The 144,179-nt window shown below is 37.3% G+C and overlaps 1 pseudogene; it reads left to right on the plus strand.

Annotated features, from left to right (window-relative positions):
- Positions 1-69,232: 69,232 nt before the first annotated feature.
- LOC122890260 lies at positions 69,233-70,376 on the plus strand (annotated as a pseudogene).
- Positions 70,377-144,179: the final 73,803 nt, after the last annotated feature.

Genomic DNA, 144,179 nt, shown 5'->3' on the forward strand with positions numbered 1-144,179 from the left:
TAAATAGAAAGAGTCCATGTAAATAATCAGCCCAGTGGAAAGACTGGTATCATACAAATCCTTGGGTTGCCTGGATAATGAAGTGTTAGCTGACACACTTTGAGGCTACTGCCAATGCTGCTGGGGAAAGATTCAGACCATCTTAGTTACTTCATTTAGCACACAGGCGGAACAAATTCCACCAATATGGCTGGTTCTGAGTCCTATTTGTCTTAGCTTAGCTGTTATACAGGTCTTTAGTCAAACATGATTCCCTCTACTTGCCCAATTTTAGGCTATGTGAGATTAGTCAGCAAGAAAGACATCATCTAACTATTTTTTAAAAATCATGGAGAAAGTTATTAGAGGAAAGTGACAGGAATAGTATTTTGGACTTTCTATTGGGTGAGACTTTTGATGTAGTGTTTATATTCCTGAGAACATAAATGTATCCATCAGGTTTGGATCAGAGAAGCAGAACCAGTAGGAAATAGATATTAAGGGATTTATTACAAGGAATTGGCTTGTGGGTTGTGGAGTTTGGCTAGGCAAGTCCGAAATCTGTGGGGTGAGCCATCAGGAAGGACAGGCTGGAACTTTTTGGGCATGGTATGAGAAGAAAGTGTAGTCCATAGGAGGAATTTCTTCTCCCAGGAAAGCCTCAGTTCTGCTTTTCAGGCCTTTCAACTGATTGAGTGAGGTTACCCAGAGTATCTAGGATAATTTTCCTTTCTTAAAATCAAACGATTATGACTTTAATCACACCTACAAAATGTCTTCAGAGCAATACCTAGATTAGTGTTTGGTTGAGTGACAGGACTGTAGGCTAGCTAAGTTGATGTATTGAAAAACCATCACATTGTGGTGACTGGGTGGCTCAGTCAGTTAAGCACTTAACTTTTGGTTTTGGCTCAGATCATGATCTCAAGGTCCTGGGATCAAGCCTGTTGTTGGGCTCCATGCTCCATGCCGAAGAGTCTGCTTGTCCTTTTCCCTCTGTCCCCTCCCTCACCTACCACCCTCATAAATAAATAAAATTAAAAAAAAATCACACTGACCTAGAGAAAATAGCCTAAATATAGAAAAAGCTTCATGTACAAATCTTTTCACTTTCACTAAAAAACCTGGAAACATATATAATGTTGAATAATAGGTAACTAGTTAAGTCATGATCCATTTATATGATGGATACTATTTATTAAAACTGTTTTAAAATTATATGGAGGGGTTTAACAATTTTTATAATGTTAACTAAAAGTCAGGAGAAAAAATGTGTGATTATAACTTTTTAATCATTTGAATGGAAAAATGAAAATTCAGCAAAATGTTAGAAAAGATATCTTGGGGTGGTATTGCTACTACTGATTGTTTTTTCTTTTTACTAATTGCATTATGTATTACTTTTCTGATAGGAAAAATTAACATTCTAAAAATGATTATTCTGAGTTTTTAAAATATCATGCTGGACAATTTATTTTTTAAAAAATATTTTATTTATTTATTTATTTGCCACAGAGAGAGAGAAAGAGATCACAAGTAGACAGAGAGACAGAGTGTGTGTGGGAAGGAGGCCCTCTGCTGAGCAGAGAGCCCGATGCGGGGCTCAATCCCAGGACCTTGAGATCATGACCTGAGCTGAAGGCAGAGGCTTAACCCACTGAGCCACCCAGGCACCCCTGGACAATTTATTTTTATCAAGTCAATTGATTGTCTAATTTTTTGCCAGTAAATTTGTAAATTTGTTATTAATGACATTTAAACTTTTATGCCATGGACACTATCATAATAGATTAGGAATATACAACTTTCTTGGTACCCTTTTATGAAAAAAGGAAAAAAAATAGAGGTCTCAGATTTTAGTGTTTCTTTATTACAGGTGAAAACAGGAAGTTCTCAAGCTAAATTATTTGTAAAAATTTATTCTGCTTTAATAAAACCTGCAAGAGGGATGCCTAGGTAGCTCAGTAGGTTAAGCACCTGCCTTGGGTTGATGCTGTGATCCTAGGGTTCTAGGATCGAGTCCTGAATCGGGCTCCTTGTTCAGCAGGGAATCTGCTTCTCTCTCTGCCTGCTGCTCCCTCTTTGTACTACCTCTCTCTTTCTGACAAATAAATAAATAAAATCTTAAAAAAAAAAAAAAAAACAAAACCTGCAGGAGAGGGGCACTTGGGTGGCTCAGTCAGTTGCTTTCCTTTCAGGTTGTGATTTCGGAGTCATGAGGTCAAGCCCTGTGTCGGGCTTTGTGCTCAGCAGGGAGTCTACTTGAGATTCTCTCCCTCTCCCTTTTCCTCTCCCCCTTCTTACATTTTCTCTCTCTCTCTTTCAAATAAACAAATCTTAAAACAAACAAACAAAAAAAAACCCCCTGCAGGATATAAGTTCAGAGTTGTAACAGATGAATTCCTTAGAGCAAATCCTACTTTATTAGAATTGACAAAACATTCCTTGAACTAGATTGTTACTGCAGGTATGTTCACATAGAAAGGTTGTACGTACCCACTTTGTATATTTCGTGTTTCATTTTAAGTGAAAAATGCACAGGACAAAACTGCATCCTCTGTGTGATCCCAGCTATGTATAAAGTGTATGTTTGTCTAAGTGTGTTTCTCCGTGCATGTCTGTATTTGTGTCTATGTGTGTGTGTGATACAATAAATTGTTAACAGTGATTTTCCAAACATTGCAGGACATTACTATTAAAATAATACAAGCATTCTTTAAAAAATTGTCTTTAAAAATTCACATAATTTTTCAAAATGTGCACATAACTTTTTTGGTATGCATCTGGTATGTAAAAAATCTATAATGTATTATGTAAAAAAATAAATGAGAGGGGCACCTGGGTGACTCAGTGGGTTAAAGCCCCTGCCTTCGGCTCAGGTCATGGTCCTGGGATCGAGCCTCACATCGGGCGCTCTGCTCTGCAGGGAGCCTGCTTCCTCCTCTCTCTCTCTCTGCCTGCCTCTTTGCCTACTTGTGATCTCTGTCAAATAAATAAAAGAAATCTTTAAAAAATAACTAAATGAGCTTTTGTACTTTGTAAGTGGGATGCAGAAAATAATATAAGTGGAACTTAGGGTTTTTGTAATTAGAACTAACAATATTTGGTTTATAATGATGCCTTGTAGATAAGTATTCAAAAAAGGTTCAGCGAATGAATGATGTCCACATGCCCCTGCATGTATGATGTGCCACCTCCTTCCAATCCTGTGGCTATGCTGCATTACCCTTTACCACCTCCAATCTCCACATTCCTCTGTTTCCCCTCCTAGGCTGAAAACCTCTTATGGGCTGGAGCTATTTCGGATAAATCTGTTGTTTCTTGTATCTAGCCCCAAACTTAGGACATACAGGTATCCAGCAAAGAGTTGCTGAAATAAGCCATTGTATCTCTCATTGATAAAATGGTAAATATAAGAGAATGTCTATAAACATAAGCATTCTTCCTATGGCTGCTTTTTTTCTTCGTTTTCAACACAGAGAACTCTTGTTTGTTGGAGTAATTAGTAGGTACAGTGCAGAAAGAGGGAAGAACCATAGGACTAAACCATAATACTAGGAATTCTTTGAAAGGTGTCTTTCTGACCCCTCTTTATGCTAGCAGGAACATCATAAAGTCTGTTCTCTATTTGGGAGCACATCTGAAAAGAATTCTCTTCACAGATTTTCCTTGGACCTGGAATTAAATTTATGACACTTGCTTAGACTATTAAAGCAAAATAAACTCAATTCCTGGTTGTTAAAATTTAAGAAAAAAATCAGAAAAATTTATTGTGAATAGAAATAAAAGTGGTTGTATTTCTGTTATGGGTTAGTCCCTATCTTCATTCAGTCAAGATGAAGAAGACTAAATATTAAAACCCATTTCTCCTACAGCTTTCTGTTCAATGAGGAACAAGCAACCCCTTTAAAGGGGAAAAGGCAACAGGACTCCAGGGAGGCAGCATGGAGATGGGCTTCCACATCTCAAGATTCAACTCACAGTTTTCTCCTCTTCACTCCATAGCAGGACCTCCAGAGCTGAGAGTCTTCACAAAGTTGGCTGAGCAAATTATGGCCCAGCCTAAAACATTCTCTCCTGCCACTCTTTCTACAACCAGTCAAACATATGCTTGAATTAAAACTTCATCTCACTAAGGCTAGGGAAAAAAAAAAAAAGGGAAAAGAAAAGTGCCTGTCAGTTAAAGTAATAAAGGCTCCTAACAGATTACATACATATTTTTTAGAAAAGGAATAACAGATTACTCTTAATCTTTGATCCACTCTTCATGGGTCTTTATTTCTTTGTTTTCATCCTCCTTCCTTCCTTTCTTTTCCATTCATTCATTCAACTGTCAAATGTTTACGAAGTTCCTACTATATACCAGGCATACTTCTAGACTCTGGGGATCCAGGCAGGAACAGGAACAAAATCTTTTCTATTATGGAATATACTTTATAGTGAAGGTCATCAACAAGAACAAACATATATGTAATATATGGGGCAATAAATACTAAGGATATAGGGATAAAGACCAAAAACAGGGAGGATTGTGGTCAGGGAAATCCTTTCTGATGGATATCTTGCATGAAATGAAGGACCAAGACCAGTGAACATCTAGGGGTAGGATATTCTAGGAAGAGGACATAGCAAGTATAAACACTCTAAGTTGAGATTATGCATTATCCATTATTCAGTGGGATAACAAGCTACTGAGGCTGGGGAGGGCTGGGGAGAAAGAGTGTTGCAGGAAAAGAGGTCAGAGAGGTGAGGATAGGGGATGAGATCATTGTGTTTGAATGTGCATGTTCCGTACCTCATTGGGTTAAATGGTTGTTGAGAGCTCTGTTGCTAATTATGGTGATAGTCATTTCACCATGATGATCTTATTTATCTGAGAATACTTTGCAAGTGAACAACATATGTATTTTTTTAAAGCTAACACACTATGATTAAATTATAAGCGTGCTTGCACAGTATTTTTGTGCAAATTTTGTGCTTGCACAGTATTTTAAATTTAAGATACTTGAATTAAAATTGAATTAGAAGGAACTGTAGTAATCATTGGGTAACATCCTCTTTCACAGATGAGTCGATTGTGATTTACAAAGGATAATCATAATAATACAATCATAACTATAACATTCTGTATCAGGCACTCTACTGAGTGCTTTATAAATTGAATCTCCACAACAACCCTATGCAGTAAGCATAATTACCCTCATTTTAAAGGTAAGGACTCCCAGGCTGAGAAAAGGAAAGTAACTTAGACCAGACCAGAGTCCCAATAAACAGCAGACACACGATTCAAAGGTAGAGTCAATCTTCCTCTCCACTAGCAGTGACATTGCTATAAACAGAAGTTTTCTGACAATGTTTTTTGTTTAGTTACTAAAAAATTCCAATATCCAGGCTCCTTGTGTTTGGGGACAAGGTCTTCTATTTTTCCTTTGCTTGATTCCAAAGCCTGGGTTTTTGACCATTATACTCTATTGCTTCTGAGTAATAATACAAGATCATATCATCTGCAAACAATACATTTTTACTTCTTCCTTTCCAATTCATAAGCCTTTTTTTCTTGACTAATTACTCTTGCTGGGACTTCTAATGTTATAGTAAGAGAGGTAGTGAGAGTAAGCACTAAGTGATGATGTGTTCCAAGCGGATAGTTGGAACAGTTGGGTCTCAACCCACAAACCAAAGTTGTTATATCCCCAATTTGGTGTTCTTTACAGGGTGCCACTCCACTCTTTGTCCTCTGCCTCCCAACTTCCGCTCTTCCAACCAGCAAGCTCCTGACACTCAGAGAGGTGAAGAGATGTTGAAGCCTTTCTCTCTTAGTTGCTACCACGGTCCTGCCTTCCAATCATCAGTTCTTCTGACAGAACCAACCAGGAGTGATTACTTGAATTTTGGTTAAGGTCAGCTTCACCTTTTTCACTTGCCCTAAATTATTTTGGATGTTGGTCTAGGAATGTTTCCAAATTAAACTACACAGAGATTAGGGAAAATAATTCTATCAGTAGTTTTTTTTTTTCCTGAAGAGTTATTAAGTGGGGAGAAACTGGAGGAAAGACAGAGCACATTTAATGGAGCAGATCATACTGTTCTGCCAGAAATTTTTCCTTGTTTTTAATTCTTTTCTTTTCTCCGGAGACAACATTTTAAAGAACATTTAGAAGGAAGACATAAAAGGCTAACATCTTTGGAGAAGAGAAATATGTGTTATCTGAGCAGAATAACCTGGGCCATCATTTGCAAATGACATAATAATCATCAGAAATGCTGAGACCAAAGAATAGTAGGTTTTAGCCTTCCAAAGTTTTCTTTGAGTTTTTGCCGTGTCTTTGTTTTGTTTTCCTTGTGGGAGAAGACCATCATGCACACATCCCAGAGGATTCAGGATAGTTGGCTTGTTCTTTCTTTGTCCACACCTGGCTAAATACTCTTTGGCACTATACAGCTTGGGTAATACTTGGATTTATTGACCAACAGGGTAGGGGTGACTATTTTGAAAGAATACATTCAATCATTTTCCAGCAAGTCAAATGAACAAGAAGATTCCAAAGAGTTAGGAATGTTGAAAATTAGAAAATTGACATAGCAATACCACATCTAGACATTTATACTCAGGAAGAAATGCAAGAAGTAAAAAAGTTATAAATGCAAAGCTGTTCATTGGAGTTTCTCTAATAGCAAAAAATAAGAAATAGCTTAAATATATATGGAAACATTTAGGGGAATTAAAAATGTTTTTAAAATAAATTATGAGAGTGATGTCAGCATCATGGTGAAATAAGATGGTTCATCATATGCAGATCAATAAATGTGACACACCACAGTAATAGAATGAAAGATAAAAATTATATGATCAAAAAAATCTTCAAATAAAAAAAATCATGTGATCATTTCAATAGATACCGAAAAAGACTTGACAGAATATAATATCCTTTCCTGATAAAAACTCTTAACAACCCCCAACATAATGAAGACCATATGTGACAAACCCGTAACTAACACCATAGTTTATGGTGAAAGATCCAAAGCTTTTCCTCTATGATCAGGAACAAGACAAATGTGCTTACTTTCACTACCTCTCTTAATATAGCACTAGATGTCCTAGCAAGAGAAATTAGTCAAGAAAAAAAGGCATATGAATTTGCAAGGAAGAAGTAAAAATGTATTTGTTTGCAGATGATATGATCTTGTATATAGAAAATCTTAAAGACTCCACCAAAAAACTGTTAGAACCAATCAACTAGTCTATGGCCATCCCACCATGAACGCGCCCGATCTCGTCTGATCTCGGAAGCTAAGCAGGGTCGGGCCTGGTTAGTACTTGGATGGGAGAACCAATCAACTATCCCAGTGAAGTTGCAGGATACAAATCACAGAAGTCAGTGGCATTTCTAGACACTAACAATGAACTATCTGAAAAACAAAAAAACAAACAAGAAACCCAGTCCCATTCACAATAGCATCAAAACCAATAAAATATGTAGGAATAAATTTAACTAAGGAAGTGAAATATATGTACATGGAAAAACTATAAGATGTTGAAAGAAATTGAAAAAGACACAATAATTTGTTATGTTTGTATATTCTGCATTCATGAATTAGGAGAATTTATATTGTTAAAACATCCATATGGCCCAGAGCCATTTATATAGTCAATACAACCACTGTTAAAATCCTAGTGGCATTTTGGGGCGCCTGGGTGGCTCAGTGGGTTGCAGCCTCTGCCTTCGGCTCCAGTCATGATCTTGGAGTCCTGGGATCGGGCCCCGCATCGGGCTCTCTGCTCTAGCAGGGAGCCTGCTTCCTCCTCTCTCTCTGCCTGCCTCTCTGCCTACTTGTGATCTCTATCTGTCAAATAAATAAATAAAAGTCTTAAAAAAAAATTCTAGTGGCGTTTTTCACAGAAATAGATAAATCAATCCTAAAATTTGTATAGAGCCACAGAAGACCCTGTATAGCCAAAGCAATCCCAAGAAAGAACAAAGCAGAAGGCATCGCATTTTGTGATTTCAAACGATACTATGAAGTTAAAGAAATCAAATCAATATGGTACTACCATAAAACAGACACATAGACAAATGGAACATAATTGAAAGCCCAGAAAGAAACCCTAACATACATGGTTAAGTATATTTGACAAGAAAGCCACGATACTTAATGGATAAAGGATAATTCCTTCAATGAATAGTATTGGGAAAATTGGAAAACCTATGGAGATGCATGAAAAAGGATCCTTATCTTTAACCATTCACAAAAATTAACCCAAATTAGATTAAAAACTAAACCTGAAACCTGAAACCATAAAACTCCTAGAAAGAAACATGGGGAAAAGCTCCTTGACATTGGTCTTGGCAATGCTTCTTTGGATATGACACCAAAAGCATAAGTAACAAAAGCAAAAATTAAAAAGTGGTATTACATTTAAAAAAAAAAAAAAAGCTTCTGCACAGCAAAATGAAAAGGCAACCTACCAAATGGGAAAAAAATATTTGTCAGTCATGTATATGATGAAGAGTTAACTTATAAAAGATAGAAAGAACTCATACAACTCAATAGCTAGAAAACGATTTGACTTAAAAAAATGGGCAGACGAGCTTTATAGACATTTTTTCCAAAGAATATATACAGATGGCCAACAGGTACATGGAAAAGTTTTCAATGTCACTAGTCATCAGGGAAATGCAAATAAAAACCAGGGTGAGATATCCGTCACACCTGATAGAATGATTATCATCAAGAAGAGGAGTAATTGGATATAAGGGCATAACTTTTCATTCTGATTATCTATGCTTTTACCTTTTTTCTACCAAATCTTAGATTAAGAAAGGCATAGTCAGCATGAAGGCAAATATTTAAAACCATCTCCCATGAGATTTTCTTATCTCTTTTATACAAGTAAAACATATCTGTATGTGCATGTATTTGTGGAAATAAAATATTGGTTTTAAGAAAAGTTCTCTAATATCTTATTATTTAAATTAGGGGAGAGGCTTTGAAGTGTAAAAATGTCAATTCATGTCATTTCTCTGCTCAAAACCCTTTGAAGGCTTCACCTGTTACTCCAAGTAAAAGCCACATGTCTTTAAAATGGCTCACAAAGCCCAACCTGAGCCCATCCTCCGTTGTTTGTCTGACTTCATTTTCTAGTATTATCCCCCAGTTCACTCTGCTCCAGTCACACTGCCCTCCTTTGTCCTTGTTGTTCCTAGAATTTTCCAGTGTATGGCATTTGCACTTGCTGATTCCTTTGTCTGGAATGTTGTTGCCCTAGATTCTGCTTGGTTAACATCTCTTTCACATCTTTGCTCAAATAGCTACTCAATGTCGCCCAGATTGACCACTATATTTAAAATTGCACTCTGCCCCATTTTTCCCTGCATTCTTAAGCTCCTTGCTCTGATCTAGTTTTTTCTATTAAATAATATGTTATTATTTAAGTGGTGGATGCAGTGGTGGTCATCATTATTTAAAGCATTCCAAACTGTATGTATTGTTTAGTTGACAATAAATATTGATTAATTTCCGGTATTGTTAGATTAAATATGTATTTAAGTTCCTGGAACAACAGAAGAAAAATAGAAATAGAATATACATATTCCCAGTTACTAGAAAGAAATATAGGAAAGAAGAGAGGAAAAATCAATCCAGGATAGAAAACAAAAACAAAAACAAAAACAAACAAAAAAGAAACATAGAAAAAGCAGGATAAAATGGAGGTACAAAATAAAAAATAAATCCAAAAATACATATTTTCTATAAATGTGTGTGTTTTCAATAAGAATAAATTAGCTGAATTCTCCAGTTAAAAGCGAATGTCAACCTGGATAGCACACATGTGCACATACACACACACTCTCACACGTACAAACTGAGGGTGTACAGATACCAAAAGACTGGAAGCAAAAGGGTATGAGAAAATAAGCAAATATGAAAATATGTATGAAATGAAAGCTGGTGTAGCCATATTAATATTGAACAGAATAGACTTTAAGATTAAACAGAAGAAGACCAGCATATAATTAAAGATTTAATTTGTCATTCTATGCTTAATTGTACTTAATTACGTAACTTTAATTATATAAAGCAAAAGTTAGCAGAATTACAACCAGAAACTGATATATTTATTATGTATTCACAATTTATCAAATTGGTAAATGTCACCTGTCACCAGGGGAAATTTAAATAATTTTCTCAGTAATTTATAGACCAAGCCAACAAAAAAAATCAGTGAAGATATAAGATTTAAATGACACGGGGGGGGGTGGGAGGTTGGGGTACCAGGTGGTGGGTATTATAGAGGGCACGGCTTGCATGGAGCACTGGGTGTGGTGAAAAAATAATGAATACTGTTTTTCTGAAAATAAATAAATTGGAAGGAAAAAAAAAAAAAGATCCTAGAAATGCCCAGCAATCTAAGTGCAAACAATGAGATACTGCTTACCATATTACACACATGCAGAAACAGAATAAATACCTGTGGGCTTGAGCCAAAAAAAAAAAAAAAAAGAATACAGGCTCTGGAATTAGACTGCCTGGATTCAAATCCTGATTGCTACTCAGTAGGTTATTAAATATATTTGTCCTTCAGTTTGACCATCTATAAGATGGAGATAATAACTATACTTAATATCACAGAGTTGTTACAAACATTGAATAAGACGATAATAAAAAGCTTATAACTATAACTCGTTTGTAGTGTTTAAGGAATGTTAACATTTTCCCCTCCTATGATAATGTGGCAACAATGGCAGTATGTTTTCCTAAAAGAATATAAAACTATGGTTGGCACCTCTCTTTCATTGAGCGCACATTTTATAAACAATTGAGAGAAAGAGAAAGAGAGATTATCACAGGTTGAGCACCCAGGGAAGCAGATTCTAAAAGGAGATACACAGGTGCCTGGGTGGCTCAGTGGGTTAAGCCGCTGCCTTCGGCTCAGGTCATGATCTCGGGGTCCCGGGATCGAGTCCCGCATCGGGCTCTCTGCTCAGCAGGGATCCTGCTTCTTCCTCTCTTTCTCTCTGCCAACACATGAAGATACTCCACTAGGGAGAAGCATCGGGGTCATCTCCCTTATTACTATTGGTTCTAGAGTTTGGGCCCCTGATAATCCTTAGCTGGAGTTCATCTCTGGGAAATGGCCTTGGCTAGAGAAAGCCACTATACCCAAGATCATGGCGCCTTTACAGGAGCAGCCTGTAGCCAATGATTGATTGATGTGGCAAGAATAAGGACCCAGCTCCTTTTCCTCAATCTGAACCAATTTTGAAGAGTTATCCCAGACCCAAGACATTCCATGGGGTATATGAAGGACTTTGTTGTGAATGCACTGCATGTTAAGTTCTCCTGCTGCCCAATCCTTCTTTTTTCTACACCACCCCCCACCGAGATGTTGGCCTAAGAGTGTGTAACCGGGGATCAACGTTTAGTGAAATTAATAAATTTTCATCAAATACTTGCTTCGTCAAATACAATCTCATTCTTATACAAAAAAAAAAGATTTAAATGACACAATTAACAAGTTAAATCCAATGGAATATATAGAAAATGAAACCCTACATTTGGTGTATATACATTCTTTTCAAGTGCATGGGTCATTTATAAGAAGTGATTATATTCTGGGGGATAGAGTAAGAATTCAAGGATTCAGTATCATATAGATTATGTTTTTTGACTTCAAGGTAATTGTTAGAAATCAGTAAGGTAACAAAACAATAAGATAACAAAATCAATACCTTACATTAGGAAACTAAAAAACCTTTCTATAGTTGATTGGTCAAAGAAAAAGTCTTGTTAGGAACGAGAGAAATTTGTTCTGAAATAAGAAAGAACTTGCAGGAAACTTATAACCTTAGATACTTGCATTATAAAAGAAGAAACGTAAAATTATTAACCTAATCAAGTTACTTTAGAAATTAGAAAAAGCACAGGAGAATAAACATAAATAAAGTTAAAGGAAGGAAATAATAAAGATAAGAGAGAAGTTAATAAAATTTTAAAAAGATACAATAAAGATAATCAAGAAGTCTAAAGTCAACTCTTTGAAATACTAATAAAATTATCAAGTACACAGCAAGATTTGTATCAAAAAGAGAAAGGTCACAAGCAAAATAAAGAGTGAAAAAGAGGACTAAGTACAGACAGAGCAGAGATTAAAAAGATATGAGAAAATTACAGATAACTTTATGCCACTAAATTTAAAAACGAAGTGGACAAATTCCTAGGAATTGAAAATATTTAGGACAATGTTTACCCTTAATTGATTTAAGAAGGTTGAAGAAACCTGGATCATCTTATAACCATTGAAGAAGTTGAATCGGTAGTTATTTATCTTTCTGTTTTTAAAGCCTAAGGCCAGAATTTTTCTGTTGTGATCTAGCAAAATTCAAGGAAGACATAATTTCAATCTTGGATGGAACTAGAGGGTGTTATGCTAAGGGAAAGAAGCTAATCAGAGAAAGACAATTATATGATCTTGCTGATATGTGGAATTTAAGAAACAAAATGGAGAGTCATAGGGAAAGAGAGGGAAAAAAGTAAGATGAAATCAGAGAGGGAAATAAATGGTAAAAGATTCTTAAGCATAGGAAACAAACTGAGGGTTGCTGTAGGGGAGGAGGTGTGGGGAGGGGTAACTGGGTGATGGACATTAAGGAGGGCACATGATATAATGAGCATTGGGTATTAGAGATGACTGATGCATCACTGACCTCTACCTCTGAAACCAATACATTATAAGTTAATTGAATTTAAATAAAGATTAAAAAAATTCAAAGACTCTAATTCATTTTATAAGGATGATAAAATCTTGATTTATAAACAAAGAGTAGGAGGAAAGAAAATTGCAGACTAATCTTTTTTTTTATAGCCAATGCCCTTTTTAAAAATTTTTACACTTTAAAAATAAGAAATACATTGAATTCTTTTTCCATAAAAATTTTTGCTTATTTGAAAAATCAGTATTAGAACTCTGAAGCCTAAGTGTTCATGCATTAACTAATGTTAGAGTCATCTGTATGTAAGTCCCATCTTTTTAAAAAAATTTCTTTTCAGTGTTCCAGAATTCATTATTTATGCACCACACCCAGTGTTCCATAATACCCACCACCAGGCTCACCCAATCCCCCACCCTCTCCCCTCCAAAACCCTCAGTTTGTTTCTCAGAGTCCACAGTCTCTCATGCTTCATCTCCCCCTCTGATTTCCCCCAACTCCCTTCTCCTCTCCATCTCCCCATGCCCTCCATATAATTCCTTATGCTCCACAGATAAGTGAAACCATATGATAATTGACTCTCTCTGCTTGACTTATTTCACTTAGCATAATCTCTTCCAGTCCTGTCCATGTTGATACAAAAGTTGGGTATTCATCCTTTCTGATGGAGGCATACTACTCCAGTGTATATATGGACCATATCTTCTTTATCCATTCTTACATTGAAGGGCAACTTGGTTCATTCCACAGTTTGGCAACTGTGGCCATTGCTGCTATGAACATTGGGGTACAGATGGCCCTTCTTTTCACTACATCTGTATCTTTAGGGTAAATACCCAATAGTGCAATTGCAGGGTCATAGGGAATCTGTATTTCATAAAAATAGATGTAAAAATCCTAAATAAATTCTTATGAACTCAGTAGTGCATGAAAAATCTAATACATAGAATCAGTGTTGTATTTAAATATCTTTCACCATATTAGAGATTAAACTATTAGTCCAAAAGGAAAAGATTGATCAACATGCTTGTATTAAAATTAAGATCTGCTTATCAAAAGAGTCCTTAAATAAAGTGAAACACAAGATTAACTTGAGAGAAGAATTTACAATATATATATGTGACAAAGAAATGTTACCTAAAATATACAAATTCCTCTTAAAAGATCAATAGGAAAAAAATTAAGCAGCTTGACAGGAAAATGAGCCAGGATATGACCAGCCATTGCTCAGAGGAAGAAACAAAAATAACCAAAAAACTGTGAAAAAAATCCTCAAATCCATTAGTGATCAGGGAGATGCAAATTAGAACTACATTGAGATACAATATAGTACTGTTTTATATCCATTATAATGGCAAAAAAAAATGGAGTGTATAATTCCAATGGTTGCTGAGGATGCGAATAAAGCAGAGATTCTTATAAACTGATGATGAAAAAATGCACATTCGTACGAAACCTTGGAAAATAATTTGAAATTATCTAGTAATCTTGAAGATATGTAAATCTTACAAGACAGTAATTACACTCCTACTTTGATACCTGGAGAAACTCTTTTTTTAAAAATGATTATTTATTTATTTGACAGACAGAGATCACAAGTAGGCAGGAAGGCAGGCAAAGAGAGAGGAGGAAGCAGGCTCCCCGCTAAGCAGAGAGCCCAATGTGGGGCTCGATCCCAGGACCCTGGGATCATGACCCGAGCTGAAGGCAGAGGCTTTAACCCACTGAGCCACCCAGTTCCCCCCCTGGGAGAAACTCTTATACTCTTCTACTCTTGTGGAGACAAGCACAAGAATATTTCTAGCTGTACTGTTTATGATAGCTCCAATCTGGAAGCAACCCAAAGGTTCAATGTCAGAAGACTAGGCAAAAAAACTGTTGCAAACTCATATTGTAGAATACTATACTGTGATGGAAAATGAAAGAAGTACAGCTACTCACCTCAACACGGAGATAGAACATGGAGTGAAGGAACAAGTTGTAGAACACTATGATTAGTATGACTGCTTACAAAGTATAAAAAACAGGAAAAATTAAAGAACATTTTTTAGAGTAATAAAGTTATGTGGTGAAATACCAAGAAAAGTAAGATAATGATAAACACAGTTCAGAGTTGAGGGGAGAGATGAATTGGGGACAGGCTATCGGGGCACAACTCCAGGGGGCACCCTTCCCACTATATTCTATGTGAATGATGATCGCTGGAGTTGTGAACATCAGCCCTAGGGGAGGAGAGTACAGGGACTTCAACATCTCAGCTGAGATCAGGTTCTTAAGCTGGGTGGTTGATCCTAACATATATCTCTTGTGTGTAAAAGAGAATTAATAAAATAGAAAAAGAAATATAAAAAAAACTTGTGGATAAAGAATATGTTCTCGCTCCAGTTCCATCTCTAATATAAAACTATGTCATCTTTGGCAAGTCCCTTAGTCTCACTGAGTCTCATTTTTCTCATTTTAATAAATGTTTGTAAGAAATCCAGTCCTACCTATTTTATAGGATTGTGTGAGGATCAAGTGTACTTGAAAGTGCTTAATATGTTATTAATGAAATGAAATATTCATATGCAATACAGTTTTTCTCCATATGAACTCAAAGGTTTATCTCTCCAAGTAATATTCAAAATCCACATGATGAAAGGTGAGAATGTTCAATTTAATCACGCAGCTCTTCTTCTGCCAGTTGAAATGTTCTGCACAGTTATTAGCCAAAGTCTGTCTAAACTGCAGCAGCCATGGAGCTGGCTTTGGAGGGAATACTCGCCTTGGAATTAGAAAACTTGGTTTTGAACCCTGGCTTTGTCATTTCCTAACTCTGAGATGTTGGCAATTCACTTCCCACATCTACCTTAGGTTTCTTTATCCAAAAATATTTTATTGGCATTGTTCTAGAGAGGGAATTGCAATATTTTCTTTAGAGAAGTGGGGCTCTCCTTCATTCTCTGAGTGCACGTGGACTGCTCGGGCAGCAGCGGCGGGGCCTAGGTTTCCCGGCCAGGCCATTTATGCTGGTGCTGGCTTTTCATCACGGTGAGCAATACACCCAGCCTGATTCTTTTCTTCTGTGTTGGTTTCTTCTATGAATCGGCTACCATCCATCTGCCTGCTAGCAATGATCCATTCTGACTTAATTTTTGACTTTGCTTAGGGACGAACACACACTTCTCTTAGGAGAAGCTGCCACTTTCTTTGGGTGTCTGGATCCAGGTGTGTCTGATGTTTATGTTGGACTTCCAGTTAATGAGGAGTCATAAAATTAAAAATTTCATGCATTCTTTATCACTGAGTAAAACACATGCAAAATTCTAATCATTTTAAGATCTGAATCTTTAGTTCTGTCAGCTGGCATTCCTTTTGTTTCTGGATGTCTGCTGTATACGGCCGACAGAATTGTCCCATGATCTCTGTAGTAAAACATATCTGAAAGTAAACTATCATGATTTATCAGGATATGAGCACCCTGAGGGCAGGCACCTTGCCTTGCTCGCTGTTATATCCCAATGCCTAGAGGAGTGCCTGGCACATGATAGGTCAAAAATGTTGTTAAAGTAATCAAGTCCAGACTCCTCAAAACCTTCAGATTATGATGTATTTCCAGTTATCCTTAATGAGTGCTTTTCTTCACTGTGGCAGTTCTCAAGGATGCTGAAATGTGGTGGTTTGGGAAGTGAGTTTATCAGAACCAGGGAACTTTGTCAACTGAGAGCTACTGATATTAGAATTACAAATAACATTTTAAAAATGAAATCAAGCTTCACATGAACAAACTCAAATTCACGTTACACCATTTTAGAAAGTGAAGACTCACAAGCATTCTAGTTGTTCACCTTTGGAAATGTTCCAGTTGTCTTTTGCTATTATCTCAAACCATCTCAAAGCTTAGTGACTTGAAACAATGACTTTTTTTTTTAAAGATTTTATTTTTTTATTTGATAGACAGAGATCACAAGTAGACAGCCATGCAGAGAGAGAGAAAGAGAGAGAGGGGAGGAAGAAGGCTCCCTGCTAAGCAGAGACCCTGATGTGTGGCTTGATCCCAGGACCCTGGGATCATGACCTGAGCCAAAGGCAGAGGCTTTAACCCACTGAGCCACCCAGGTGTCCCAAAACAATGACTTTTTGATTATATTTCATGATTCTAAGGTTCAGACAGGGATTGCTTGTCTAGGTGACTCTTCTGTTCCACATGGTGTTCATGTTGGTCACTTGGTGGTATTCAGCTGCCTGATGAACTGGCCTGGTGTATCTGTGCATATAGTGTACAGAACAGATAATTTTTAGCACATTATTATCTTCAATAACAACATGAAATGAAACTAATAACAACAATGCCCACAAAACAGAAAGACACAGTGAAAAAATTATTTATTTGTTTATTTAGAGAGTGTGGGTGGGAGGAGGGGCACAAGGAGCAGGAGAGAGAATCTTGACTCCACACCAATTGCTGAGCTCGATGCGGGGCTCTTGTGACACTGAGATCATGACCTGAGTCAAATCAAGAGTCAGATGCTTAACTGACTAAGCAACACAGGCAAACCCCTCCCCCAATTTTTTAGTTGAACTTTATATAAATAATCATACCAGTTTAAAAAAAAAGGAAAAAAGATACTACAGTTCAATAAAAAAAGGAAAAGTACACAACTATTTATTTTGAAGTTTTTCTGTCTAATCTACATAGTTTGAACTTTTGGTTACAGTGTGATATAGTAATATTTTAAATAAGTAATTGTTCAATAACTAATAAATGAATTTTATAATTTTATAATTTTATAATAGCTGAAAAGTCTGCAAACTTGGACAATTACTAAATTGTACCATTGATGCAACATTTTATTTTCTTTATCTGTTCTTTAAGTTTAAAATAATTAACAATTAAAATAGAAGAACAAATTTTAATTTATACAGATATTATTTAAATTCAGCCAAAATTTTCATGTGTAAATCTTCTCTTTCTGAACATTAATATTACCTTTGTAACTTGCACCTTGTTTCACTGTTTTAGGTTTTTAAAATACAAAGAAAATTCCAAGTGGTTAGGTAGAAAAATGGAAGTTCTGTTTCTTTGTCTTTGCAACTACTATGCTATCATAGTTTATATGAATCTACCATCTAAAAGCAGGAATACATAGCCCCTCAGGAACTGGAGAATACACAACTCCACAATGTCCACAAAGAGAGTGTGAAATTATAAGATATGTATATAAAACTGCCCACCTGTTACAGGGCTCCTAAAACTCTTCTTCCTAACTAAGTGATAAGAGCACCAGGAGTATCATTTGTTCTATAAAGGAGCATCATTTGTTGACTCTGGGTGGGCCCCTGGATGGCTCCTGGATGGGGGTCATGAACAGAAGCTTAGAATTTTCACCCTGGTTCCCCTGCCCCATCTTCCAGACAGAAATGAACTTAATCATTGATTGTGTCTCCACAAGGAAGCTTTCATAAAATTCCCATAGTAGGGGGTTTAGAGAGCTTCCAGGCTGCTGAGCACATCTCCACCAGGAGGCTGGTGTACGCCAACTCCATGGGGACAGAACCTCTTGCACTTGAGACCCTCTCAGATTCTGCCCTATATATCTCTTCATGTGGCTGTTTAGCTATATCCTTATCATGTCCTTTAATAAGCTGGTAAGCATAAATGCTTCCCTAAGTTCTGTAAGCTGCTCTAGCAAACTAATTGAACTCAAAGAGGGAGTCATTGGAACCTCCAATTTTAACTGAGTGATAGTTAGTGATAGTGATAGATAGTGATAACCTGGCCTTGTGATTTGTGTCTGAATTATGTGCATGTGTATGTGGGGTGGGGGGCACTCTTGTGGAACTGAGCCTTTAACCATGGGATCTGATGCTTTCTCGGGAGAGAGAGTCAGACACAAGTTAAACTGTAGGATACTCAGCTGGATATTCTACTGGATACTCAGTAGGATACTCTGTGTCACAGAGAATTGCTTGTTGGGGGGAAAAGCCTCCACACAGTTGGTGACCAGAAGTGTCAGACGAAATGAAGCGCTCTCTGTGAGTAGTAAAGGAGACACACAAGGAAGAAATACATGGGAGGGAGGAACTGGGTTCTTTTAGAGAGCTTGAAAAGATCATGCTTTGCTGAGACTGGGTGTGTTGGGGGTTGACTGGATAACTGGGAGTTCTCCATATTAACTTCCACTTAGAATACACTGTTCATTAAAGCATAAGTAACAAGAATATGCCACTTTAAAGTTTGTTTGCATATCATTAACAATAACCATAGCAAGTGTTTAGAAATTAGAGCAATAAAAGATGTCTCCGGGTAGTAATATTTTATCACTGACATTGTTTAGAATTGCTAGTTCATGGTGATAATCAAAAGCAGACCAGCTTTTTGTTTGTTTTATTATTTTTCTAAAATCCTATACATATATTGAACCCCTTTAGACAGGTTGGTACACTCTAGGTTTGGAGAGTCGCAGATATTTGGAGCCTTCTCAGAGACGGCTGAAAAGTTGTAATCATCTGACAGGATCCATTGGGGCACCTACTTGTGGCCTCTCCAGTGTGGCAGCTTCAGGCTGGTGAGACTTCTCACACGGAGTGTAGAGTTCCCAGAAAAGGGTCTCCTAAAAGACTCAGGCAGAGCTGCGAGGCTTCTTACACCTAAACCTGGAGATCAGAATATTACTTCTGGTGCATTCCATGGGTCAAGGTAATCATTAATGCCAGTCCAGATGCAAGAGAGAGGGAAATTAACCTCCACCTCTCAAGAGGAAGACCAGCAAGACATATGCTGCCATCTCATCATCTCATCATTGCATTTGTTTTTGCTCCTTTCTCTTTACTTCTTCATTAATAAGTACCCAGGTCTACTAGTTCTTCCTCTGCCAGGCACTTGGGATTTATGAATTAATTTCTTTGATTTTATTCCTTTCTCACTTGTATTTATTTCTTTAAGGCCCATTTGAGGCAGCGAACAGCATAGTATAGGGACACAGGCTCTGGAGCAATGCTGACTAGGGTCAAATGATAAGTATTTAACCTCTCTGGGCTCCAGTTCCCCCATCTGGGTACTGGGCGTAATGATGATATATCTACCTTATCCAGTGAATACGAATGAAGCTCTTAGAACAACCTCTCACATGGCATCCTCTGAACAAATAACTGTTATTATTATCTGGTGTCTTTAAGCTCTTGAGACAAAGATCTGAGTGCAAGTAGTTTGTTTGGGAGACGATCCCAGTAAACATCAGTAAGGATATGAGGTTGTGAAATAGAAGGGAAGGCAGCCAATAAAGGCAAATTACCACCCTGGAAAATGAGGGCGTCATCCCTCCGGAAAATGCTGGGAGCCAATGTGGAACATACATTTCACAGTGATCTCATCCAAGGGACAAGAGAACTGGGTATTTATATACCAACTGTCATGTCATTGGAGAAAGACTTCTTCCAGGGGGTGTTAATTCCCTGAGACTTCCTTTCTGCTTTGTGACAAAGCCCACAGGAAAAGAGATGCAGATGCTCTCAGGTGGAGGTCAGGCAGTAGGCACAGAAAGGATAAGGCCCTGTGCTAGGGGAAATGAGAAAGGCACTGAGGACTTCCACTATTTTATATTATTTGTCTGCTCAGGATTTTAAAGTGGTCTCCTCTATGTGTCAACCACTCTGAAAATTGGCCAGATAGAACTTGGAGAGAGAGGGACGTAGTTTCTGTAAGCTTGGAGAGAGAAAGTAGCAGAGGAAGTAGAAGGAAGAGATGGGAGTGTGACAGAGCCAATGACAATTGGCTCACATACCCACATGGATTTCTTTATTGGATATTCAAGGCCTTATATCTGTTGGGCTTTCTGTATTTATCCACTTTCTTTTCTTTTAAGGGAATTATTTATTTATTGAGCATGTATGCAAACAGGGGGAGGGGCAGAAGGAGAGGGAGAGAGAGAATCTGAAGCAGACTGTGCACTGAACACAGAGCTGACCCGGGGCTTGATCTCATGATCCTGAGATTGTGACCTGAAAGAAATCAAGAGTTGGGTGCCAAACTGACTGAGCCACCCAGGTGCTCTTCCACTTTCTTAATATTTTATTTTATTATTCCTGCAGTTAAGAAGGCTGAGCTCATGATCTCAGGGTCCTGGGATCGAGTCCCGCGTCGGGCTCTCTGCTCAGCAGGGAGCCTGCTTCCCTCTCTCTCTCTCTGCCTGCCTCTCCATCTACTTGTGATTTCTCTCTGTCAAATAAATAAATTAAAAAAAAAAAAAAGAAGAAGGCTGAGCTCCTTGCCAAAGCCTTCATGAATCTTGATCATTCTCACTTTGAATGTGGAATGATAATATCACACGTGTAGTAAACTAGGAAGAAAATACTCCTTACCAGCCCAATACAGATTTATGCCTGCAAACGTAGTCTGCAAACTACACAAAGCATAATTTGTCCTCAAATTCTTATTCAGTTTTCATAAGTATTGAGCAAGCTGTTGTAATCTACAGACTAATATTTCAAAATCTGATGAGTGTTAATAAAAAGTCATTTAAGACTACTATTGATCAGTTACCCTCTGATTGGAAACTTCCATTCAGATATTCAGGGGTCTTCCCTGAAAGCCACACAATAAAAACATGGCAAATTAATTAAATAATGAGGCCACTGGACGCAGGTGGCTCTAATGCCATGTTGGTTTATGTAAGCAAACCAAAATCTGAGACTGTAAATACCCAAGGTTATGAAATTGAAACATAAGGAAAACCAATCACAAACAGCGAACCAGGCTTTAAGCTATATATAGCCAGTGTATAATTTCTTTACTTTGTCTCTGTCATTTCTCCATAAACGTCTTTCCCTGAACTCTTGTCCCTGGAGTGCTCCTGACCAGTTTTGCTCCGGTATTGTCCTCTTCCAACTGATTTTTGCTCAATTCTTAGAATGTTTAATATGCCTCAGTTTATCCTTTAAAAGTAGGAAGCACACTCAGGAAGAAATCTTGAGGGAAGGGCATTGTGCTTGGCTCGTATCTCCGTCTTGTGTCACTCTGGGTTGATCTTGGATCTTATCTGTGACCTGAGAACAAAAAGGATTTAGTGCTGGGCTGATTTTCATGGAGGAGAGCTACCATCTCCTACTGGAGTTATTTGAGCTGAGCCGCACTAGAAATGTTTTTGAAGTGGTACGCTCATGAAGAAAATCGAAACCAGAAAAAATCATAGGAGTGGAGCATCGCAGATCGCTTCTGTTTATTTAGGCAGGGTGTTATCCCTGTGCTGGCCAACTTTGTCCGTTTGGAATGAATTTCCCGAAACCAGAGCGAGCCTCTTTGGATGTTCCGTGAGAATGCTCAAGGAATACACCACTGAACGTGGGAAGGGTGTGTGAAAAAGACCCCAAAACTCTGGCCTGGAGGAGTTCATAATTTTGCAGCTCAAATTAATATGTTATCAAACTAAATGTAGACTCACACACGCAGGAACTGCTGACATGTGTTTAGGGAGATCGGTGGATGAGAGCAGAACTGCTGGGCTGAAGGAAGGGCAGAGCAAAGTGCTGAGAGCTGCAAAGAAACATGACTCTGACCCAACCTCCTCTTCCCTGATTTTTTTCCTTTTGGCTCCAAGGAAGGCTGTAACTGCCAGCTGATGAACAGCCACAAAATACCTCGGAAAGACCCTTGAAGAGGTGTAGACCAACGCCGCTCAGAACTTTTCGCCATGAAGGAAATGTTCTGGGCACTCCTGTAGCCACGAGCCACTGTGGGTAATGAGTGCTTGAAAAATATCAGTGGAACTGAAGTATTTAATTAAATTTAAATAGCCATGTGTGACTGGGGCCTACAGTACTGGACAGCACCGGTTGAGACAATGTTTTCCTCTGACAACTAACCATCTCCTGGATAGCAGGAATTAGAGACCTGGACAAAAACCAGGGCTGATGAAATACTATGTGGCTAAGGCAGTAAAAGTAAACTCGAAGGCTGCCGTTTTTGGAATGAAGGCCCACTTATCAGTCAGGGCCCAGTATGGAGACAGAAGCCACACCAGCTCTTTTTTTTTTATTAAAGTGAAAGTTTTTATTAAAGCTAAATGTCCTAACATAAAAATAGTCATTTAAAATAAAAAAATATATATTTGTTTACTTATTTCAGGTAGGCTCCATGGAGCCCAATGCAGGGTTCAAGACCTGAGCTGAGACCAAGGGTCAGATGCTTAACAGACTGAACCACCCAGGTGCCTCCAAAGTAGTCATTTTAAAGTGAACAATTCGGTAGCATTTAGTACAATATAAAACAAAGGTCTTGGAATCATTAAAGATTAGAATGATTAAAACTTAGAAACTTGCAGGAACTCTGTAGGACTAAAACTCAGACCTCTATGGAGAGGTTACTGCTTGGTTGGTCCTGGAGGAGTGTCCTTGAGAGATGCTTGAGCTTGGTTCTGAAAATACAGGAAAAGTGACAGCTGGATTCAATTCCTGCTATGGGAAGGGGGTGCTGCTGCTGGGATCAAGAGGTGGTGTTGGGAACAGTAAAAAGATGGAGAGCCAATAGGGAGCAAGCAGGTAGGACCATGTCTCTTCTCCCTCCTTCACCTTTGCATATGGTATTTTTTTTTAGAGAGAGAAAGAGAGTGTGTAAGCCCGGGCAGGGGGGTAGGCAGAGGCAGGGGGAGAGAGAGAGAATCTCAAGCAGACTCCATGCTCAGCGCAGAGCCCAATGAAGGGTTCAAGCTCACAACCCTGAGATTGTGACCTGAGCTGAAATTAAGAGTCAGATGCTTAACCAACTGAGCCACCCAGGCACCCCATGCAAAGTAGTTTTTATATACGAATAAAAGCAAACTTGATCAATACTAGCAAATATAATGATTTAGGATCATCAAGGGAAGCAAATAACAAAAAAGTTAACATTTTATTTTCAGCTAATAAAGATGTTTATATTGCTTTTACATTTATGTTATTATTATTATTTTTGATTCACAGTTTGAGTAGTTATTGTTATTGCATTTTTGGCATGAAACTTGTTATCTTTCGTGGGATGGCACAGCTTGTAGGTATTAACATTTTCAATCTTGTTAGGATTATTTTGACTTAACTAGGATAAAAATATACACAGGACTACATCCCAAACTGTCAAAATTCATAAAAGAGTGTGACAATAGGTATTAAATTAAAATATGTATTTTCTTTGATTTTGATGCCTCTGCTTTTGGGACTCTGTTTTAATAATAGAAATATCAGTATTGAAGAACATGTATACAAAGATATTAAAGTAGTATTATTTGTAGTGGTGAAAGGTTGGGTAAAAACCTGTATCCTGTATGTCCATTATTAGGGAGATTGTTAGATTATTTGCAGAGCTTTTATACTATGGATTGACCATACAGTTATTAAGAAATGAATGGGAGACATATATCTATTAATCCAAACGTATATCCATGATCTGTTATGTTCAGGAAAAATTTCTAAAACTTGGAAATAGGGTAAAAAAAGATGATTGCATGATATTAATATCCTGCTCTAGCATTTTCTGACAAGCCAGTCTGAGGGTCATCTAGCTCTCTTGAGGAAGAGAGACTGGGCTTGATTTAATATTTACAATTGATTAGGGCCCCAGGCATTTTACAACTTGGTAATATTAAAGGTTAACTTGTAGAAATCTAATAAGGTGTGGTGATTTTTTTTTTCTGTATAGTAAAGGAGATAACCCCAAAGGTTATGATTTTATTTCCCTGTAGGACAATGACCAATTTTATATTTAATCTAACAGTCTTATTAATAGCATTCCTTTTTTCACTGTTCATTTAAGTCCAAGTTTCTTGTATTCAAACTGAATTAATGTTGTCATTCTGCTGATTCCTTCAGTAATGAGTCAAATGAAATTTTAATGTGCTCCCATTACTATTTGTATGGGACCTTGTTTTAACCAATTTGAGAATTATGTTTTAATGACTGTTAAATGAGAAAAGCACGTTGCAGAGTAATGTATATAGATTATTTATATAATGATACAAAAATCCCTATTCATATGCCTGCATGTCTATATGTTTTTATGAGTGTGGGTGTAGGTGTGGAAAAATATAAATTAGGATATAAACATTACTCCTGTTACCTTGGGAGGTGAAGTGCAAGGAAAATTATTATGAATATATATGTATATATATCTATATCTATTTCCCTTATTGTGTGAATTGATGCTTAAACATTTTAACAAAGAACATTAAGGAAGAAAACTCTCTTTTTAAAATTGTATTTATTTATTTATTTTTTCATTTTTTTAAAATTTATTTTCAGCGTAACAGTATTCATTGTTTTTGCACCACATTGTTTTTGCAGCCAGTGCTCCCTGCAATCCGTGCCCTCTATAATACCCACCACCTGGTTCTCCCAACCTCCCAACCCCGCCCCTTCAAACCCCTCAGATTGTTTTTCAGAGTCCATAGTTTCTCATGGTTCACCTCCCCTTCCAATTCCCCTCAACTCCATTCTCCTCTCCATCTCCCCATGTCCTCCATGCTATTTGTTATGCTCCACAAATAAGTGAAACCATATGATAATTGACTCTCTCTGCTTGACTTATTTCACTCAGCATAATCTCTTGCAGTCCTGTCCATGTTGTTACAAAGGTTGGGTATTCATCCTTTCTGATGGAGGCATAATGCTCCATACTGTATATGGACCACATCTTCCTTATCCATTCGTCCGTTGTAGGGCATCTTGGTTCATTCTGTGGGGTGCCTGGGTGGCCCAGTCAGTTAAGCAACCGACCCTTGATTTCAGCTCAGGTCATGATCTCAGCGTCCAGGATTTGAGCCCCACATCCCACTACATGTTCAGCACAGTATGCTTGAGATTTTCTTTCCCTCTCCCTCTGCCTCTCCTCCTGCCCATATTTTTTTTCTTTCTCTCAAATAAATAAATAAATACATAAAATCTTTAAAAAAAGATTCTGCAACAATTTGTCATGTTTCTATTTCCATAGCATATACAATGTATTCGTAATTAAAAGGTCATATTTTCAAATAACAAATAATTTCACAAAACTGGGTTTCTATTGGATTAGCTACATGTACCCATGTTTGTGTCATTGGTAAAACTACTCTAGTTTGAAATTTATTTTATTTTAAGATTTTATTTATTTAATAGAGAGATAGAAAGCACAAGTAGGCAGAGTGGCAGGCAGAGGGAGAGGGAGAAGCAGGCTCCCCGCTGAGCAGGGAGACTGATGCAGGGCATGATCCCAGGACCCTGGGATCATGACCTGAGCCGAAGGCAGATGTTTAACAGACTGAGCCACCCAGGCACCCCTAGTTTGAAATTTATTAATATGTTTTTTCTATTTTGCTTTTTTGAATACATAAGCTTAGTGCTGGCTGGTCTAAGAATCCATTTACATGGGGGTAGGGATGGAGAGACTCTATGGAAGAAATATTATCTCCTGAATTCAGATTTGCTTCAAGACCGTAGTCTTGCAAGCCAGGCTATCAATGAGAAAGGGTTTTCCAAAGCCATGTTCTCCCCTTTTATCGTATCAAGGAATAAATTTGGAGCACTCCATTGTAGAGTGGAGGGGGTATCCCTTGCTTGGCCATCTAGAACGTGAGTCTTGCTGCTCTGTGGTAGAGGAAGAGTAACTCCAGAGAGACCACTAGATGGTACCTGTGGGGACAGTTAAAATGACTAGATTGCACGAAGGTTTAAATGGGATTTGACATGAGTAATTTTTCTGCTTACTACTCAGAGGGTCGGGGTTGATGAAGAGCAATGGTATTAACTTCAAAGTGAAAGAGCCACGTTCTCTCTGTACACTTGAGCAGGGAAGTGAGTTAATTTAGAATGCCTTCATGTTTTTCTGTTTTATACCTCAGGTTAGGTTGTGTATAGTGTGGTGAAGTGGGAAGGGCTTGGGCTTTGATCTGCCTGACCTTTTAAAATAACGTCCTTTAGTAGATAATTTATTGTGACCTATGAGAACTTCAGTTAATTGTCTGTAAAATAATAATGCATATACTGTTGTCTAACGCTGTGCTTAGTGCAAGGTTGGCTGTCAGAAACTGTGACCGTCCTGTCTTTTAGGATGGGATGTCAAACCACTCAATTCTGATGAGAGTCTATAAAAGAACGATTTTGCCAGTACAGTGTTCATAATGGATATTGCCTATTACTGTTCCTTGGCTCAGAGAAAGCACCCACTACTTAATATTTAATAAGACATTTGTGATGGCTGCCATCTGCTTTATTAACAAAATGTTTTCTCTCATTAGAGCAGATGAGAAAAGCTGACTGTATTCTGGGGAATGGGTGTGTCCTGCTGAAATCAATGGGAATTTTGCAAGGGAAAGTCCATTGGGATTATACATACATGTAACCGTGGTTTTGGTGGTTTGAAAATATACAAGGGATTCCTTTTATGGGACCCTCTGAGGCTTATATTGGCATAGAGAAAGGGGCATTAAAGTATGAAATGATGATTTACAAAACTAGGCGAAGTAATGTTTAATGAGCAGTTTCTCTTATATGGACTGCCTACATGATCCACGGTTAGAGCCCACTACAACTGTACTTCCCTTTGCTTCTGTGGCTTCAATTGCCCACATTTCTATTGCCAAAATTTCTATGTTCACATTTCTGTTGACGAAATAAAGATTCATCAATGCAGGGAGATTATAGCTTTCTAAGGAATAGTGTTATGAAAAAAATTAGTGTTTTATGTAGTCACTGAGTCTTTTGATAGACTTCTGAGGCATGTTTGAGCAAACTGACAATGTTTAGTGAACAATGGAAATGTTTAGTGAGCCAATCAGATTAACATATGAATAATAATTCAATTCATAAAGGGTTTATTGATTTTTGTTAAATGACCTCCAGATGTGTTTGCATTTTTTCCATAACTTCTTACAACCCATATTATAATATTCATAAATAATGCAGAGAATTCTTTGGAGATGATGCTATATATAATAAGCTGATCTACACCAGATGGTATTAGGTAAGCGGCAAATACTCTTAAAGGCCTGCGTGCTGTAGGATTTTAGGCAATTCTCAAGCAAGTCATAAAGTACCAGATATCTAAATTTTAAAAATGTACATCACTTCTACAAGGAAAATTTCTGCAGATTTAATCAGACTCACATCCTCTATGTGTGAGACAGTTTTTTGCTGTTGAAGTTAGGTAATGTTACTACAATCTCAACCTTACTATTGATTCTATAACTCAATGGCAAGTGATAAAATTTACAAATATCACTTTCCTAAGCTGCTTGACAAGCATTCATAGAAAAAAAGGTCTTATTTTTTGTGATGTGCCTACATCATGTAATAGCTGAAGTCGCATTGCAAAACCTATGTAATACTTACGTACAATAAATACCTTTACCTATGTACGCCCCCCCCCACAGTTGTGAGGTAGGTTGAGAACAGCAGAGGTGTAAGGGAAAAAAGAATCCCACCTAAGAAGAACTACAGGAACTCTTTTAAGTAGTCTAGGTATAAACCAAATAAAGTTTATTGGGATATGTAATGTTGAGAGATTACAACCAAGAAAAGGAACTGAGTAAGAAACAAAAGAAAGATAATTCCTATTGGAAAATAGCATAGTTAACAGAAACCAAACATAAAAAAGCTCTATTTCCTCTGTAATGCTCAGTGCTCTTCCAGCTCTCTGTAGAAGTATTAAGTGCCATTTTTGGAGACGTGGCTAATTTAATTTTTTTTCTTTTTAAGATTTCTTTACTTATTTTAGAGAGGGAGAGCAGAAGGAGACCGAGAGAGAGAATTTCATGCAGACTCCATATTGACTGTGGAGTCTGATGTGGGGCTCGATCCCATGACTCTGAGATCATGACTTGAGCTGAAATCAAGAGCTGGGCACTTAATTGGTGCCCCCATTACTTTCATTTCTTGTGGCTCATTCATAATGAGAAATATGATCATTATTTTAATTTTGTCACTTTTGTGATCATGTTTTCATGTTACAATTACAAGATTGATAGTCTGTATAGTTAGGGTAAATTTTACCTCAATGAACATTATCACTAATACTGCTCTTTTCTTTCTTTCTTTCTTTCTTTTTTTTTTTTTTGGTAGAAAATACTAATCCAGTGCTCAGATTTTTTTTAAAGATTTTATTTATTTATTTGACAGAGATCACAAGTAGGCAGAGAGGCAGGCAGAGAGAGAGAGAGAGGGAAGCAGACTCCCCGCTGAGCAGAGAGCCCAATGTGGGACTCGATCCAGGATCCTGAAATCATGACCTGGGCTGAAGGCAGAGGCTTAACCCACTGAGCCACTCAGGCGCCCAGTGCTCAGATTTTGAATTGACAAAAATGAAGTTATAAAGCCATACTATTGTGTATGTGATATTCTTGATTATATTAACTTAATGCTAGGTTAAGATTCAGGCTTCAGCTTTATAATAAGAAAAATAATTTCTTTGTATGTGGGAGGAGGATTGTGACTTTAGGTAACTTGGACCCTCTTCTCCATCCCCATCCTGATTGTCCTTTTTGGACTCTCATCATTTCCCTACTAGACCATTTCTATATTCTACTACTGGGTTTTCATATTGGGCAGTCATTGCTGTAGGCAAATCTGTTATGTACATTACAGAAAGAATGATACATGTATTTGAAATGTGCACTTGACCATTTATACCCTGAGCTCTGTGTTGAGGTATTTCCCAAGAGTTTAAGAATCAGATTACAGTTTGGGAAGGAAATTTTATTATTAATCAGAATGATCTGACTGTAAAAATCCAAATGGCCCCCAGGTGAGCCAGACATCAGTGTAACCTTATTGAATGTATATACTCACTTACGCAGAATGCTAGTCAGTCATGGAAACTCCAGGAGAGTGAAAGAGGCCAACTCATGCTATAAAATAGTGATGGCCTGTTGGCCATCAGGTACTCTAGTCTTGATTGTGTCTGCTGTGGAATGAAGCATCACTATTTTTCATTGTCCACAATGACTCTATCTTGCTGCTGATGAGTACAATCTCTTATCATTTGACCTTCCCTTTCTTCTCCTTCTTCCTGTTCACTCATATTGGCTTAGGTATCACTTCTTCCAAAAATTCCTCCCCTCCTACTCTGTTGAGTGCTCTCTTCTTTCTCTCATGACTCTCAGGCACTTAACACAGAATACTGAACACAGAACTTCTCTATTTTTAAGAGTTCTTAATGTATTAGTAGCTTTTTATCTGTGATACATATTGTTAATATTTTTTATGTTTGTCAGTTGTTTTACTTTGCTTTTTTTTTCAATGAAGTTGCTATTTTTTATGTAGTCAAATTTATCAATCTTTTAACAATTGCTTCTGGAGTTTTTAGTTATGCTTAGAAAATTCCTATTCCAGGTTAATGAAGAATTTCACTATGTTTTCTCTGGTACTTGGATAGCTTTATTTTTATTGTGTTCTCTATTATGTTTGGAGGACTGGGTGTGTGTGTATCTGTGTGTGCTGTGAAGTATGGATCTAGTTTTATCTTTTTATTTTTCAGACGGTTAAGCAGTTATTCCAGTACCATTGATGAAAAAGTCTGTTCTTGCTGTTGAGACTTAAGAGGCCACCTTTATCATATACAAAAATTTAATATGTTCTCAAGTCTATTATTTGAGTGTCTATTCAATTTGACAGGTCTGTTTATACACCAATACCACATTATTTTACTTATAGAGGTTCTACAGTATTTTAATATCTGGTAGAGTTAGTCATCACTCCCTCCATCATAGCTTTCCTTTTTTAGTGTTTTTCTGACTATTTTTATGTATTTATTTTTCCACATGAAGTGTAGTATCAATTGTCTATTCTAGCTCCTTTGAAAAGCTTGTTGGTATTTTTATCAAGAGATTGTATTAGATTAATAAATCAACTTATATACAACTGGTATGTTTAAAATGTTGAGTATTCTTATCCAAGAACAAGGGATGGCTTTCTATTTATTTAGCTCTACTCAATGTATTTCAGGAGTGTTTTGAAGATTTTCTAATATAGACTTTGCATATTTCTTGGTAAATTTTCTCAAGAATTTAACTTCTTCGGTGCTATTGTTAATGGGCTTTTTTCTTCAATTACATTTTCTAACTGGTTATTGGTTGTGTAGAGGAGGGCTATTAATTTCTAAATGTTAATAAATTATTTTGAATAGGAAGGCATAAGAGTGTAAAAATAATCTGAAATTCCATTAAACATAAAAAAAACGTACAAACACTTTTTTTTTTTAAAGATTTTATTTATTTGACAGGCAGAGATCACAAGTAGGCAGAGAGGCAGGCAGATAGAGAGAGAAGTGGAAGCAGGCTCGCTGCTGAGCAGAGAGCCCGATGCAGGACTTGATCCCAGAACCCTGAGATCATGACCTGAGCCGAAGGCAGAGGCTTTAACCCACTGAGTCACCCAGGCGCCCCAAAGGTACAAGCACATTTTGGGTAAACCTTGACAAAATTAAATTTTATCTGAAAGAAGAAATATGTTAGAATATCCAGAAAATTTCTTAAAATAAATTTAAATAAGGGGATACTTGATCAATCACATATTAAAATATATTATGAAGTTTTAACATTAAAATAGTCTGGTATAAAGGCAGCCATATGGATTAATGAAGTAGAATTCAGATATAGACTCTTGTATATATAGAAATTTAATTCATGATAAAGTTGTCATTAAACTTATTAAGGAAAATATAAACTATTTAATGAATCTTGTTGGGAAAGCTGACAATCATTTGGAAAAAAAATAGCTGGATTTCTTCTTATAGTCTCTGCCCTTAAATGAATTTAGATGCATTTAAGTTTTAATTATAAGAAATGAAGCCATAGAATAATGGAGAAAATTGGGGTGCCTGAGTGGCTTAATCGGTTAAGGGTCAGTTCTTGATTTCAGCTCAGGTCATGATCTCAAGGTTGTGAGATCAAACCCTGCCTCGGGCTCTGCATCTGGCCTGCTCGGGATTCTCTCAGAGAGAAAGAGAGAGAGAGAGAGAGAGAGAGACAGAAAAGAAGAAAGAAAAATGGAGAAAATAAATACAGTTGGATATTTTTATGATGTGGGCCTGAGGAAACCTTTCAAATCTGATCAAGAAAACAAAGGAATACATGCAAAGATATATAAGGCAACAAAGAAACAAACACTAAGCCAAAACAAAACCCCAAAGGATTGAAAGGGAAATTACAATCTAGGAAAAGTATTGGTAACATATATGACAGATATCGACTAGGACATAATTTTTTTTCAGTCAAAGGTTTTGACTTTTGAGATCATCACCTATATTACAGATATCATGTCCTTATTTTGGAACTCAAAGTCAGGAATTTGAGTTTTTTGTCTTCTCCCTGTTAATCACTCTACTGAAGCAGTGTCTCATTTTCATGGTCTAGTTGTAATTGCAGAAGGGCCTTGAGGTAAAATGGAATTTCTGAAATGGAAAATAAAAACCAACATTAGGTAAGTATGTTGCTAATTTTTTAAATGGCTCTTATAAATTGATAGGAAAAAAATAAATCCATGTATATAAAAATGGTCCAAAAATGGACCAAATCCTATATAAAAGGATAAAGATGCGATTCATAAATGGAGAAATGCAAATGGTCGACAAATATATATATAACAGATGTTCAACCTTGCTTGTAATCAGAGAAAAGAAAACAAAAACTCATTAAGATGTCTTTTTTCACCTGTCATAATAAAAAAGAGAATGAATATAATAATGCCCATGATTGAAAATTGTGTGTAAAAAAAAACTCCTATGTAGTAAAAATTAGTACTGCTTTTTTTAAAATTAAAATTTAAATTTTATTATTATTATTTTAAATTAACATGTAATGTATTATTTGTTTTAGGGAAAACTAGTACTTCCTAAGAAGGCAGTTTGGAACGTGTGACAAAATGTATATACCTTTTATTCTGTATCTAGGAATTTATTCTAGATTAAATATAATATATATAATAATATATGACTATAATTTGATATCTTCAGAAAGGTACCTGTTTGAGGAGTTAATTACAGCATTTTCCTTTTTTTTTTTTTTTTTTTTTAAGAGGGGGGCAGTGCAGAGGAAGAGGAGGAATCTTAAGCAGGCTCCATGCCATGTGTGGAGTCTAAGGTGAGGCTTGATCTCACAGCCCTGAGGATCATGACCTGAGCTGAAGTCAAGAGTCAGACCCTTAACTGACTGAGCCACCCAGGCATCCCATAGCATTTTTAATAATGAGAAAAAGGGGGTCAGTTATGTGTATCCATCATAGACAATGGAACATTATATAGTATGGGACACTACACAGTTATTAAAATAATGATATATAATTGTAGTTAGTGATAGGAGGAAATGTCCATGGCACTGTGGAGCTACAAAATAAAAAGTATAGTACTGAGGGACTCTTTGTATAGAGACACAGAGACACCAACCTCAGAGGCACCCATCCACATAGACTATGGTCCCCCCAGAACTGATCAATGTAGGAGCCCTCATAGTGTGATGTTATTTTTGTATGTGTGTGGTTTAAAAATTTATATACATGTAGAGAGAAAAAACCCAATATTTAATTGGTGGACTCAGAATTCTCTAGGAGAAAACAGTAATTGTTTTAGATGGGTGTGCTCCCTTGCAAAGATGAGGCTCTTTTGGCAGAGCTGTGACAGGCAGGAAAGGGATAAAGAGAAAGCTGAACTCTTCTACAAAAGAAATTGAAAGGAATTTTGGGATTCGCTAAGAGCCAGAGAGAGTGGAGAGGAAAGACAGAAAGGAGGTTATGTAAGCGGCAAGGAAGATGAAAGATGTGGCATGCAAAAATTTTCTTAGAGAGGGGATGGCTTAGGGACTTCTTCAAAAGTGTAGGACGTATGAAATGAAATTTTACATTGTTTACTTTTCTTGGCTTCCCCTACTGCTATCTTAAAAATTAGTCATGTCTGCTACCCACAGAGCCTTTTTAGGAAGGAAGTATTTTGCATAGTGAAGGAGTAGTAAGGTGGCTAGCTGGGTCACTATGCATAAAAACAGAATGGAGGTGGGGAAGCAGTGCACTTAGGGTCAGTGCCAAAACAAAGGAGAGTTCTCACCAGGCACAGGGACTGTTGCTAATGTTAGGGTTAGGTATTCATGGAAGTTGTTCATCAACAACAACAAAAAAAGACTTTTTTTTCCTGGTGGTAGAATTTGGGGTAACGTTTTACTTCTGTTTCCAGCATTCCTCTGAACTATTTACAATGATTATAATAATAATTATCATTATTTTAAAAATATTTTATTTATTTATTTGAGAGAGAGAGAGCATGAATGAGGGTAGGGGCAAAAGAAGTGGGAGAGGCAGACTCCTTGCTGGGCAGGGAGCCTGATGCAGGGCTCCATCTCAGGACCCCAAGAACATGATCTGAGCTGAAGGCAGACACTTAACCAACTGAGCCACACAGGCACCCCTATAATTATTTTTTAAATTAGGAAAACACAATAAAATTATTTTCTTTTCATTAACAATGAGAATGTAGTCAATGCCACAGAATGTACTTAATGCATTGTACATTATGCTTAAAGAGAATTAAGATGGTAAATTTTATGTTTTCTTTTTCTAAAAAAATTATTTATTTGAGAGAGGGAGCGAGAGAGCAAGAGAGAGCATGGGGGGAGAGGTAGAGGGAGAAGCAGACTCCCTGCTGAGCAGGGTTTCCAATGCTGGGCTTGATCCCAGGACCCTGAGATCATGTCCTGAGCCCAAGGCAGACGCTTAACTGACTGAGCCACCCAGAAGTCCCGATAAATTTTATGTTATATACATTTTATCACAATTTTAGAAAAAAATCATCATTAATTACATATACTGCAATTCCTCTGGGGTAATTGAATGGCTTCTGAAGTTTCTGTCACTCTTTGTTTTGGACTACTGATAGCAGTTGGGGAGAAAAAATAGTGAGGAGGCAAGAAAAGTAACAATTAAAAGTTAGTGTGCATTGCAAGGAAGCTATCTGGTGGTTTTTGTTTCATAGTTTCCATATTTCAGTTTTGCCCTGGCCACTGCCCACCTATTCTAAAAATTGCCACCAGGGGGAAAGGGTGTGCCAGTGTTACCAGTCTGACCCCCGTTTCTGGTTTCCTTTCAGTGTCGCCACAGAGGAGTTACTGTTCCTATTATAAAGATTAAGAAACTAAGGCTCAAAGTGAATAGTAGGAAACCCAACCTTACATGAGTGGCAGAAGTAGGATTTAAACAGTATTTTTAGCAATTCATTGGTTAGGCTATTTGAGAGCCCATTTGAGCTTTTAACTATTAGTTCCAAGTTTGTTTCCGCCCCCCCATGCTTTACAACCTTCTTTTATTCAAGGCAATAAGCTAAGCAAATTTTAAACAACCAAGTAGAAAACAGTGGGATGTTTATTACATGGATGGCATGATGGTAAAGTCAGAATGAATGAGAAAAAGTCATAAATGGAATATAAAATTCAACCTCTTGAATTCTATAAATTTATATTTTATATATAAATTATACAAATTTTATATAAAATTATAAATTTTATAATTTTATGAAATTTATAAATAATTCATAAATTGTTTTATTATTTATTTATAATTAATTATATATAAGTATATATAATATATAAATATAGAAAATAATTTTATAAATTATTTAAAATCATCCATTTATTTATTTATTTATTTATATTATTTAATTATTTATTATTTTTAAATTTATAAATAATTTTATAAATTAGTTTTTGCCTTTTTTGGGGGCGTCTATTTTGAAATTCTTCTTTCAGAGTTTGTATTTGTGAAAACCTTGGTAGGTTTTGTCTTTTTAATACAAAAATCTGCATTAAAGATGGCAGCAACAGTTGATTAAGATGACTTACATCCGTAGATATGAATTTATTTTATCAGAGCAAAGTTTCTAAAAAGACCACTGTTATGGGCAGAATTGTATCTCCCCCTAAATTTATATATTGGAGTCCTACTTCGCAGTAGCTCAAAATACAACTGTATTTGGAGATCATGTATTCAAAGAGGTAACTAAAGGAAAAAGAAATCATTAGGGAGGGCTATAATCTACTACGACTGGTGTCCTTACAAGAAGAGGAGGTTAAGAGATAGATATACACACAGACTATATAAAAATACAGGGAGAAGAGAGCCAACTACAGGCCAGGGAGAAAGGCCCTCAGAAGAAACCAATGCTGCCTATACTTTGATCTTGGACTTTCAGCCTCCAGAACTGTGAGGAAATAAATCTCTGTTGTTTAAACCACCCAGTTGGTGGTACTTTGGTATGGCAGCCTGAGCAAACCTACATTAAAAACAAACAAAAACCCAAACAAAGAAAACCCTTATATCAAAATAACATAGGAGGCTTGTGAAGAAAGAGAGATCTGTGAATGACTGGAAAAAGGAAGAAAAATATTTTAAAAAATGTCTGTACCTGCAAATAATCTGGACACACGTGCTGGCAAAAGGATGGTCCTGACCTGCATACTCTTCATTCTTCAGGAACTATAATCACATTGCTGCGTGGGCAAACCCCATAAATTCTTTTTGCCTAAAAAGGTATGATTTTCTACTCTTTAGAATAATACATTTCCTTTGCATGAATATAGATCCAAAAAGCCAGTTCCACAAAAACTTGGGACTTAGACCAAGGGCTCATTGCTTAATATGTGAATTTCTTAAAGCTCTGACTGGTAGGTTTATGGTTGTACTTATCTGTGTGTATCCCCAGACACACAAACAGAAGATCCTAAAAGTGTCTAATCGAACAAATATTAGTTGGTCAGTTAATTGACTGATATCGGTTGGTTCTGAAATCTTTGCTCTTTTCTTATGGCATGTGAATGCTCTGTTTGTGTCTCTTCTTCATGCCTCTTCCCATCTCCTCTCGCCTCTCCTTTCCTCTTTCTCCTTCGTCACTTTTCTTTTTCCTTATTCCTGTCCTTAACATTCTCTGACATTGCCGTAATCCAAGTCACAAATCCTTGAGATAATTCCACTCCCAATGGCTATTAGATTAGTATTCCACTTGAGTCACAATGAGTATATGTAGAAAACCACTAGTGACATTATTCTCTGAATGTTTTCTTTTTAAAATTTAGAAGTGAAAATGTACATGAATAAATAAAGCAAAAGAAAAAAGTTTGCTTATAAAGCATGCCATGCTTTTGGGATGGCATTAATTTTACAACAATCCAGCAAGAAAGGAAGAAAGGAACTTGATTTCCAGCTACTTTAAGGAGGTTTTGTAATACTCTTATACATTTCTCTAAACAAAATTAATATGAATTCTGTTTAATATTTAATCATGTTTTGACTAGAATTTGTAGAACTCCAAAGCCTTTAATCCTAAACTCATGTATTATGCACTTAATGAAGCTGTTTTATAGCAATGTTCTATAGAGACGATCTCTAAATGTAGTATTATCAGAGAAGAATGATATAAGAAGGTCTGAATTTATCTTTATGAAAAAGAAAGGAGAAATGAGAAAAGACATTTTGACAGCAGATGAAAGAGGACTGCCAGTGTGACCTATAGAAGTTAATAAAGTTGGGGCTATGGAACCACTGGGTCTGCGGGGAGAAGTCAAGCCTGGCTGGCTATTTGAATCCAGAAGGTGCAGGGAGATACCAGCTCAGTTGCTGTGAAACAGAGAGGTTTCATCTTCTGAGCTCTGTGAACATATACTGAGCCTGGCCCTGAGACAGGAATGGTTTACTGACCCCAGATGGAGGTACTCATATCGGAGCAGAGAGCAAACTAAGGTTAGCACATATATTTCAGCTCTGGGAAAGTTGAGAAATGGAAAAAGAAGAAAGTAGATGCCAAAGTTCTTTTTGTGGGGGGAGGCAGGGCAGAGGGAGAGGGAGAGAGAAAATCTTAAGCAGACTCCATGCCCAGTGAGGAGCCTGACTTGGGGCTCTATCTCACAGCCCTGAGATCGTGACCTGAGCTAAAATGGAGTCAGATGTTTAACTGACTGAGCCACCCAGGTGTCCCATGGATGCCAAAGTTTTTAAACTTGCAAGGAAGACTCCCCATTGCTGGCTTATAGGTGGAGAGAGATAAGTGTCTAGGACCTGAGAATAACTTGTACAGAGCTGAGAAGGATCTCTGGCCTGCAGCCAGTGAGAAAATGGGAATCTTGGTCCAATACCTGTGAGGAATTGAATTTGGCCAAAGGCCTCAATGAGCTTGGAAGCACATTCTTCCTCAGAACTTCCAGATGAGAAGTCAGTCAGACTAATAGCTTGAATAGTCTATTCAATAATAGACCCAGAGCAGAGAACCTATTTGGGTACCTCTAGGAATTATGATTTACATAACTATGAGAATAAATGGATGTTATTTTAAGCTTCTAAATTTGTGGTAATTTGTTATGCAGTAATAGAAAGTTAGTGTAGTGACACAACATTGAAAACTACTTAAGATACCTTGGTATCCAAAATCAGCCTCAAACTAGCACTGCCTCTTATGAGCTGTTTGACCTTGGTAAATTACCCAATCCTTCTGAGTCTGTTTCTTCATCTGCATGACAAAGGAAATAAGGACTACCGCCTTAGATGGTTTGTAGGTGAAGTGAATTAACGTTAATGAATTAATGAAATTCCTAGCAGGTTTCTTGGCATGTGGTAGACGCTCATAAATGATTTATTTTTTCCTTCCTCCTCTTCCTCTTTCCACAGGCAATCCATGCCTTAGGTCAGCAGTTTTCAAAGTATGGGATCCTCTGGGGATCTTTCAGACCCTTTCAGGGAGTCCTCGAGGTTTAAACTTTTTATAATGACACTAAGATGGCATTGGCCTTTTTCTCTCTTATTCTTTCATGAGTGTACAGGGGAGTTTTCCAGAGACTATATGACTTATCACAATAGATGAAGTGTGGAAGCAAATGTGAGAAGCTTGTCTCCTATTAATCTGGAAAATAGAGAGAGTTGCAAAAATCTAAATGTCAGTCTCCTCACAAAATATTTTTGTTTTGGAAAATATAGATTAAAAAAAAGAAAAATATTACTTATGTTAACATGTAACAAGTTTATTATTGTATTTTTTTTTTTTAAAGATTTTATTTATTTATTTGACAGAGAGAAATCACAAGTAGATGGAGAGGCAGGCAGAGAGAGAGAGGGAAGCAGGCTTCCTGCTGAGCAGAGAGCCCGATGCGGGCCTCGATCCCAGGACCCTGAGATCATGACCTGAGCCGAAGGCAGCGGCTTAACCCACTGAGCCACCCAGGCGCCCTTATTATTGTATTTTTAAATGAATTAATCAAATTTAAAATTTTCAAAGTTTTAATTTCCAAGGTGGCAAATATCAGTAAACAAAAGCTCTTTAGGGTCCTTGATAATTTTTAAGAGTGCAAAGGATCCTGGGACAAAAATGCTGTACTTTAGCAGAGAACTCCATAGTTCCTTATAAATATTTATCTTTCATGAGGAGATAAAAGTGCTTAGAAAAAGAGTTCTATGGAAAAATGAGTTTAGGAAATACTGCTATATATTCACCTCTACTCCATCCCTTTCAGTACAAGTTAGAGGAATTTTGGAAGTACAAATACAGTTTAAGTTTGCTTAATTCAATATTTCCCCAACTTAAACTGCTTTTGACCATCAGGTTAAAAACTTAGCCAGATATGGGGTACCTGGGAGGCTCAGTCTGTTAGGCACCTGCCTTCAGCTCAGGTCATGATCCCAGGGTCCTGGGATCTAGCTCTGAATTAGGCTCCCTGCTCTGCAGGAAGACTGCTTCTCCTTCTCCCACTCCCGCTGCCTGACTCCCTCTCTCAATGTCTCTTTCTCTCTGTCAAATAAATAAATAAAATCTTAAGAAAAAAAAAAAAAAAGACAAGAAAACTCAGCCAGAATGATTTTACCAGCCACTGAGAGCAAGATTGAGATGCAGGCTCAGATTGGGAGAGAGGGATTCTATTGTAAGGGAATCAGGAAGAAAGAAAAGCACATTTATGATAAGGAAGACAATTTTTTCCAGATTTTTTTTTTTTTTAAACAGAATGACTAACAGGAGATCAGCCTGTGGATCTCATGTTGTAAGAGCTGCTCTAGCAAAGTCCTTTTCACTGCATTTCACCCACCCTGCTCTGTCGCTGCTCTTCTCTGCTCCCTAACTGTTTACTTCCTTTGTGCACATATCCTACAGCTCTGTCCTCCCTAATTTCTTACCTCTTACCTCTTCAGTCTGCCTTGGCCTTGGGCTCAGAGCTGTAATGACCCTGAGGAGAGGGGCCCTAAGGAGACCATCCCTAGGCCCCAAGCACAAGGAGCAAAATCTGCAAGGGTGTCTTGAAAGGTGTGAAATTCTTTCCCTTGTAACAGCTCAATTCTGTGGCATGAAAATCTCCCTCTCTATCTTAAAATAGTCTGTAAAAAAGTCTCAGGGCTGTAAATCATTAAATGTTGCCCCCAACTGATTGCTATGAAACCTAAGCATAACAGAGGAGGGGGTTGGGAATTTGAAGAAATTCTTTCATAGCCAAAAAAGAAATAGAACTAAAACAGGGAAACCTCAACCAGTGATTGGGGATTAGGGAACCAAAGGGGAGATGCTGCTTTTTAAATGGAGAAAGACTATTTTGAGAAAGCCCTCAAACTCTAGCAAAGGGGATCTAGAGTAGAAAGCAGTTGAGCATTATTAGCAGGCCCTGGGCATGTGTTCCTCCTTATTAGGAGTATCCTCTTCTTTTTTTCTGATCCTCTCGAGTGTCACAGGTTTTCACAGTGTCACACAATCCCAGCTAAGATTTGGATAGTCAAAAGCAGTTTTAATAGGGTTGATCCTGGGGGGCCTGGGTGGCTCAGTCATTGAGCATTTGCCTTCAGCTCTTGTCATGATCCCAGGGTCATGAGATTGAGCCCCGCATTGTGCTCCCTGCTCAGTGGGGAGCCTGCTTCTCCCTCTCCTTCTCCCCCTGCTTGTGTTCCCTCTCTTGCTGTGTCTTTCTCTGTCAAATAAATAAATATAATCTTTAAAAAAAAATAAGGTTGGTCCCTTTGGGTATGTATATTTGGAAGCTGGGAAGGAGGGTGAGAGGAACAGACAGGACAAGCAAGCTGTGACACTGATTGTGTGAAACCACTGGGGTCAGTACCTTGGGGTCAGGGGACTCCAGGGGTAGCCTCTCAAATGCTGTCTCCACAGAATCTACATCTAGGTGGAGGATAAAACCTTGAGTGTGGGATTTATTCTCTTGGCTTCCTGCTTTTCATTTTTATTATTGGACTTCGTCTGCATCTGTTTCCTGACAGCAGGGTTTTAAGTTTGCTGTGCTCATTGCTGGAGCCCAGCTGTGTTGTAGTCTATACTGTGTATACCTAGATGTGGCCCTGGGTATTATCTCAGGGAGAATCTCTGTTAATTTTTTTTTTTAATCGTATTTATTTATATGAGAGAGACAGAGAGAAAGAAAGAGAGCGAGCATGAACTGGGGGGAGGGGAGGTGGAGGGGAGGGACAGAGGGAGTGGGGGAAGCAGGCTTCCTGCTGAGCAGGGGGCCCGATGCCCGTTTTTCCATCCCAGGATCCCTGGACCATGAACCTGAGCCGAAGTCAGATGCTTAACTGACTGAGCCAGGCGCCCCTACCCTCTTTCACACAGTGACAAACAAGGTGTTCAAAAGTTAAACACTTTTGTTCAAGATGTATAAGGTTTGTATTTTCCATTTCGGGTTAGTTATTTAGAATTCCCATTATATATGCAAAGTGGTTGGAAATGGTATACATGAAAGACTGAAGGTGGAATACTTTGAGAGGGAAGCAGAAACTTGAGAAGACTGGTTCTATGTCCTTCCATCTATGAAATACCCTGAATGAGCATTATTAGTTTTCTTTCTTTTTTTAAAAAGATTTTATTTATTTATTTGACAGAGAGATATGTCACAAGTAGGCAGAGAGGCAGGCGGGGGGGGGGGGAGCAGGCTCCCTGCTGAGCAGAGAGCCCGATGCGGGGCTCGATCCCAGGACCCTGAGATCATGACCTGAGCCAAAGGCAGAAGCTTAACCCACTGAGCCACCCAGGCATTTCTAGTTTTCTTAGTATAAGGATAATATGCTCTTACCTTGACCTTTCTGAGGGGAATTTTTGGATCAAAGATGGGCTATCTGCTGATTCCAAATGATTTGGTGGTCAGAGTGTATTTTCTACACAGTTGTAAAAGATGGAATACTCAGCATATATACAAAACCCAATTGTTATTTAGAAACCGATGTCAGCAGAAGAACAGAAATGAAACTCAGTGGGCTTTAAGACCCAAAAGATGGGACCGATGTACTGGTAGCAAAGAAAATTTTAAAATTTAGGATGGAAGTAAAATGTGCTTAACGTAGTGTTTTTGTTTCTTTAAAGAATGATCTATTTGTTAATAGATTTGTTTGGGACTAGTTTCTTAGAAACATGAAGGATACTCAAATTTGTCATCTTTTGTTCTTTGATTAGGACATACTTTTCTTTAGGAAATTGTATCCCCAAGTCTATTTTTCTTATTGCCCGAGAGATTTCATTCATCTCTTTTGTAATATCCTACAGGGTTTGGCGATTAGGTACATTTATTTTGTTTCTTCTCTGAATGGATTTAAATTCCTTTACTTAGAAGCTTCCCCTTCAGGGAATGAAGGGGGCTTATCTTTGCTGGCCATGTGGATTCCTGTGAATTCTCTCATCCAAGATGAAAGCAATTTACATTCCAGTAATGCTGAGCTATCTTGTGTTCCTCCAACACTGGTGATTTTTCAGTTGTTTTCTCCTCCGTCTGGGATGTCCTTTCTAGCTGTAGGACACTTTATTCTTCAAAACCCTGCTTATGAATCAATTCTTTGTGAAGCTTTTCCTTTCCATCTTCTCGTCCCCATAATCCTAAACCTAAATCCTAAAGTTTATCATAGCTTCTTCTATAGTATCTCCCTTCCATAGATACAGCTTTATTATTACATTAATCACATGATATTGTGGTCATCATGCTAACTCTCTTGATTTCAATTAGTGTTCTAAGACTAAAGTTGTTGATCTTTCCAATCTCTGTAGGCTCTATCCCAGGACCCCACATAAATCTCCTTAATAACAATTTATATGTGATAACAACAACTAATATTTATTAAGCACATGTAACCATATTTTATCAATTCTAGGATGCACATATTTTTCTCCCACATTTAAACTTCTATAAAATCAGGATGCATTTTAAAATTGATGAAGTTTTAGTTTTGATGAAGTACAGTGTATACCAGTCACTGTACTAATTTCTTAATACTACATTTCATTCTCAGTAAGCCCAGGAAGTAAGTACTATTATGTATTTCGTTTACAGGTGAGGAAACAGAGACTTAGAAGGATTAAATAACTGGATCAAGGTCACACAGCTATAAAGTGGCAGAGCAAGGACTAACATTTAGCTCTGTATGTCTTCATCACCCATGATCTTAGCCACGGTGCTGGGGAGCAGTGTTAAGAATGGAAGAACACTAACATTTTAGGACCTCTATTATGCGGCAGTCACTGTGCTAGGTAAGTTATATACTACTTCCCATTTCATGCTCACAAAAACTTTATGAGGTAGATAGTGTAGTCTTCATATGATAGATGAGGAGACAGGCTCATGTGTTAGTTTGTTTGCAGCCACGTAGCTGGGAAGTGCTGAAGCCAGAATTGGAACACAGGCCTGGTGGATTCCAAAGTCCTTTTCACCACAATTTCAGCAGGGCCCACTCAGGCGAAGGGAAACCACCCATTGACATAGGCAATGTGAATCGCACAAATGATAGATAAACCCACTTCCCGGATGGCAAGATTAGGTGGTAATTTTGTATATGATGGTATTAGAGTGTCTTAGACGCTTGGCTTTCCTTGAAGATCAGGAAAATAAGCAGCAGTGATGACACTACTGATAGTCTGATTAGTCTCAGGCTGTGTTCTTGGCCTGTGCAGCAAAGGTAATGAATGCTCTTTAATTTCCACTGCCTCATCCTGTACCCCAGCAACATGTGTGCAAGGTGTTACAAGGGCTCTAATTAACTGGACCTTACCCTGTACCTTTGCATGTTTAAGGGCAGTGATCTAGGCACCATAACACACTGGGTAACTGATACTCCGTTTGTTAAACTGTTTGACTTTGGGCCTCATGAACCTGATCTCAGAGGCTTACTAATTTAACCCGGGCTAGACCATGAATCGTTGGGAGACTCTCTTATGTAGGATGCATATTATATGCATTTATTTTGCCTTACATAAAAAAATGCCCTTTCCCCACTTTTTAAGGAAAAAGCAAGACAGTTTCACAAACTAATCTTAATGAGTTCACTGTAAGAATTAAAATATGCAGTCTTTAGGTATATTCAGTCCCTTTAAAGTATATAACACCTGAATATATGACAATGTTTTCATTTTTCACTTGGATGAATTTTGCTACGTAGCCAGAGTTAATAAATTTAAATGTAGCATTCTAGAGTAGTGGCTCCCAAAATATGTTCTGTAGTGTATTGGCTCTAAGAGTTGACCTTTGAAAAATGGGATCCATGGCCAAATGAATTTGAGAAATGTAGCAAAGCTATTCCTCCCTCATAGAGTTTAAATGTTAGTGTATTAAAGGCTCTGATAAGTCCAGATACAAAGAACTTATTTTTTGGCAAGCTGTTGACATCTTATGGAACTCGTGTTTCCTTAACACACCTCAGGATATATTGTCTGTGGCAGAGACTGCAATTGTCCCCCAGTATCCATTCTCTTTTTCCTTTTTATTTATTTACTTTTAAAGATTTTATTTGTTTATTTGCTAGACAGCACAAGCAGGGGGAGTGGCAGGCTCCACAGAGGGAGAGGGAGAAGCAGGCTCCCTGCTGAGCAAGGAGCCTGATGTGGGGCTCCATCCTAGGACCCTGGGATCATGACCTGAGCCAAAGGCAGACATTTAACTGACTGAACCACCCAGGTGGCCTTCTTTTTCTTTTAGTAAGAGCATCCCTGAATTTTAGCTACCACATAGTCTTCCAGCTGAACATATATTTTTCAGCTTCTTTATAACAAATTGTGGCCCTGAAGATAAGTTTTTGCCAGGAGAATGTGAGCAAAAGTCGGGCACCCAGGCAAGTCACTTGGTTGAGCATCTGACTGTTGATTTTGGCTGGGGTTGTGATCTTGGGGCTCTGGGATTGAGCCCGGATCGGGATCCATGCTGGGTGGGGAGTCTGCTTGGGATTCTCTCCATCTGTCCCTCCCCCTGCTCTCTCTCTCTCAAATACATCTTAAAAAACAAAAACAAAAAAACCACAAACAATAGTGATATGGGAAACTTGTGAGTTACTTCTTTAGAAAGAAGCTGTTTGCTCTTTACGTTCTGTATTTCCTCATTCTTGCTGGTTGGAACATCCAATTGCTGATAAATCAATTTTGACCATATGGCGCAGGACCACACTTTAGGGGATGCAGAATAAAAAGATACAAGGAATCTGGGTCCCGGATGGTTTTGTGGACTAGCAGCCATCTGTATCTGAACTGTTTCATGGAAGAGAAAAAAAAATCCATTTACGTGAACCACTGTTTCGAATGTCTTTGTTCTAGCTGTTTAAACTGTTACTAATCACTGTCTTAGAATTCTCTAAGAATTTTATGCTCGGGTTAGTATCAACTTCCTGAATTCTATTGGCTGTTCTTGATAATTTTTTTTTAAAGATTTTATTCATTTATTTGACAGAGATCACAAGTAGACAGAGAGGCAGGCGGCGGGTGTGTAGGGGGGCGGGGAGCAGACTCCCTGCTGAGCAGAGAGCCTGATGTGGGGCTCGATCCCAGGACCCTGAGACTAGGACCTGAGCCGAAGGCAGAGGCTTTAACCAACTGAGCCACCCAGGCGCCCCTTGATAAATGCTTTTTAATGAGGAATTCCTAACTGCTTTAGAGGAAACTGAAAATTTAGGTCAAATAACATTTAGAATGAAGCTAAGTAGCATTAAAATACAGAATGAACACTCAAATCATGAAACGTTTGGTCAGACTGAGTGGGGTTAAAGGCTGGACCTTCTAATGAAAGAAGATGAGGTTTTAAATGACTCATGTTATGTATAGTATCACTAATTCTTCTAAGTGTGTTTATACATAAATGTCTCAAGCTACTGAATTAAACGAATGATTCATATTATGTTCAAAAAGCAAACCTTTGAGGTTTTCTCTTTCTGCTCAGTATTTTTTTTTCTGCTCAGTATTTTAACATGTCATTATTTAGAGGTTTATTCAAGACTTTTAATAGCAGACACACTGGCAACAATGTTGATTCTGACCTCAGTCAAACATAATAGGAGAGAGCAAATTGTGTTTTCCTCGGAAAAGAAAACCACAGCATATTTTCCTCCTGGAATAATTTGATTTCCTTTTGCTGTAGAAAGTCCAGAGAAAATGACTGCAATTCTATCATAAGCTTCACAATTAGAAACTGAATGTCTGTGATTTTATTTCCCATTATCACTTTCCTACACTAATGCTTGGGTTTCCATTGTAGGGCTCCTGATTGCTAGATATGCTGTGAGATTTTAATGTTAACTAAGAACGCTTGGCTTGGCTCTGCTTTGGGGCGATGGCATCTTGCCGGCTTCTGTGATGAATGTGTCTAGAACTTTAGCCCTGAAAACTCCAGTCTCCAAGGAATAGTTGATTTTGTCTCTGACATTTATGAAGGACACCTGTGTAATGTCTGACCATGGCCTAAAGCTCTATATCTCCACATTTATCACAGTACCTGTGTTTATCTGTAAGCCCAGAGATGGGAAGGAGCAGTTTACTAATTGGAAACTCTAACAGGTTTTGACTTTTTCATTGCAATGTCTGTGCCATAGAATGAGATTTGATTAGGGTCTAAAAATCTTTATTTAATTTGCTACCAGAAGCAGATTAAATTTCAGATTCCTTTGTCGGCATTAGTCAAGATAAATCTTTTATAAGGGTACACAGGAATTCTAAAGAAAGGTAAAACCCACAGCTTTTTAGATTCTTCTTTTTTCATATTGGCTTTTTTAGAAATGAAAAAGAATTGTTTCTTGGGAGTAAGTTAGAAATTACTTGTAGGGAAGGAAAAAATGGAAAAAGAACCATGATCTTTCATATTTTTAGACTCCTGAAGGCTCATTTTGATCTATTACCTGTTATTTATTTATTTTTTATTTTAAAGATTTTACTTATTCATTTGACAGAGACAGACACAGTGAGAGAGAGAAAACAAGCAGGGGAAGAAGGAAAGGGAGAAGCAGGCTTTCCGCTGAGCAGGGAGCCCTATGCAGGGCTCCATTCCAGGACGGGGAGATCATGACCTGAGCCGAAGGCAGACGCTTAACGACTGAGCCACCCAGGTGCCACTCCTGTTCTTTACGGAAAGATTATAATATAGTTCTTTGTAGGTCATCTCACCTCTGCGACATTCGCATCCAGTTATCAGTGAAACCCAAAGCCCTGTGTGGGAGTGAACCATTCTTTGAAGGGTTATCACAGATACACTATCAACAAAACAAAATAGCCCTTATCCTATACCCTATAACAGATTTGAAGAGGAGACTTGTTGAGTGCTTTAGGTGCATATGCTATGAAAATGCAAAATGGTGGTATTAGACGATATAAAGAGAAAAGAAGGTTTCTGTAGGGTCTTGCTGTATGAGAAAACAAAAACCTGTGTCCCATACAGATGTATGGGACAAGGCACACCCGCTTCTGTTCCAGACTGCTAAGTTTTCCTTTTTCTCATTCTTTGTAAATAGGAACTCTCCTCTCATCATTCCATTCCTAAAATGAGCCTTCAACCTACTTCAGACTGCAGAATTCTGAAGAACATGGGACATGTTTGTGACATTTTCTTGATGAGCCTTACTTAGCACCATGCTTCCTGTGAGTAAATGCTTAATAGGCTTTTGATTATGATGTCTCTTAGATTTTAGGGAAAAAACATTTCTTTCAACTGAATAGCTTCAGGTAGCAACTTGTTAAATTAGTAGCCAGCTGCCTCAAATCCTTTTGAAATGAAGTAAGATTTATTCACTGATTAAAATAAGAGATCCACTCATCAATGCTGTAATGATTTGTATTTTAACGTGGCTTCCACAAAGCATGGTGCTAGCTAGGCTTGTGTCATCGTTTGTGTTAGAAATCAGTGGACTCAAATCAAGTCACATGAACTCTAACAACTCAAATTTTACTGACTTGTGACAGCCTCCGCCTCCGAAAACTCCCTGCCAACTATATTTTTAGGTATCGTTAGCAGGTATCTCCTACGCAGTTGTGAAGCCGTTCTGCTCAATGATGTTCCCTGCAGGAGAAAAGACCTCAGAGCAGTTCTAGCCTGCAGTCACTCCCCACCCTGCAAGCTAGAGAGACCAAGCAGAGTTGCAGCTGACTCTGGCCCAGATACAAGTGTGTTCCACACAGAATGTATTTTGTCAGCGGGCACACAAAGAGGTTTTAGACAGCCTCTCCTAAGTTCTTTTGGGGAAAAGTTTTTTTCCTTGTTTCCTGTGGTACCTCTCTCTCCTTAGAGCTGAAACATTAGTCTAGGAGTCTTGAGCAGGAAAGCCACTGTGTTGTTCCCTTCAAGTCCCAGGTGTCTCCCATAGTGTGCCTTGGAAAGCCCTACTCCTTACAGCTCCTCCACACCCCTGGGCACATCAATTTGAATAGACACGTGGGCTGCTACTACTACGTCATCAGACGTGCCCAGACCTGTCAGAATCCCAGCAGAGGAGACAACTTAGGTTGAAACCAAAGCCCCTGGATATGCTTAACCAAAATGCACACAAAATACTATGAAATGTAAAGTCTGTTAGCAAAAAACTTAGTTCATGCGTGCATGCTTAGTTTATAATCCAAATAAATTCTTAGGCCCCATATGGCCCAGTCTTGGCACACTACCGCACTAAAGAAACAGGCTAGCAACCGAAAGTAATTAAAAAGTAATTCCGCCTTCCTAACAATATGAAATGAACTACGAGTTTGTAACCCTTAGTAACACTTCTAGAAGCTCTTGTCTCCCTTCCTGTCCTCTCACGTCTCTCTCTCAAACCTAGCTCTATGTCTCTTAATTTTTTTTGTCTTTTTTTTTGGGGGGGGGGTCTTTTTTTTTTTTTTTTTTTTGGTCCTTTTCCTTCTAAAAATCTAGGAATTTCCGGAACAATTGAACTTACCTTGATGGGCCAAAGTAGCAGGGAAGTTAGCTCAACAAGATAAGATCCTTTTTGTAAGCAGAAAGAGTGGTGGTAAATCAGTAATTTTTCTACCTATTACATGTTCATCTAACATCTGTTGAAAGCCTGTTACCTATGACAGACACTGTGGAGGCAGAGAAGACATAAGTGAGTAAGATATTGTCTTCAACTTCAGGAAATTCAAGTCCAGTAGAGGATACAGGCATATTATTATTATTATTATATTTTTAAAAGTAATAAATCTACAATTTTAATTCTTTCTGACTTTCTGACAGTGTGGCTTTAGATAGTATATTTGATTTTTTTTCTTCCAAATTTTTGTTTAAATTCTTGTTAGTTAACATATAGTGTAATTCTGGTTTTAGGAGTAGAATTAGTGATTCATCACTTACAGTGCTTATCACAATAAATGTCCTCCTTAACCCATCACCCATTTAGCCCATCCTCCCCCTCTCCCCAGCCTCCCTCCCCTCCATCAACCCTTAGTTTGTTCTCTATCGTTAAGAGTCTCTCATGCTTTACCTCCCCCCTTACCTTCTTTCTTTTTCCCCCCTACCCACATGTTCGTCTCTTTTGTTTCCTAAACTCCATGTATGAGTGAAATCATATGGTATTTGTCTTTCTCTGACTTATTTTGTTTAGCATAATACACTCTAGCTCCACCACATCATTTGCAAATGGCAAGATTTCATTTTTTTTGATGGCTGAGTGATAGTCTATTATATATATATCTTCTTATATATATAATCTTCTTTCTCCATTCATCAGTCAATGGATACTTGGGCTCTTTCCATAGTATGGCTATTGTTGATAATGCTGCTACAAACACTGGGGTGCATGTATCCCTTTGAATCTGTATTTTTGTATCCTTTGGGTAAATACCTAATAGTGCAATTGCTGGGTTTTAAGGTAGTTCTATTTTCAACTTTTTGAGGAGCTTCCTTATTGTTTTCCAGAGTGGCTGCACTAGCTTTCATTCTCACCAACAATATTAAAGGGTTCCCCTTTCTCCAAATCCTCACCAATATCTCTTGTTTCCTGAGTTGCTAATTTTAGCTATACTGACAGGTGTGAGGTGGTATCTCATTGTGGTTTTGGTTTATATTTCCCTGATGATGAGTGATGCTGAATATTTTTCATGTGTCTGTTAGCCATTTGTATGTCTTCTTTGGAGACATGTCTGTTCATGTCTTCTGCCCATTTCTTAACTGCATTATTTATCTTTTGGGTGTTGATTTTGATGAATCCTTTATAGATTTTGAATACTAGCCCTTTATCTGATATGTCATTTGCAAATATCTTCTCCCATTCGGTAAGCTGCCTTTCAGTTTTGTTGTTTCCTTCGCTGTGCAGAAGCTTTTTATCTTGATGTGGTCCCAATAGTTAATTTTTGCTTTTGTTTCCCTTGCCTCTGGAGCGTGTGTAGTAAGACTTTGCTATGGCCGAGGTCAGAGAGGTTGCTGTCTGTCTTCTCCTCTAGGATTTTGATGGTTTCCTGTCTTATATTTAGGTCTTTCATCCTTTTGAGTTTCTTTTTGTGCATGATGTAAGAAAATGGTGCAGTTTCATTCTTCTGCATGTGCCTGTCCGGTTTTCCCAATACCATTCGTTGAAGAGACTTTCTTTTTTCTATTGGATATTCTTTCCTGCTTTGTTAAAGTTTAGTTGACCATATAGTTGTGGGTCCATTTCTGGGCTCTCTATTCTATTCCATTGTTCTGTGTCTCTGTTTTTTTGTGCCAGTACCATGCTATCTTGATGATGACAGCTTTGTAATGTAGTTGAAGTCTGAAATTGTGATGCCTTCCACTTTTCTTTTCTTTTTCAGGATTGTTTTGTCTATTTGGGGTCTTTTGTGGTTCCCTACAAGTTTTAGAATTGTTCTAGCTCTATGAAAATGATGATGGTAATTTGATAGGGATTGCATTAAATGTATAGATTGCTTTGGGTAGTATAGACATTTTAGCAATGTTTGTTTTTTCAATCCATGAGCGTGGAATGTCTTCCCATTTCTTTGTGTCCTCGTCAATTTCTTTCATAAGTTTTCTCTAGTTTTCAGAGTAGAGATGTTTTACCTCTTTGGTTAGGTTTATTCCTAGGGATCTTACTGTTTGTCATGCAGTAGTAAATGAGATCAATTCCTTAATTTATTTTTCTGTTGTAGAGAAATGCAACAGATTTCTGTACATTGATTTTATATACTACAACTTTACTGAATTCACATATTAGTTCTAGCAATTTTTTGATGGAGTGTTTCAGATTTCCTACATAGAGTAGCATATTATCTGCAAATAGTGAAAGTTTGACTTCTTTCTTGCTAGTTTGGATGTCTTTTATTTCTTTTGGGTGTGTGATTGCTGAGGCTTAGACTTCCAGTATTACGTTAGATACTGATGATGAGAGTGGACATCCCATCCCAACGGGTCTTGTTCCTGACCATGAAGGAAAATCTCTCAGTTTTTCTCCACTGAAGATTATATTAGCTATGGGTTTTTCATAAATTGACTCTTATTATGTTGAGGTATTTTCCATCTATACCTACTCTGTCCAGGGTTTTTATCAAGAATTGATACTTTATTTTGTCAAATGTTTTTTCTGCATCTATCGAGGGGATCATATGGCTCTTATCCCTTCTTTTATTAATATGGTATATCACATTGATTGATTTGCAAATATTGAATCACCCTTCAGTCCAGTAATAAATCCCACTTGTTTGTGGTGAATAATTCTTTTAATGTACTATTGGATTCAGTTTGCTAGTTCTTGTTGAGAACTTTTGCATCCGTGTACATCAGGGATATAATTCTCCTTTTTAATGGGGGTTTTTATCTTGTTTTTGAATCAAGGTAATGCTGGTCTTGTAGAAGGAGTTTGGAAGTTTTCCTTCCATTTTTATTTTTTGGAAGAGTTTGAGAAGAATAGGTATTAACTCTTTAAATGTAGAATTCCCTTGGGAAGCCATCTGGCTCTGGACTTTTGTTTGTTGGGAGATTTTTGATTACTGATTCATTTTCTTTGCTAGTTATGGGTCTGTTCAAATTTTTGATTCCTTCTGTTTCTGTTTTGGTAGATTGTATGTTTCTAGGAATTTGTCCATTTCTTCCAGATTGCACAGTTTGTTGGCATGTAATTTTCCACAATATTCTCTTATAATCGTTTGTATTTCTGTGGTGTTCGTTGTGAGCTTTCTTCTTTCATTCATGATTTTATCTATTTGGGTCCTCTCTCTTTTCTTTTTGATAAGTCTGGCTAGGGATTTATCAACTTTATTCATTCTTTCAAAGAACCAGTTCTTAGATTCGTTGATTTGTTTACTGTTTTTTGTTTTGTTTTGTTTTAATATCATTTACTTCTGCTCTAATTTTTATTGTTTCCCTTCTTCTGTTGACTTTAGGTTTTATTTGTTGTTCCTTTTCTAGGTCCTTAAAGTGTAAGATTAGGTTGTGTGTTTGAGAATTTTCTTGCCTCTTGAAATAGAGGTACACCTGTATTGAAATATACTTCCCTTTTAGGATGGCCTTTGCTACGTGAGGGTACAGTCATATTAGACAAATGATTGTAATTGGTAGATTAGACATATGAATGGAGTTCCATATCAGGCCATGGGTGACACCAAACTTGGGTACATCAATAAAGTTTTGACAGAGGAGAAGACCTTGGCTTTAAGAACAAGTTATAGTTTATCAAGTGGATAATTTTCTAAGCTAGAAATGGCCCATTTGATTCTATCTCCTTACTCTCTCTTCTACTCATCTCTTCCCACCCACCCACATTACTATTATTTATGTTAGCATACCTTTCACTTTGAAATTATCCAGCCTAGCTTCTTATTTGTCTATAATCTGGCATTTTTTGAAATTATCTACCATATTTCCTATAGTCTAGATAAGCAGTTTTCAAATTTTTTTTGTCTCTAAGAATCCTTTACACTCTCAAAAATTATTAAGGATTTGAAAAAGCTTTTGTTTATATGCATGATAGTAGTATTTGTCATATTAGAAATTAACACCAAGGAATTTAAAAATTAAGTTAAAAATTTTAAGATAAAAAAATCTCATTTCATGTTAATATTTTTATTAAAAATACATTTTACAAAACTAAACAAAATTTAGTGAGAAGAGTAGCATTTAAAATATTTTTGCAAGTCTCTGTAATGTTTGATTTAATTGAAGACAGATGGGTTCATATATCTATTTCTACTTTCTAGTTAAAAAACGTTAAAAAAGAAAAGGGTAAAAGTTATAAAAAATTTTAGCAGAAGAAGAGAAAAAAAATGAAAAAGAAAAAAATTAAATTAACTGCAAGACTAAAAAATCACAGGCAGAAAGCCATGAGTTCCGTGGTTTGTTTTCTCCTCCTCTGGAATTCTGCTGCTCTCTCCTTGGTATTGAAACTGCACTCCTTGGTAGGTGAACTTGGTCTTGCCTGGATTTCTTGTTGATCTTCTGGGGGAGGGGCCTGGTGTAGTGATTCTCAAGTGTCTTTGCCCCAGGCGGAATTACACCGCCCTTACCAGGGGCCGGGCTGAGTGATCTGCTCTGCTTTGCTTTCAGGAGCTTTTGTTCCCTGAGCGCTTTCCGTAGAGTTCCGGAGGACGGGAACACAAATGGCGGCCTCCTGGTCTCCGGCCCGGAGGAGCCGAGAGCCCGGGGCCCCGCTCCCCTGTGCGCCCTCAGCGAACCGTTCCTAGTAACTCGCGTCTGCCTAACCTCCGGCCGCGCTCCGAGCTCACCGAGCCTGCGACCGGTTCAAGGCAACTCCGAGCTGCGAGCTTACTGTTGGCTCTGTCTCTGCAGCCGGCTTTCCCGTTCCAATATCCGCAAGCTCTGCGACACTCAGACACCCCCGATCCTTCTGTGACCCCGCGGGACCTGAGGTCACGCTGAACCCGCGTGGGCTTCGCCCCAGTTTAGCCTCCGGAGCGATGTCCCTCAGCGGAACAGACTTTTAAAAGTCCTGATTTTGTGCTCCGTTGCTCCGCCGCTTGCCGGGAGCCGGCCCCTCCCCCCGGGGTCTATTTTCCCGTCGCTTTGGATTCACTTCTCCGCCAGTCCTACCTTTCAGAAAGTGGTTGTTTTTCTGTTTCTAGAATTGCTGTTCTTCTTCTCTTCGATCTGCCGATGGATTTGCAGGTGTTTGCACTCTTTAGATAAGCTCTCTAGCTGATCTCCTGCTAGCTGAGGTAGTCTCAGCCTGCTACTTCTCCGCCATCTTGACTCCTCTCTATTTCTACTTTCAATCTGCTGGGATGCCCATATCATGTAATCTCTGTGAGTGTACACTATATACTCACAAAAGAATGGGAGTACACAGTATTATTATTAAAATATTTTTGACCTTGCAAACCTTCTAAAATGGTGCTGGGGACCCTAGAGCTTCTTGTGCCAGCTTTTGAGAACTGTAGGTATAGATCTTCTTAAAGTAGAAATCTGATCATATTTCCCCCCTGCTTAAAATCTTTCAGAGGGTCTCTTTTGCCAAAAGAATAAAATAAATGAAGGACTGGGAAGACACTAAGATGACTCCTAGATTTTAGGTTTAGGTAATTAGATAAACAAAACAGAAAAAAACTTAGGGTTTTTTTTTTTTTTTTTTTTTTTGTCATGGCTTTTGAGGTGAATACTGGTTAACTACTGTGTATAACAAATAACTCAAAAACTGTAATGGCTTAAAATAGCATTTGTTATATAACACCAAAGATGTTATCTACAAAAGAAAGAATCGATAAGCTGGAACTCATTAAGGAGGGGACAAGATGTCGTGAACACTGAGTATTATATAAGATGATGAATCACTGACCTCTACCTCTGAAACTAATAACACATTGTATGTTAATTAATTGAATTTAAATTAAAATAAAAAGTGAAAAAACTTCGGTGGAAGACAATAAGAAATTAGAAGACAAACCACAGACTAGGAAAAAGACAGTTGCAAAAGTCACATCTGATAAGGGTCAGCTAGCTAAACTATAGACAGAACTCTTAAAGCTCAACAATAAGAAAATAAACAACCCATTAAAAAATGGGTCAAAACCTCAAACAGATTCCTCACCAAAGAGGATATACAGATGGCAAATGAGCATACAAAAAACTGCTCCCTCATCCTGTGTCCTCAGGAAAGTGAAAATTGGAACAACAATGAGATATCACTACTCACTTATTAGAATGGCCAAAATCCAGAATACTGACAACACCAAATGCTGACAAGGATGTGGAGCAATAGGAACTCTCATTCATCGCAGATGGGAATGTAAAATGCTGTAATGACTTTAGAAAACAGTTTGGCAGTTTCTTACAAAACTAAACACACTCTTACCATAAGATCCAGCAGTCGTCTTCCTTGATATTTCAACTCAAAGGAGTTGAAAACTTATGTCTACACAAAACCTGTATAAGGATGTTTCTGGCAGCTTTATTCATAATTGTCAAAACTTGGAAACAATCAAGATGTCTTCCATTTGGTAAATGGATAAACTGTAGTACATCCAGACAATGAAATTTTATTCAAAGCAAAAAAGAAATGAGCTATCAAGTTACAAAAAGAAATGGAGGAAACTTAAATGCATATTACTAAGTGAAAGAAGCCAATATGAAAAGGTTACATATTGGATGATTCCAATTTTACGTCATTCTAGAGAAGGCAAAACCAGGGAGACAACAACAAGGTTATTTTCTGCCAGGGCTGTATGTGTGTTGCGGGAGAGATGAATAGGCAGAGGACAGAGAATTTTTAGGACACTGAGAATACTCTGTATGATATTATAATGATGGATACACGTATGTTATCATACATTTGTCCAAACTCATAGAATGTACAATCCTGAGAGTGAACTCTAAGATAAACTGTGGACTTTGGGTAATTATAATGTGTCAATGTAAAGCCACACTTATTAAAAAGAATCTACCACTCAGGTGGGGGATGTTGATAATGAGGAAGGCTATACATGTGTGAGGATGGGGGTGTATATGGGAAATCTCTGTACCTTCTCTTCAATTTTTTTTTTTATAAATCTAAAACTGCTCTAAAAATACAAAGCCTTTAAAAAAAGGGCATTTAAAAAATAATTTCTCACATGATTACAGGTTGGCTGGGCCCAACTAAGATGATTTTGACCAGCTTGGTTCCATTTTTTTCTAGTAAATCAGACCAGTATGCCTTCTTTGGGTTACTTCAACATATTTTAGAATTCCATTTTTAATTTATTAAATGTGCCTTTGAGGATTTTACTTTGGATAGTTTTCTTAGTGATTGCTTTAGCTATTACAGTAAAATACATAACTAACTACAACCTATTACATGTCACTGTATTACCACTTTAAAAGGCGAATTGAAGCCTTATTTTCATTTAGGTCTCTTTACTTCCCCACTGTTAAAATACAATTGTCTTAAGTATTTCCTCTCCATACATTGAGTACCACATTAGATGGTGTCATAGTTTTTGCTTTAACCATCAAAAATGGTTACAAAAATCCCTGAGTAGGATAGTCTATTATATTTACTCAGCTTTCATCCATTCTGATTTTCTTCCCCTTCCAAAATTCCAGCCTTCTTCTGTTATAGCCTATCTATTTGAAGAGAGTGTTTTAGGCCATTCTTTAATGGCAGATCTGCTAGTAACAAATTCTCTTACTTTTTTTTCTTATGAATATCTTTATTTCCTCTTCATTTCCGAAGAACAATTTCCCAGATATAGAATTGCTGTCGACAGTTCTTTATTTCAGCCCTTGAAAATGTTGTGCACTTCCTTCTGGCCCCCCATGGTTTCAGATGAAAAACCTGCTGTCATTAGAACTGGTGTTCACTTACAGGCATACGGTAATATGTTGTTTTTCTCTGGTTGCTTTGAAGACTTTTTTTTTCCCTTTGTCTTTAGTTTGCAGAAGTTTAATTATGATGTGTCTTGGCATGGATTTGCTTGCACTTATATTTTTTGGGGTTTGTTCAGCTTTTGGAATCTCTATGTTTCTGTCTTTTTGCCAAATTTGAGAAGTTTTCAGCTATTTTTTTTCTTTGAACACCGTCTTTAGCCCCACAGTATTTCTCCTCTCCTTCTGGGACTGCAATGATACAAATGTTAGACCTTCTGTTAATGTCTCAAAGATCTCTGAGACTCTGTTCATTTTTTTTAGTCTATTTTTTTCTGTTGTTCAGTTTAAGTAAATCCTACTGATCTGTCCTCAAGTTTAAGGATTCTGTTCTCTATCATCTTCATATACTATTGAGCCCATCCAGTAAGGTGAGTCTTCTCTCTCTTTCTTTCTTTTTTGTTATTGAATTTCCATTTGGTTCTTTAAATAAATTCTATTTCATTGCTGAGATTTTTCTACTTTTCATTTGTTTTTAGAGATTTTGTAATTGCTCATTCAAGCGTTTTTCTTATATACCTGCTTTTAAATCCTTCTTAGATAATTCCACCTTCTCATTCAACTCAGCTTTGGTGGCAGACAATTATCCTTTCTTATTCAAGTTGTGATTTTCCCATTTTTTTCAACGATGAGTGATTTTTTTATTGTGTCCTGGACGTTTTGGATATTATGTTAGAAGATTTTTGGTTCTATTTAAATCTTCTCTTTTAGCTGCAGTCACCTTATTTCAGTTTTAGTATGTTGGTTCTGGCTTATTTATTTTTAAGATTTAATTAACTAATTAATTAAGAGAAACAGAGAGAATACAGGGAGAGGGGCAATGGAAGAGGGAGAGAGTATCTCAAACAGACTCCCCTGCTGTGGGGGTCAAAGTCACCACCCTAAAATCATGATCTGAGCTGAAATCAAGAGTCGGATGTTTAACTGACTGAACCATCCAGTCACCCCAGTTCTAGGTTACTTATGTTTAATGTAGCTTCAATGACATTTTATTTTATTTATTTATTTTTAATTTAAATTCAGTTAGCCAACATTCATCATTAGTTTCAGATACAGTGTTCCGTAATTCATCAGTTGTGTATAACACCCAGTGCGTACCATATTACATGCCCTCCTTAATGTCCATCAAGTAGTTATTCCAACCCCCATTCACTGCCCCCCACCAATACTCAGTTTTTTTCCTAGTGCTAAAAGTCATGGTTTTTCTCCTTCTCTGATGACTTCCCATTCAGCTTTCCCTCCCTTCCTCTATGATCCTCTGTACTGTTTCTTATATTCCATACATACATATATAAATATATTCCATATATGAGTGAAACTATATAATTGTCTTTCACTGATTGACTTATTTTGCTCAGCATAATACCCTCCAGTTCCATCCACATCAAAGTAAATGGTAAGTATTCATCCTTTCTAATGGCTGAGTAATATTATTATATATATGAACATCTTCTTTATCCATTCATCTGTTGAAGGACATCACTGCTTCTTCCACAGTTTGGCTATTGTGGACATTGCTGCTACGAATCCAGTGACATTTAGTTTTCAGAATGCTTTCAATGCATTCTGGTCTGTTTTGTTCTTCCTGCTGTTGGAGCTCCCATTTGGTCCCTGCTTGTGGCACTTATGGGGACAGAAAGTACTTCCTTGGGCCTTCCAGTGTAAGGAGGTAGTGATGGGGGATGTCAGACCTGTAAGATGGAGAACATTTCACCTGGCTTGTTTTTTGGTCAGATAGTACCAGTGTGCTTTCTGCTCAGGCTCTGCTTTTGCAGGAAGAGAGTGCCTCCTGAGGCTGTCTTCTGTCACTGAGGGAAAAGTCAGGAGTATCACTTTTGGGTTATTCTTTGCCATTGGGTGGAGAGGGCCAGAAGATAGCAGCAGTCTCCTACTACTGTGTGGGAGGCTGGAACAGCCTGGGCTTGCGTTGCCTTCTGCCTTTGGGTCGAGGCTGGGAGGTATCCTGGTAGCATTTTTTTTTTGGCAGGCACTCTTCCAAATTTTTATTTAAATTCAGTTTAATTAACATATAATGTAGTATTAGTTTCTAGAGTAGAATTCAGTGATTTTTCACTTACATACAACACCCAGTACTCATCACAAGTGACCTCCTTTTTTTATTTTAAGCATTTTTTTTAAAAGATTTTATTTATTTATTTGACAGACAGAGATCACAAGTAGGCAGAGAGGTAGGCAGAGAGAGGGGGAAGCAGGCTCCCTGCTGAGCAGAGAGCCCGATGCAGGGCTTGATCCCAGGACCCTGGGATTATGACCTGAGCCGAAGGCAGAGGCTTTAACCCACTGAGCCACCCAGGCGCCCTACAAGTGACCTCCTTAATGCTCATCACCCATTTAACCCATTCCTTCCCCCTCAACACCCCCCGCCCCAAAACCCTCAGTTTGCTTTTAACTTTCCTCACCTGTGTTCTCACAATGTCCTGTATTGGTATTTATAACATCACTTATTAATTATTGGCTTTTTTATTCAGGCTATGACCCCAACATTCAAACATAATGCCTAATATGTTATAGGCACATAATAACTGAGAAATGAATGGATGGTGAAATTTGATATTATGCAAAGGTGGCTGAAAACAGGAAACCATTATAAACTTCTGAATTGAGTTATGACATGATGAGAGTTGTGTTCTAGGAAGACTATACCATTACTATAGATGAAGTGAGAAATGCACTCCTCTTTCAACACAATAACTACCTTTTTCCTCTTGGAAGACTTCCATGATAGTCAGTGTTTTTCACGCAGTTAAACACAATTATATAGTTTGGGCAGTGAAACCCATAGATATATAGCTCTGTGAAGGTACCGAATTAATGAAAAACAGTGAACTCTCATCCAGTTTTATTCCCAGTGAGAGTGCTAATTATGTAAATGAACAATGTCAGATCACATATGACAATAGAACTCAGATTTAGAAGCCCAGGAAGCTGCGCCAGACCTCTGAAGCAACTGGCCCAGAATAGTCAGGACTGGTCAATGACCCCCAACTTTCCTATTTTTGCCACTACTTCCAAATCAGGACCAATCAGAGAAAGCCAGGTATGTTCTTGAACCCATCAGGTAGTATGCTCTGCTTCTAGGTAGTTTACCTTCATCTTCCCTATGCCAACAATTTCCAATACGAGCATGTCTGATGCTCTTCCTTTTTTTTCTTACTATAAGCTTTCCCGCTCCCTGCCTGCTGCATCTTTGCCAAACATAGGAGATGATGACTGACTCCCTTGGCACAGCAAACTCTGAATAAAAGAGTCTCTTTTCTTATATGGGTGATCTTCATTTCTTTCTACACCAGAAATAAAATGGTCCATGGGAAGCTGACCTAAGGTAGTTAGGGTTGACTACAACAAACACCATCCTGGGCAATGGGGACAGTCTAGACAACTGGGGAAGCTACTTTATCTCAGTTGCCTTATATATTTCAGTAGAGTTGGTGGTAAAAGGTTCTAGTGCATAAATCTTAACTCAGTTGTCACAGATCCAAATCATAGTTCCAAGTATGTCAATAGAATAAATCAGGGAAAGCATTCTTTTATTAACTGCTACCCAATGTTTCATCCCCTAGAAGTTCTGCCTTTTGGTTGGTGTTAAGTTCTGTTGATTTGTCAATTAATATGCTTTTAGATTTTTTTCTTTCTTCTCTGTCATGTTGTCACTTACCCTTGCCCATGTTTTCATGATCTCATAACAGGCGATCATCTAAGTGATCCTTGTGAGCCTCTTTGCACTTTAAATCATTTCGTACTCTAAGCTTATGTTGATCTTCCCCTAACTTCCATCATTAGTAATTTCCTCAAGAACTTAACTCTCTCTGTAAACTTTTTTTGAAGAATTTTTGTATTTATTTTCGTGAAGGAGGGGCAAAGGGAGAGAAAGAGAGAAGGAAACTCAAGCAGACTCCAGGCCATGTGTGGCACCAGATGCAAGGCTCGATCTCATGACACTGAGATCATAACCTGAGCAGGAACAAAGAGTTGGACGCTTAACCGACTACACCACCCGGCACTCACATCTGCAAGCTTGAATTGGCATTTGTGCCCTCCATCACATGGCTTCCTTAACTAAACTAGCACCTGTGTCCTCCTGCTCTCCTCCACGTTCTGGACTCCTATCCATGTCGTGTTGATTCCATATTTATGTCTTTGGTTTTTCTGTGGCTTGTTCTGCAATGCCTTCTTCGTTCCTTTCTGTGTATCCCCACTTAAACCACTCTCTAACTATGACTTTGTCTCTCAGTAGTCTAATCTCTTATACTACATCCTTCCATGGTAAACTTGCTCATGCTGTGAACTTAGTTTTTCTGTAAGATTCTAGACTGGAGTTAACCCTAAGTGAAGCTGTAGGAGATTAGGAGGCAGAGACTAAAGCAGCAGTCATTATACTTGGAAAGTTGTCATTGGTTAGAGGCAGTGTAGACAGATGCTAAGACGCCAGCAGTTTCTGGTTCATACCTGCATTTCTCCACTCTGCTTTTAGCTCTTCCTAACTGCCTGCCCTATTGACCAACAGCAGCCCCAGGCCCATCACCAGCTGGTTTGCTGTAAGCTCCTAGAGGCAGTGGCCCCAAAGAGCTAACAATTCTCCATAATAGATGCAACAGCCTCCTTTACAGTACTGGTCCAGCCAAACATGCCTCAGTCCTAGATTCACTTGTGATTTAGGAACAAAATACTGGAATCCTTTCTCATGTACCCACTACATCTCAGACCTGGCCATATACTATCTGATCTTTTTCTTCCACATTCTCACTGAATTCTTATGACTTTGGGGGCCAAAATCTGATTTTATTTTATTTTTTTCAGATTTTCTTTATTTATTTGACAGAGATCACAAGTAGGCAGAGAGAAAGAGAGAAGGAAGCAGGTCCCCACCGAGCAGAGACCCCAATGCAGTGTTCAATCCCAGGACCCTGAGATCATGACCTGAGCCGAAGGCAGACGCCCCAACCCACTGAACCACCCGGGTGACCCAGAAATTATGTGTTTTATTTTAGAGAAGAATATAATTGTTTGAAAAGTAACTTACTTAAAAGTATCTTGACATGAAAAATATAGAATTATAAAATTATGGTTCTGAATATGCTGAACTCTCACAATCTAAGATTTCCAGAGGAAAGATTCTTCCAATATTTTTAATATGAAAGTTTTAGGATATGTCCCTATTGATTTTCTAAATGTTCATAATATTTTATTCCTTCCATTTCTATTTTTATTAAGCAATTATTTTCAAAACCTAGAGACAAATGCCTTTGCTCACATCACATATTTATTTTCATAATGCATGAAAAATCACACATATAATGTATAAAACTTTAGGATATATTATCATATCATTTCTGCAGACTTAAACCTCACAGTAATGTCTCAATTGCTCTGTGATAGCTAGATGTGAAATGTATAATTTTTATATGATTAAAAATTATTTGCCATCTTGATAATCTAGAGATCTTCTACCTGTTGTATCTTTAAAAACAAAAATCATTTATTTTCAGGGAGGGAGAGAGGGCGATAGAGCAGGGGGGAGGGGCAGAGGGAGTCTCAGGCAGACTTCTGCTGAGTGCAGAGTCCAAAGCAAAGCTCCATCCCAGGACACTGAGATCATGACCTGAGCTGAGATTGAGTCAGTGGCTTAACCAGCTGAGCCACACAGGTGCCCCTCAACTGCTGCATCTTTTAAAAAGGATTCTATCTTGGTTTACAGTAATTAAAAAATTCCTCTTATATTTTTAGTTGGATTTAAATGTGAAAGTTTGAGACTAGAGGTGGAGACTAATGTCTTTAGAAGATCTTGATTCTGCCAATACTATATTATATTGAGCTGTGTCAAAACAGATCAAAGGAAGTGGAGAGAGAGATAATCCCCTGTAAATATAATGATAAAATTATCTGTAAATATAAATGAGAATTGAATGTTCAAACTAATTGTGTTCATATATTATAGATACTCAAACCATCACCATTTTCTCCATGAATAAACAGCAGGTTTTATTATTGTTCTTCTTACCCAAATTATCTAGGCTATTTTTAATCTTCCACTTTAATCTTCTAGGGTAGGCGTGGTCATACAGGAGGTATACATACACGCTGCCAAGTGAATATTCCAGCTTTATTCTACTGCCAAGATACGATTTGTAACAAACCTGCTGATATGATTTTGCATTCTCTGCAGAAATCACTCTGTGGTAAACCAGTTTTTTGGCCACAGCAGTATCCCCTGCTAAGAGCTAAATAAGCCATAGTATTGAGAAGCCAGGCTGGAATTTAGCTGTTTAATTGTTTTCATGTGTTTGCATTAGCATGGGTATGAACACTGAGAAGTCAACATAGGAAGACTGGAGTTGGAATCTGGGTCTTGTTCTCATAGAGCTAAAGCTAAAATGTCCCCTAAGCCTCTGTTTCTCAGGGAAATATATTCCATTACTTTTGAAGGAAAGTAAAGTTATTTTAAGGAAAGACGCTCTCTAGTCCAGTTATACTTCTACTTCCTTCTCTTTTCTCTTGGCATTTCCTAGAACCTTGCAAGAATCCAAGTAAATTAATGCTAAACTTTTACTACCAAAAAACAGCTTTCAGAGCTACTCATGTGACGTGCACTTTATATTCTTGCTTCTATCTCCCAAATCTACTTTATGAGATAAGGATATTATACCATATACTATTTTTCAAACAGCTTTATTGGGGTATGATCAATAATCAAAGAACTACATGTATTTAATACATGTAATTCAGTGGGTTTGAATACCCAAACACCTGTGCAAGCATCAATACAATCACGGTAACAAAGGCTCAGAGAGAAGGAATTTGTTAAAGATCCCAGAGATAATATGTGAGTCAGTAGGGATTTGAACACTGGTCTTTCTGACTTCAAAATTTATGCACCTTTCATTGCAATGCTGCCAAGTTATACTTTCACCTGGACTGATGTTTATGTATTGACACAGACTCGCTAGAGTTGTTAACATGGGAGACCTAGATTTTCTCCATCGAAAATTAAGACATACAAACACACTTATGAAACACAACCTTTGGAACTGGGCTGTCCAAAAAATCCAGAGTGTGTTCATTCAATTCAAGCAAAAGACACTTTACTCAGATATAGAGATAAGGAAATTCACACTGATGATTATGTCTTTTCCTCAGTTGTAAAGGCACATGGGACATTGTATGAATAGCAGGAGTGAATCAAGAAGGCCTGCTTTCCCAAATTGCCACAGAATCACACATCATACTTTGTGTGATGGATGGGTCATTCTTTCTAGGGGATATGATATCATCTTATTAATACCTCTTTTAAAGCAGGAGTGAGTTATAAACATGTGTATATATGGTACTAGATGTATTAAACTGCTTATTACACTTTATTTTCATATATTTGTCTTTCTCCTAATTATGTGCTTATATAATATGTACTGACATTTGGAGGTGTTGTAATCACTGAAAATATAATCTTTCTTAAGTTTCCAGCATGTTAACATACATGTGAGGGGTTAAAGTTAATTTGAAAAAAACAAAACAAAACAAAAAAAACCAAACCTGATTCCTTTCCAATAAAAAAAATAACAATTTTCACTTGGACAATTTGGTCACTGTAAAAGATGTTTTAAAAAAATATATAAAAATGAGTTTTAACACCACAAACCAGATGACTTCTGCCGTTATTTGGTGTATTGATAAAGCTATTTAAAAGAAAACCTTACAAATGGTGCTGCATGTGTGAAAAATGAATGGAGAAATAAATGTTTGATATTTTGTACTATTCATTGTAGAGGAATTAAGGTGTGCGATAGCAATATAGTCTAGCATTTCATAGGTGAAGAATAACAAAACACTTGTATTCATATATAGACATTTTCAAGAAAAAAGCTTTCCTTTTAAAGTATATACTGAAAACCTAATTTCATATAGTAATCAGGGTTATAGCTCCACAATTTTGAAGTCATGGTTAAAAACAAACAAACGAAGGAACAAACTCCCCAAATACTGGTTACCAAGTGTTAAATGACTTCCCTTCCTTCTAGCCCTAATTGGGATCCTATTTCAATGGCTGATGGTTTATTTTACTTCTTGCTTAAAATAGCTAGACAAAGAGATCTTACAGAACAAAGCCTAGAAGTATTATTATGTAGCAGATTGTATTTTTGAAAAAAGAAAATGGTTGTAAAATAACTCCCTAGCCTCATGCACTTTCAGAACCCATAAAAATTCTAATTCTAAAAAAAAAAAAAAAAGTCTAATTCTCTCCCTTCCCTTGATTTTGGGTTGGATTGCAACCACTTGACTAACAGAATGTAGTTGAGGTGACTTTGCTTGATACGAGCTAAGAACACACCAGAAGCTTCTATTTGGTTCTCATGGGATGATTGTTCAGGGTGAAGTCAGATTATGTAAACTGACCAATCCCTGTACCCCCCTCCCCCATACACATGTGTTGTGAGGAAATCCAAATTAGCTACATGCAGAGAGCAGAGAGAAATATTGAATCTGCATGGAGAGAGATCTATGTCCAGCCATCTCAGTTGTTCCACCTCTGAATTGTTCCAGTCTAGCTACTGGGTACTATATGCAAATGAGTGATTGTGCCAGAACCATGAGCCAATCCCTTTCTGAATTCCTGACCCATTATCATGAAAGATAATAAAATGATTGTTGTTGTCTTAAGCAACTACATTTTGGGGTGATTTATTATGCAGCAATAGATAATTGGAGCAGAATTTGATGCAGAAATGGAGTGCTGACATGATAAAAACATAATGTGGACAGAATCCTTTAGGAAGAGACTGTTAAGTGAAATCCTGAAGCACCTAGGGAGGATGTTACTGAAAGCTGGAAGGAACTCAAGGAGAGTGTTAGCAAAAGCCTAAAGGGCTTCAAGAAGTCTGTCTGTGAGGACTTAAAGCAAAGTGAGGAAAACATAATTGGAAGCTGAAGAAAAGGGAATCCTTGTTCCCTTTGTTATATACTGGCAGCAAGTTTAGTGAAACTCTTGCCTATGTAAATGTGGAACATAGACTGTGTGGCTGATGAACTCAATGATCTGGTATTTCTTGCTGCCTAAGTACAATGAAAATGGACTGATGAACTAATGAACTAATTATTTAGTTTTGAATGGAATTCACAGAAAATTCAAAGGATTCAGAGCAGTGTTTGTAGAAAGCAAATTGTTCTCAAATTTAAAAAGGGCTTTAAGGGATGCCTGGGTGGTTCAGTTGGTGTCCAACTCATGATTTTGGCTCAGGTCATGATCTCAGTGTCCTGGGATTGAACCCTGTGTTGGGCTCTATGATGGGTGTGGAGCCTGCTTAAGGTTCTCTCTCTCTCCCTCTCCTCTCCCCTCCCCCCAATCTCTTTCTCTCTCTTAAAAAAGAGAAAAAAAAAAGAGAGAGAGAGAGAGAAAGATGATTTAGGATAAAGATCTAAGGGATAGAGATAGGGCTATTCTTTCTAAGACCCCAGAAAGTTCTAAGGCATCATATAACACATGCAATACATGAGAGCCCTCAAGCCAGAACCACCCAGATGAGGCTTCCCTAAATCTTTGACCCATAGAAGCCATGGGAAATAACAAAATGATTGCTATTTTAAGCCATTTCAACTTGGAGTGATTTTTTCTTTGTCAAAATAGACAACCAGGACATATTCAAAAGATAAGAATAATGTATAAATAATAGGTATTCATTTTTTTAAGATTTTTGTTTATTTATTTGATAGAGATCACAAGCAGGAAGAGAGGCAGGCAGAGATAGAGAGGGGGAAGCAGGCTCCCCACTGAGCAGAGAGCCCAATGCAGGGCTTGATCCCAGGACCCCAAGATCATGACCTGAACCAAAGGCAGAGGCCTCAACCCACTGAGCCACACAGGTGCCCCAACAGGTACTCATTTTTTTTTTATGTGCTCTTTTTTTTTCCCAATTTATTTATTCAGAAAAACATTATTCATTATTTTTTCACCACTCATTTTTAATTTAAATTAAAAAAATTTTTTTTTAATTTTAATTTTTAAAAATGAGTTTGCCACTGGGAAGTAGGGCAAACATTATTCAGGTATGTGGATATTAAATAAATGTAACATGCCTTATTTTACTTAAGAAATAAAAAGTTGGAGCAAAAATAAAAGCATATTTAAAGTTTAAAATCACATTTTTTAAGTGTTGAATCATACATTCATTCTTTTCTATATTCCTTCATCATGAAATCAGAATTGGAATATTTTAGGCCAGGGAATTGCTTTCACACTATAGGTGTTGCAATATCTGACACCCTTTTTAGAAAGACAAGTGTTATAGACAGGGAGCCCATAAAAGTTCATTTTAATTAAGCACTTAATTTTCACCCAGAAGTGAAAGTTTCCACATGTAAGTAAAGTTTCTCACTATGTGGGCTTTCACAATGACTTGTTGAGAAAATTAATTCTAACTTTCACATAAAACTAAAATTGTAATCCTACATAAAATTAAAAATGAAAGGTGACTGGGGCACCTGGGTGGCTCAGTGGGTTAAAGCCTCTGCCTTCAGCTCAGGTCATGATCTTGGGGTCCTGGGATAGAGCCCCGCATCAGGCTTTCTATTCGGAAGGAAGCCTGCTTCCTCCTCTCTCTCTGCCTCCCTCTCTGCTTACTTGTGATCTCTCTCTGTGTTAAATAAATAAATAAAATCTTAAAAAGAAAAAAAAATGAAAGGTGACAGACATTTTGCCTTTAATTGATGATAGATACATATTGATTTAAATATAGCAATTTAGGGGCACTGGAGTGGCTCAGTTGGTTAAGCGTCTGCCTTTGGCTCAGGTCATGATCCCAGGGTCCTGGGATGGAGCTCCACATCAGGCTTCCTCCTTGGCCAGGAGTTTGCTTCTCTCTCTGCCTGACTCTCCTGGCTTGTGTTTGCTCTCTCTCACATACCACTCTCTCTCTCTCAATAAATAAATAAATAAATAAGCAAATAAATAAAGCAATTTAAAGAAATTCTACTGATGAAATTTATATGGGGTGTGTAGTTGAACTTTGCAAAGGGATAATGTGGTAGGACATCATAATATACCAAATTTTCTATAAGCTTCTTTTTTCTTCCCCAACCCTCCCCACCTCACCTTCCTTCTTTCCTCTTTCCCCTCTTTTTTCTCCTTCCTTCTTCTGTGATTTTGTTTTTTAGAGATTTTATTTATTTAATCATCAGAGAGAGAGCACACCCACAAGCAGGTGGAGCAGAGGCAGAGGGAGAAGCAGGCTCCCTGCTGAGCAAGGAGCCGGATGCAGGACTGGATCGCGGGACCCTGGGATCATGACCTGAGCCGAAGGCAGACGCTTAACTGATGGAGCCACCCAGGTATCACCCTCCATCTGTGAGTATAAAGATAGTCAAAATTGTTTCTTTTTTCTTTGGTCCCTTTTTCATTTGTATCTATATAATGTGTTAAGCCTACACATTAGGCTAAACACATTAGCCTTCACTGAAAACCCTTCACTGTGTTAAAAATGGGTGACCTAGGTAATTATTTCTGACTTCAGGGAGTTCACACTTTATTATAGTAAAAAGTCATGTACTGAGCTCATCGCAGTATCCTCAGACACTTAAATACAAGTAAAATGAGTGGTTTGCTTGAGACCACAGAGATGAGAGTGATTAATATTTTGGAGTGAAAGTGTGGTTTAAGCAGTGATATGCTAGATTTGACTTGTACTTATGTGGGGATGAGTTTTATGGAAGAGATGTGTTTTGAACTGAGCTTTAAACGATAGACAGAAGGGTTTTTTTTGTCAGGTTACAAGGGAGAACGGGCTGGGGAAGGGCACCAGGTGATAATCATGGCGACTATTTACTGGGCACTAGCTGTGGGCTAGGTATTTGCTAAGTCAGCACTTACATACACTATCAGATCCATCCTTGAAAGGTCCTGCAAGGTAGATCTTACCAACACCATTAAACACAGAAAATGGAGGCTTTGGGATTTGAAATCATGTTTGTCATCTGAAAGGCTTACCATTGCACTTGACTGCATCATAAATAAATAAGTGGATATGGGGAAGTTTTGGGGAGTAGACTAAGTTTAAGAAAACAGAGTATTTCTCTTATCACCATTTTGCATAGCCTGCTACTTTCTGAAATTATATATAAACTCTTCTGGCAGGAACAAACTCACTTTTTAGGCAAACTCACTGATAAATCCTCGATATTATACAATCTGTTGGCCCTTTAAGATATTTTGTATTAAGATATTATATTCAGAATATTAAATTCCAAGAGAGCAGTGAGTGATAAGGTTGACATAGCTAACACATAAAGTTGATTGAAGTTGTGACCTGCCCAGTGTTTTGGACTGACAAATTTGAGTGGGCTGCAAGGGGAAGGCATTAGACAAAGTCAGCTGCCAGAAACAGACTGAGAGAAGAGTTTCACAGCATATTTAGCCAATAAAGAGATTAGTATGTAGAATACACAAGGAACTTCTGCAAAGCAACAAGGATAAGACAGGAAAGCCAATCTAAGTGGGCACAATGCACAAATAAGCAATTCCCAGAAGGAGAAATACCAAATGACCAGTGACTATGAAAAAGAGATGCAAAAATGCTCCTTGCAGATCCTGCACTGAAGGAGAAGCAGGCAGGTAACATTGTCTTCCTCCTGCGACTCTCCCAGCAGGTTCTCTCTGGGAGAAGAACTCTTAAGGAAAAACTGATAGTGCCAGTTGCAGAAGAGGCAGTCATCCCAAACAATATCACTGTACTGGGTATTGGACAAGTTGGAATGGCGTGTTCCATCAGCATTTGGGCTGATGAACTTGCCCTTGTGGATGTTTTGGAAGATGAACTTGAAGGAGAAATGATGGATCTGCAACATGGGAGCTTATTTCTTCAGACACCTAAAATTGTGGCAGATAAAGATTACTCTGTGACTGCCAATTGATTGTGGTGGTGACTGCGGGAGTCCGCCAGCAGGAGGGAGAGTGCCGGCTCAATCTGGTGCAGAGGAATGTTAATGTCTTCAAATTCATTATTCTGCAGATAGTCAAGTACAGTCCTGACAGCATCATAATTGTGGTTTCCAATCCAGTGGATATTCTCACACATGTTACCTGCAAACTAAGTGGACTACTCAAGAACTGTGTGATTGGAAGTGGGTGTAATCTGGATTCTGCTAGATTTTGCTATTTTAAGGCTGAAAAACTAGGCATTCATCCCAGCAGCTGCCATGGATGTATTTTGGGAGAACATGGTGATTCAATTGTGGCTGTGTGGAGTGGAGTGAATATGGTAGACATTTCTCTGCAGGAACTGAATCCAGAAATGGGAACAGATGACAGTGAAAATTGGAAGGAAGTGCATAAGGTGGTGATGGAAAGTGCCTAAGAAGTCATCAGGCTAAAAGGATATACCAATTGGGCTATTGGATTAAGTGTGGCTGGTCTCATTGAATCCATGTTGGAAAATTTATCCGGGATTCATCCAGTGTCAACAATGGTGAAGGGGATATATGGCATTCAGAATGAAGTCTTCCTGAGCTTTCTGTGTAATCTGAACACTTGGGGCTTAACCAGTGTGATTACAGAAGCAGAAGGATGATGAGGTTGCCCAGCTCAAGAAAAGTGTAGGTACTTTGTGGGACATCAAGAAAGACGTAAAAGATCTGTGAATCCTGGCTTTTAGGCTGTAGAAATTTAAAACTACAATGTAATTAACTGTGAGCCTCTAGTTTTTCATCCATATACATGGATCATAGTTTGCTCTTATTTTCCTAAATATGTGAATCTAGGCTCACAGAATCAAAGCTGATGCTTGGTTTAATGCTTGCAATATGAGCCCTTAAACAAATAAAATTAACTATTGTAGTGTGCTTTAAAAAAAAAGTAAAAAAAATAAAGAGATGCAAAACTTTACTAGAGAAATCCCCCCCCAATGCAAATTAAATAACCTAGCCTTCAGGAACTCAGAAAAGTATGTCACAATTTTGGTTAAACTAACACTTGGTGCTTATATTATTGTGATTATGTGAACATTATTCATATCTATGATTTTATCTCATTTGATTTATGGCTTTTAAAAACATTTATTAAGGCATGATAAACAATACAAGGACACATTTAAAGTAGAAAATTTGATAAGATGTTACATAAGTTTATACCAGTGAAACTATCACTATAATCAAGATAATGGACATACCCATCACCCTGAAAATTTCCTGTGTCCCTTTGGTATCTTTCTGTACTACCATCACCTGATAGGCAAACACTGATATGCCTTTTGTTGTGAAGATTTGTTTTCATTTTTAAGAATTTTGCATAATCAAATCATGGAGCATTAGTCTTTTTCTGTATAGCTTCTTTCACTTATTTTGAGATTTTATAATTATTTTGAGATTCATTCATGTTGTTGCAAATAATAAGTTTATTTTTATTGCTAAATTTATTCCACTGTATGGATATACTACCATTTATTTATCTATTCAATTATTACTGGATGTTTGGATCATTTCTAGTTTTTGGTTATTACAAATAAAAATGTTATGAATATTCATGTCCGAATCTTTGTATGGTCATATGTTTCATTTCTCTTGGCTGGTTAGCTAGGGGTAGAATGGTTGTATTATATGGCAGGCACATGTTTGACTTTTTTTTTTTAAGGATTTTATTAATTTGACACAGAGAGAGAGATCACAGTAGGCAGAGAGTCAGGCAGAGAGAGAGTGGGAGGCAGGCTCCCTGACAAGCGGAGAGCCCGATGCAGGGCTCGATTCCAGGACCCTGAGATCATGACCTGAGCCAAAGGCAGAGGCTTTAACCCACTGAGCCACCCAGGAGCCCCGATGTTTGACATTTTAAGAAACTGCCAAACCATTTTCCAAAGTGGTTGTATCATTTTACATTCATATTGTCACTGTATGAGAATTCTAATTTTTCCACATCCTCTCCAACACTTAATACTATCAGTCTTTCGTCTTTTTAATGTTAGCCATTCTAACAGGTATATAGTTGGATCTCATTGTGGTTTTAATTAGAGTTGCCCCAACAACTAATGATATTAAGCATCTCTTCACATTCTTATTTGCTATCCGTGTATCTTCTTGAGTGAAGTGTATGTTCAAATCCTTTGCTTAATTTTGTTTTTTATTTTAATTTATTTATTTTTAAGTAGGGTCCGTGCCGAGTGTGGAGCCCAATGCAGGGCTTAAACTCATGACACTGGGATCAAGACTTGAGCTGAAGAGTCTGATACTTAACTGACTGAGCCACCTAGGTGACCCTCTTTGCTCATTTTTTTTTTTTAAGATTTTATTTATTTATTTGACAGACAGAGATCACAAGTAGGCAGAGAGGCAGGCAGAGAGAAAGAAGGAAGCAGGCTCCCTGCTGAGCTGAGAGCCTGATGTGGGGCTCGATCCCAGGATGCTGAGATCATGACCTGAACCGAAGGCAGAGGCTTTAACCCACTGAACCACCCAGGCGCCCCCCCCTTTGCTCATTTTTAAGATTGAGTTTTAAAAATGTTACTGTTGAGCTTTAAGTTCATCTCTGTATTTATGGGTACAAGTCATTTATAGATCTTTGATTTACAAATATTTTCTCCCACTTTGTGGCTTTTATTTATTCTCTTAACTTTTGAAAAGCTTTCAAAAAACAAAAGCTTAACATTTCGATGAAGTTCATGTTACTAATTTTTTCCTTTGTAGATTGTGTTTATGGTCTTATATCCAAAAATCTTTGCCTAATTCAAGGTCACAGGGATTTTTTCCTGTGTTTTCTTTCAGGAGTTTTATGATTTTAGGCTTTATGTTTAGGCTTATGATCCATTTTGGATTAATCTCTGTGTATGGTGTGAGGTATAAGTCAAAGTTCTTTTGTGTGTGTGTGTGCACACGCACGCACGCGTGCACATGTGGATTTCCAATTGTTCCAGCACTATTTGTTGAAGACTATCTTTTCTTTACTGAATTTCCTTTGCATCTTTATGGAAGATCAGCTTTGTGGGTCTATTTCTAGCTCTCCATTCCATTCTACTAATTTATTTATGTATCTTAACTCTAATCTCACATTGTCTTTACTGTCTTTACTTTTTCTTTTTTACTTGTCACAGTGAAGTTTATGAAAAAACACTGGTATGGAGACACAGAGATAGACAAATACATTTAGGTGGGGTGGCTCAGGTGAAATTGTGACTTCTTTACATTGATGTCATATTTGCTGAGGGCACACAGGTCAAGCCCTCCATGGTTATAGTGTACGTGTGGTCCTTTCTCTGCCAGAAGCTATGTCCTTCATTTTGCGGTGCCACGGACATCACTGTAAATACCTGAAATGAATTTCTGGGCATCTAGAGAGATGGGCCAAATTATGCTTGGATGTGAGGTCCCAGTGCCAGCTTGATTTCGGGAGTAGCCAGTCTTGGTATCTGGGATCTTAGGTGTGTGATTCTCCACCTGTGCCTTGGAGTCTGCTAGCAGCTTGCTGAACACTTCCAACTTCAGGTCTTTGTGGCTATGCTTGGTAGTATGTAGAGCCTATTAGACATGGCCCAACCCAGGGTGGGAGTTGGCATTACATGAGTGGGGGCTGGAGGGATGGGCAGGGAACCAGTGCTCTAGCCCCAGGACCCCTGGTTCTCCCCAAGGTTCCGGGGGGCTAAATAGTCTCTTCAGATCTTTTTTTTTTTTTTTTTTTTTAGATCTTTTTACTATAGTCGTATTGTAAGTCTTGAAGTCAAGAAGTATTAATCTCTAAACTTTATTCTTTTAAAAATTTGTGTGGCTATCCTTTGCACTTACAGTGAATTTTGGAATCAGCTTACCAGTGTCTAGAAAAATCCTGCTGGGATTTTTTCCTTGGATTTAAAAAAAATCTGTGTATCAATTTGGGAAGAACTGTTGCCTTAAAAATAATTGAGTTTTATGACCTGTCAACAAAATACTTCTCCCCATTTATTTAAACTTTAATTTCTCTCAACAATGTTTTATAGTCGTTAGTGTAGTCTTTCACACTTTTGATTAGATTTATTCTTATTTGATCGTATTTGCCTTCTTTGATTTAGTGATATGTATTTGAATTTCCTGCATCTCTTCTTGTGACTTAATAGCTCATGTCATTTTAGTATTGAACAGTATTACATTGTCTGGATTTACCCCAGTTTATTTATATATTCACATTCAATAGAAGGTCATCTTTGTTGCTTCCAAGTTTTGAAAATTGTGAATAAAGTTTCTATAAACATCCTTGTGCAGGCTTTTTTGTGGACATACATTTTCAACTCATTTGCATAGATAACAAGTAGCCTGATGGCTGGATCATGTGGTAAGAGTATGTATAGTTCTCCAGTGGTGCCTGGGGGTGGCTCAGTGGGTTAAGCCTCTGCCTTCGGCTCAGGTCATGGTCTCAGGGTCCTGGGATTGAGCCATGCATGGAGCTCTCTGCTCAGTGGGGAGTCTGCTTCCCCCTCTCCCCCTTTGTGCCTCTCTGCCTACTTGTGATCTCTCTCTCTCTCCCTCTGTCAAATAAATAAATAAAATCTTAAAAAAAAAAAAACAGTATGCATAGTTCTCCAAAAAACTGCCAAACCATCTTCCAAAGTGGCTGTTGCATTTTGCATTCCCACCTGCGTGGATGAGCCCTCCTGTTGTTCCACATCCTCACCCATACATGGTGCTGTCAGTGTTTTGGATTTTGTCCATTCTAACAGGTGTTTAGTGGAATCTCATTGTTGTTTTAATTTGCAGTTTCCTAATCTTGTATGAACTTAGCAATGCTTATTTGCCACTGAGATTCCCCCACCCCAGTTTACTGAGATACAATTTATATATAACACTAAGTTTAAGGTGTACAATGTGTTGAGTTGATAAGCTTCTATATTGCAAAATGATTACCACCCTCATGTTAGCTAACACTTGTGTTATGTCACATAATTACCATTTGTGTGTGTGTGTGTGTGTGTGGTAGAGACATTAAAGATATGCTCTCAAACAACTTTCAAGTATATAATACAGTATTGTTAACTATAATCACCATGCTCTACATTAGATCCCTAGAATTTGTTCATTTTAAAAGTGGAGTTTGTACCCTTTGACCAAGGTCTCCCCTTTCACCCCACCCTGCAAGCTCCTGGTAACCACGATTCTAGTCTCTGATTCTATGCGTATGAAATTTTTAGATTCCACATATAAGTGATACTATAGCATGTTCGTCTTTTTTTGTTGAGCCTTTTTCTTTCATGGCTTATAGTACAGCCTGTTTTGTGTGCCCTTGAAAAGAATAGGTATTATGCTATTGTAAGGAACATTCTTTGATAGACCACTTTCTTTTATTGCCTACTGTCCAGTTTTTGAAAACCATTGATTCACATATATTGTCTTTTGTTTGTTTCAGGTAGTAGAGTAAGTTCAGCCCCTGTTAATTCATCTGGGTTAGGAGCCCAAGTTCTCTAGGGTAATACTTCCCTGTTTCTTGGACTGTTTCTTTTCCTCCTTTTTGCTTTCCTTTGTTTTCTTTGTATCTGTCACTAAGTACCCTTAAACTTCATGTCAGAAATTTGAATTTACTCTCTCTGTATGTTCAGACATGTCAGGTAATCTTATTACTTTAATATTTGTCTTAGGGATTTCCTTTCTAAAACTTTCCTCCTCTTGTTTCAATGTAAACTAGTTGCTGTCTTTGTTTTGGTTATTGTCTTGGGATTTCTGTTAACTAATAGTCTGTAAATATACTTCTTTACTCTTCTGTGTTTTTGTGGACCTCTTACCTAAATTTTTCTTGCTTTAGTCCTAGTTTTGGTGGAACACACCTTTCAGTAGCTTCCTGAAAATAAATACGTGAGAAAAGATTTTTTTCTTGAGAACTCATAGAACTGAAAATATCTTTATTTGATGCTCACATTTGATTTTAAATTTATATAGTTACAGAATTCTAAGTTGGAGATGAATTTCCCTCAGAATTTTTAGGTGTCATTTCCTCCAGAGTCCAATATTGCTGCTGAAAAGATTGATAACATTTTAAATTCCCATTCTTTTGCCTGCAATCTGTTTATGTCTTTGAAGCCTTTTGGGATCTTCTCTTTATCCCTGGTGTCAGAAAATTTGTCATTGATCCCAATTACTTAACACTTTTTAATCTAAAATATTATTTATTTAATTTCTGCAATAATCATGGAGAGTTTTCAAGAACTTGTTTCTTTTTCTTTTTTTAAAGATTTTATTTATTTGACAGACAGAGATCACAAGCAGGCAGAGAGGCAGGCAGAGAGAGAGAGAAGGAAGCAGGCTCCCTGCTGAGCAGAGAGCCCGATGTGGGGCTTGATCCCAGGACCCTGAGATCATGACCTGAACAGAAGGCAGAGGCTCAACACAATGAGCTACCCAGGTGCCCCTTGTTTCTTTTTCATTACATTCTATTTTCATATCATGAATTTAATATCTTCTATTATGTCTTTCAGGATATTAATTTCAGTGTTTAAAAGTTTTATTTTGTTCTTTGTATTGACTGTTTCTTTGACCTTCATGTTTCTTATTTATTTTTGTCACTATCATTCGTGTCAAAGATTATGCTTTAGATACCTGGATTTTTTGCCTGTTTTGCCTGTTCATATTTAAGAATGAAGGATTTAAGAATTCACTGAAATCTCTGTGTGTAAGTGTGTGTGTGTGCATGCACATGTGGGCATGTGTGTACACAGAGGCCTATAGGGTGTATTGATTGACAGGCTGCTATGCAGGTTATTTGGGTGGAGATTATGCTGCTTCATTGTTCATACTCAACTTTGAGTACGTGATCTTTTCTTTATACATGTTCAGTTCTCCCAGGTAGAAATCCTTTATCTCCTTGCCTAGGGGTTGTAAGGGTCACCACCAGAGCTCCAAGATTCAGGTTGCTGTGGTAGTGGTGGGGGTGGGGTGAGCTCAAGGGTCTCCCTATTTAGTATATAAATTTCACTCAGTATGGCATCTCTGCTTCAGCTGTGCCCGATGACTCCTAACCCAAAGTTTCTAAGGTTTGACTTCTTTAGTCTTTTACTGGGGTGATGGAGGGCATCTAGGTGCTGAACTGCTTCCTCTACAGGCTGATAACCAACCCTTCTATTTTCAGTCTCACAAATACTTGAGCTTCAGTGGTACTTGTGAGACCCAACTCCTGAGCCTTTTCAAGGTTCATTTCTTATTTCTGTGTAGGAATTTGATTTTCCTCTTGCCTTCTAGGTCAGTTATTATATGTCCATGTACTTTACACCTTCCAAAACTTAGTTGACATATCTTATTTCCACATCATCTTTTTTTTTGCTTTGTGAATTTGGAACTTAAAAAAATCCTTTCAATGTACTTTTAATGTATTCTCAGGAGACAGCAGAGATTAATGAATGGTTGAGATATGTGCCCTTTTGTTTAGCTATTTTTTTAAACTGTGAAATATGACAAATGTATAGAAAGTGTACAAAGAGTATAGTTCACTGATTTTTTACAAAGTAACTGATCAGGTGAAGACACAGAGTATTGCCAGTCTGACAGAATCCTCTTGTGCTGTAAGAATATTTATCTCATCACAGTATTATTTTAGTGCACCTCAAATACCCTGAATCTTATTCTATGGCTTCTTGATTGTGTAACTTGACAAGTAAACCCGAATTAGCACAATTTTCTGTATATTTTCCTCAAGTCTACTGTATGGAAAAAAAATCCATATAATAGACATTATTCAGTGTTGATATAGAGCAAGATGTAACAGAGCTTGCTTACTAAGCTTTGTCTTAGTTAATAAGTATATTGAGCCCGTATAAAATAAGTTGAAAAATTATATTTCTTGGTAATATCATTAACTCTCTACTTACTTAAAGCCAAACACCCTTCCTTTACAAAGGCCATAGTTTTCTGTGAACCAGAAAAGCTATAAATTTTACCAGCTGGTTTTACTGAAAAGAAATGTCAAAAAAATTTCCTCCTGTGGGCTCTATACATGCTGAGATAGTAGACTGACACATGAAATATACTAACTAGTTATTCATGCCTTCTCCTCTCTCTCAAACATGTCCTAATGATTTGTTATTCTACTCCATTTATAATAGCCATGGAGCGGGGTCTCACTGAATGAGAAGCTCGCTATTTTTTCTTAATGTAAAGTGTCAAGTAAGTTGAATATTTTTGGGCACATAAACCCTTATTTGGCACCTAAGCAGAGAACATGCTAAGGACTTAGCATACGAAGGGTAAATTGGTAATCAAATTTTGTCTACATTTAGTTTCTATTTTCTTCTTCAGTAATTAAGTTGAAATTGATATCTTTTGTTTTTGTTTTTTAATTTTACTCTGTCTGCCTTCTAAAGAAAAAAGACGGGAAAAATAAACAAGCATACTTAATCTTTCTTTCCATGAAAGTGCAACATTGTGAAATTTCAGCAGTGCATGAGGCATTCTTCTGCTTGAGAAACAGGACCCTAGACGATATCTCTGAAACCTTCTAGTTCCAGTACTTGCTTTGTCACATTCAATCTCCAGCAGTTTTGTGTTGCCTTTTTCCTATTTAAGATTTTTAGATTGGCTTTTGAAATGGTCATCCAAAATGTAATCATAAGGAAAACAATTTTCATGAAGATTATATTGGAGATTTTCTAACCTTGCTGAACGTTAAAACTCCCTGTGGAGTTTGTTGAACAAATTCTTGGGTCCTGCTCTCAGAGACTGATTTTCCAACCATTGTTGATAATGCATTTAGTTTCTGCTCCTGTTAAGAGTTTAGTGAAGGGGCTGTTTAATTATGGCTTTCCAAACTCTGAAGTTCAAACACCGTTTTCATTATATTGCTTATCTATTCCTCAGAGTAGCAATTTTTAGGTGCTAGCAATCTCTCAAAGAAAGGATGAGGATAGATAATTTAGGGGCATGAGGCTCAGGGAGAGAGAAGGGCAGGCTGGAGGGCAGAGGATATGTAGGTCTTTGACATCAGGTCTCTTAGCAGCCATTGTTAGGAAAGAAATGCAGAGAAAGAGAGTGGAGGGCACCTATGAAGAAGCTATTTCCCCTTTCTAACCTTTTCCTCAGTAAGTACACATGTGTGTAGCCACTCATCCCCTCAGCTCAGCCAGATGCTTGAGTGGTTCTGTCCAAGCAGCTGGAAACAACCCCAACAATCCATCAGTATGGCAGCTCAGTATTCTCCTGAGGTCTGCTCTGTGGGACGTAGGTTAACTCCAAGTCCACTGGGTTAATTCATGACTCAAAGAAACATTTGAAAATATGGGGCTGAGGAAAGCACACCTGAAATGGGAGTCAGGAGACAAAAGTTCTAGTTCCAGTTCTGTTGTTTATTACCAAAGTGACTTCCCTAATATCCCTGAACATTAGTTTTTTGTTTTGTTTTGTTCTTTTTTTTTTTCCTTACATAAGAAAGGTTGCATTAGATGATTTCTTGGGTTCCAGTTAGATCTTAATCTATTATTCTGAGGAGCTGGGTTGGAGGAAGGAAGCTGGTTTCTGATCAAAGCTCTGCTGCCCGCTGTTATCAAGTAACTGTTGTCCACTTATTTGGTGGGATTCTTTCTCTTGGGAAGAAATCAGTGTTTTTGATGAGATTGGCAACATTGCTTATTTCTGTTTATTGCTGAATATTGGCACACCTTCTGTTTTTCACACTGTAGATTAGTTTGTGCAAAGTATAAAAGTTGTAAAGTACAAAACTGAAGAGGCTGGATCTTGGAAATGTGGTATAAGTTGCAAACTTGTCACTGAATTCCTGCTTGTTTGAATAAAGGTTGAAAATTCTCTTGGAGGATTTTCAATCTCCTGATAGAATCTCAAGATTTTGTTTAGTCTTTTTCTTTTAATATTATAGTTATTAATACTATTAGTATTCTGATGGATATAGGTTCATAAGTAAAATCTTTTATTTTCAGGAATAATTAATAGCTTAAACTCAATCTGCCATAAATAAACTGATCTTTCACTCAAAATGTACTTCATTTCCTAACATTTTAAAAGAGATACCTTTGTTTTTTTTTAAAATTTATTTTTTATTTATTTTCAGCATAACAGTATTCATTGTTTTTTTTTTTGCAGTTGTGATCATCGATGTTTTATTTTTTTTTCCAATTTATTTATTTTCAGAAAAACAGTATTCATTATTTTTTCACCATACCCAGTGCTCCATGCAATCCGTACCCTCTCTAATACCCACCACCTGGTTCCCCCAACCTCCCACCCCCCCAGCACTTAAAACCCCTCAGATTGTTTTTCAGAGTCCATAGCTCTCATGGTTCACCTCCCCTTACAATTTCCCCCAACTCCCTTCTCCTAATTATGCCTCCATCAGAAAGGATGAATACCCAACTTTTGTAGCAACATGGACGGGACTGGAGGAGATTATGCTGAGTGAAATAAGTCAAGTAGAGAGAGTCAATTATCATATGGTTTCACTTATTTGTGGAGCATAACAAATAGCATGGTGGACATGGGGAGTTAGGAGAAGAGATACCTTTGTAATCACATCTAATCCCTTCTCTTCCTATACTCTCCACATTTTAATGAAGGGTCAATTTTGCTTGGTTCTACCTCTAGTTTGTCATTATATGAGCCTTATTGCTCCTGATTCATTATTTCTTGCTTATACCACTGCAGTAATCTTCTATTTTTAATGTTATCTTCGCCAATTTATACTTTAATGTCAAAAGGATCTTTCTTTTTTTAAAGATTTTATTTATTTATTTGACAGAGATCACAAGCAGGCAGAGAGGCAGGCAGAGAGAGGCGGGGAAGCAGGCTCCTTGCTGTGCAGAAAGCCCGATGCGGGGCTTGATTCCGGGACGCTGGTATCATGACCTGAGCCGAAGGCAGAGGCTTTAACTGATTGAACCACCCAGACTCCCTCAAAAGGATTTTTCTAATGCACCATTCTGATCATATCTCTCTCTTGCTTAAAAAACATTAACGACTTGGTTTTACTTATAGAATGAAGTCCAAACTTTCTAGTAGAACTTTAAATTTTTTCTTGTTTGGATATGCCTAACATTCATATATTTATGTGATTCTCTGCTTTTTCTTATGCCATTCCTGTAGACTTGAATGTTCCAACCTCTGTCTAGCAAAGTCCTATTCATCCTTTAAAAGCAAACCTCAAAGTGTCCTCCATCATGAATTTTTGAGAATTTTACACCCAAATAAATGCTCCTAAGCTCTTATAGTGGATCTTACTGCCTTAATATTTTGCTACTTTGTATTACCTTCATTCTTAATTTTCTTGAACATTAACTGTTCCTAATAAGCATTAGGTAGACTTTAACCCTTAAAAGTGAGGCAAACTTTACATGTATTTTTGTATTTCTGATAAAAATAGCTGTGTCTTTAATCAGATTTTCAAAAGATTCAACAACTCCAAATGGTTGTAAAATAATACCATATTGTAAACTCTTTGATTAAAAAAAGGTGTATTTTGCCAAGTGAAATTTAGTGCAAAACCTTCAAAATAATTGAATAATCAGTTGGATAAGAAATAAATGAATATTACATTTAAATACAGTTTAATTGAAGAATCCTCAAATTTGTATTCAGAATGATGTATTGGATTATTGTTAAGACTTGTCCATGTCTCTACATATCTAAGATAAAGAGGTTTGATACAGGTGAATACTGTTTTACAAAAAGGGTTTGTGGTGATTGTTTGCTTGTTTGCTTTTTTTTGGCTAAGATTTGAACTTAACTAGGATATATATTTGGATGTAATTAGAAATACCTTCAAGTTCCCTCACCAATTCTTACAGCCCCTGAATCAGGTGGTAGTTTACATAAATCTTCAAGGAGGTACCTAGGATCCAAGGCAGATTTAACTGTGAGTATCTATGCTGTCACTTTGGACTGAAACTCGTCTTGGCTCTTTACTTTCCCCCTTGCAGTCATTCAATTTCATCTTCTGAATTTGCATTTAGATATACTCTTGTTTCTCACAGGCAAACACATGTGGATACACTCTTAGCAAATATGAGTACCCTCACCCTCAGCAGAAGTTTTTCCTGTGTTTTCCCCAGCAGGGCATTTAGAAGATAACCAGGCCCAGTGAACCAATGTAGAAGCAAGATGCGGCTGGCAATTTACCTGTTGGTTGGCTTGCTTTTTCTTGTCTTTGAAATTAGGGAGTGGGAATTATTTGCAGACTTAGGCAGGGGTTGCCAAGGACAGTAGGGAGTAATTACAGATGAAGGAGAAAGTGCTGGCAGCTTGAGAGGGGTTCCACATACTCTGTGGAACAGAGGGCTGCCTCTGGTATACAGGAAGCATGAGTTGTAACAGAGACAATAACTCTCTTGAAAAATACATTTTTTTCTTTTTAGACTGTTGCTTAATTTTCAATACTTAAACTACAGTTAATCTAAGATTTTATAGCCTATTTAGGAATAAAATGCATAAATATAAGAGAAGGGCACTTGGAATTTGTAGTTGTTCATACTTTTTCATATATATTATTCCATTTATTCCTGATAATAATTTTTTTAGGTGTGTAGAGATGGTATTATTGTTCAATTTTTTTTTAAAAAAGGAACGTATGCTTAGCAGCATAAATATGAATCAGAATGAAAATTCAAATCCCCAGTCCTGTGTTCTTTCATTTACATCATAAAAGAGCAATAACTATTTCTAACTCAGTTATAAACAATCTGTAACCTGTGGATAATTTTTCATGAAGAAAAACTTCTTGTAAAAAATAAATGTGCCAGGCCTTTACTCAGGGATGAGAAATACTTAGGTGTCCTTTGATAATATGAACATAAGTATTACAATCAAGTACTCTCATTTAAAAGTAGTAAGATAAACTACATATGTCTCTATACTAAAAGTTCTTTTTATTTTGAGTGAATGATGCAAGCAAAAAGATCTTACCATCTAAGGATATTTGTATAAAAGATTTAGAGTGTTTTTCAAATATTTTGTAGTAATTCTAAAGTACAATCAGTGTTGAGAACTAGTGGTGGAAAGGCAAAGTTGGAAGCAATTGGAGAGAGATGACAAAGACTGGAATCATGATAGTGGCAGAGGAAAGGGAGAGGCCTTTCTAAACTAATACTTAAAAGGAATGTTGATTAATTGAGAATAAAGAGAGGAAGAAGTCGATGTTGAGTCTGTGGTTTACAATCTGCTAACAGAAGTGGGTAGTCTTGACAGTAAGGGGGTTTGATGAGATGGGACTAGGATAGAAACACATTGATAGCCTGATTTTAGACATTAGATGGTTATAGAGATACAGTCAACCATACAAGAATTGACTGTTCCTTGAATGAATTGTTCTAAACCCTCTTCTGTTAGATCGACAGTTACAATAATGATAGTTTTTTAAAAAAGTAATGTTTGATAGATATATTCATTGTGGATGTTCACTTAATCCATTCTAAATTGAATAAATTTGCAAGTACTATCCTACTCCTCCTCCTCCCTCTGATGGATTTAAACTAAGTAGAACTGAGGGGAGAGGAGATAACCTTGAATGGTTCTTGCCTAAAAAATATTATGACAGGGCACCTGTTCACTTTTCTACTCCGAAGGAACTCGTTTTCCTGTACCATAATTACATTGGCCTTCATGTGTAGATAGGGTAGGTATTATTTTTAAGTGTACAATGGCTTCATTATGGGACTTTTGTTATTATTTTTATTCTTTTTGGGTGGCACAGGGTTAAATTCCAGCTGGGTGGGACCCTATGTGTATATTTTGTGGCTACAGACAAAGCAGTATAAGGCGTTTCCTTCTGTTCATTTTCCAGGGTATTTCTGGGAAATGAGACCATGAAGTTTGCCCCAGGAAATTGTTTCTTTGTGGCCAAGAGTAGTGTTTACACATTCTCATTGAGGGGATCTTTAATAAGCTGTTTCATTTGCACACAAATTGCCCAAAGAAGGTATTTTTACCCTCTTTTCTAAAACCTTGGCATTATAAGAATGTATTAAACAGTGGCTCAATTGTGAGAGGTTATCCAGGGCTGAAGGTTTAAGGTTCCTTTTTAAGAATACTGTACATTTAAGTATCTAAAATGAATTAATCCTGTAGATTTCATCTTTCCTTCATTGGAGGGATGATCCCTTTTTATCTTTGAAGAAAAAAGTAACAAAATGTTTCAACTCTTCCCAGTGGTTTTTTGAATTTTGAAACAATTTATGAGGAAAGTGTAGAAAGCTACTTAGCTCTATTTTACCCATGAGAAGGCCTTGACTTGGAAAGGTTAAAATACTTTCTCAAGTCTCCATGCAAAGTCAGTTATTCAGCTTAGAGAAGGATCTTGGTCTACTTTTATTCCTTTACATTAAGAATTACAAAATATTAGATCTTGAAGAAGTTCAGCAGCAATCTTGAAAGGTCTAAGGATATCTGAACAGGTTTAGAATGGCTGTGAAATATAAGGAAGAAGACAATTAGACCCCTCTTTTTTTTTGAAGCAGGAATGTGACATTATCGACTTAAGAGAAAAAACTTGTATGGCCGGGCCAAAATTACTTTCTTTTGTTTCTCCTTTGTCTCCAGTAATTGTTTTATAGTACATTTGCTCTTTTTACATTTTTTTTTCTCCACACTATTTTATGACCTGTTTAACATAAGATCTTCCAAATATATGGTTACATACCAAAGGATAGGGAAAAGATAAGAATGAGACAGACACAACTTCTCTCACTGGTGTTTGTCATATGGTAGGACAGTATGCAATGGCAGAAGAATGGAGAAGATATTATATTAGACCAACATTCATCAATATAATGATAGCAGAATTTTTCTCTTCCAAGTCAAGTTTGTACTGGGACTTTCCTCTCTCCCCTGAGTTGATGAGAACTATGTGGTCCAGAAAATCTCCTAATTCTCTCCTCCTTGAAGTTATTCCAAATACCAAATGTCCATGCTGGGGAGGATGGGTCCTATTAAGAATAACATACTCAGTTATATATTTTTCATCACAATTAAAGATAATTCTGCTGGAAGCATTTTTTATTCCTTTTTTATTATTGTTGTCAAAAAGATTTGCAAGAGTTCAGCGAAGACTCATATTTATTCTTTATATAATTATCTCTTCCTTCTTTTTCACTGGCATCTCCAGTGAGAAAGCCAGGAGAATATGAACTATATTTGAAGCTCTTTGTCTGGGATCTGAGGACTTGGGTATGTTATTGATATCTCCAACCAATATTTCTAGGTTTCCTAACAGAAATTAATTTTCCCCAATATTTTTCTTCTTTACCGTAGAGTAAAATGGGAAATTAACAAGCTCTGTCTCCCTCCTGTATTGACATAATTAGACACCCAGTAGGATATTGGAGAGAATTGGTGATTGTCATCCCCTTGATCATATATTACTAATAGAATTTTCTTCCTGTGAGAAGGGCATGTGGTTGGTCTACTGATGGTCCAGTGATTTTGAGTCATTTTCAGGTCTCCTTCCTTTCTTCATTCTTTCATTATTACCTTTCATTAGCTATTAATTGATCTCCTACCATGATCTAGATATCTAAAATATTTGAGCACACCACCCAAAACTCACTTTTTATTTTTATTATAAAATATTATGTATAATTGTCTATATTTTATAATGTAGACAAATAGACATTAAAGAAGGAAAAGATAAAACTAAATAGAAATGAAAGAATCATGAGAGACTATGGACTCTGAAAAACAATCTGAGGGGTTTGAAGTGGCGGGGTGGGGTGGGAGGTCGGGGTACCAGGTGGTGGGTATTATAGAGGGCACGGATTGCATGGAGCACCGGGTGTGGTGAAAAAATAATGATACTATTATGCTGAAAATAAATAAATTAAAAAAATTATATAAAAAAAAAGAAATGAAAGTTCTAATAACTTTTTATCTACACAAAACACACAAACACAATGGGGTCCAAGAAATAGTGCTTGGTTTCCAAATTCAAAAAGACTCTGGGTTATGTGCATACTGTGGCTAATGAAAATGTTACCCAAGGAAGGCCCCTCAACTTACATAATTTCCATTAAGGGTCATGGCGGTTTTATGTATACATTTATAAGGGGAGACTCTTAAATACTACTACTGTTCTATATCTAAGGGGCTAAAGTACTTTCAGGAAAGACTGTTTAATCTTCTTGTGTTTGAAAAACATAAAATGAGGTGATGACTGGCAAATGAGAGCGAGCCTGTTTAATATTAAGATTATGACGTAAATTGACAAAAGCTCAGGCATTCCAAGTCTAAGTTGCTAGGCACCTTCTTCGTGCTTCCATCTGAGTATAATGATATATTGTCAGCCTTAGCTGAGGTACAAAAGGGTTATTAGACCTTGGAGTCCATCTGCTCCCCATGCAAAGGAAACAATTGAACTAATACAGCCTTGTCTTTTCCTTGGTTTCTTGCCACCTTAATTATAGTTCATCTGGGCTGTGTGTGTGTACTTGCTGCCTTGAGTAGAACATTTTCCAGAACTCTGAAGAGAGAAGTGCGAAAGCTCAGGTAAGGGAATTGAAACAGTTTGCATTTAAGGCTTGGGGGAGGGTGTTATCTGATGAGTCATCCAAGCAATCAAAGCAACAGCACATGATATCCACAATTCATGTCACCTAAAAATTCACTATTACCAAACAATTTACACAGTTTTTCAATTCAACATCAGTCTTGGCTTTTCTTTTTAGTTGCTCTGTGAGAGTGTGTATGTATGTTTTTTTTTGTTGTTGTTGTTGTTGAGACTGGTACATTAAGAGTTCTTTCTTTTTGAATGGTAGGAAGCAAAGATGACCAACTTACCTTCCATATTTATTTACCTGTAGTTTTTTAGATCAGTAGTCAGCCCCTGTTTCCTGCTGCTGTGCACCTGGCAGATGTCTTCGTGCACAAAATGACATGGGCACACCAGGCAGCTAGGTCTGTGGCTTAGATAAAATAGAGTCTATGATGACCGTCTCACATAAGTTACTGTAACTCTATCTCTTTTGGTACCATCAGTTTGAGACCAGTGAGGTTACTATACTGCAAATAAAACTTGTTGCTCTAAGAATATGCTCAATGGCTTCAGAAAAGGTGACAAACGTTTAAAGTCTGAAACTTCAAGGGTGATTTCGCAAGAGACTTTCCTTCTTCTTCATTTACAAATGTTTTCACTGTGTCCAGAGTGGCTTTTCCTTACTCTGTGCAATTAGAACTATTGAGAAGGCTTCGGACAATCTTTTGCTTAAAACAAAATTGTCTTTTGTTGCATTAACTCCACCCTCCCCAACACCTGCCAATAATATCAAAATTGTTCTTTTTGTTTGGATCTGATTTTGTGTCCTGTGAACTCTAGTTTTGGTTCCTTTAAATAAGTATGTAGTTAGAAATGTGAACAAGCTACATGCAAATTAATATAGGTAAGAATACATTCTCACTGTTTATAGTTGATAGGTCTGACATTCATTATTTTATGCATACAATTTTTTATTAGTAAATTTATTGTTTATTTTAAGACACATTTTTCCTCAAGAAAATTTAAAAATTGAACTTGAACTTGAAATTTGTCAATTTCAATTGTATTGCTTATAATAGCCAACACTATATGAAGGCTCGGGTCTGCGTTTAGTTTATAAGAGTGCTGTTTTATGTGCCAGTCAGATGATTGAAATGATGCAATGGGAGTAAACTAGAGGTTTCCCACAGTCAGCTCATAAGAATCACTTGGACCTCATCCTCAGGTGATCTTGCCTGGAAAAGGAGGGAGGCAAGAAGTTTGTCTTTGATTAGCCCAGGTGATTCTGAGAATCAAGCAGATATGGGAACCTTTAGAGGTATGGTAAATGTTTTTTTTCTCCCCCCAAGTTCTAAAATTCCATGACTATTCTCTATTTATTGTTTCCGAATCATAAATATTTAGAGCTAGGAAGTATCTTAGAGCACAATTGGCCTGAATTTCCCATTAAAAATAAAATATTTTTACCCATTCTCCACAAACTTCCCCTCTGGTAAACCATTAGTTTGTTTTTAACAGTTAAAGTCTGTTTCTTGACTTGTCTTTCTCTCTCTCTCTTTTTTTTTTCCTCTTGATCATTTGTTTTGGTCCTTAAATTCCACATATGAGTGAAATCATATGGTATTTGTATTTGAGTAATTTCACTTAGCATTACACTCTCTAGCTCCAGCCACGTAACTGCAAATGGCAAGATTTTATTCTTTTTTATGGCTGAATAATATTCCTCAGTGCGCACGCGTGCGTGTGTGTGTGTGTGTGTGTGAGAGAGTTTGTGTATCACATCTTCTTTACCCATTCATCAATCAATGTACACTTGGGCTGCTTCCATAATTTGGCTATTGTAAACAGTGCTCAGTGCTGCAATAAACATATGGGTGCACGTATCCCTTTGAATAATGTTTTTGTATTTTTTTGGTTAATACCCAGTACAGTGATTATTGGATTCTAGGGTAGTTCATTTTTTAACTTTTTGAGAATTTCTGTACTGTTTTCCACAGTGACTGCACCAGTTTGTATTCTCACCAACAGTGCAAGAGGGTTCCTTTTTCTCCACATCCTCGTCAACACCTGTTGTTTCCTATGTTGTTGATTTTAGCCATTCTGACAGATGTGAGGTGGCATCTCATTACAGTCTTGATGGTATTTCCTTGAGGGACGAAATAGGTGATGCAGATTAAGGAATACACTTGTTTTTTATTTTTATTTATTTTTTTAAAGATTTTATTTATTTATCTGACAGACAGAGATCACAAGTAGGCAGAGAGGCAGGCAGAGAGAGAGGAGGAAGCGGGCTCCCTCCTGAGCAGAAAGCCTGATTCGGGGCTTGATCCCAGGACCCTGGGATCATGAGCTGAGCCAAAGGCAGAGGCTTTAACCCACTGAGCCACTCAGGCGCCCTATTTTTTTTTTTTAAATTTTTAAAAATTTATTTATTTTCAGCATAATAGTATCATTATTTTTTCACCACACCCAGTGCTCAATGCAATCCGTGCTCTCTATAATACCCACCACCTGGTACCCCGACCTCCCCCCTACTCCCCGCCACTTCAAACCCCTCAGATTGTTTTTCAGAGTCCATAGTCTCTCATGATTCACCTCCCCTTCCAATTTACCCCAACCCCCTTCTCTCTAACTCCCCATGTCCTCCGTGCTTTTTGTTATGCTCCGCAAATAAGTGAAACCATATGATAATTGACTCTCTCTGCTTGACTTATTTCACTCAGTATAATCTCTTCCAGTCCCATCCACGTTGCTACAAAAGTTGGGTATTCGTCCTTTCTGATGGAGGCATAATACTCCATAGTGTATATGGACCACATCTTCCTTATTCATTCATCTGTTGAAGGGCATCGTGGTTCTTTCCACAGTTTGGCGACCTATTTTTTATTTTTAAGTACACGCCATGCCCATTTGGGGCTTGAACTCATAACCCTGAGACTAAGAGTCCCATGCTCTACCAACTAAACCAGCCAGACATCCCAGGAGTGTACTTGTTGTAGTGAGCACTGGCTGATGTATGAAATTGTTGAATCACTATATTATATACCTGAAGCTAATATAATACCCTGTTAACTCTACTGGAATTACAATAAAATAAAGTAAAATAAATTAAAATAGCAAGGGCAAACATGGAAAAGTAGCGGTCAAAAGCAAAAGTTTTCATGTGAAGATTTCCAACTTTAAAATTTTGCAAAAGTAAAAAACATTGACCTTCATTTCTTAAAAATATAAAATATTTTTATTTTATTTTATTTTATTTTGAAAATAGTTTATTTATTTATTTGACAGAGAAAGGCACAGTGAAAGAGGGAACAAAAGCAGGGGGAGTGGGAGAGAGAGAAGCAGGCTCCCCGCTGAGCAGGGATCCCGATGAGGGGCTAGATCCTAGGAGCCTGGGATTGTGACCTGAGCGGAAGGCAGATGCTTAATGACTGAGCCACTCAGGCACCCAAATATAAAAATATTTTTAGAATTATTTGTAGAAAATTTGGAAAATGGACATTAAAAATCATTATGCCTACTCTCCCACTTACTCTCTACACATTATTATTATTATAATTTTTAAATTTGAGTATCATTCACATACAATGTTATATTAGTGTCAGGTGTACAACATAGGATGATTCAATTTCTCTATATGTTATGCTATGCTCACAACATAATTATTATTTACACATTTGCAAATATCCTGCCTTCCTCTTAATATATATTTCTTTAAAAAATAGAAGCATTCACTATATATAAATATGAAAGTATGTATGTCTCTAAACTGCTATTTTCACTTAGTATATTTGATATATTTAATTATTTAACATTTTTTTCCTATTATAAATGATGCTGAGATTAACACCATGATTGAAAATTCTCTGTGTACATCCTTGGTTATTTTCTTAGGGTAAATTCCCAGAAGAAGAAGTTCTGGAAGTATAGTATAATAGTTAGCAGCATGGACTCTGAACCATATAAATTGGGTTTGTGTCCAATTATTGATTTTGTAAACTCAGACAAATTTCAGTGTCTCAGTTCCTTGCTATATAAAATGGGGTTAATTATTAATACAACATTGTAGAATTTTTTGTAAGGATTAAATGAGCAAATATACTTAGAGCACTTAAAACAGTATGTGGGACAGAGTACGAGTTCAACATTGGCCATTATTCTGGCACTAAGGTGATATACACGTGGAAACTTTTGGTTTTTGAGAATTGTTGCCAATGTACATAGGGAATTGTTAGAGAGTTATTGAATCCAGAAAGGCTGTAAAATCAATGCTCCCAGTAGAAGTGTTTACAGTCCATTTTCCTGCATCCTCATTCACCCTTTTTTCATTTACAGAGGAAGAAAAATGAGGTTCCGGTGAGACTGAGAAATTGCAAAGAAGTTCTTTGACACTGGTCTCATTGTCAGGCATTGACAGATTCGGGACTATAGTACAGCTCCACATCTGCACAAACCTGTCCTCATCACAATTCTAGATTAAGAATCTTACATTTGTATATATTAATGTATCTTGTTTTGCAGGATTGATTGAAATTAAGCCCCTTTTCCCCTCCAGATACAGTATAACTGTGGGAGCACTAGATAAAAAAGGGAGTTATTCTTCATTGTGGTGTATGACTAATTTATTGTAACTTATACTTTCCCCCATTAGAAATAGAAGTTTCCATTTATAAATATGTATTGCAAAAAAACAAAACAACAAAAAAGTTCCCTGGAAATGTGTAAGAATCACTTACACTTTTTGTTCTCTGAAATTGAAATTAAAGTCGGTCTTACCAATGAATCACTAGAGGGCACTGTGACTCTTCAAGTTTTCAAGTTGTACAGTTTGGAAAAGAAATTCTGTTGTGAAGGTTATTTTTGACTTCAGTGAAGATTTTTGCTGGCATCCCAAAAAGTGAAATCAAATATGAAGAGTGAGAGAGGTGCATAGAAGTGGATACAAGACTGTGTATGAATTGATCAGGAGGTTACCTTTTTTGTTTACAAGAAAATCCAAGTTTTAGGAGCTTTTAAAATACAAAAATTGTATGTTCTAATCTTCCTTCCTTTTAGTGTAAGACGGTGTACTGGTCTTGAGACTTCTCATTGTTTTTTCCCTCTGGAAATATTTTATGTTACAGTCTTAGCTGTGAGTGGTGAGTTACCACATGGCATAAACCAATATTTATGAAATATGAACATATATTGTAGTTACTTTAAAGCACAATAGCCATTATATAATGCATCCCCCCACACCCCCAAAAAAAAGAACCCAAAAAACTGACCTGGGCCTTTAGTAGGTACTTTAGAATTTACCTAAAATAGCTTCAGCGGTATCCTTATTTTTACTTCTTTAAATGCTGTGCTGAAGAAAAAGCTCTTCTTTCAGTTGATTTTTCCCACTCCATTGCTAAGCCTGGGATTAAGTTAACAAAATTGGTAAGCAGCATTGCTTTGCCCTTCCAAGTAACCTTCCTGAAGGACTTCCTACTGAGTAGTGCATCAAGCAGCATCTTTGTTAACAATTTAAACTATGGTTTCCATTCATAGAACATAAAAACCCAAGGGCATTTGAAATAGTAGTTGCTGGCTTTAATTTGATAAAGTTGCAAATGATTTACCACATTTTTTCTTCTGTATGTTTGTCACCTTATAGTAGGCTGTTTAGAAAAAAAAATCCACACATTGTTAAGTTTGAGTTTGTTCTGGCCTTATTAAAGGGACTTGGTTTAAATAAGGAGTGATTTTATACAGTCTTCAACAACCTGATGTTGGGTTCTTTCTTTCTTCCAAAAAAATAAATTAATTCAATAAAAAGAAAGACTCTTAATAGTATATTGCAAATATAAGACTTTAATATTATATCTAAAATATATTTAAAAAAAGAAAAAGAAAGGTTTTATTATTGCTCCTTTCTGGAAGATAATATATCAAAAGTTACTTGTTCAAATTAATTTCCTTATGTTTCCTAACCATCCTCACCTTCCAAACCAGTTTACCAGCCCTATCTTCTCCACACTCCCCTCATCTCCTCAATTCAGAATTTATGTTGGTAAGATTCCTTAATTCCTTCCCTTCCTTCCTCCCTCTCTTGCTCTCTTTCCTTCTCTCAGTAACAAGTCTAACAGGCTGAACTCTATCTCCACTTGTGAGTGTGTATATATATACACACTCTCTTAATAGCTGTTCAGAATGTTAAAAGTTTTTTTGCATGGTAGCATAAAAAAAATCCCAAACACCCCTTCACGGCTTTTGGATTCCTCTCCTTCCCAGACACACATAGATACCACTTTTATTTTTTGGGTCATTATCCCACGCCCCTTATTGCTGTGAAAACTACATTGGCTAGGGGCTGGGGCTGGATGGACAGACACCTCCCCCTACCCAAACACCTCCTGTATGTGGTTGGAAAACTCCCCTCCCCCCGAATAAAAAAGTTTATCTATCTATATATTTGTATCAATATCTATATCTTCATTTCTAGAGTGACATTTTCTTTTTTTAGATTTTTATTTTATTTTATTTTATTTGTTTGTCATAGAGAGTGAAGTGAGAGCAAGCACTGGCAGACAGAGTGGCAGGCAGAGGCAGAGGGAGAAGCAGGCTCCCTGCCAAGCAAGGAGCCCGATGTGGGACTCAATCCCAGGATGCTGGGATCATGACCTGAGCCGAAGGCAGCTGCTTAACCAACTGAGCCACCCAGGCATCCCTCTAGAGTGACATTTTCTAAAACTAGCCAAACTTTGTCATACAGCATCTTGCTATACCTTGGGTTCAAATAACCTTTTTGTGTATTTTCACTGTAACGCAGAACCTTTTAAATAGTGGTTCCAAATCCAACAACCCCGTCCAGTTGCGATCAACACTGAGTGTGTGTTGTGTCCTCTTTGTTTCCTGGATTAGAAGAGCACATGAAATTGGCAGTGAACTAGTAGCCAGTTTAGCTTTTATGGATATATATATATATATATACACACACACATACATATATCTATATCTATATCTATATCTATATCTATCTATCTCACTACTGTAAGGATCAGTTCTTTCCCTACTGTGGCATTCTGATTAAATTCTGTTTCTGCTACCTTCGGCAACATGGTCATCATAGCTAACATTATTGAATACCAATACATCTGGCAGGCTAAACGCCTCATATATATTATAGGGTCCATGCAGGTTTCATCATGCTCTCTCGGCCTAAGCAGGATTGGCAATGTGCTCTTCTGGAATTCAAAATAGAACAGATTTCCAAAAAGGTTATCTTGTTGGCAGTAAGTGAGAATTACCTGGCTGTCTGTGACTTTCACAATGACCCGAGGACTCCCATAATTACACTTTAAAAATAATATTTTGGGGAAAAGATCATATAAATAGAAACGATGCGATGAAGAATCTTATACATATTAAACTCTTTTTCTCAACCCTCCCTAAATTAATGTTTCTCTGCAACCACTTCACCATTACAGTTGTTGAGTAGGGGAGAATTGCTGTCTTGGGAAGAGGAAGATGGATGGAAAGGAAGTCTAAGTCAGGCCAAGTAAACACAAAATCAGGCGGGCCTGAGGAAGCGAATGGTCAGACATGCGTGTCGGAGTTTATTCCGTGGTGGGAGGGTGTGATAAAAAGCAAGGAAGCTTGGCTCTCACTCCCAGAAAACTTGAGGGTGGCCATGGGAACCAAAAAGCCCCTCATTGTGCCTTAAAGGGAGTGACGGCCACACAGGCTGTGTGTGCCTAGGCTCAGAAACCAGGGCAGCACTGCGCAGGCGTGAGCCACAAGCGCCCCCCCCCCCCCCAAGAGAGCAGGAAATACAGGGAAGGCGGGTCCGCGTAGGCCTATGGTAGAGACAAAGCTGCGTGGCTGAGGTGCGCAGTGCCCAGGGAGAGCCTGGGAGCCGCGCGGTTAGCTGCTGGCGAGCCTGGTGTGGATGGACTACGCCCCAGTGGTCGTCCGGCACACCCTGGGGCCTCTGGTGGTACCCACATGCCAGGTGAGGAAGCACTTCCTCGGTGGGTTTCGGAGGACGGAGACCATGGCTTGGAGATGGCAGGCGGGAGAGGTGCAGCTTGCTGAGCTCCTCCGCCTCCATTTTGGAGAGTAGGAGAGGACAGGAACCTTTAACAATCGGCCATTACCCCAAAGAAGCCGAGACTACCGGGAAGTTACTGTTCTACCCAAAACACACTGTTTTACAATCAGGAATAAAGGAGTAACCTTGATCAACAGGTTTACTACCTCACTCCACTGAGAGTGGGAGCCTGAACGCCACGTTCTGTCAGTTCAATGGAAAAGAATGCCACATTTTCACGAAACGCTAGTGTAGCGTGTCCTTTTCAGTCTTACAAGGCACAGATTGTGTTAAAGATAGGAAAGTAGAATGAAAAAAATTAAAAGTTTAAGGGAAAAAAACCCCTTACTATTTGGTTTTCTTCAAGAAAATACACAATTTTATCAGAAAACTGGGGCCATCCTGTATATACAATTGCCTGCCCCAATTTTTATGCTTAATGGTTTGAGTGTTTTCCCAATTCTTCAAATATTTAATGGTTATAACTTGACTGCACTCTTCACCTTCCTCTTCCCGTTTTCTCAAATGTTTCTCCTGGCCCCTTTTACTGCCACAACTGTCTCCTTTATACCTCTCCTGGGTGCATCAGGCTTCCTCATTTTCAGTCATGCCTGTATTTTGGGGAGCTTTTTAGATAATGCAGCCACCATGAAGAACTCAGTGACTTTGTTGTGTTGTGCACACTCTGCTCCATTTGTGAATTAGTGCCTCACCCACAAATGGATTTGAAATTAGGGAACAATGGGCAGACTGACCCACTAGTTCCATATATCGGAAATATATTTGAGAACTAATGTGAGGAGTCTTACCAGAGAAAATGTCCATAACCATCATAAACTGTATTTCCTGGTCATCCAGCAAGTCATAAATACTTGATAGGAAGGGTTGTTTAGTTGGGATTAAAAAATCATGACAATGGAAAATGCTATCACAATGGTGGGAACATTCACCTGTGAGTATTATTTTTTTCCCACCTGTATACAGAAGGCAGTTCTCTTTATGTGTGGGGAGTTTATTATTACCATAGTTTTGGAAAATGTGGGTGTATTTTCATTTTCTGTCCTTCTTTAAGACACCTGCAGTTTTATTCTCTTTAGCTATGACTGGCATATATATCTATAGTTAGTATTTTCTAATCTTCGAATTATTATTATTTTTTTTTACCAAGGTAACTTTAGTTTCTACCTTGACCTTAATCTATATGAGGAAAAGCATCTAGAATGAATGAATGACTAGGCACTTGTAGTGGCAGTTATTTAAGAACTGCTTCAGCAAGTTATTTTTATATTTTAAAATGTAAAGATACCTGGTTTTAGGTTTGATTTGATTATTTAAATAAACTAAAGAATTTCTAAGAAGATTTTGAGATTATTTTTGATGAAGCAAGCGTTGACAAAGGAAACATTGTTCACGCCCCCCCCCCCCCGCCCGTGTCAAAGTATACCCTTCCTATTACAAACCCAGCAGAATCCAAATTTGTCAATTTCTGTAAAATTAAGGGGACATAATTTTGAGTTTGAAATCTTCAATAATGATTACTTGCTGAGCAGATATAAAAATGAAAGAATAACTAGAAGGAAAGGTTTATTTTAGAAACATATTAAGCTTAGGCATACTAATATATATGATATACATAATGTGTATTACATTGTATTATAATCATAATGTTAGGAATATTATGTAATATAGTGTATATTATTGTTGCCTTTTTACTCTCTTGGCAAAGGTAGAGATGCTGTTGAGGTTTCTGCTAGGTTCAATTAAAATATGTAACATTATTCTCAGACTGGGGCCTTACATATTACAAGTTATATTATGGAGGTCATCTGTTGGAGCCATATTACCAGGCTTAGATTGAGGAAAGAAAATTAGTTTATAGCAATAGGAATTTAGAACCATAGTACTCACTGGAAGAGTGCTAATTAAGTTTAGGCAGAGAAGACTCTTAGGATAAACAGCCTCTGGCTATGCCAGTTTAAGTTTTATACATTAGGGGAAAAGTACATGTGTTTTACCTGAGTTCAGTACTCTACATGGTTGCTTAAAGAGTAGATATAATGCCACATCTGTCAAACATGGAATAAAAGTGTGCTTCATCTGGGGGCTCTCCCATACAAAGGTATAATTTTTACTTTATGATGCTAACTGGGTTATGAGAAGAAATTGGAAGAAAAAGAGGCTGTTCTATAAATAATATTGATACAGGATTAAATGGAAAAAATTCTGCAGTATATTGCAAATGTAAAGAAACCATATGTAGGAAAACTCCACAAAATATTATACTACAATAATGTGAGAAGGGAAGTTAAGATTAAATGGGGCAGTGAAGGTTAATAGTAACTTTTACCTTGAGGCCAGCACAATCCCTTTTCTTCTATACTATTGGGTTTCTGTGCATGTGTTTGAAGAGAGATGTTTGGACCTAGGTTACATAATCCATTGTTCTTTGCTCCAGAATATTGTGTTGCATCTTTGGAGATTTCCTGTCAGCTTCTCCATAAAAAGAATTGTTCTCAAACGCTCTGCTGCCTAGAGCCATGCTTCAGCTAGTGCAATTTTTCCATATTAACCTTGCTGATAAGCAGAGCCTACTTTAAACATAAGTTTGATGCAAATTGGGAAGAAAAGGAAATAATAATGGGGCTTAGCTTGTGTAAGTTTTGCCTGAGGAAAAATGGTACAAATATTTTATTATTTAATTATCTTTTAGGCTCGTTCTCTCTTTCTCTGTCACTCTGTGGAAGGTAGTTACCCCATCAGCGTACTGAAAGTCTGTTCAGCAGAGCAAGAGCTAGTCAATAGACAGCATTTTCTCTTTATTATTTATACTGTTAAGATTGAAAAAAAAAATTGAGTGAAAGGAAGCATATTTGTGGAATACATCATCTGAAGAACATTTGGCTATTGGGGATTAATAATAGATTAGCTGTGTGAATAGAAAATACCCTAAGGCTCTAAAACTTTTATTTAGTACTTGGAATTTGCATTCATCAATCTCTTCTAAACCTTTTTTTACCTCACAACAATTTTGAGTAACAACCATTTCTCCCATTGTGTGACATCAACTGGTTGAACTACGAATCAGTTCAGTTATGACACTAACTACCATAGTTAGCGCAGACCTCATAGGTTAAGGGCTCAGTTTCATGACTGCCCCACTTCTTTAAAAAAAAATTATTTTATTTTATTATTATTATTTCTAAAGATTTTATTTATTTATTTGAGAGACACAGTGAAAGAGGGAACACAAACAGGGGGAGTGGGAGAGGGAGAAGCAGGCTCTCCAAGGAGAAGGGAGACTGATGCAGGGCTCAGTCCCAGGATCCTGGAATCATGACCTGAGCCGAAGGCAGATTCTTAACCAACTGAGCCATCCAGGCTCCCCAAGACTTCCCTACTTCAAATACTAGTAACAAGTTCCAGGTTGTTACCTGTATTTCTGACTACCCAACTATATATTGAGGATTTCCATGACTTCCTCCTCAGGTTAGATAATTTACTAGAATGGCTCATCGAACTGAGTAAAGTTTACTTACTGTTACTTATTTCTTATAAAAGATACAATTCAGGACTAGCCAGATGGAAAAATGAATAGAGCAAGTTATAGGTGAGGGGCACATGGAACTTGCATGTCACCCCTCCTAGCACCGTGGTGTGTTCACTAACCCAGAAGCTTTCTGAATCTTATTAGGAGTTTCTTTGGAGGTTTCACTGGTTGATTAAATAAATCATTGACTGTTGGTGATGAACTCAATCTCTGTCCCTTCTCCCCTCTCTAGATGTGAGGGAGCCAGGCTAAAAATTCCAGTACTCTAATCTTGCCCTGGTCTTTCTGGTGACCAGTATCCATCCTGGAACTATCTAAGGGCACATCAAAAAAATGGCTTCAGTTGAAGAAAAGATGCTCCTATTACCCAGGAAATTGCCAGGGACATAGGAGTTCTGTGTCAGGAATCAGGGATAAAGACCAAATATTAGACCAGAAGATGCTCCTATCAACTTGTCATTCAGGAAATTATAGAGGTCTTAGGAGATCTGTTGAAGGAACTTTGGGCAAAGACCAAATATATGTTTGTTTTTTACTCACATTCTCCCTTTCTAATTTTTGATCATAGGAAAGAAATACTGTCTTTCCTCCCTCACTCATTATATGTGTCAATTGTATTTAAGAGTCTGACATATCCCCTTAGAGCTTCTTCGTTAAGAAATATTTTCATGAAAATTAATAAAAGGAGTAGAAAAGACAAACTTCCTCATAGAGGTTATGTTCTTTTTTCCCCTTATAATCTTGGCACATACTGTTTTCTGAAGGGTATGATAATGTTCACAAAAGTCTTGTGATTTGTTATAAATATCATAAATTACAAATAAGTCTTCTTTGTCAGATAGGAAGTATGACAAATGGGAAATAATAATCTTACTTATTTCTGCCTGGTTTTAAAAAATGTTGCCATTTCTTATTCTACCTTTGCTTCTTTCTGTCCTCCATAGTATTCATGTCATTTGATTTTAGTCGGTCATACATACCTTCCAGATCTGTATTTCTCAGATTCTAAATTTCTGATACATACAGACAGAAATCTTTCAGTTTTCCTACAGACATTTTAATTTTAAGCATTCATTTATTTACTGCATTTTATTTTATTTTACTATTTTTTAATATTTGTTTATTTAAAGTCAATTAATTAACATATAATGTATAATTGGTTTTAGAGGTACAGGCCTGTGACTCATCAGTCTTATATAATACCCACTGTTCATTATATCCCATGCACTCCTTAATGTCTAGTGCATGAAAAAATTTTTATTTCTTTCATTTCTTGAAGTACCATTAACATACAGGGTTATATTAGTTTCAGCTGTGCAATATAATGAGTCAACTGTTCTACACATTACTCAGTGCTCATCATGATAAGGGTATTCATTTTTTTTTTTAATGATAGCATACTCTCAATCTCTTTTTTCTGCATCACCCATCCGCTCACCTCCCTCCCATTTGGCAACCACCAGCTTCTTCTCTGTATTTAAGATTCTATTTTTTTGCTTGTTTCTTTTTTTATTTTGTTCATTTGCTTATTTTGTTTAAGTGCATTTGTTTCTCAATGCATTTTTTTCAAGGGCCTATTATGTGCTGTCACTAAACATGTTGAAAACTATTCATTTCATTTCTATTTTCTCTCCATAAGTAAATACTTCTATCCAGATAACAAACATAGACACCTAGGGACTGATTTTCCCCTCATTCCTTTGATGATGATGATAAAAAGAACTGGTCAAATACTATGAAAGGCATTTAGCATACTTCATTAACTCATTGAATTCTCATCACAGTTTTGTGAGTTAGGAACTATTATTTTAAAGTCAAGGAGAGGGGCACCTGGGTGGCTCAGTTGGTTAAGCGGAGAGCCTGCTTCTCTCTCTCTCCCTCTGCCTGCTGCTCTGCTTACTTGTGCGCGCTCTCTCTCTCTCTCTCTGTCAAATAAATAAATAAAATCTTAAAAAAAAATAAAGTCAAGGAGAAATTTGAGTTGAGAATTCTGTAGCTTATGACTTAAGGTCATATAGCTACTGGGTGGGAGAAGCAGGTCTGAACTAAGGTCAAATGTAGTAACTAAGACTCCAAGCTGATTTTCTTTTGTTAACATCATGGATATAAATCTCCCTCTTCTCCAGTCTCACTGCTCCAAGTGTAGTTGAGTCCATCATTATCTTAGCCTGGATTGCTTTAACTGGTTTATATTGGTTCATATGTCTCCATTTCATCCTCAGTACTGCTACCAGATAAATCTAAGATCTGATCATGTTCCTTGTTAATTAAAAAGCCTCCTATGGCTTCTCATTAACTACGTGACATGGCACAAACTTCTCTTCCAATATTCATCTCACTCTCCTACTGTCCCCCTCCACAGGTTGTTTGCTAACAGAACACAGATTTTGTTTGCAGTGTGGTAGCAATGGGCCTGCCCACTCCAGTGGGTGGTTGCAATTGGTCTAAGCCAGTGTCTCTTGATGGAGGTGTTTTGGTGTTTTGAACAGTACAAATCTCCACTGTGGGGGATTGTTATCCACATTTCAGTGTTTTTAGCATCTCTGGCCTCTTGGCATGAATAGCCAGTCATGCCATTGGGTTCTCTCCAACACTGCAATGATCAAAATGTCTTCACACATGTTAAAGCATTCCTTTCGGTTTAAGGGAGAACCACAGGTGTAAGTTAATCACGATATTCCTTCCCTCTATTCTCGGATTCCCTCCTAGCTCAATGTAGCCATGTGATACCCTTAGGGGCCCTGATACCTAAGGGAAGTCAGCTATAGGATCTTTAGGGAAGATCCTAAAGATTCATTTTCTTTCTTTCTTTCTTTTTTTTTTTTTAAAGATTTTATTTATTTACTTGACAGAGAGAGATCACAAGTAGGCAAAGAGGCAGGCAGAGAGAGGAGAGGGAAGCAGGCTCCACACTGAGCAGAGAGCCTGGTTCGGGACTTGATCCCAGGACCCTGAGATCATGACCTGAGCCGAAGGCAGCAGCTTAACACACTGAGCCACCCACGGTGCCCCTCATTTTCTTAATTGAAAGAATGGATATAGCTGCTGATGTTCCTCTCTTTCTTCTTCCTGCCCTGAATGAGGGACTAGAGCAAAGCTGTAGAGTTCATTTTGCAACAAGCCAGTGTGCCAAGAGTAGTGGAATAGAAAGACTGAGGGCCTGAATTTTAGTACCAGTGGTGTTGTCTTTATCTCCTTGTAATTTATTTTTTAATCCTGTACAATACAAAATGCTCACTATGATGTTACCATGGGTCACCATACAAAGTTATGACAATATTATTGATTATATTCGCTATGCTGTACCTTTCATCCCTATGACTCCTTCATTTCACGCCTGGAAGTTTGCGTCTCTTGATTCCCTTCACCCATTGTGCCCATCTCCCCACCTCCATCCCCTCTGGCAACTACAAGTTTGTTTTGAATAGATTTTTGGGAGGAAGAATTGATTTATTTTGAATTATGAACTCTGTCATACTTGGTATCTAATACAGTGTGTGTCAATCTAGAACAAATTAAAACATTGGATATAATCCTTGCTATAGGATAGCATTCCTTTAGACTCACATTTCTGGTTCATTGTGTCCTTCTTTCAGTTGTGACATCATTTTAGGGCACTATCATGTTCATAACTGTAGACAGTTAAACATGTCTCCTGCGCATTTACTTGGCTCTGGACAGCTTTATTTCCATTCTGTTTCTTTACCCTTTTCTATGGCTACACCCTGGACTTTGACATACCTACTACTTCTTTCTTAGAAATAATAAACCATCCTTCCTATTGTTGCATTGGTCCTTTTTCACTAGGTTTTCTTTCTTTTTTGCTGCTGCCTTCTTCTTCTTCCTCTTCTTTTTTTTTGTGCATGGGGACCTTTCGTCCTTGACTCTGCAGGAGTCTCTCTATTGATACTTCCTGTCTTTCTGTCTTACCTGGTTTAATTTCCATGGTTCATCATTTCAACCACGCTTGAGCAATTCCCTAAACTTCCTTATGTTTTACATATCTTGGTCATTTTTTTAATGTTATTTCTTCATTTTACTTAGAAGTTCTTTAAAACTTATCCATTCTTGGGATGTCTGGGTGGCTCAGTTGATTAAACATCTGCCTTCAGCTCAGGTCATAATCCCATGATCTGGGACCCAGCCCAAAGTCAGGCTCCCTGCTCAGTGAGGAGTTGGCTTCTCCCACTCCCTGTGGCTACTTGTGCATGTGTGCGCTCTCTCTAATAAATAAATAAAATCTTAAAAAACCAAAAACAAAAACAAAAAAACTTGTCCTTTGACTCCAGCTACTTATGCCCTCCCCCAACCACTCCTTTCTTAACAGTTAAATGTATTTTGCCATAAAGAAAATCTATACTATACCCATCTTTTACTCATTCCCTCCTGTTATAATTCAGAGAGGATCCTTTCTTTTGTTTAAATATAATCTCTCTAGGTGAGCTCTGGGTCTCATAAACTGCCATCATCACAGGGACCTTGTCCTTTCTCCTTCTGTTATATTCTGTCAGAATTTAAATATGGCATAAGTTGCTCCCATCTTGTAAACGGATCATACTTAGATCTCTCTTCCCTTTCTGGATTCTTTTGCTCTCTTTCCATTCCCTCCCAGTCACACATTTTGAAAGAGTTGCTTATACTTTGTGCTTCCACTCTCACCTCCTCACTTCCTTGATTAGTTCTGTTCCTTCAGTACACTGGTTCCTTGGCTTGGGTGAAACTTGAGAGATTCCAGAGTCACTAGTAATCTTGCTAATGCCAAGAGGCATGGCTCAATCCTTATGTTATTTGATGTCTTTCTTGTCTGACATTTTTGATCCTGACACACTTTCTTCCTTTGACCTCCTGATATTTTAGGTAAAAGTTTCCTTTTACTTTTCTGGCTGTTCTTTCGTATTCATCTTTCCAGGATTCTTTCCCTGAGGAGTCTCTCCTACGGCCTTCTCTTTTCATTCTATAGTTCTTTTCACTAGACCATCTGTTCCCATGACTTAAAATACCAACCATATGCTGTTGATTTCCAAGTGGTTGGTTCCTTCTCAGCAGTTTTTAACTCCAAACCAATATATATAATTGCCTATTAGATGTTTTCACTAGGCTATCATGTAGGTATTTCAAAACAACACATCTTATCTTTTCCCACAAGCTTGCTTATCTTTTGTTGTTTCTAATCTCATTAAGTGTCATCCTCTAGTTATTCAAAGGAGTAACTTGACAGTGATCTTTGACTCATCTTTCTCCTTTATGTTCCATATCTAAAGATGGTTGGATCCTATTTGTTCTGCCTTCTAAATATTTCTCTGATAGGCCAACATTTCTCTCTTCCTGTGCTGTTTTCCTAGTTCAAGTTGACATTTAGCTGTCATCTGGATAAACACAAGACCCTTCTATTTCATTTTTGTGCTATAATCTTTCCTTTTGTAAATCTATTCAAATGCACATATTATTATCCACCTGGCTAAAATCCCCCAGGAACTTCTAGTTCCTCTTCTGACCTAAACTTTTAAGCATGTCTTATAAGGCTCTACTTACACTGTCCACTAACTACTTAACCTTTTTTATTCTAAGCACTAGACATATGAAAGTTCTTTCCATGCATTTTTCACTCATATTCTCTTTATTTTCTCATTGGCGCATGCTCTCTTCTTCCTACTTCATTCGTTTAACTCTTGCTCATTTTCTAGATTTTATCGTAGGTATCACTTCCTTTAGAAAGCGTTTTTTCTTTTTCTTTTTTTCTTTAGGACTTTATTTACTAGGGAGTTAAAGAATAAGTGGAGGGGGTGGTGGAGAGGGGCAGAGGAGAGAAGCTGAGCAGGGAGCCCCACTTGAGCCTCAGTTCCAGGACCCTGGGATCAAGACCTGAGTGGAAGGCAGATGCTTAACTGACTGAGCCACCTGGATGCCCCTAGAAAGCCTTTTCTCTTTTCACATCCCCACTTCAAGTCTGGGTGGGTTCTACGGCACCCTGTATGTATGTCATCATGGCATTAATAAAAATGTATTTTATTTACTAGTGTATTTGTCTGTATCATGGAATAGACTTTGAGTTCTGTAGGAGCAGTGACTAGCCCAGCGTTGCACCCTAGGGTCTGGCACATTATATGGTAATAAATAGAGACTTAACACATGACTGAATAAATAAATAAATGAGTGGGTGACTTTTAACCGATTGAATGTATAGACTGAGTGAACGTTTGGGATCCAAAACCCTAATATATGAGTTTGAGATTCGAATTGGCTGATGTTGCCAATCATTGGGGAAAGGAATCTAGAAAGCAGAGCCATTTTGGAAGTGAGATAGCTGAAGCATTTTTGTGGAGCTGTCTGGTGAGCTGCTGAATTTATAGGACTGGTTTCAGGAGAGGAAAGTGTGCTAGATACATTGATTGGAAGTCATTATCGTATGAGTATGAGATAGCCCAGGGAGAGGCTGTATAGTGGGAGAAAAGAGCAAATTGACAGATTACTTAGGAACACTGGCATTTATGAAGTGAGCAGAACAACAGAGAACCCACAGAGGCATCTGAGAGGAAGGTTGACAGGTTATGGGAAAGCACCCCACTTGCTGTCATGTAAGCAAAGGAAAAGGAGAGATAATTGACAGTGTCAGATTAATTAGTTTTTTGTCATTTAACAAATTGAGTTCCTAGAAAGGATGTAGTGTCAGGTGATATACGTCTACCTTGCTTCACTACAGGTTTCTTGGATGCAGAGATACTGTCTTATTTGTGCTTTTAATCCCAGAATTTAGCTCAGTATTTGACACCAGTAGAATTTGATAAACCAGTGTTAAAGGCATTGCTCTGGTTAAGTGATGGACTCAAAATGTATGATGACATCGGCATATATAGCTGATTTCTCTTTATTCTATAAAATTTTTCTTCTAAATCATGCTTGGATTTCAAAGACATCTGGAAAATGAAAAATAGTTAGGTACTTCCTATTGTATCATTTTAAAGTGGGTCAACCTTAGTGACTATTTTCAGTTTTAGCATCCCTGACTGCTCTGTGTTTTTTACTACCCAGTTTCTTTGCTTTTTTTGGTTTGTAGACATTACTAGTACTGTGTCTTATTCTGAAGATTTAAAAAATCTGATAAAAATAGGTAAGTCATATTAAATGGTGTTGACTTAAAATGTTAAAAACTCCCAGAGATGCTTTCATCATAAAAGAAGACTTGCTAGAATGCAGAGCTCACTTATCAGTAGGGTGGAAGTAGTAGTAGTGGAGATGGTAGTACAGGGGCTCTGTACTCTCAAATACAGAGCTTGCCCTAAAAAGTCATGTGTGGAGAGAGCCCTGGTTCTCAAATAACATCTGTTTTGAATCCTTACTCCTCACTTACTAGGTGGGTGCCTTTGAAAATATCCCAGACTTTCTGAGCTTTAAATTCCTCATCTGTAAAAGGATCATAAGAACTTCCCTGTGAATCTCTTGGGTTATCCAGAGGATCAAATGAGATTGATGATGTGCAGCTAGTTTGCACATGAAAGACTATTATTCTTTGCAAGCAGTACATGAAAGTGTCTAATACTGTTGCCTTGTGTTTTCCAGTCTTAGGTTTACACCCTTTTGTTTGTTCTTTGAATACTCCAGAGCCGCAAAAAAGTTTATTATGTTATAGTATAATTGTAACATTATATAATATAATGCAAAGTAATTATTTCGAAGTAGAAATACTGCAGAGTAACATAGGTATTTAGAGGTAGTTGTACTATAGGTATGCAAATGCTTTAAGCCTCCTCTCTACTTAAAAAAAAAAAAAAAAAAAAAAAAAAAGTAAACCAATAGCCTAGGACACAAAACAGTCTTCCCAGTTTATTCTTCCTGGAGACACCCAAACTCTTCGGAGAGCTGATTGGTGTTCATACTTCCCACACAGCTGCAGTTGAACCTGTGCAGTTACCTCCAGGGGATTGTTTTGGCTCTAGTGTGCTGGATAATTGCCTATTTGGACAACTTTGCCTTGGATAATTTCCCTTTGTTCAATCACGGGACTCATAAATCCATGCACAGGGGGACATATTTCAGAAAATAATATTTGGCCATAGATAGTTGCAATTTCAAGACCCTTTCAAAGGGTGATAATGACATATTTTTACTGGACAATGTAAGGTTTCAAACTTTGAAGATAAATTCTGGGATCCAGATCATTTATGCACCAGTATAGAAAATGCATTGCTTATCCATCAACCTGTTTCAAAATGTTAAGGTCATGAATAAGAATGTTCCACAGCCCATAAAATACTTTTCTTGGAGTATAACTTAACCAGGGGGAATATTATTAAGTATGTAGGAGTTCTACTTTAGTATTCAACTGAGATATAAAATGAGAAAGAAAAAGACCCACTTCTTTCGAAGTATGTTTTCCTTACAATATTAAATGCTTAGAAAAGAAAATGTGCACAAAGTTTTTTTTTTTTATCCTTTCGTCTCTGAATTTATTTTGATTTCATCATGGAAATTTGGATGAATGGCTTGAGTGGTTATCTCATTTATAAAATCTGTTGGACATAGTTATGGTTATGTTTTCCAGAAAATACTATGTGCTAAATATGGGTCAGGAGCATTTAGAAAGGAGGATACAGCTGTATACTATTCCTATGAAAAAAGAAACAATGTCAGGAGTCGTCAGAGAGATTTAGAGATGCTTTCTGCAGGATTTCCAAATTTCAACAAAATTGTTTTACCCTGAATAATGGTAGGTTTAGTCTTAGCCAAAATGCAACTGGGCAATCTGTTACTTCCCATATGGAAAGCAACTGTTCAAGTAAATTATATAATTGTACATTACAACTTTGCTTCTGTCATACATTATAAATTCAATTCTATCCCAAACTGAGACCATTGCATGATTGAGCCAAGTTTAGTGTTGCTGTAACCAGCCTTTCTTGTCGTAGTTGCATCCAGGGGGGGGGGCGGAAGGTGAATAATCTTTATTTCTCTTAACTTGGCTTCTTGGAAATAGGGATTTTGGCTGGACCTGTCAGTGGATGTCACTTTTATCCTGATTTTGGGAATCAACCAAGAAGATTTTCTAGAGTAGCCTGTTGTGAAATGAAGAACCTAATAGGAAAAGGTAATTGTCTTTTGGATTAATTTTTATTTTCTTCTGAATGATATTGTTAGTATTAAATTTATAGAGCATCTATAAAACCTAAAAATTATTACATGGACCTTTTTATTTTCTCACAATGGTGTTCTGTCATGAGAGAGCTGAGCTCATCGTCTCACTGGGCTGGTGCTCGTGAGGCATTGTAGAATGTTCTCTGTTTTGTTATGTTGGCAAAGGAAATTACACCAGTGCCATGATTGTCAGAATGATGCAGCACCTCTGAGGAAAGGGATTACTGCCTTATTAAAGATAGGTTTGGGTGAGCTATGCCAAATGTTGAGTGGGATTTACCGTACAAACACAATGTGAAATTTCTGTGTATTTTGGTTGTGAGAAAACAAGTGTTGGTAAGAAAAGAACAGAAATGCAAGTGGGAAAATAATCATCTTTTTCTGGGTTCTTTCATGAAGCAAAGGGTTGAAATCTAAAAGCAACAGAGACTCCTAAAAAAATAACAGATTTTACTGTCAAGAAAACATTAACTTAAGTGAGGCAAGTGAGTAATATTATTCATGCTTTATAGTAAATTGAATAGCTGAGACATGATACTCTTATGATATGTCAGACTCTTTACCAGTGGTTTTGTTTCCTTTTACTTGGTTTGTGAGGATGTGTTATGAATGTACAATTATATTCATCTTCTCTAAAATTCCAGTGTTTAACATTCCAGGACCTCTCGGATTAAAATGATACCTTTCAGATTATAGGCCATCATATTAAAATATAAGCCTTAAAAATGTATTAACCATTGTATAAGTGATATGTAGCTTAATTCTTTTTTTATGTGACTTTTTTTTTTTTTAGAATATACAGTGTCCCTTGTTTGGAGTTGTCAGATTATTTGCCTTATAGCAGATTTACGAAGTAAGCTCATTAACATACTCTGCCTACCTTTAAAACTGGTCATGTAAAAGAAGAAAAAGCTTACTGTTTTTTTATTGAACAGTGTGTTATGTTTCTACAGATGTCAGCATTGGGCTATACAAACAGCTTAATACTTGAGAAACCCTGAAAATTATTACTTTTTGTTATTATTAATCAATAATTGTCTTTCTATATCATGTGTCATTTATCTTTATCATTGTAGAGCCTTAGAGAATTAAAGAGAAGTAACAAAAGATAATTTAAATTATAGCAATAAATAAGGGCAACTTTGTCCTGCTTAAAAGCTTAACAATAATGAATTATGAAAATTTCAAAGTAAAGCTACTATTCAATTTTTAATTAGGCAAGTTTATTCATCTTTTATATTTGGGGCCATCACTAACCATAATTCATTAAGATACCATTATAAATTAACCTCTAGTGAATAATTGAAACATAAATTATCATCTGATAAATAATGGTTTATAAGGTGGCAGTTTAATGCATTGGTTTAATGGACCAATAAAGGTACTACAAAGTGATACAGAATTGTTTGGTGACTTTTGGAATAGTAGTACCTCAGGAAGTAGATAGATGAGTGTGCATAAAAGTCATTTAAGCATACTCAAAGACATTTCAACATCATATTTTATTTATTTATTTATTTTTAGAGATTTTATTTGTTTATTTGACAGAGATCACAGGTAGGCAGAGAGACAGAGAGAGAGAGAGGAAGGGAAGCAGGCTCCCTGCTGAGCAGAGAGCCTGATACGGGGCTCCATCCCAGGACTCTGGGATCACGACCTGAACTGAAGGGAGAGGCTTTAACCCACTGAGCCACCCAGGCGCCCCTTGACATCATATTTTATTTATTTAATTAATTAATTGATAGATAGGAAGTAGGCACAAGTAGGCAGAGAGGCAGGCAGAGAGAGGAAGGGAACCAGGCTCCCTTCTGAGCAGAGAGCTTGATTCGGGGCTTGATCCCAGGACCCTGGGATCATGACATGAGCCGAAGGCAGAGGCTTTAACCCACTGAGCCACCCAGGTGCCCCTTGACATCATATTTTAAATTGGGAAGCCAGAACTAGATTTATTAAATGCTAATCACGGTGAGAAATTAAATGTATTCTTGAATGCTTTCCTGAGAAACCAGCATTCGGAAAATTAGCAGTATGTCCCTTAGTTAAACTGTATCTTTGGTCTCAACGTGTGCTCTTCCTTCTCCATCTTTTATTTCTTTGAGCCATATCTTCCAATTGCCTGTATGTTAAGACGTGAACAAGAAAATACCCTTAATATATTTGAAAATTGTTGCTTTTATTTCATTAATCTTTATAGCTCACAAAAATATATTTTCAGATTGCTTATTTTGAAGAAGTAGGCAAGTTCAAATGATGATATCTTTCTAGTGCACAAAGTCGGTAATAAAGAAGTTGGTAAAGTTTAAGTCGATTTTTCCTATTAGGAAGACTGAGAAACTTGTGCAGAAAGGAAGTTCAGCTTTAATTTTTCTTTTACTAATAAGCAAAGCAAACAACTGTTTCCAGTTTCTTTTACCTCCCTCACTGTTAACATGGTAGTTTGGTACCTTGCTTTATATTTGGAAGTATTTGCTTTCTCTGTGTTTATGACGCAACAGAATTGTACGAAAATCTACCACTAGTGGTGATGGTACTTTTGGGGAACATAAAGAGTTTTCTAGTGGATAGAAAGACGTAAAATGAGCTCCAATAATGATACTACTTTCTCCTCTGATTGAAGGGATTTCCTTAACTTTGAGGGAAGAGGAAAAGAGTTAAACGTAAAAAAAAAAAAAAAAAAGGAGAATGCATTTTATTATTTTTGAGTTAAATGTTAGTCGAAAGCTTTTTCCCCTTGAATAATGTAAAGGAGAAGTCACATGAGATTAGCACAAATGTGAGACAATTAAGGTCATAAATTAGAATTTTCAGAAGCTCTGACTGATTACTGATTGTAGGATTTATTTTGAAGACCTTTTGGTAACCTCAGCTGTAATGTTTGCTTCCACAGAAGTCTCAGTGAGTTGGGGGAGGAGCATATGGTCCTTTTATGTCACAGCCTGCATTTAAAACTGATTTCCAACTTCGGGCTCACACTTTTGTTCCAAACCTGATCTTTTTGGCATCAGAGCTTGTGTTCTTATGGCCAATTTGGACTTTTAAGCAAAGAAACTAATTTAAAAGTCTTTTGGACAACAAATGACTTTTAAAAAATAACATTTTAATGATTTAAATGGAAGCAACCAGAAGAAGCTGTATTAAATTTCTCTTAAAGTATACATGTTTAGCGATTAAGAGGAAAAAGTGGCTGAAAAAATGCTGTCTGTTATTTTTCTTCAAAACCCCAAATAGTTGAGCAATTGAGTAGCTCAAAAGACTTGAACTGGGATATCTTTGTGGAAAATATTTTTGGCAATGAAAGTACTGCTAATAAAACAATGAGAGATAATAAACTTTAACAGTGAGTTTTTAATCTGTATGGTTTCTAAAGATCAATCTCAGTGGTAGAAGTATTTTATTGGAGATTTTTTAGAAGAAGGTCAACCTTATTCAGGAATTTCAGGAATAGAAAAAAAATTAGATATTTAGGGAAAAATGGTTGTGAATTAAGGTTTTCCTTGATGGCACTTGCTGTTGTTATGCTTTCCTAAGCTTTTAATACCAAACTATTTCTAAGTGTCTGGATTTTCTTAGCTACCATAGATTTTGCATATGACTAGGAGAGGGAGAAAAGACTAGATTTTTAAAAATGTGGGCTTGATTTAGATGGTGAAAAGTTTTTTTGAAGAAGGATGTGTCTGATGGGGAAAGAAATCTAGAATAGTAGAAAATTTAAGTTATTAGATAGGCAGAAGTATGGTAGGTATTTGGGTTTGAGAAGATTAGGTAAGTAATATCTTCCATTTATTTTAATTTTTTTAAAGATTTTATTTGTTTATTTGGCAGAGAGAGAGGGAGAGAGAGAGCACAAGTAGGCAGAGAGGCAGGCACAGAGAGAGGGGGAAGCAGGCTCCCTGCTGAGCAGAGAGCCTGATGCAGCTCATGATCCCAGGACCCTGAGACCATGCCCCGAGCCGAGGGCAGAGGCTTAACCCACTGAGCCACCCAGGCGCCCTTTTTAAATGTTTTGAATGAACTGAGAAATGATACAGGAAGGATGGCAGATCAAAGCACCACCTTTATTTTTCATGAAGGTGATGTTGGTGGTTGTGGTTTATCTGTAGGGACAATGAACTTCCTCAAAACGGACTCCAGAGCTAGGCAGTCTTCCCTTCCCAGGCCCCAAAAGCACAGGACTAGGCAGTCTGCCCCACAGGGTCACAGCTGCCCTATACAACCTTCAGCCTGTGGAAGTTAACACTGAATGTTTGCTTGCTGCAGTCAGATTATTTCAAAGAGAAAAGGAGGGGAAAGGGTTGAACATGACATTGTATTTTTTAAAAATTTGCAATCAGTAAATCTGTGTACCTCTCTCGGGGAGGAGGGAGTAAAGTTTTGGCAAGAGCCCAAGAATGTTACTTTAATGGGGCTCCCTTCACATTGGAAGGAAACCTCAAGAGCAAGAAAGGAGTTACTTTTTGAAATTCTTAGTCTTTTAACCTAGTGGTTCTAAACTGGGATTATCTTCCCCTAGGGAAGTTTTTGTTGTAACAATGATTATGGAATACTGATGGTATGTAGTGGGGTGGTCAGGGGTGGGGGGCAAGGACGCTAAATATGCAGCGATGCACTGAACAGTCCTTTATAATGAAGAATTTTCCTAAAAATGTCCCCTAGAGACACTCTGAACTGAACTTACTGGGTTGTGTCTGCTCCATGGAAGTAGTGATGAGTACTGTGTCAGGAGCATTCCTGCTACATTTTACTGAGACGGGTCCCTCAGTGCAACTCATTGCTTCTTTTGGATCCCTTTTGAGCTATTGATGGCAACATAGATTTTGTTCTTTGCAGGCTCTGAAATGGGTCAAAACTGCACATTATTGAGAGATGGGGTCTGCTGCCTGGGTGGAACCCAGAGCATGTAGATCACCAGCACCTGGGGCAGGTTCTTGTCCAGGACTCTGGTGGTTGCGGGGCATCCTGGGTTTTACCACTTGTTTTGGGACAGCATGTGCACGCCTGGGAAGAGGGCATGGTTTCTGAGCTGGTTTTGCATTTTGGGAGAGCTACGAGAGCTAGGAGGCCTCTGGCTTCTCCTCAGTCCATGCTGGAGGAAGTGGCCAGCGACCTCCAGAGCCACATAGTCACGAGGCAAACAGAGGCCCAGAGAGTGGGGCACCTTGACTGGATCATGGTTGATATATTCAGCTATACATCCCCTCAACCACCCTTCACCAAAATGGCTAGGAGGAGGAACAGCTAACAGAGGAAAAATTCAGAGCCTGTGAACTCTGTTACAGAACTACTGGATATGGGCATAAACTATATGCCGCAAATGGAATTCAGGGTAAAAATTGTCCAGGTAACAGTTAGGTTGGAGGCAACCATTAGTGGCAACATAGAATCTCTAGGGGCGGAAGTGAGAGTTGATCTGGAAGGACTAAAAAATGCATTTATGAGATTCAATCTAATCTAAATACTCTAACAGCTAGGGTAACTGAGACACAAGATCAAATTAGTGATCTAGAAGACAAACTTATAGGAAAGCAGGATCAGGAGGAGGCCTGGAACAAAGAAGATAGAAGCCATGAAAACAGAATTAGGGAAATAAATGAGGCCATGAAACGTTCCAGTGTCAGAATTACTGGGATCCCTGAGCAGGTGGAAAAGAGAGAAGACTAGAAGATATAGTTGAACAAATACTGGAGGAAAATTTCCCTCATCTGGAGAATGGAACAAGTGTTCGTGTCCTAGAGGCAGAAAGGATACCCCCAAGATCAAGGATTCTAGAAGGATATCCAGATACTTAATTGGGAAATTCATGAATCGTAATTTCAGACAAGATGTCTTAAGGGCAGCTAGGGCAAAGAGATTCCTTATGTACAGATGAAGGACCATCAGAATACATCAGACCTGTCCACAGAAATTTGGAAAGCCAGAAAGGGCTGGCAAGACATATTTAGGGAACTAAATGAGAAGAACATACAGCCAAGAGTACTTTATCCAGCGAGGCTGACATTCAGAATGGATGGAGAGATAAAGAGCTTCCAAGACTGGCAAAGTCTAAAAGATTATGTGACCACCAAGCCAGCATTACAAGAAGCATTCAGGGGGATTCTATAAAAGAAGAAAGAACCCAAGAGTGACATAGAACAGAAAGTTACAGAGACAATGTATAGAAACAAGGACTTCACAGGCAACATGATGTCAATAAAAATTATCTTTCAATAATCACTCTTGACATGAATGGCATAATGCTCCCATAAAAAGGCATATGGTTGCAGACTGGATAAAATGACAAGGCCCGTCCATATGGTCTCTATAAGAGACACATTTTGAACCTAGAGATACATCCAAACTGAAAGTGAAGGAATGGAGAAGCATCTTGCATGCCATTGGGCCTCAAAAGAAAGCTGGGGGAGCAATTCTCATATCAGATAAATTAGATTTTAAGCTAAAGACTTAGAGATACAGATGGATACTACATCATCCTTAAAGGGTCTATCCACCAAGAAGATCTAACAATTGTAAATATTTATGCCCCCAACATGGGAGCAGCCAACTACATAAACCAACTGTTAATAAAATGAAGAGTCATATTAATATGAATACACTAATTGTAGGGGATCTGAGCATGCCACTCTCAGTAGTAGACAGATCATCTAAGCAGAAAATCTACAAAGAAACATGAACTTTGAATGACACATTTGATTAGATGGACCTCATATATATATATATATATATATATGTATATATATATATATATATATATATATATATAGAACATTCTATCTTAAAACAACAGAATACTCATTCTTCTCAAGCACACATGGATCTTTCTCCAGAATAGACCACATACTGGGTCACAAATCAGGGCTCAACTGATACTAAAAGATTGAGATTATTCCCTGCGTATTCTCAGACCACAATGCTTTGAAACTGGAACTCAACCACAAGAAAAAGTTTGGAAGGAATCCAAATACTTGGAAGCTAAAGACCATCCTTTTCAAGAATGTTTGGATCAACATAAACTTCCAAGACTGAAAAAGAAGAAATTGACAACCCAAATAGACCAATGTCTAGTAACAAGATTGAAGCAGTGATCAAAAACCTCTCAAAAAACAAGAGTCCAGGATCTGACAGATTCCCTGGGAGAATTCTTAAACATTCAAAGAATAAATAATACTTATTCTCCTGAAGCTGTTTCAAAAAATAGAAATAGAGGGAAAACTTCTATACTCTTTCTATGAAGCCAACATTACCTTGATCCCTAAACCAGGCAAAGACCCCATCAAAAAGAATTTCAGACCAATACCCCTGATGAATATGGATGCTAAGATACTCAACAAGATCCTAGCTGATAGGATTCAACAGTGCATTAAAAAGATTATCTACCATGACCAGGTGGGATTTATCCCGGGGACGCAAGGATGGTTCAACATTTGCAAATCAATCAATATGATAGAACTAATCAATAAGAGAAGAGAGAAGAACCATGTGGTCCTCTCAATTGATGCAGAAGAAGAATTTGACCAAGATACAACATTCGTTCCTGATTAAAACTCATCAAAGTATAGGCATAGAGGGAACATTCCTCAAACTCATAAAATCTATCTATGAAAAACCCACAGCGAAGATCATTCTGAATGGGGAAAAACTGACAGCCTTCCCACTGAGATCAGGAACACAAGGATTCCCACTCTCGTCACTATTGTTCAACATAATACTAGAAGTCCTAGCAACAGCAGACAACAAAAATAAAAGGTATTCAAATTGGCAATGAAGAAGTCAAACTCTCTTTCTTTGCAGATGACATGATACTTTATATGGAAAACCCAAAAGACTCCACCCCCCAAACTACTAGAACACATACAGCAATTCAGTAATGCGGCGGGATAAAAAGTCAATGCACAGAAATCAGTTGCTTTCTTAAACACTAGCAATGAAAATAGAGAAAGGGAAATTAGAGAATTGATTCCATTTACTATAGCACCAGGAACCATAAGGTACCTTGGAATAAACCTAACCAAGGAGCTAAAGGGTTTATACTTGAGGAACTACAGAACACTTATGAAAGAAAATGAAGACACAAAAAGATGGAAGAACATTCCATGCTCATGGATTGGAAGAATAAACATTGTTAAAATGTCTGTAGTGCCCAGAGTAATCTATACTTTCAGTGCCATCCTGATCAAAATTCCATCGCCATTCTTCAGAATGCGGAAACAATTCTAAAATTTGTATGGGACCGGAAAAGACCCTGAATTGCTAAGGAAATGTTGAAAAAGAAAAACAAAACTGGGGGCATCACATTGCCTGATTTTAAGCTTTACTATAAAGCTGTGATCACCAAGACAGCATGGTACTGGCACAAAAACAGACACATAGACCAATGGAACAGAGTAGAGAGTCCAGATAAGGACCCTCAACTCTATGGTCAGATAGTCTGACAAAGCAGGAAAAAATATCCAGTGGAAAAAAGACAGTCTCTTCAATAAATGATGCTGGGAAAATTAGACAGCTATGTATAGAAGAATGAAACTTGATCATTCCCTCACACCATACAAACAGATAAACTTGAAATGGATGAAAGACCTCATCATGAGGCAGGAATCTATCAGAATCCTAGAGGAGAACATAGGCAGTAACCTTTTTGACATCGGCCATGGCAACTTCTTTCAAGACATGTCTTCAAAGGCAAAGGAAACAAAAGCGAAAATGAACTTTTGGGACTTCATCAAGATCAAAAGCTTCTGCATAGCAAAGGAAACAGTCAACAAAACAAAGAGGCAACCCAGGGAATGGGAGAAGATATTTGCAAATGGCACTACAAAGGGCTGTGAGATCTATAAAGGATCTATAAAGGACTCCTCCAACTCAACACAGACAAAATGGATAATCACATGAAAAAATGGGCAGAGGGCGCCTGAGTGGCTCAGTGGGTTAAGCCGCTGCCTTTGGCTCAGGTCATGATCTCAGGGTCCTGGGATCAAGTCCCGCATCAGGCTCTCTGCTCAGCAGGGAGCCTGCTTCCTTCTCTCTCTCTCTCTCTCTCTGCCTGCCTCTCTGCCTACTTGTGATCTCTCTCTGTCAAATAAATAAATAAAATCTTTTAAAAAAAAAAGAGAAAAAATGGGCAGAAAACATGAATAAACAGTTCTTCAAAGAAGACATACAAATGGCCAACAGACACATGAAAAAATTTTCATCATCATTAGCCATCAGGGAGATTCAAATAAAAACCACATTGAGATACCACCTTACACCAGTCAGAATGGCCAAAATCAACAGGGCAAGAAACAACACGTGTTGGAGAGGATGTGGAGAAAGGGGAACCTTCTTATACTGTTGGTGGGAATGCAAGTCGGTGCAGACACTTTAGAAAACAGTGTGGAGATTCCACAAAAAATTGAAAATAAAGCTACCCTATGACCCCGCAATTGCACTACTGGGTATTTACCCCAAAGATACAGATGTAGTGAAAAGAAGGGTCATGTGCACCCCAATGTTCCTAGCAGCAGCATCCATAATCACCAAACTATGGAAAGAGCCAAGATGCCCTTCAACAGAAGAATGGATAAAGATGTGGTCCATATATACAATGGAATATTACCAGCCATTAGAAAGGATGAATACCCAACTTTTGCATCAACATGGACAGGACTGGAATAGATTATGTTGAGTGAAGTAAGTTAAGCAGAGAGAGTCAATTATCATATGGTTTCACTTGTAGAGCATAAGGAATAACATGGAGGACACTAGGAGAAGGAAGGAAAAGTAAATTGGAAGAAATTAGAGGGAGAGATGAAGCACAAGAGACTGCGGACTCTGAGAAACAAACAGCATTTTGGAAGGGGGTGTGGAGGGATGGGTGAACCTGATGGTGGGTATTGTGGAGGGCATCTGTGGCATGGAACATAGGTGTGGTGCATAAACAATGAATCTTGGAGCACTGAAAAAAATAAATTAAGATGTTAAAAAATAAAATAGCAGAAAAAACCTATAAAATAAAATAAAATAGCACATTATTTAAGTGGACTCCCAAATTCCTCTGTACACAAGATAGAAACTTGACACCCATTTTGCATAAAAATTATGATGCCCATATTGTCCAACATAACTTAGAAGTAATAAAATGAAATCAAATTATAAACTAAAATGAAACTATATTAGATTGTACCTAAAATGAAATGTAAAAATAAATGCCCAGAATTTGAATAAGAACATTTTCCCATTATAAATTTCTTGGGGAAAAAAATGGATGTTCAAAGATTCATCTCTTTTCAAGTGAAGAGTCCAGGGGAATTAAGGTTAAATATGAAATTCTTTTTAAGCTTTGAATTAAAATTCTAAGAAACTGATGTTTTGTATTGACCTCAAATTTTTATGCTTAGTTTTAGCTAGAGGATTCTTGATGTCTTGAGTTGAGTTGTTTTTCTTTCCACAGTTATAGCCTGTACTGTTTTTCATTGGCATTGATGAAGTTTCTTCAAGGTCCCAGAAGTTTTATTGATTCCGAATCAAATCTCTGATAAACTTGATTTTTAAAAAAGATTCTCTAGGTCTAACAGACCATCTAACATTATCACATTACTGATTCCTTACTCAAGTGGGTCTTAAGTCCTGAAAACAGCTATCCCAGGCCAACTTATTTTTTCTAAAACCTTATACTTAGTGTTTTTGAAGGTCCATGCCAGAAACTCAAGGGTATCTTCATTATCCAGGGACCCTGTAGGAAATAGGGTAGAATGGCACATTCTACTTCAGATAATCTGAGGGGAATTTAATAAGATTGTGGGCATTGAGAAGAGACAGGTTATAGTGTACATTGGAAAGGCTATAATTGGGGCTTGTAATTGGAAGGCTATTACCATTCCTAGACCTAAAGGGGGAAATGAGAGATTATTAGAACCCTGAAAGGAAGAAAATTGTGGGAGAGGATATTCGACCATAGCAGTGAGAGAACCTGGGGAGTATATAGTCCAGTGTCACTCTCTTTCCTTTCTCCAGTCTCCTGCTGTTGCTTCCAAATGACTGAACTTTCCAGAAGCCAGAGGCCACAGGAGCCCATTAATGGGGGCACAACGTGAAGATACCTGGTGTTGTAATTGAAAAACAAAAGAGTGAAAGGAAGAAAGAGAAAATCTTGTTTCACTTTTATCTGGATGCCAGTGGAGCCAGACATCCAGCATCTGTAACTAATGAGTTTAAACTTGATTGAAAGAAACCCCTTATCAAGAGATTAATTTTGGCAGTATGAATTAACTATATTTGGAGGAAGGAAATACCTATGAATAATTTCTCACCCTCAGAAAGTGGTTATAGAGACTTTTTTTTTGTTTTCTTGCTAAGTTTAAACATTGCAATATTGGCAACTCTAATTTTAATTACCAAGTCTCACCTGAGGTATTTTTACCCCACCTCAGTGAAAACCCGTTAATATACTATCAAAACCTTTTTGTTTCCATATCCCCTTTGAGCCCCATGTTCCTGATGGTGAATCTTGTGCAGTCTCTGTACACTGAAAGAGCTTCTAGGGTGCCTGAAAGGGGGTATTTTCAGTGTTGTGGAATTGTTTAGGGCTGTGAACTGTGTCTTCTAGGAGGGGGTCTACTGGTAGGCATATGTTGGTGTTGGTCAGGTATCTGGGACAGGTGCTTGCCTTTATTTTTATTTTTTATTTTTTAAAGAGTATTTGAGAGAGGGTGCGCATGTAAGATGGGGGATAGAAGAGAGGGAGAAACAGACTCCCTGCTGAGCAGGTTGCCTGAAGCAGGGTCAATCCCAGGACCCTGAGATCATGACCTCAGTTGAAGGCAGAAGCCTAGTTGACTGAGCCACACAGGTGACCCCAGATACTTGCTTTTATAACAAGTTTCTAAGACTGTATAGCTAGAACTCACTGCTGTTTCAAATAGGAACTCTTGCAGTTAAGTGCAGCAAAAGTCCACCCAAAGGGGATATGGAAATTTCTAAGAAGTTTTTATTTACTCTGACATATTCAAGCCATACCTGTGTAGTTCAAAATCAAGCTGCAACATCCCATTCTCCTAGTCTCCACCATTGGTGTATGGCCTCTTTGACTGAAGTCTCTCATCGCTATAGTACTGGTTTGCTGAACAAACATTTAGTATGGGTAAGGCACCATGGGCTGCAGCGGGAACCCATGTGGCAGCACCTGAGGCCTCTAGTGCTGCTTCTCTCACAACAGTCACGGTAGTTAAAAGCCAATTGTATAGCTGATAGAAACTAATCCAAGTCGGTAGCCAAATATATGCTCTTATATGTTACCAAGATCAAAATGTTCTTCCACTTACTAAAACCCCTGGTCCTACTAAAAGCTTATCTATCTGTTATTTATTTTTATTTTTTAAATTACTGAACTTTATTTATTTAGAGCAGTTTTAGGTGAGTAGAAAGTACAGAGAGTTCCTATATACCCCCTCATCATCCCATTCCTGTCCAATTTTCTCTTGTTAGACTCATAATGTTTGAACAGCAGTAATGGTATCCACCCTTCTCTAAGAACCTGAACACTATTAAAAGAACTAAATATCAGGTCTTTCACAGATTAATTGCTTATCTTGTTGGATGCTATTTTGGGATTCTCCAGGGAAACAACATACAAAGGTAATAAGGTCCTTTTTTGAAAGAGTTTACTTGATGGTCCAGAATTAGACTTTTTGATTTTGTGTCGGTGGTTTGGTGTTGGGAATCTGTAGTCTTAAGATAATGAAACCATTAATTCTATAAATTCAGGGCACTCAAAAATCTTAGAAATGAATCAAACTTAGAGTCCTTGTTGGTGCACAAGATTTGGGACTTGTGTGTTGGGTGTGCTAGGGTGGCAGTGGTATGCAATGGGGCTAAAGTCATGACTGCAAAACCTTAGAGCATCTCAGATTCAAAGAGTATGTGATTTAAAGTCAGACAGAACATGCCTATTGCTTTGTTTTCAAGTTTAAGTGTCTGATAAGACTTTGCTGCTCTTCTGAAATAGTTTCCTAATGTACGAAATGGGATGATAATGCCTTCTGAATAGGGGGTTGTTGTAAGGAGTAAATGAGATCTGTCTGTCTGTAGTGCCCGAGTGTATAACACATGGAAGCTGGGTAGCGTGGGTACCAACCCAAGCTGACTGGGCTCTAGACATGTCCTTTGAGCTGATTCAGAAGGATTAAAAGAAGTTTATTCACAAAGACACCAAAAAGCCTCTTGGTAAACATCTTTTTGATTATTTGAATAAATGGAAATCCTAATAAAAAAAAAAGATTTTTATTTATTTATTTGACAGAGATTACAAGTAGGCAGAGAGACAGGCAGAGAGAGAGAGAGAGGAGGAAGCAGGCTTCCCTGCTGAGCAGAGAGCCTGATGCAGGGCTCGATCCCAGGACCCTGAGACCATGACCTGAGCCAAAGGGAGAGGCTTAACCCACTGAGCCACCCAGGTGCCCCTGGAAATCTTAATTTTTGAGTGGCATCTTCCAGTTTGGTTTTTCTTCTGGACCAGTATTTCATAACTACATAAAATAGAACGTAGATAGAGAGGGATGACATAGATAGAAAAAGAGTAGCTTCATAGGAAACTGTGACACATAGATATTAGCAAGACTAAGATCCCATTTTCTTATAAACTAAGAGAGAAGTATTTTCTCACAATTTATTATAGACCATTATGTATCATTAACACCATAAAGCAGAGCTTCCCAACATTTTTTGTATCATGGTGAACATAGAAACTGATATTTTACAGCACCTGGGATACTGGAACAGATTCAGAGTCATTGCTGTGATGCTTGATGGAAAAATAAAGTAAGGTCAAGGGTAAGATTAGTACATGGAGCTTATGCTGGGAGGTCCTGTACTTTTACTAGGTTCAAAACCATAATTTCGTTTCAAGCTATACAGTAGCCAACCAGGGTAGAGAATAAGATCAGTTACACAATTCACAGTATTCATGACATAAAAGTAGTTCAGGAGAGTTTATTTATTTTTTGGTAGTGAGATCAGAATAAAACATCTCTCGTGAGACTTCATAAAGAGGGCGCTATGAGATAGGGTAAAAACTAATGTCTTTGGCAGTGCATTTCATTCATTCATTCATTCATTATTTTGGAGAGAGATATTGAGTGTGTATGTGAGTGGAAGGAAGGGCAAAGGGAGAGAGAATCATCAAGGTGACTCTGCACTGAGCATGGAGCTTGATATGGGGCTCAGTTGAATGACTGATGATATGACATGACGACATGAGCTGAAACCAGGAGTCAGATGCTCAACCAGCAGAGCTATCCAGGTGCCCCTTTAGCATCATATTTATGATAAATATAGTGAGAAACTTTATGGGGGTTTAAATAAAATCCATCAGTGTAGCCTGACATTAATTCAAATCACGATTCAAGAAAATAAATTCTATGGTGTGTATGTCTATGGTAGAGTCTAATATAACACATTTGGATACTCAGTTTTATGATCACCTTGTTTAATTCAGGAGTAAATTTTAGAAATTTAGAAATTTTAGAAATTTTAGAAAAGGGTATTTTTAACAAATTACAACCACTGCATGCTTTTGAAAAACACAGATGCTAAGCCCAACCCCTAAATTTCTGATTCCTTTGGTTTTAGTTAAAATCTTGGCATAGTCAAGAATAACGGATTACTGGCATTTTCTGCAGCCATTTCTCTGTAGATACCTTTTCTCTTTAGTGAGTTTGCTTTAGATATGACACAGCCATAAATTTCAAAATATATTTCCCGAAAAATGCCTCATTCATATTTATTTTATAATTTTACTCAAGTACAAAGCTTTAATAGTAAGCTGACCTGCAGATGGGATTGTCAGTATAAAAAACTTCATCAACACCTGTTAATGTCTCTTTTTGATTTTAGTCATCCTAGTGGCTATGAAGTGGTGTCTTAAAATTACTCAGAAAAACCCCCTATGATTTTGACTTACATTTCCCTGTCTTTCCCCATGTCTATTCCCTGTGTCTATTTTTTTGCCAGTACCATATTGTTTTGATTACTACTGCTTTGTAATATAACCTGAAATCTGGAATTGTGATGCCTCCAGCTTTGTTTTTCTTTTTCAACGTTGCTTTGGCTATTCCGGGTCTTTTGTGGTTTCATAAAATTTTAGGATTGTTTGTTCTAGCTCTGCAAAAACCGCTGTTGGTATTTTGATGGGGTGGTGTATAGATTGCATTGGCTAGTATAGACATTTTAACATTATTTGTTCTTCCAATCTATGAGCATGGAATACTTTTTCATTTTTTGTGTCTTCAATTTTTTCAATCAGTATTTTATAGTTTGCAGAGAATAGGTCTTTCACTTCTTTGGTTAGGTTTATTCCTAGATATTTTATTGTTTCTTGTATAGTTGTAAATGGGATTTATTCCTTGATTTGTCTTTCTACTGCTTCATTATTGGTGTAGAGAAATGCAGTAGATTTCTGTATATTGATTTTTGTATCTTGTAACTTTACTGAATTTGTTTATCATTCCCTGCAGTTTTTGTCAGAATCTTTTGGGTTTTCTATACAGAGTATCATGTCATTTGCAAATAGTTAAAGTTTTACTTTTTCCTTGTCAATTTGAATTCCTTTCATTTCTTTTTGTTGTCTGATTATGAGGTTAGGACTTCCAGTAGTATGTTAAATAGAGTAGTGAGAGTGGACATTCCTGTCTTGTTCCTTACGATGAATGGAAAGCTCTCAGTTTTTTTCCATTAAGGATATTAGCTGTATGTTTTTCATGTATGTACTGTTATTATGTTCAGGTATATTCTCTCTAAACCCACTTTGTTGAGGGTTCTTACCATGAATGGATGTTGTACTTTGTCAAATACTTTTTCTGGGTCTATTGAAATGATCCAAATGGTTCTTATTATCCTTTCTTTTATTAATGTGATGTGTCACATTGATTGATTTGTGAATATTGAATGCCCCTTGCAACCCAAGAATAAATCCCACTAGATTGTAGTGGATGGTTTTTAAAATAAATTATTGGATTTGGTTTGCTGGTGTTTAATGGATGAGTTTAAATCCATGTTCATCAAAAATACTGGCCTGTAGTTCTCTTTTTTAGTGGAGTCTTTATCTGGTTTTGGTATCAGGGTAATGTCGGCCTCATAGAATGAATCTGGAAGTTTTCGTTCCTTTTCTATTTTTTGGAATGGTTTCAGAAGAATAGGAGTTAATTCTTCTTTAAATATTTGGTAATGGAGACACTTTAAATATTTCGGGGCACCTGGCTAGCTGAGTTGGTAGAGCATGCAACTCTTGATTTCAGGGCTGTGAGTTTGAGCCTTATGTCAGATATAGAGATTTCTTAAAAAAATAAAATCTTAAAAGAAAATATTTGGTAGTATTCACCTGTGAAGCCATCTGGCCCTGGGCTTTGTTTTTTGGGAGTTTTTTGATTAGTGATTTAATTTTTTTGCTAGTTATTGGTCTGCTCAAGTTTTCTATTTCTTCCTTTTTCAGTTGTGGTAGTTTATGTTTCTAGGAAATTTATCCATTTCTTCCAGGTTGTCCAATTTGTTTGCATATAGATTTTCATAATATTCTAAGTGTTTGTTTTTCTGTGGTATTGATTGTTATTTCTCCTCTCTCATTTGTGGTTTTATTTATTTGGATTCTTTCTCTTTTTGTTAAGTCTAGCTAGAGATTTATCACTTTTATTAATTTTTTTAGAGAATCAGCTCATGGTCTCATTGATTTGTTTTATTGTTTTTTTTAGTTCCCATGTTATTTATTTCTGCTCTGATTTTTTTTTTAAAGATTTTATTTATTTATTTATTTGACAGAGAGAGAGATCACAAGTAGGCAGAGAGGCAGGCAGAGAGAGAAGCAAGTGGGCTCCCTGCCGAGCAGAGAGCCCGATGCGGGACTCGATCCCAGGACCCTGAGATCATGACCTGAGCGGAAGGCAGCGGCTTAACCCACTGAGCCACCCAGGAGCCTTCTGCTCTGATTTTTATTATATCTTTCCTTCTGCTTGCTTTACGCTATGTTTGTTATAACATTTTAATTGAGACCTGCATGGTAGTAATGAACCAGCCACACAAACATCCATAGCATTTTATGTAGAAGAAATCACTAGTACAAAAGTGTAAGAAAGAACAGTTTGGTATATTTGAGGAACAGAAAGAAGGCCAGTGTGCCTGAAGTGTCCTCTGTGAAAGGGAGACTAGATGGAGATGAGGCCAGAGCTAGACAGGTCCAGATTATGTAGAACCTCATAGGCAGTCATGGTAAGGAATTGGATTTTATTCCAATTGCAAACAGTGAGAAAGGTTGAAGCAGGGAATCAACATGATCTGTTTTATGTTTTAAAAGATTATGCTGCTCTATATCACTCAGCATCAGGGAAATACAAATTAAAACCACAATGAGATATCACCTCACACCAGTCAGAATGGCTAAAATTAACAAATCAGGACATGACAGATGCTGGCGAGGATGTGGAGAGAGGAGAACCCTCCTACACTGTTGGTGGGAATGCAAGCTGGTGCAACCACTCTGGAAAACAGCCTGGAGGTTCCTCAAAATGTTGAAAATAGAACTGCCCTATGACCCAGTAATTGCACTACTGAGTATTTACCCTAAAGATACAAACGTAGTGATCCGAAGGGGCACGTGCACCCGAATGTTTATAGCAGCAATGTCCACAATAGCCAAACTATGGAAAGAACCTAAATGTCCATCAACAGATGAATGGATCAAGAAGATGTGGTATATATACACAATGGAATACTATGCAGCCATCAAAAGAAGTGAAATCTTGCCATTTGCGACAACATGGATGGAACTAGAGCATATCATGCTTAGCGAAATAAGTCAAGCGGAGAAAGACAACTATCATATGATCTCCCTGATATGAGGAAGTGGAGATGCAACAGGGGGGGTTTAGGGGGTAGGAGAAGAATAAATGAAACAAGGTGGGATTGGGAGGGAGACAAACCATAAGTGACTCTTAATCTCACAAAACAAACTGAGGGTTGCTGGGGGGAGTGGGGTTGGGGGAAAGAGGGTGGGGTTATGGACATTGGGGAGGGTATGTGCTATGGTGAGTGCTGTGAAGTGTGTAAACCTAGTGATTCACATACCTGTACCCCGGGGGATAAAAATATATGTTTATAAAAAATAAAAAATTATTAAAAAAAGATTATTCTGGATCTTGTGTGGAAGATAGATTGTAGGGAGTTAAGAGGGGAGGGCCAGTTGTATCTCATAGTAGCAATCCATGTGAGAGAAGGTAGTGTCTGGACCAGGGTGATGGCGTAGATAAAGATAAATGGATGCATTCAGGATATATCTGGTAATAAAGTCAACCTGCTAATGGCCTAGATGTCAGTTGAGAAAAGAGAGAAATCAAGAAAAGAATCTGAGGTTTTTGACAACTTGGTAGATGGCATGATAATAGATGATAGATATCATTATTTCTTTGCATGGTTAGTGCCTTCACTACCAGGCTAAGAGCTTGCTGATGTCGTTAAAAATATCTTATTCATTCTTGAATTTCAAGAACCTAGCAAATACTGAATTAGTGTCGACAAAAATATCAGTGATAATACTAGGGGATAAATAAGAGAACATGAAAAGACATGTTACTTGGAACAATTAGAAAATGCTGCTGCTTCTTCTTTTAAGATTATTTATTTATTTTAGAGAGAGATCGTTTGAGTGAGTACAGGGGAGAGAGAAAGAATCCTCATTTGTGGAGCATAAGGAATAACACAGAGGACATAGGGAGATGAAGATAAGTGAGTTGGGGGAAATCGGAGGGGTAAACAAACCATGAGAGACTGTGGATCCTGAGAAACAAACTGAGGGTTTTGGAGCGGGTTTTGTGGGAGGTTGGGTGAGTCTGGTGGTGGTTATTAAGGAGGGTACATATAGCGTGGAGCACTGGGTGTGGTACATAAACAATGAATTCTGGAACATTGAAAAGAAATAAAAAAAAAAAAAAAAGAAAAATAGAGTACGGATACAAGGTACCATGTGGATGAACTTTGAAAACACTCTGCTAAATAAAGTAAGCCAGATAAGGTAAAAAGGAAAAAAAAAAAAAAAGAAAAAAGAAAAAAGAAAAGAAAGAATCCTCAAGCAGACTCCACTCTTTGGATGGAGCCCAATGCAGGCTTGATCCCAGGACGCAGAGATTGTGATCTGAGCCAAAATCAAGTCGGCTACTTAACTGACTGAGTCTCTAGGCGCCCACAGAAAATGCTTCTAAGAAAGAACATTTGTATTGACTCATGAAGGAAAGCAGGGGTTGGGAAGAGGGCAGATTTGTAATTAAACAGAAAAATACTCTGTTATAGTGTCTAAACAGAAATGAACCACTTTGTCTTACAAAATCAAGTCCCTCATTAATGCTCACTTAAGTCATGCTGTCTTGAAACAAAGGGTGACACTGGTCAAACTTCCTGTATTCCATGAGGCCAAATGAGGTGGTAGAATGTACCTAGAGTCTTAATGTTTGGAATGAGCTTTGTTAAATCTGGGCAGCTTTTCTTTGATCAGAAAAGTGGTGATTGTTAGGACAAGTGCTTGATTTATTGTGTAGATTTATATACGTGTTCTTATTTCTATTTAAATATTTTTTTATCAACAGTGTTTACCTTAGATTGTATGTTTTTAAAAGCCAGATATGATGTTAGTTTTTCTTAGAATACCTATTACAGTGTACCGTGTGTATTTAGATGCTAAATAAATTTGCTTTTGTAGTGATATTTTCCTGTCTGTAGAGAGTCTGTTTTCTAATGTTGGATTGAGATAGCTTTCTCCCCACCCCAGATTTTTATTTATAAAAATTAAAAACCTATAGAACAATTGGAATGATAATGCAGGAGATGTACATAACACCACATTTAGATTTACCAATTTTTTATTTTTTGGAACACGTGTTTTATCTCTCTGTGCATACACTCACATAATAAATGCATATGAAAGTAAGTTACAGACACTTAAACCCCAAATACTACAGCATGAGTCTTTAAGGAACAAAGACATTCTCTAAGTTTAAAACATTGTTAAACTGAAAAAATTGAACTTAAACTCAGTAATAGTAGTTTAATATAGACTCTGTATTCAAATTTATTCAATTTTAATATTATGGCCTTTGATTTATTTATATTTTTAGATAAAGAAGCCGGTCAGTGACTATACACAGCATCCAGATGATAGATTTCTTTTATCGTGGTATGCATTGTGTCTTGAATCTATCGTGTATCTTGTTTGCTCCTATGGAGTTGTTTGCATTATTTAAAGGTAACATATTTTGACTCTTTCAGGAAAAGTGCATGACGTTTATTAACTATAAAATAAAATAGGTTGCTTTTCCAGCTGCTGCATAGCCCTGAAGGTTAACTATGAAAATGACTTTTCCAGTAACTGAGTGAGCTGAACTATTGCTTTTAAAAACCCTTTTCAGTGCTTCTTTTCCAGCCTTTGAACTTTTCACTAAGCATTAGTCATTTTTAATAAAAATACATTTTGTTTATAGGTCTTAATAGCATTTTGTCTTCATAAAAATATGGAAAATTTCACCAGATTCAATTCATTGCAGCTTAAAAAAAAAAGGTAAATTTTGAAATGAAACACTAAACTACCTGCCCCCCCAGTTAATAAATTACATAATGATTAAATTCTCTCTGACTGACTTTGGAATTTTCTAATTTTAAAAACTGATGCCAGGGAAGAAATGTTGAAATACTATTAAAAACATCAGATTTACTGAAAAGCACACCAATTATGCTACTCTAAGTACCATGGTGACATTAACCAAACATTTTCTCTATCAATATAGAAAATTTGGAGTTCTTTATTCTTTGGAGTGGCTTATTCTCATTTATTACTGCAGATAAAGCAGTATTATCCAATGTTACCTCCCCAAAGGCAACTTTTATTTTGATTATTTCATGGTCTCCAAATGTGTAGTTTATTGTTTATGGTTACAATATGAATGAGAGATGGGAATGTTAGGTCACTAGTGGCTACAAAGTATTCATATCTTGATATTATTTATTAGTTTAGTAAAAAATTTTAACATCATTTGAGCCAAATTAGAAATGGTTATTAGCTCTTTTCTCTCTTCCTCACCTCCATTTTTTTTTTCTTTCCAAGTTTTCCAGTGATCTTTGAGGCTGTATATATATATTTTCAAACATTTTTCTTACTGTTTTTTCCCTAAAATATATAAATATATATATATATATTTAAGATTTTATTTATTTATTTGACAGAGAGAGATCACAAGTAGGCAGAGAGGCAGGCAGAAAGAGGAAGGGAAGCAGGTTCCCTGCTGAGCAGAGAGCCCGATGCGGGGCTCGATCCCAGGACTCTGGGATCATGACCTGAGCCGAAAGCAGAGGCTTTAACCCCTGAGCCACCCAGGCGCCCCCCTAAAATATATTTTAAATGTATTTTCTGTGAGTCATATACTTAAAAAATACATATGTACGTATAAAAACGTACACAGTTGTAAATTTATCCTTGTCTTTCAGCTCATCTCCAGGCCATTTTACTGTTTGTATTCAAGGAAATTTTCCCTTCTCAGGTCTTTTAAGGTGTGTCACCCTCTTTTAGGCTTTTCTTCTCTTTCAGAATCATTTATGGAGATATTATTGAAATTTATCTCAAGCTCTGTTGTGTTGATTGAAATTGCTCGTATGTTGAAAAATCTTTGGCTAATGAAAACAATCCTATTCCATTTCTTCAGCTTAGTGGGCCAGGCTGTCCTTGAGGTCTCCAATTCTTGTCTTCACGCCACTTTAATCTTGTTCTGGTGTGATTGTCCTCTAGATTCTAGACCTCATCATTCATTATAAGTAGACTTCCATCTCCAAAATTTGTGGAATTGATATCTTGCTTATTGCCCATTCTACCAAGCCTGAGTTGTAGTCTCAATGAAACACTCAATTACTCAACCCCTTTAAAGCCTCTTTATTCAATTTCTTCTGCTCAGCATCTAACCCTGTGGAGTCTTGCCTACACTTTTTTTTTTTTTTTTTTGTTTTGCCTACACTTTATTGAAAGCCATGTTTCTATCAGTCTGCAGACTTATCCATTAGGTTATCCTGACAATAACTCAAATTTAGTGTGTCCAGATATAACTCATTATTAATTATCCCAAATGAGAATGGGAACTTTGTTTATTTTGTTTACAGCTTTGTTCTCCATGCCAGTATATACTGTGCATGAAATAAATTTTTGTTGGATGATGGAGCAAATGAGTTCTGTTTTCCTCAACTATCCTGGCAGTTTTTCCTAACATCCTTTTTCTTCTTGACATTATCATTTAAAAAAATAATTTAAAAAATTTTTAAATAAACATATAATGTATTGTTAGCCCCAGGGGTACATGTCTGTGAATCGCCAGGTTTACACACTTCACAGCACTCACCATAGCACATACCCTCCCCAATGTCAATGATCCTACCACCCTCTCCCTACTCCCTTCCCCCTGGACACCCTCAGTTTGTTTTGTGACATTAAGAGTTGACATTATCACTTAACTGGCAGAGAGGCTGTCAAAATCTTTTGTGTTTCAGGGTCTTAGGTCCAGTGAAGAGGATGAAACTTAGAAATATGCTTCAAAAAAGGGAGGAGGTAGAAGATTGGCTTGTGTTGAGATAGATAGGAGTGTTCTCTAATCCTGGACAGATATGGGTTATTTGGGGGAATTTTCTCAAGGTTGGGAAAGGGGACAGTATTTTGGGAAGTGTTCTTCATGAGGCAGATATGTGTGTCCATTCTCATGCCAACCCTAAAGAGGTGGAAGAGGGGTGTGTGTATGTGTGTGATTGAACATAGGAGTCTTGGCCTTTAGCTTTTTTTCTCTCTGTGGTCTTGGAGCTGCAGTAGTGAATTACCACCAATATGGCACAGAAACATATTTTGATGATGGAATATATGCAGTTTTATGTTATAATTTCATTAGGTAAAAATAATTTTCATTTTTTCCCACAGGTTTTATGATGAAAATCAATGAAAATTCAATTGAGGAGATACTCTATAATTTTGAATAATTCATCTATTAATGTGCATATAGGTTACTTCCATCTTTTCTTATTTTAAAATTAAACTGTAATGAATGTCTTAATATATAATGTTTTTCTTCTTATGGTTTATTTTTCAGTACTTATATAACCATATGTCCCTAAAAAAACCATGATTAACAATTGCACCAAAAAGAATAAAATATCTAGGAATAAACTTAACCAAAGAGGTGAAAGACCTATACTCTGGAAAAGTTATAAAACACTGATGGAAGAAATTGAAGATGACACAAATAAATGGAAAGATAGTCCATGCTCATAGGTTGAAAGAATTGATATTGTTAAGGTCTCCATACTATCCAAAGCAGTCTACAGATTCAGTGCAATCCCTCTGAAAATATCAACAACATTTTGCACAACAATAGAATAAATAATACTAAAATTTGTATGGACCCACAGAAGAACCTGAGTAGCCAAAACAATCCTGAGAAGGAACAAAGCTGGAAGTATCACAATACTAGATTTCAAAATATACTACAAAGCTGTAATACTCAAAACATTATAGTACTGGCACAAAAATAGACACATCAGTGGAGCAGAATAGAAAACCCAGAAATAAACTCATAATTGTATGGTTAATTAATATGACAAGGGAGGCAAGAATTTACAATGGAGAAAAGACAGTTGGTTCCCCCCCCCACTTCCATAAATGGTGTTGGGAAAGCTGGAGAGCTGTATGTAAGAAAATGAAACTGGACGTCCCCCTGAGCCAAAAAAAAAAAATTCAAAATGGGTAAAAGACCTAAATGTAAGACATGAAACCATAAAAATCCTAGAAGAGAAGACAGGCAATAATTTCTCTTAACACTGATCATCACAGCATTTTTCTAGATATGTCTTAAGGCAGGGGAAATAAAAGCAAATATAAACTGTTGGGACTATACCTAAATAAAAAACATTTGCACAGTAAAGGAAACCAACAAAACAAAAAGACAGCATACTGAATGGGAGAAAAGATTTGTAAATGATGTATCTAGTAAGCGGTTAATATCCAAAATACATAAAGAACTTACACAACTCAGCACCAAAAAGCCAAAAAATCCAATTAAAATATGGGGGAGGACTTGAAAAGGTGTTTTTCCAGACATGCAGATTGCCAACAGTCACATGGAAAGATGCTCAAGAATGTAAAATGTAAAAAATTGTAAAAACCATGATGAGACTCTACCTTACACCAGTTAGAATGGCTAAAATCAAAAAGACAAGAAACAACGTGTTGGCAAGTATGTGGAGAAAAAGGAACCCTCATGCACTGTTGGAGGGAGTGTTAATTAGTACAGCCACTATGGAAAACAATGTAGGGGGTTCCTCAAAAAATTAAAAATAGAAATAGTATATGATTTAGTAATTTTACAGTTGGGTATTTACCCAAAGAGAGTGAAAATACTACTTCAAAAAGATATATGCACCCCTATGTTTATTGCAGCATTATTTAAAATAGCCAAGACAATGGAAGCAACTAAGTGTCCATCAATAGACAAGTGGTTCAGGAAAATGTGGTATATATACCATGCAATATTATACAGCCATAAAAAAGGAAGGGATTATGTCATTTGAGACAGCATGGATGGACCTAGAGAGTATTAACACTAAGTGAAATAAGTGAGACTGAGAAAGATAGCTACCATGTAATTCCATTCATGAGGGCAATCTAAAAAAAATCCAAATGAATAAACAAAAAGCAGAATCAGAGCTATAAATACAGAGAACAAACTGATGGTTGCTGGAGTTGGGCAGTTGGGCAAAATGGGTGAATGGGAGAGGGAAATACAGCCTTCCAGTCATGGAATGAATGTCAGTGGAATAAAAGGCACAGCATAAAGAATACAGCCAGTGATGTTGTAATAGCCTTGTAATGGAACAGATGATTGCTACATTTGTGGTGAACATAGAAATGTATAAACTTGTCAAATCACAGAATTGTACACCTAAAATTAATGTAACATTGTTTATCAACAGTATTCAAATAAAAATTTTTAAGTCTGAATCATTTTCTCTTTTCCTAAGAATTTTCTGTTTGTGTCATGGTGTCACTGCTTAGAAAGGTTAATGTTCCTTCTTCCAAGTCTTTTACATTCTGAAATGCTTTTTTAATAGCTTCTAACTGTGGATTCAACAATTTAAAATTTTTAGATATTTATTTGAATACTAATGTTGAATCAGGAGTCAGATATAACCCATTAGCATCAGCCTTATTTTTTGTTTTGGATAGCTATTTATTTTTTCTCTGGAGATCCTAATATTTCTTGTTAATTGTAATGTTTAATCAAATGATTTTCATAGTCTTAACTTTTCACTAAATATGAAATCTCATGTATGAGGTAGATGGCAAATCCTTCAATATTATGTTTGCTATGTGAATTTTAAATTTTTATTTTTTTAGATTATATATATTCTGCTGTTTTAAATTTTTTAATTTAATGTATATTTTTATTGTTTGCAAAAGCAATATATATGTTGAAAAATTCCAACACTACAAAAGAATACACAGTAAAAAATAACTAGAGGCAACAATTATTATCAGTTTTGTGTATCCTTTCAGAGTTATTTTATATATACTCTAGCATTTCTCTATCCTATTTTATAGTCTTCTTGAAAAGGGGAATATCTTTTAATTCATTTATTTTTTGCCATTTCAATACTATGTTTATTAATATAATTTATACAGGCTTAATGTGGCTTTGGCTAGTTAATTTGGCTTTTTAAAAAAACTAAATAAGGGGCACCTGGGTGGCTCAGTGGGTAAAGCCTCTGCCTTGGGCTCGGGTCTTGATCTTGGGGTCCTGGGATCGAGCCCCACATTGGGCTCTCTGCTTAGCGGGAGCCTGCTTCCTCCCTTTCTCTGCCTGCCTCTGCCTACTTTTGATCTCTCTCTGTTAAATAAATAAATAAAATATTAAAAAAACTAAATAAAAATCTGATTAAAATTGATTCAAATAGAGACGGGCTAGTTTGAGAACTTAAATTAGGAAAATAGGAATTATCTAAAAGGTATGGAAACTGAATAAGACTGGATGGGAGAAGTGGGACTCAGGACTCTTGAGTGTAGTATTTGAGGAGCATTTTCTACCTATAAATACCTATATCCCCCTCTTCAGCACCTGTCTGTACTTCTGTTATCTATACCATTGGATAACAGATATTTAATTTTGTATAACTGATTTCTGTGCTATGCTCTGAGAATATTAGTATCTGACAAGATGTTAGTATGTACGTGATGAAACAATTTTGTGGTAAAAAATGTTTGGGAAAAGTTACAGCATTGATAGTAAACTTTTTAAGTGAAATTAATAATTTCTTTCAAGGTGTAGGTGCTAAATATATCCATCTGAGCTGCTAAAACATTTTCAACATATTTAGAATGAAAAGAAAATCTATTACAGAGCTCTATCATTTTCTTAACTCTTTCACTGTTAGATACCATCTTGGTATTTGGCAGAAATATTATTGTTCTTCTTTTTCAGTGTTTGTAGAGTGCAATTTTAGCAGTTCCTGAGGGGAATATAATTTATTGAGGCAGTTTATATTTTTAAAATGTAGTAACTTGTTATGTCAGAAGCTGCTTTGAAGTGCCAGAAGAAAATATTTCCTCTTTGCCTTTCTTCCTTCGTAATTGCCATAAACAATGCAAGTTGTATACATAAACTGTACAATTATTTACTTTTAATGTTTGATTGAATGGCTTTTAAAAAGTCAGACGTAGTGCCAGATAGTAAAATGTTTATTTATTTATTTTTGTTTGAATCAAGGGAGTGGGAGACGACAGTGCTGACCTCGTGTAAAAGAGCCTTGTCTGGGGAAGGACAGGAAAAGCAGCAGCCATGTTAACACTGCTTCCACTGCTCCCCACACCCTTTGACTAGTAAAATCTTTGATGGTTTAGAAGGGAATTCTGCCTCAAATGCTCTTTTGAAATTTGTTGAGTAATAAGTAGATAAATAAAAAATAAGTTAATAAGAACTGTATGTTTATATCTTCCTTGATTTGAATTCTTTGTGACTTAGGTAGGCACATACACATTTTTGAAACCGATAAACAACCTTTTTCTGAAGATTGAGACTGTATTATTTGATGGTTTTATTGTTATATTATTATGTTATATTATTTAAGTTATCTATGTATCTGGGAAAAAATATTATCATTGTCTTAGCATTATTTAAAAGTTTCTATTCTCTCCACTTTTAGTCTTGACTTTGGAATCGTTATATTGACCTATGAAGTCCATAAAAATAGTTATTTTAGTTGATATTTAGGAGTAAAACTTTTATTTATAATGCCTTTATCTTCCTCTTGAATATGAGAGTATTTTTTTAAACAATGAGGACACCTCAAGGTTGTCTAACCATTGATGTTTTTACATGACCTGATAGTAGAGCCAGGCTTCATTAGAAGTGGTGATTCTGTAGTTGTTACCCCCTCCCCATTTATAACATAAACAAACATGAAAAGATAAAACAAGAGGTGAAAAAAATTTCACTGTGGACCTAATGACTCTCACAAGGTCTTTTGGGAAATATTTGTATTTACATATAAGATAAATTTTCTATATGTTACTTGAAATACTTATGTTAATGTATTTCACATTAACAAAATTAATATCTCTATATTAAAATACATATATATGTTTTTATATGTATTCATATATAGATATATAAATATAAATAATAGATAAAATTCAAAACAAAAATAATACATAGCTCTCTATGTATTTCTATGTATTTGTGCTTATACATTTATATACATTATATATAATATATATATATATTTATATTTTGAGGACGTTTCATATGATAGTCTAGCAAGTCCTTAAAAAAAAAAAGAAAATACATTCTTGGCTGATTTATGTAAATATGCCTAGAAGTTTGAGGGAGGTAATAATGCTTTATTAATTTTTTTAGGAGTATAGAAATAAGTTCTTAAAAGATGAGTGGTTTAGTGAACAGATCTTCCCAGTAAGATATCTTACTTCTTTCCTCTGCTGGCCCAAGTCTTGTTGCATTAGTATTCTCTACAAGTCAGGGTGTTGGGGGTGGGTGCATGGTAGTGGGCTTAATTGTGTTAGTGACAGAAGGCATTATAAAGCTGAGGGGGGTCCCTTGGCACAGGAGAAGGAAGGAGAGTAAAAAGAGTAAGTCAGTGATTTGGGCTGTTTATTAACATTACCTTTTTGTGGAAAAGATCCTTCACCCTGTCATTGGGCATGGAACTGGCAGCTGGAGTGTTGTCTCTGACCCCTGAAAGCCAGGCAAATGAGGCTGTTGAAGGATGGGATTGACTGTGCTCCAGCTGCCACATGCCCTGAATAAAAGTCACAAAGAGACTCATACACATCGCTGAGCAGGATTGCAATGAGGAGCTAGGGGATTTTAACTGCTGGTTTGTTCACTGTTTTCAAAAGGACGAATCTTTAAGAAGCACTTAAGGACCATAGTGATAGAAATAATTAGTATTTAAAAATTACGAAGAAGACTGCTTGAAAAGGTGTTGGATAGGAGTTTTCTTTTAAAGGTATGGCCATTAGCCATCAGCTAAGGTTGAAACCCAAAGCTATCAAAGTTTTGCTTTTCCCAGATAGATCTTTGGCTGTGGATTTATTGGCATTAGCTCCATCCCCAGGGCACCTCTTCAGGGCTGGATGTTCTGTTATACAGTTGCTGTGCCTGGTGTAGAAGGGATACAAGACAGCAACTCAGGCTGAGACATGTTCAGGAATTGCTCTCCCTCCTTTCCGTTTGGATCCAGGCCTCTGGATGGAAGATAAAGAATTATGTCAGATTTTTCTTAGTGGTAGTGAAACAACCCAATTTAGTTGTCTTCTAAATCTGCTTCAGCTGACGTGAACCTCTAGGGTCGAAAAAGAAATGCCTTGAAATATGAAAGTGATAGAAGGAAACACCCTATTTATCTTTCCTATTTCTTCTTAAGACATAAACTCTTTGGAAGTTAAACGTTTGGGTGCTTAACATTTTGCAGGGCAACTCTGATTTTCCTCTAACACTTCTATTCCAGTCTGTCAAAGGTCCAATTCCCTCAAGAGTTTCTCATCAACATCTTCAAATACCTACTGAGTGTTTCTATATGATGGTGCTTTCATGAAGCTTCTACCACGTTGTCTGAAGCATCTGGTAGTTTGTAGTCCTTTTAGGGAATTTTTGGATGATTTAATATTTGAAGAGTAACCCTTTTATGGGAATTTCATATCACTTAAAAAAAAGATTTATTTATTTATTCTAGAGATAGGGAGAGAAAGAGAGTGAGTATAGGGAGGGGCAGGAAGAGACAGAGAAAACCCTCACTGAGCTCAGAGCCAGATGTGGGGCCCAATGATCTAAAGACCCTGAGATCAAGACATGAGCTGGAATGAAGAATCAAGCATCTAACCAACTTTGCCTGCTAGGAGCCCTTATCACTTTTGAGGCTTTCCTTGTTTGCTAATTCAAGTCAGCAGTATTAACTAAGCACTTACAGTGTGAACTGCATGAGATGTGGACCTCAAGGAACTTATGGGATCACATGGATTTAGCATATTAAGCAGTTAGAGAACATTACAAGGCAATATAAACTTAAGGAGTTGTATGGCACAAGTTTGTATTTTCTTTTTCTTTTCTTTTTTTTTTTTTTAAGGGAGAGAGAGAGGAGAGTGAAGGGGAAGCAGGAGAGGGAGAATCCCAAGCAGACTCCTCTGCCAAACACAGAGCCTGAGGCACTGCTCCATCTCATAACCCTGAGATCATGACCTGAGCTGCAATCAAAAGTCAGATTCTTTACCAATTGAGCCACCCAGGCACTCTGTGCTACAAGCTCTTAAGTGCAGGATGGTTCAGCATAACTGAGAGAAAACCCCGAGTCCACCGCCCTGAAAAAATCACAAGCTCTCTAATCCTCATGTATCTAATAGGGATACTATTTACTATCTCTAAAATTGTTATAAGGATTAAATAACACAAAATGTGCCAAGCACATTATTGGTCCTCTGTACACGTCAGATCCATGTCAGATGGGGAAGACTTAAAGGAGATAGGGAAAATGTGACTTGGAAAATGAAGGATGGGGGAGGCGTGATTAGCAGAGGGGTGATGAGTTTATTTGTAAGGAGGTGGGAAGGGAAGGTGAGTTCAAATAGATGAAATGATTTAGGTGTGAATGTAGGACTGACTGGAATGACAGGTTGTGTGGAGAAGTAGCGAGATAAACAAGAGTGACTTGCATGACCAGCTAAGAAGTTTGATTAGATCCAGCAAATAATTGAATGCTGTATGAATAGAAGTGGTGTTTTGGAAATTTTTGCAGTGTGTAAAATGGATAGAGCAGCACTATCCATTTATTATCTCCAGTTTTCAGGGTGGAAATAGAAGTTTTAAAAAAAGTTACATGTGTATTTACTGTGTGAAAATAACAACAGCAGTGGCAATGTTAATGGCCATCAAAATGCAAGAAAAAATTAGTTCATGATCTAGCCATCGAAACAATTTGGACTGTTTTCATTTTCTCATATTAATTGGTTTTGGTGTGTCTTCCAAGGAATGCAGAAAGTGTTATGAATATTATTTGAGTTAATTTTTATCAGTGCTTTATTTTTTATTTTCATTTTTTAAAGATTTTATTTATTTATTTGCGAGAGAAAGAGAGATCACAAGTAGGCAGAGAGGCAGGCAGAGGCGGAGGGGGAACCAGGCTCCCTGCTGAGCAGAGAGCCCTATGAGATGTGGGACTTGGTTCTGGACCCTGAGATCATGACCTGAGCGAAGGCAGAGGCTTAACCCACTGAGCCACCCAGGCACCCTTGTCTGTGCTTTACACAGTACCTGGCACATAGTAAGCACACACTTACATGTTGGCTGTTATTTTTACCTTAATACAGAATTTATAGAGTAGACAAACAGTTCATGTTAACAGACAGTTTAAGGGCATTTTGTCAGGTAAATTTTGTGACCATCATATTTTCACTCATAACTTCATAATGGTTCCTTGTGTAAATTAAACGCAAAGAGAAGTCCCAATCCTTAACAGAAAGGGGAACGACTGATGTCCAACTATCTTATCTGCTATTTAAAGCTAAATTCTTTGGTGGCCTGCCAGAGGTTTGCTCTCATTAACCTGCAAACAGTGGGAGAGAAAGAACAAATAATAAATTTTTTGCAAAAATTTGTGTCGTATTCAGTGGATAATCTGGTTAGGATTTTTTGTTGGCTTAAAATGTAGGTCTAAATGTTATACTTTTCCTAGATAAGAGAAGAATTTGTTTTTTGATTGTTACATTCTTAACAGTTTTATTTTATAGGATGAATATTCAAGATTTTAGGATTCTCTAAGAGTGAGTTAGGCAGTTAATGTCAAATGTTCTCATTCTTAAATTTTCTTGGTGGGTTATGGAGAAGTTAGGAAATGAATACATTGTATCAGTTACTCAGTTTGCAATAATTTATTTCTAGACTAGTAAAACTGTGAACTCTTCTCTAACTGCTAACCCTTCGTATTTTGCTAAAGACTTTCTGTTCATGTTTCTAAAATCCTAGTTGTTGATACTGCTTGGATAGACTCATTATTTTTCAAGTGCTGGGTCCAAGTTGTTGAATAAGCAAGACTAACCTTTGACATGAAAGAAAATTTAGAGGAGAGAATGATTTCATTTGCTTTTCATTTTCAAGGCCATGTCTTATAATGTGAATTTATCAAGAACATGAGTCACATTTTTCACACCCTTGTGTCCTTTGGGACATCAACATTTAGGGAGATCCACAGGCACAAAGACTGCTTTGTGCTGGGGAAAACAATAAAAAAATTAAGAAATTGGAATTGAAAATAAAATTCCTTTGTGTATTCTGTGTAAGTCAGTAAGCTTTGTGGGCTTTTGGGTCTTCTCAGATCTCCTGGAAGGCATTTGTGGAACAATTATGGTGACTGGAGTTGCGATTACACCCTTTCTGGGGAGCCTGGGAGGAAAGAAGGCTCATTTACAGTGTAGTCTGGTAAATGGGTTACAGCTCTGCTGAGAGGATTAGATCTTTTTCAACTATAAGCAATAGCACAGAAAATCAGTAAATGGATATGGGTTTTAGAACTTACTTGTAAGTTCTATGGAGATGTTAATAAAAATCATTAAAGTGTACATGTTCAAAGCCTTTAGGTTGCCTTATGCTTCTTTTCTTCCTTTCTTCTTTATTTCATTCATTTTTAAAAGCAGCATTTTATAACATTTAATAAATTGGTAATATTACAGTTGGTGCATAGAGAGTTATTAAGTTCTTTTGGAGAAGAGACTCAGACCAGGAGGATAAAGAGGAGAAATCTTAAATGTTGTTATTGTTGCTCTGAATTCTCTGGGGATTTACTGAAGAGCTTTCTGAATCATTATTTATTTGAATAATCTGGCACAGTCATTGGCTTTCATTTGACTCAGGACTTGTTGAGGAAATGATTTTACCATAGAGTTATTATGTATAACACAAGTCATTTTTGTTGCTCTTTTCCTCCTCCTTTTCTTTCCTTCCTTCTGGCTCTGCCCCCTTTCTTCTCTTTTTCCCTCCCTCCCTCTCTTCTTTCTTCCTTCCATGTGTTTGCCTTTTTCTTTAACCACCTCAGTATCCACAACTCAGCCAAAGTACTAAGCAGAGTACAAACTTTGTGACATTTGATTTGGAATATTGTAATTTGCTACCTGGGAGCAGTTAGTACTGTCTTGCCTCATTCCATTTTGCTAAATACTACTGTTGGCATGATTGATTTTGGAGGACTGGCTAGCAGAGCAGCAGTCACTATCATTACACTTGGAAGTGCAAGGAAAATTGAGCATCTTTTTTTTTTTCTTTCCCTATTGCTGACGTCTCACTGCGTAGTTAGGGAAAAAAATAAATTGTGATATGCAATTTATAATCTTTTACACTCTTCTAGTTTAGGTTCTTTAAAAAAGTTTTTATTTAAATTCCAATTAATTTACAGTGTAATATTAATTTCTGGTGTACAGTATAATGATTCAACACTTCCATACAATACCCGGTGCTCATCACACCAGGTGCACTCCTTAATCCCCATCACCTATTTCACCCATCCCCTCATCCACCTCCCCTGTGGTAACCATCAGTTTGTTTTCCATAGTTTAGAGTCTCTTTTTTGGTTTGCTTCTCTCTCTTTCTTTTTTTTCCCCTATGCTCACTTGTTTTGTTTCTTAAATTCCACATATGAATGAAATTATATGGTATTTATCCTTTTCTGACTTACTTTGCATAGCATAATACTCGCTAGCTCCATGTCATTGCAAATGGCAAGATTTCATTCATTTTTTATGACTGAGTAATATTCTAGTGTATGTATATGTGTGTGTGTGTGTGTGTATACACAACACATCTTTTTTTTATTTTTTAATTTTTTAAATAAACATATAATGTATTATTAGCCCCAGGGGTACAGGTCTGTGAATCGCCAGGTTTACACACTTCATAGCACTCACCATAGCACATACCCTCCCCAGTGTCCAAAACCCCACCCCCTTCTCCCTCCCTTCCTCCTTCCAGCCACCCTCAGTTTGTTTTGTGACATTAAGAGTCTCTTATGGTTTGTCTCCCTCCCGATCCCAACTTGTTTTATTTATTCTTTTCCTACCCTCCAAACCCCCCACATTTTAACTCCACTTCCTCATATCAAGGAGATCATATAGTACACCACATCTTTTTATTCACTCATCAGTTGGTGGATGCTTGAACTGTTTCCATAGTTTGCCTATTATAGATAAAGCTGCTATAAACATTGGGGTACATGGATCCCTTTGAATTATGTTTTTTGTATTCTTTGGGTAAATACCTAGTAGTGCAATTACTGGATCGTAAAGTTCTATTTTTAAGTTTTTGAGGAATCTCCATAACTGTTTTCCAGAGTGGTTGTACCAGTTTGCATTCCCACCAAAAGTGCAAGAGGGTTCGCTTCTCTATGTCTTCATCAACATTTGTTGATCAACAATTTTTCTTGTGTTGTTGTTGATTTTAGCCATTCTGACAGATGTGAGGTGATATCTCATTATGATTTTTGATTTGCATTTCCCTGATGATGAGTGATATGGAGTATCTTTTCATGTGTTCGTTGGCCATCTATAGGTCTTCCTCGGAAAAATGTCTGTCCATGTCTTCTGCCCATTTTTAATTGGATTATTTGTTTTTTGAGTGTTGAGTTTTATAAGTTCTTTACATATTTTGGGTACTAAAACCTTTATTAGATGTCTTTTTGATGGCTCGGTGTCTTTGTGTTAAATGCATGGTGCTTTAGGTTTGTATCCCTTTTCCATGCTTTTCTTCAGGATGGAGTGTGAGAGTGATTTCATGGTGATGGGGGTTGGGTAGGGAGGAATTGTAAACCTCTGTCCACATAGTGCCCTCTGGATACTTGCCATGGTTTGTGTCCATGATAAACTTATGATGTTCATTACAAAAGTCTGAATGCTAAACATGAAGTTTGTCCTCTTGTCTTGTCTTGGTTATCATTTACTTAAGGGCTTAGCCAAGAAAACTACATAGATCTTTTCAGGTGGTTGCTCTGATCATATCTTAGGATAGCCTTAAAACTATTGTGAAATTGTTGTGAAGAAGTTTGTCAAGTCTCTCTGAAAGCAAGTATTCATAGTCTGTTTAGCTTGAAACAGCTCTAGTTTTCTATCTGCATTCTACACTTTTGTGGCCCAGGTCTCAGTGCCTCAAATACAGAAATTCCGTTTGGTTCAGATTATATCATGGGGAGAATTTTGACATTAACAATTGGGCTTTCATTTTTAGTAATCCTTTTTTTAAAGAATTTTTCTGAATGACCTTTTTCTCCATTTCAGATAGCCTGAGCTCCATGTTTCAGAGAAGGAAGGCCTGGAAGAACAATTGAAAACAAACTAGTTGATCCCAGCTTCAGAGTTTAAAACTCCTGGTAGAAGCAGTGGTTAAAAGAAAGTATTGGAGGGTTGGCAAGAATTCATGATAATATAAGATAATGCTGTTTTCTTTCCCAGACTTGATAACGATTCCTTGGGCTATGGAGAAAGAATTGGAGAGGAATGGCATCAGACACTCTTGGAGGTCTTTGTCAAGGGGCCCTGTGCTTTTCCCTACACCTGGCCCAGCAGCAGTTTTGGCCCACGACTGGGTGAACTCAGAGAAGCTATGTGTTCTACTCCCTTCCTGGTTTTTCAAGGGTGCTGCAATCCTTATCCATGGGGCAGCAGAATAGCTGGAGACAGCACAGGGTTGCTTGGAGAATGGTCTTAGAGAGAATCTCCTTCTGCTATATAGTGTGAGGAACAGCCTAATCTGTTCCAGTATAGAGTGGTGTGAATGTGGTGTGGATGTGTACCTGATAGCAGGCATTTGTGGAGTGCCCTTGCATTTGTAACAAGAACCACCACTGGAAAGTAGCACAGATAGATAGATGTCCTCAGCAGATGCCAGAATGGAGATATGATGCCTTCCATGAGTCAGATGGAATGAGATGCATATCAGCAGAGGTCAGCATGGATTGAGGAGTGGGTGCCTTTCCCTGATGCCATGACACTAAGCCAGCTAGAACTTAAAGGAAGAGGGGAGAAAACCCTAAACTGAGTTTACTTTGATTCGATTGAGAGAGTACCCAAATTAACTGAGTTTAACCTGCGTTAGTGGGTTTTAGTTTGCTGCTGCCAAATGAAGTACAGAGTAATTTGAATTTCAGAAAAAAATTATACTTTTTACTTTTGACACATCTCATAGAGTTCCCAGCAAGTATTAACAATCAAGGTGGGAAATAAAAGCAAAGATCTAGTGCATATCAAGCAGCCTTCCAAATATGATCCAGTTTGTCTTAGATGACTTCCATTAAAGTAGAAAAGAGCTGGTCTAGAAAAGCAGTGAGGTGTTGCTTCATTAGTTGTTCAGCAGGAATGATTCTTAACTGTAGAGTACAGAGTAGCATATTAAATGATAAGTCATCCAGTAAGTTATCTCTCACCAATATGATCTGGAATCTTCTTTAGAGTTTATACTACTCATTCAGCTAGATCCTATGTAAGGGTGATGAGATTTATTGGTGGGAGCTTTCAGAGGCTTAACGAAATCTCATTCACCCACTTCACTAATTACAGGCCGGTTTTATGCTTTACTATGCTTGAACTACAACATTGAACAGGTTTTTTGTCCTCAAGGACTTGACAGTTTAGTTGTGGGTATGGCAGTATGTTGACTATTGCTACTGTGTCATAAGTGCCAGAAGAGGGATAAGAACTGGATGCACTCTTGGGCAACAATGATAGATTCCCTAGAAGTTTTCTAAATCATGAGGATTACATGAGGCAATGTAGGTAAAGTTCTTGTTATACTATAGGACCTCAGTAAACATTAGTTTCTTTAACTTTTTTCTTTTATGGATTCATTCCTTGGGAGTTGGAAGTGCAGATCAACTATGTGAGTCTTTGTGTGCTCCCAGTACATAGGACAGTAACCATGGCATGGAGAATACTAAAGGAAATGACTTGCAGAATGATTCATAAACTATTAAATAATTTCTGGGATCTATCTGATGATTACTAGGACTACTTTCAGAAATTATGTATCTGAAAATTTGTGTTTTCCAAGAAAATGAAATTGTGACTATTGTAGTATGCATTTGAGCCAAGGAAAATCCTTTATGAATACTGCACTAATCTACCTTCCAGTTACTGCCAGATTGTCACCAAAACACAGCTCTAATCATTACCAACATCATCACACTAAGAATATACTGTGGCTTTAAAAAAACTTCATATATATTATCTCATTTCATTTTTATAATAAGCTTTATTTACTTATTTTTTTAAGATTTTATTTATTTATTTGACAGACAGAGATCACAAGTAGGCAGAGAGGCAGCCAGAGAGAGAGGGAGAAGCAGGCTCCCTGCTGAGCAGAGAACCCGATGCGGGACTCGATCCCAGGACCCTGAGACCATGACCGGAGTGGAAGGCAGAGGCTTCAACCCACTGAGCCACCCAGGCACCCCTAAGCTTTACTTTTTAGAACAGTTTTGGATTTACAGAAAAGTTGTGAAGATAGTACAGAGAGTTCCCATATAGTCCACACATGCTTTCCCCTATTAATAACATATTAATACAGTATACAATTTGTTGCAATTAATAAAGCAATATTAATATATTATTAACTATACTAAAATTATTCTGATTTTTATTATTTTTTACTTAAATGCCCTTTTTCTCTTCTAGGACACCACAGTACATTTTATAATTACATCTTAATTTCTCTCGGCTATGGTAGACTTTCGTTCTTTTTGAAGACTTTGATAGTTTTGAGGAGTACTTGTCAGGGATTTCATAGGCGTATCTCACTTGGGATTTGTCTTATATTTTTCTCATACTTAGACT

Source organism: Neovison vison, chromosome 11, assembly GCF_020171115.1.
Source record: "Neovison vison isolate M4711 chromosome 11, ASM_NN_V1, whole genome shotgun sequence".
Taxonomy (NCBI): Eukaryota; Metazoa; Chordata; class Mammalia; order Carnivora; family Mustelidae; genus Neogale; species Neogale vison.